We start from the raw sequence: 114344 nt of genomic DNA, 5'->3' as shown, positions 1-114344 counted from the left end.
GAAGTAGCATGAGAAGACCTGTCATTTGGATATTTTTCTTGCATGGCCATCAGTACCTGAGACAACTGCAGAATTAAAAAGTAACCAGTCAGAACTTCCTAGTATCTTTAAAAATTATCTGTAACTCAATTCCCATTGGCTGGAACTAAAACAAAACAAAACAACCTGTAATCTTGATATAAGAACAAATTCAGTTTCCTCCTAACTCTAATAACATGCTTCTGACATCAGACTGTGTATGTGTGTGCAATGGGGAGGTGTCCAACTGCCCTGCTTCCAATGCCACCCTAACTCCTCCCAGCTTGTTTCACCCATGCTTCTTATCAACTAGCTATAAATCAAGGGTCCCTGATTCCGTCCTAGAGTTGATTTATTTGTTAGAATGTTTTACAGAACTCAAGGAATCTATATTTACTAGTTTAGATCACGCATGATGGTACTTGTTTGTAATTCCAGCACTCAAGAGGCAGGGGCAGGAGAATTACCACAAATTCAAGGCCAGCTGGCTTACATAATGAATTCCAGATCAACCAGAACTATGTACCCTGTTTTGAAAAATAAATAAATAGCCACGTGGTGGAGGCACACACCTAATTCCAGCACTAGGGAGGTTGAGGCAGTAGGATCTCTGAGTTCAAGACCAACCTGGTCTACAAAGTGAGTTCTGACACAGCCAGAGCTGTTACATAGAGAAATTCTGTCTCGAAAAACAAAAAAAAAGGAAAAATGAATTAATAACAAGCTTGTTATAAAGGCATTATAGGGGCTGGAGAGATGGCTTGGTGGTTAAGAGCACTGACTGTTCTTCCAGAGGACCAGGGTTCAATTCCCAGTACCCACATGACAGCTCACAACTGTCGGTAAATCAAGTTCCAGGGTATCTGATACCTTCACACCAATGCACATAAAATAAAGTTAAATAAATCATAAAAAAGAAAAAAGGCATTACAGCCAGGTATGGTACTGCATGGCTATAATCCTACATTCAGGATGCTAAAGCAGAAGGAATACCACAAATCTGAGGCCAGCCTGTGTTACAGAATGAGACTCTATCTCAAACAAAATAAAAACAGGAAAAAAGATATTGCAAAGGACACAGATAAAGAGAGCATAGGGCAATGGCAAATAAGGGGAGCAGCGCTTGAAAGAGCACACCACATCCCCTCGACTCTGCTACTGATGGAGCAGCTAGAAAAAATAAACTAGTGTTATAAAGTGTTATAAATTTACCAATAAACTTGGTCTGGAAAAGTGAAGTTACACAAAAGTAGAATTTAGATAAAGGAATCCTGCTACAAATATGACTAGATGATAAAGTAGTATACTAGCCAGATTTTCTAGAAACTAAAGAAAAATAAAGCTGTAAGTCTAACATAAAGAGACCTTCAGGGCTATTGTAAAGATTTGTCCACCAGGACTGCTGCCCATTAAGCTCTACTGCCATATCAAAAGGAGTAGAATTCTTACAGACAGACAGAATAACCCTGGTTAACACCTAAAGGATAAAAAAAAAAAAAAACTACCCAGGGGCTGTCAGCCAACAAGTCAATTTATTAGCATATGGAAAGATAAATACCATTTTGAAGATTCTAAGGCTATTTTATTAGTATACAAAACAAGCAAGATAAAAAAATACATACATTACAACAGCATACAATATAGTCAGGTATTCTCCCATATTTTACTTTGAAGACTATTTTAGGGCTGGGGAGACTGATTGGCCATTAAGAATACAGGCTGTTCTTCCAGAGGATACAGGCTTGATTCCCACATTCCCTTGGTGGCTCACAACTACCTTTAACTTTAGGAATCCAACACCCTCTTCTGGTTTCTGATGGCAGTAGGTACACACACAAAAAAAGCATCCAGATATGTAAGATAATGATAAAACCTCATTTTTAAAAGTTATTTTAAAATAACTTTAATTATTTATGAGCTTGGTTAGCAGCAAAGGCCTTCAATCCCAGCACTCAGAAGCAGCCAAAGCAGGTAGATCTGTGAGTTTGAAGCCAGCCTGTTCTATTTAGGGAGTTCCAGGGTAGTCAGGGATACACACACAGAAAACATGTCTCAAAATACAAAAATAAGTAAAAAAATAAATTTTTTTATTTTTTAAAAAATAAAAAACAAAACAAAAGCAAATCACGGAGGCATAGCGGACACTACATGTAGCACAAACATGTAGTCCCAGTTACTCAAGAGGCTGTGACAGGAAAACTGCTTGATACTACAAGAAATTCAATGTCAACTTGGAAAATATATAGCAAGATCACATTTCAGAAAACAAACAAAAGGGGCTGGAAAGATGGTTCAGTGGTTAAGACAGTGTACTACTACTTACTGTAGAGGACCTGGGTTCAATTCTAAGCACCCACGTCAGGCAAGTAACGACCCCTATAACTCCAGCTTCAGGGGATCTAATACCTTCTTCTGGACTCCATATATGGGCACTTACACTCACATCTCACATGCACACACCTAAATACATATCTACACACATATACATATAATTAAAATAAAAAAATATTTTTTAGTCGGAAGATGGTGGCACACACCTTTAATCCTAGCACACAGGAGGCAGAGGCAGGCGGATCTCTGTGAGTTCGAGGCCAGCTTGGTCTACAGAACTAGTTCCAGGACGTCCAGGGCTACAGAGAAACCCTGTCTTAAAAAAACCAAAAAGAAAAAGAAAAGTTCAGCTGTATAGCCCAAGTTGGTCTTGAACCTGCAGTAATTTTCCTACCTCTGGTTCTCCCCCACCAAACAAAAATTCAAAGCAAAACAACAACAAACATAAATAAATAATCCAAATGTGTACCGTGGAACACTCCTGTGATCCTAGTATTTGGGAGACACAGGTTATGACTACTCTAGGTGCCAGTCAGTGGTGGCATACAGCTGTAATCCCAGCACTTGGGGAGGCAGAAGCAGGTAAATCTTTGTGAGTTTGAGGCCAGTCTGGAGTTCCAGGACAGCCAGGGCTAAACAGAGAAATCCTGACTGAGGGAAACAAAAAGGGACTATTCTGGGTACATGAGACCCTACCTCAGAAAAGCAAATGAAATAAAGAAAAGGAGAGAGGGAAGGAAAGAGGATGAAGCCAACTGTCAAGGTTAGGTAGGCTTTTCACTCAGGTAAAGCCAGACCTTTGGCTAGGCTACAGGAAAGACTTTCAAGACCTGTCAAAGTGAAGCTAAGTTGATGACCTTATTAAGTATTTAGACAGATACACATAGGAAAGACACTGTATACATGCAGGCTATGGGTATGGGCTTCTCAAGAGGGTACAGTAAGGTGCCTTTACAACTGCTGTACTATGATGCTGTGGCTAAGTCACAATGCTCAAAGTATGTAATTTATAACAAGTTATGATTAAGCAGCATATAAGATTTCATTTAAAAAAAGTTAACAAAGCCGGGCGGTGGTGGCGCACGCCTTTAATCCCAGCATTCGGGAGGCAGAGGCAGGCGGATCTCTGTGAGTTCGAGACCAGCCTGGTCTACAAGAGCTAGCTCCAGGACAGGCTCTAAAGCTGCAGAGAAACCCTGTCTCGAAAAAAACCAAAAAAAGTTAACGAATATAGTTAGTTTTCTAAAGCATTTTTTCTTTCTTTTTTTTTTCAAGACAGGGTTTCTCTATATTAATTTTCTTCTGTAAATGAAATTTTTTAGATGGTTTCATAAAATGCACTGTTTAGACTCAAGATTACAAACATACCAGCCCTAAGTACACAATTATCTGTTGTTTTTAATGCTTTTGTTTAACGTGGTTAGGAAAACAAACCAAAACGGGGGGGACGGACGGGACAAAAGGAATTCAGAAACTCTGAATTTAACAGTGCCCAAAATAATTTGGGAAAATTCACAAGATACAATTCTTAGAGGTGAAATTCAATTTTGAAAGGAAAAAAAAAGAGAGAGAGGGGTGTGATTATATGGTATAATGTACTTTACTGACCTCTACAGTTTATCTTAGCAACAACAACCCAAATGGCAATCAACTCACTGTGTACAATAACATAAATGAAACAAACTCCAAAACCACACTTCATAAAAGCATCAACCTAACACCCAGGAAGCAGAAACATAAAGACTTTAAGTTCCAGGTTAGCCTGAGCTACACAGGGAGGCTGGAGAGATGGCTCAGTGGGTAAGAGCACTGGCTGCTCTTCCAGGGGACCTGGGTTGGATCCCAGCACCCACACAGTGCCTCAAAATAATGAGCTTTAACTACAGTCCAAGGGATTAACACCCTCTTCTAGGCTCTTTGGGCACTGAAGCACATGGTGTAGACATACATGCAGGCAAAACACCCATCATACACATAAAATAAAAATAAAAATCAAGGGGCTGGAGAGAGAAAGAGATCAGAGCTAAGAGCACTGGCTACTCTTCTAGAGGACCCAGGTTCAATTCCTAGCACCCAGATGGCAGCTCACACCGTTAATTCCAGTCCCAGGAAATTTAAAACCTTTATATATGCATACATGCAGACAAAACACTGATGCACATAAAAATGAACAAATCAAAGAAAACAACAAGAGCAAAATGCTTCAATTTATGGCTAGTTATCATCAATTTATGGCTAGCCATTCAACTGCTGGCTAGTGAGTTAACGACACAGAAGGATAACCATGCACTGGCAACTAGTTATGTTTCCTGTCAACACCAAAACTACCCTTTCACTGAGCCTCTTCTTTTGCCTTCTACCTTTGAACTTTTGGTCCTCTTTCTTGATGTCTTCTATTTTGTGTTAATTTCATTGATTAAATAAATAAACTGCCTTGGCCTTTTGATAGGACAGCAGATTAAATAGGCAGAGTAGATCGAACAGAATGCTAGAAAGAAGGTAATGTGGCAGACGCCATGATTCTCCAGCCTGAGATGGACGTAGGTTAGAATCTTTCCAGTAAGCCACGACCCCGTGTGATACACAAATTGCTAGATATGGGTTAAAGCAAGATGTGAGAATTAGCCAAGAAAAAAGGCTAGATATAATGGGCCAGGCAGTGTTTAAATGAATACAATTTGCATGTTGTTATTTTGCAACACTTTCTCTCCTCCCTACCTTCAGGACGGTACACAATACCAGTTCCATTTTATTACCCTTTAAAGAGAAGAATAAAGGTGCCAGTACCCTTCTGTAGTCCCAGCACTGGGGAAGCAAAAGCAGTACTACTGCCAAGTTGGAAACCAGTGTAGATCATTACATAGTGACATCAGTTCTAAAAAAAAAAAAAAAAAAAAAAAAAAAAAAAAAAAAAAAAACTAGGAAAAAAAAGGATAACAAAACAGTAGCCCAATTCTGAGATATTTTCAAACTCAGAACAAAATGACAAAAGTAGAACTCCCAGTCCAACAGAGTTACCTAGAAGACTTGAGTCACGATATTTAGGAACTCGGTGCTCCTCTAGAATGGTCCTTCTATATCCACTTGGAACTAATTCTAGGAATGCCTTAGACAGCAAAATTCACAAATGCTCACGCTCCTAATGTAGAATGAAATAGTACTTACATATAACATCTGTACACATTTTCCTATACATTTTAACCATTAACTCTAGAGCCTAGGTAATAGTCCACTCCTATAGTCCTAACTATTTAGAAAGCTAAGGCACAGAAGTTTAAGGCCATTCTGGGCAAACCAGCAAGATTACCCCCCACACACACACACAAACACACATTTATAATCCCAGCACTTGGGAGGTGAAGGCAGAAGGAGGATCAAGGAGTCCAAGGCCAGAGCTGCAATACTGAGACCCTATCCAAACATCGTATCTAGAATAATTATCACTCGTACTGCAATATAAATATTATACAAATATCTGTTGTACTATATTGTTTGGGGGAATAATGATGAAAAAAGTCAGGTACCTATTCAATATAGATAGTTTTCCTGTTCACAGTACATTTTCAGTCCATGATTGGTTCAATATGCAAAGAACACCAATGGTACATTCAAAGAAATTAATATATATGTATTCACTCAAAAGCTTGTCCCTGAGTTCAAATCCTCAGAACCCATTTAAAGGCAAGCACAGTAGCGCATCTGTAATCTCAGTACGCCTACAACTGAGATGGGAAGCATAGACAAAAGAATCCCTAATATTTCATGGGCCAGTTAGCCTGGTGCAGCAGTATAAGGAGAGAACCAACTCCTGAAAGTTGTTTCTCCTCCCTCCCTCCCCCCCCCCCCCTCTCTCTCTCACACACACACACACACACACACACAATTAAATGGCCCTAAACACACTTCTGCCATTCTGTACTTTGTATTTATGGGAAGCAGTTTTCTCAATATTGATGGTGATAAAATCAAAGTATCAACTCTGAAAAATGTTATAGATGGTCTGTACCCTGCAGTATCAAACACTCAGCCAAGATTACTTTTGGTTTCTGAGACAGGGTCATGGCCTAGCATTTGTTATGTAGTCAAGGATTACCCTCAAGTCTCTATGTTCTGAGTGCTGAGAATGCAGGCATGGACCAGCATTCTTGGCAATACTGAATTATAAGCACATGCACCTCATTAGTATATGCAACAGCTTTTGTCTTTAATAAATGATAAAAATTATACACAGACCAAAGAATTGGGCTTTGAGTTAGGGTCTTGCTATGTAGCCCTGGCTGGTCTAGAACGCAGTATGTATACCAGGCCAGCATTGAATGCCTGGGGAAATCGCCTGCCTCATGGGCCACCATACCAAACTCCAAAGAATAGTTTTAAAGTAAGTTTCTTTATTACTTATCAGCAAATGTTTGATTTTTATACAATCAAGGTCTCATAAAAATTTTCCAGGCAAAAAAAAAAAAAAGGGGGGGGGGCAGGCCTGGCAGTTTAAAAACCTGGCCAGACACTGTATTCATCAACCTAAATTTACTGATCACCTACTATTTCCCTGGCTCTGTGCAGTGAAAAACTACTGGCTGGGTGCGAGCCTGCAATTTCAAACAACATGAAGGCAAGACAGCCTGGGAGGTAAAGGCAGGAGGATCTCTGTGAGTTCAAAGGCTACCCTGGTCCACAGAGTGAGTTCCAGGTCAGCCAGGATTACATAGTGAGACCTTGTCTCAAAAATCCAAAACAACAAAAAGCCCAGCCTGGGATAAACAGACATTCCATGCCAGCCTCAACTACACAGCAAGACCAAATAACAGAAAGAAAAGGGAGGGCGGGCAGAGGACATAGCTCAGTAGTAGAGTGCCTGCCTCAACAGGGCCGAGGGCTTCTTTAAAGTTCGGTATTTCAACAACAACAAAACCAAAGCCGACATGGTCTGGCCTTCCTGACTGACTAACAGTCAAAGGTTTTAAATTAATACTGTTGGACAAACTTGAACACACGTGATTTTCGATTCATCCCAAGCCTCTCTGACCAGATTCCTCCACTCTGACACCACTGACCTCGGCTTCCCTAACTCCGGGTTGGGGGTGGGAGGCTGCCCTACGTACGGGAACCTGGAAGCATCTCCCGCTTCTTCACGGGTCTAGGCCGTTCCCAGGCGCCCTCTGCCCCCCTCAACGTTCCGCTCCCCAGCTCAGACGCCACCTCGGCGGGAATGGCTCCCTGACCCTTTGGAAAAGGTGTCCACTCCACCAGCCGAGTGACAACACTCGCTGACCGTCTCATTCTGTCCCCGGGTCTGCCCCGCGGGCCGCGGGCCCTACGAGGGCAGAGGGCGTCTGGCACACGAGCGTGGCAACTGCAACGGAGTTAACGACGGGGGACAGCGAGGCGCGGAGGGGAGGCGACGGGGACCCGAGGGGGCGTGTGGGGATCGTTATCCAGGAAACGGAGCCGGGGCGAGGAAAGACTGGGCCGGCATTCCGGCCAGGTCCACCTGCGCATGCGCCTCGCTCTCCCGGGCGATGTCCCGGGCACCCTCCCCACGCCCCCCCACCCCCCGTAGGTCCCGAGTTTCCAAGGTTTTCCCGGGGCTACGGAAGGAGGGACAGGGACGGCAGCCGCGGCGGGAGGAGCCCCCAAGAAGAACTTACAGAGAGCCCCGAGAGCGGGCGGCGAGATCCCTCCCCGGGATACTGCCGGCGGCCACCACGTCCGCGCGAGCCGCGAATCCTCTCCTCAGGCCGCCTAACGGCCGTTACACGCCCGTCAGGCCGCACGCCTCCGAGCGCGCGCCGCCTGGCACCGCCCCTTTCTGCTGGCTCTGGACCAATAGAAAGTCGAGGCGCGTGGCTGTCCCGCCTCTTTCTGCCTACCTTTGACCAATGGAGACTCGGGCCGCTCTGGAGTCCCGCCCCTGCACGGAGCCCGGGTGGTGGGCGGGAGGATCACTGCGTAGGAGGTGCGAGACCGGTGGATCGCTCTGCGCATGACCCAGCCGCTACTCAGCTCGGACTTTGGCTCCTTACCCGGTGCTGCCTCTAGGTGGCGCTGTGCCAGCGAGGCTTCGGGTAGCTCCTGGGCTTCGGCAGGGGCGAGGACGAGAGGCCAGGCCTTAGGGACTCCCCACAACCTCCCTCACTGCCCTCCCTCCGGAACGAGGAGGGCAGGGGGTGCCAGGGACTTGCCTGGGTCACTGCCTATTATAGTTAATGAGGAGGGGCTGGAGAGCTGGCTCAAAGGCTAAGAGCGAGGGCTGCTCTTTCAAGGGTCCCAAGTTCGATTCCCAGCACCCTTTTTGTCTGGCCACTCACAACTCTCTCTTCTGCCCTCCACTGGCGCGCGAGAAGACACACACACACACACACACACACTATTCACACATAAAAGTTAAAGACATTTAAGAATAACAAATTAATGGATGGATGTTGAACCTGGGGATGACAGAAGAATTTAGAAATTAGGAACAGGGGGCTTTATTACTATGAACGTTAAATCTGGATGTCTAAAATTGAATTTATAAACTAATGAACAGAAATTTGAGTTTTCTCAGTTGATAGCTTGTGCTTCTTTTCTGAGGAAGGAGGGAGAAAGGACAAGAGCTGGTCCTGAAAAGAGAAGAAAGTTAAACCGTAAAAATGCTGGGATTTAAATCTACAAACTGTGTACATTACTGAGCTGGAAGATGGAGTATGTCTGTAATCACAATTCAGAAGGCTAAGGCATGAGGGTCAGGAGTTTGATGCTGGCCTGGTCTACACAGTGAGATCCTGTGTGTGTGTGGGGGGGGGGGAGTGTGTTTATACATTCCTTCTCTTCAACAGGGTCTTGCTATTTAGCGTGGGCTGGACCTCAGACTCCTGGTACTTCTGACTTGGCCTCCTGAATGGGTTCTTGTAATTTTTTTTTTACTTTAAGGTTTTATTATTTGTGTGTGTGTGTGTGTGTCTGTGTGCCAGAAGGGATCCCTTGGAACTGGGCTTATAGGCATTTATGAGCCACTTAATATGGGTGCTGGGGTCTGAATCAATTGTTCTTGGCTTCTTGCCCTTATTTTGTTTTTGACAGGGTTTCACATAGTCCAGATTAGCCTGAAGCTTGCTTTACAGCCAAGGTCAATTTTGAACTAATCCTTCTGCACCCATTTCTCAAGTGCAGAGATGAATGGTGTAAATACATATGCCGGGCTCAGTTTCCCTCTCTAGTTTAGCAGTAACTCCACCATGTGATAATTTTCATATGAAAATGAGTTATCGTATTTCAGCAGTCTTTAGGCTCTCGCTTCAAAGACTATTCATCATTTTAAGTTACTTTATTATTGCTTGTTTCTTTGTTGACACAGGGGTTTCATATAAACCAAACCAGCCTCATGCTCACCTTGTACTTCAGGGGAACCTTGAACTTCTGGTCATCCTATCCTACCTGTGGTTACTTCATTATTTTTAAAAGGCTTGCTGCATATTTAATGAAATATATTAATGGAAGTATCCCAACTAGCACAATGAAAAGTAAAAAGACTCGATTTGGGACTGGGGAAATGGATCAGTGAAGAGCACTTGCGGCTCTTCTAGAGGATCTGGGTTTGGTTCCTAGAACCGACATTGTATCTCACAACTGGTTATAACTCCAGTTCCAGGGGATCCAGCATTTCTTTTGGCCTCTGTGGGCATCTGTAGTGATGTATAAACAAAGCCTTTATATGTCTGGCTTTAAGTGAAATGTATACCAAAGCCTTTGTGTCTGGCTTTGAGAAATGGTCCAGCAAAGCCTTTGCCATGTTTGGGTTAATCAGTAGAGGCTGAGGAATTGTTTTGAGACTGTTAAAACCTTAAAGAGTTGTTTCTCTGGAGTCTACACTTGGTGCTGCATGAGAGCTTGCCACTGAACCGACCTTGGTCCTAAGACATTGCTGACAGACCTGAGTTTTTACTTTTGATTATGGCTCGGTGGTTTGAAGCTTTGGTATGACTTCGGTAGTTGGAACCTTTGCCAGCCCTTGTCAACCTTGTATATGTTTAAATAAAGTAATTAGAATGAGTGTGAGTCTTTTCCAGGAGGCCTGTGCAGTTGCAGACTGTTACTTTAATTATGGAAAGGTGCATTGCATTTGTTTGATGATGTAAAGATGTGTTGCTTTGCCTGCCTAAGGCACCTGATTGGTCCAATAAAAAGCTGAATGGCCAATAGCTAGGCATTAGAGGGATAGGTGGGGCTGGTGGGCAAAGAGAATAAGTAGGAGGAAGAATCTGGGAGAAAGAAAACCAGAGGGAGTAGAGAACGAGGGAGAAAAGGGGGAAGATGTCTTGTGCTAAGCAGATAGCCAGACACTGGAGAAGATAATGAAAGGAAGTTATACAGAATGAAAGAAGGGTAAAAAGCCCTGAGGCAAAATATAGATGAGGGGAAACAGGTTAAATTAAGTTATAAGAACTAGTGGGACAAGCATAAGATAAGGCCAAATATTCATAACTAATAATAAGTCTCTGTGTCTTTATTTGGGAGCTGGTAGGTGGCTAGAGAAAGCATGGTACAGTGTACCCTTCTGCTTCTTCAGAAAAAGAAGGCTTGGCATCTTGATGATCTTAACTCTCTACTTCGGCACCTATGACCCAACATCAAATAATAGGCTTCAAGCATGTAAGCAGTGGGTTTACACACATGCAAACAAAACACTCATACATAGCTGGGCATAGTGGCACATGCCTTCAGTTTCAGCACTCTGGAGACAGAGGCAGGCAGATCTCTGTTTGAGGCCAGCTTTGACTATATAGTAAATTACAGGACAACCAGGGATACATCAGGAGACCTTACCTAAAAACAAACAAACAAAAAACACTCATACACATATTTTTTTTAAATGTTAGATTTGGTTAAATATAATTTTCTCATTTAACCAAAGAGAACAGGAGGAGTCAAATTCAGGGGTGCATGCCTGCAATGTTGGCTCTCAAGATTGAGATGGCAGTACAGCGAGTTCAGCCTGATCCACACCATGAAAGGCTGTGTCAAAAAGACAAGGTGGGACCCGCATAAAGGGGGAAGATAGGGACTCCACACACACGTTTATCCTCTGACCTCCACGGGCTGTCCTGCGGCAAACACACGGGCTGTCCTGTGGCAAACACGCCCACGAGCACACATTGGACAAGCATGTGCTATTCTCTAAACAAATAGAAAAAAGAATGCTGAATTGAGCTTAATTTTGTGGTTTGTTTTTTTTTTTTCAAGCCCTGGCTGTCCTGGAACTCACTCTGTAGACCAGGCTGTCCTTGAACTCACTGAGATCTGCCCGCCCCTGCCTCCCAAGTGCTGTGATTAAAGTTGTACCACCACCGCACCACCACCACCCGACTTTCTGCATTTCTTGAGTTTTCTGGTTGATACATGGCTTCATAAAGCCCAAGCTAGCAAACTCACTACAGAGCTGAGGATGACCTTGAACTCCCAGTCTTCCTGACTCCAGCTCCACCTCTCAAGTGCTGCGGTTACAGACGTGCACCACTGTACCTAGAAAAAAAAAAATTTCTAAAAAAAAAAAAATCTGATTTTTTTCTTGGAGTATGTATGTTTGGGGTTCGTATGAGTTTATTGCTGTTTGGGGACTCAAACTCACGCCCTGCGTGTGCTATGCAAGCGCTCTATCACTGAGCAACACCTTCGCCCATTTTTCGGTTTTGTTTATGTTTGTTATTTGTTTGAAGCTGGGTCTTGATATATAACCCAGGTTGATCTCAAACTCAGAATAATCCTCCAGCCTCAGTCTCCAGGTAGCTGGGATTCCAGGTGCACAGTGCCTCGCATGGCTTGCCTGTCTGTTAACTGTGACGCCCAAAGTCCGGATCCCCAAAATACCACCACAAGGTCGCGTCCGATCCCAAAGAGAAAACCACGGTGAGTTAACTGGGGCCTCCCTGAGACTCCGCGTGGGGAGGGAGATTTTATAGTGGGAAAGGCTTGCGGAATCCCCGTAGGTTTGGGATTGGCTGCCCCCTATGGTGCAAGGGGGTTGTCTGCTCCTGATTGACTCCTCTTGTTAGGGGGAGGAGTCCATGGTGTCTCAGGGAGAGGTCACCACTCTAGACTAGAGGTTACTGTTGCCTACTCAGGGATTGGCCAGTTTTTCCTGCTCAGGGATTGGTTGGTTTCATGTCAGCTAGAGATGGCTCTGAATTCAGGGCCAAACTGTGTTTCTTTCTCTGGTCCTTTTTATCTTTTAGGCTCTAATTTTAGGGCCAGGGTGAATTCCTTTAACAGGTTCTGGTTCTAGGGGTAAAGTGTGTCCCTTTGGCTCTGGTTTCGGGGTCAGGGTGTTTTCATCTAGCTCGGGGTTCAGGGATAAAGTGTTTCTTTCGCTGTCTCAGGTCCCAGATCCGGGGTGTGTTTCTGTCACTGGCTCTGGGTTCAGAGTCAGGGTGCTTGGGGATTGTGCTATGGCTACAGATCTGCCGGGGCCTGGGTCTCTCATTCACAGCTAAAGTCTCTCTTCTCTCCTGGTCCACAGCCTCCTTCCAGCCCTCATCCCTGGGGTATAACATAGTTCCAGGTATGGAAAAGATTCTGGTTTGGGACAAATGAGGGACGACAGCACACTGTGGCTGTATCTCTCTCAAATAGGAAAGGTGGCCTAAGGCGGCCAGGGGTAACCAAGCTATAGGAGGAAAAGGCTTGGGCACTATTATATAAATGCATTTAACTCTTGTCCTGGAACTGAACAGTTTCAGCCATTTTGCAGAAAAGAAAAAAAAAAAAAAGTAGGGTCAGCTGACTAAGGCCCAAGGATTTCCTGAGAATGATTCCCAAGCTGATCGGGTCAAACACTTTCATTTTACCTGTGTGGAGAGGAAGCCCCAAAGGAAAAAAGTGGCCGCCACCCTCACTCCTCCCTTTCCAATCCTTTAGTCCATTGACCTGGAGCCCTGAAGCATTAAGGTCAAATTATACAGACGAAAGTCAGGAAAAGTAGAATTCTGTGTGTTTATTGGCCACAAACTCTCTACTTCCCCCCATCATGTTGAGTGGTCTAATCACACACCCTCCTCTAAGAGCTGCAGGGATAGGAAACGAAGGCACGACAAGACAGCGTAATCCACTGTGCAGTCTTCCCAACGCTGGGCTACACACTGGTCCGTGGCCAGCTCCTCTGGTGCCTAACAGAGGTCACACTTGCCTCTCATCAAGTCTTCCTCCGCTCCATCCTCGGCAGAGGCAAGTAAACTAGACACTAAGCGCGCATGTTGGAGTGGGGAGGCTGGACCAGGTTTTAGCCCAGCATCCAGCCTGTCACCATCAGGAGCAAGATGGACATCCAGGCTCCTGCAGGAAAGAAAGAAATGATTACGAAATCGACTAGGGGGCTGGAGAGGTGGGACAGCAGTTAAGAGCACACAGCTCCTGCAGAGGTCCTCAGCCTGGTTCCCAGCAGCCACATCAGACAACTCACAATAGTCTGTGACTTCAGTCCCGGGGCAGTCGGACACCTCTGACCTCCACGGATGCCAGCACTCCCGTGCATATCACACACGCATGTATACACAGAATTTAAAATAAAAATAAGTATTCAAAATGGGATTTTTTGGAGCTTTCAGAGTCTATGAGACATTTAAAATATTTCTTTTTATTACATTTATCTATCTATCTGTCTATCTCTATTTATGTGGGCATGTTGTGGTGTACATGTTGAGGTGAGAGGATATATTCTTGGGTTCCCTCCATCTATATGTGGGTCCCAGGGATAGAATTCAGGCCATGAAGCTTAGCAGCAAGTACCTGTACTCACATAGCAACCTCAGTTAGGAGTGTTATTAAGTATACTGCTGTTTTTTCTTTTTCTTTTTTCCTTTGAGACACATAGTCCCGGCTGGCCTCAGATTTGCTCTGTAGCCAAGGGTGGCTTTAAAACACCTAACTCTCTTGCTTGCACCTCCTAAGTGCAGGGATTACAGGGTAAGCCACCACACCTGGCTTTTATGTAGATCAGGGTCTGCTATCTTGCACAGGCTGACTCAAAGCTTCTCGGCTCAGGCATGCTTCACGGTGCCCAGGGCACTTTAAATCTTCGACCCTTACTCGGAATCATTTCTGGGGAGTTTCAGACTTTTTGAGGCCGGATAAAGCAACAGCCCCACATTAATTCTGCCATATATTACTCCAGCTGAGAGAGGTTAATTGACTTCTTGGCCGCATAGCTCAGGAGAAGAAACAGCATGCAAAATCCTCAGCAGCCTGAGCGTGTCACATGAGAACTTACTTCACTAGAGCGGTCCTCTTGTACTAACCTGCTCTGCTCCTGCTGCTGGAGGCTCTGGGCTCTGCAACCACACGGAAAGAGAGATTGAGTTCCAAGTGCCCGGGACCTGGCCAGCACTCACCCACCGTTCCACCGGGACTAGACAAAAGAGGCTGCCAGATTTTGGAAAGCTGGGACTCAGAAGGATGAGATGATCCTTCTGGATTTCCCAAAAGCGTGGGATGTCCCAGTGAGGGCAAAAGGACTCTTACAGACTAGAAAGGAGAGAGAGTTCCGGGCCAGGAGAAATGACTAAATAGAGGCTGGCGTGAACGACAGCGTGAGCAGAGTGGGTTGCTTGGCAGGAAAGGAGACAGAGTATCTGAGTGGCTGGAGTGATGGCTCAGTGGTTAAGAGCACCGAATGCTCTCTCAGGGGATGATGCAGGTTCAATTCCCAGCACCCACTGTGACTCCAATTCCAGGGGATCAAATGCCCTTTTCTGGCCTCGAGTGGACACCAGGCACACAGGTGGTCTATAGGCATACATGCAGACAAAACACTCATACATGTAAAATAAAATTTAAAAACATATTTTAGAGAGACCCTGGAAGTGAAGATGGCTCAGATCTGAGTGGCATCATGGGTTAGTGTTGCCAACCTGGCAGAATCTAGAGTCACGCGAAGACGGGTCTCTGGGCATGCCTGTGTGGAAGTATCTCGATTACATTAGTTGATGTGGGAAGAACTATCTTAATGGTGGTGAAGCCACCAGTTCTCTGGGCAGGAGACCCTGAACTGTTGAAAATGCAGAGAGTGAGTTTGAGCACTAGCATGCGTTCCTGGCTCTCTGCTTCCTGGCTGCAGATGTGCCGTGACAAAGCCAGCAAGCTCCTGCTGCCATGATCCCCTGACATAATGCACGGGACCACTGAACCATGAGCCACAGGAAACTTTAAGCTGCTCCCGTATGCGTGTTTTCCCACAGTAACGGGCAGAGAAACTTAGATGAGTGTAAAGAGGCCAGGGTGGTTGCAAGGGCTTGTCCAGAGCAGAGGGAGAATGTGGGCTCAGAGAGGACCCTGGGTTCAGGGGAAGAGTGTAAAGACATGAAGGTGAGGGGGGACTCAGTGGAAGCTCAGGGTCTCAGGAGAAGACATTAGGAAGGTCTTGGCAGAGGAGCTGGGGACACCCTCCAAAGGTCCATCCATGTACCGCTTATTTGGAGAGGCCCGAATATGATCCACTTGCTACCGCCAGGTTCCAGATGGGTCCCAACTCGAGAGTCCCAGGGTGAATTTCTCCGCAGGGAATTCTTCCCACTACAGGACTGTGGGTGACAAGACAGTGTGGGGACTTTTCCCAGGACCTCAGAGACTCATGTTCTACCACTCCACAACTCAAATAAGTTTTCCCATTTCCACCTACAAGATCTAGGGCTTCAAACGCCCCTCTTTAAGTCTTCCCCAACCCAGTCAGTCCCTGGAAAAGGAGGCCAGCACACAATCACACGACCACCCTTGGTCCAGTCCCAGCTGCATGGCTGAGCTTCAGGAACTCCACTCACCGGCTGGCATGGGCTGGACGCTTGCTTGTCACAGAGGGTCACTTGGGCGTGTAGGTAGAGCGTGTCACTATTCAAGAATCGTGACAGAGTGAAGGCCAGTGTCACCTGTACGGAGGCTCCGTTGTTCAAGTCCTGGAGCAGCCGGTCCCCGACTGGGCAGCTGCAGGGAGAAGGCCCTAGCGCTGATCTTTGGGATCCAGGCTTGGGGCCCCAGGTGTCAACACACAAAGTTTGATTTCAGCCACTTTAATGTGTTCTGTGTAATTGTGGGTGTTGAATCTCCTGCTGAGAACTAACTTTATATAATTTAATTTCATCCCAACAACCATATTCTAAGGATGATCATACTTTTGACTGCTCCCCATTTTTAAGTGTTTATTATCTTATGCCTGCCCGTGTCTGTGCAGCAAGGAAGTACAGTACCCACGGAGGTCAAAAGAAGGTGCTGTTCCATCACCTGGAACTGGAGTTACAGATGGTTGTAATGCCATGTGGGTGCTGTGAACCCAACCCAGGTCCTCTGCAAGAGCAGCCCGTGCTTTTAACTGCTGAGCCATCTCTCCAGTCCCCTACCCTTCTCTTTCTTTTTTAAAAAAGGAGTAAACTTAGGTTTGGAGATGTTAGGTAGGTCCTCAAGTTTGGGCCAGGGAGTTCTAGCATGATGCTGGCCCCAGGTGGGAACCTCAGAACCTCAGGACTAGAGGAAAAACTAATTACATGGTAGGGCAAATTCAAGAGTGTGTTTTGGGACCACACTGAGCATAACCAGCCCTTGGTCACACTCTGAACCCTCTGCTCTCTCATCTGTGCAGCGGAGGAAATAATCCTTTCTGGGATGCTTTGTGAACTCATGAGCAATCCCCTATAAGTCTCTCTCTCTCTCTCTCTCTCTCTCTCTCTCTCTCTCTCTCTCTCATTGTGAGTCAGGATATCAGGTATGCACAGTCTGTCCTGGTTCTATGTAGCTGAAGGCAGCTTTTAATTCTCCATCACCCTACATCTCCCTTCTGAGTGCTTAGGTTACAGGCATGCACCATCATACCCAGTTTTTATTTTATTTTATAATTGTATTTTTAAAAAAGGTCTTGCCTAGTGGTGGCACACTCCTATAATCCCAGCACTCGGGATGCAGAGAGAGAGACAGGTGGATCTCAGTGAGTTCAGGGCCAGCCTGGTCCAAAAGAGCTAGTTCCAGGGCTGGAGAGATGACTCAGAGGTTAAGAGAACTGACTGCTGTTCCGGAGGTCCTGAGTTCAATTCCCAGAACCGCATGATGGTTCACACCCATCTATAATGAGATCTGGTGCCCAGAACACTATATACATAATAAATAAATTTTAAAAAAAGAGCTAGTTCCAGGACAGGCTCCAAAGCTACAGAGAAACCATGTCTTGAAAAAAACAAAACAAAACAAATAGGGTCTTGCTGTCTTACTTGTCTAACCTGATACTCTAAGTAGTTCCTCTGCCTCAGCCTCCCAAGTACTTGGATTTGAGGCATAAACCAGCACACTTGACTAAGAGACCCAACTCTGATCCAACTGTGCTCAACACTGAACACAGTAACCTCCCATGCACCTGAACTGAGTCTTAGCTTCTCGTGTAGGATGTTAATCAAAATATAACTATATCACAGTGTGCGGTAAGATTTAAATTAATTGATAAGTGTGATGTGACTCAAACTACATCCAGCATGAACTAAATATTATTTATAAATAACTAAATTATTAGCTGTCGTTAGCTATTACATGTAGTCTACTTCAATAACAACATAGCATATGACACTCTGACATGTTAATGCTATATTTTTAAATCTCATCATAGGTCCTCAATAACTGTCTGGGGGAAAGAATAGAAGAAATGAATGTCATCTATTGACTGTGAGATCTTTAGCAGGTTTTAATCTCCCTGGGTCTCAGTTTACTCATCTGTAAAATGCTGCTGAATGCATTCACTCAACCAACATTCCCCAGTCCCTTCCTTCCTCCCCCATTTTGTTTGCCAGAGATACCGAAAAGAATGGGGGGGGGGGTGTTCTGTGCTCATGGGAACAAAAGTACCTGCCTAGGTCACAGACCAAGAGCTGGAACCTGATTGGTCCTTACCTCTCATTCACAAAATGATAGGTGGCCTTAGCCACTGTGTTGGAGAGGTTGCTACTGGCAAAGACCTCATTAGCCACCAAGGTGAACCGGTCAGGATCACTGCTGGTGGACTTGAGGACCACATAGAGGGGCATGCCCACGGGAGCTGTACTGTCCTGGAGTGGACTGTGGAGATGAAGGTCTGTGAAGACGCTCAGGGTGATGACAGTCTCTCCAGTGCCGGGAACATGGATAGTGCTGTATCCAGAGAGACACAAGAGTGAGCCGCAGAGGGAAGGGAGTGGGTAAAGCGCCTTATTATACAGCCTGAGGATCTGAGATCAAGCCTAGGCATAGTGGCGTGCTTGCAAACTTACTACTAGAGAGACTGGCAGACCCACAGGGCTTGCTGGTCGACCAGGCTAGCCCTACTTGGAGAGTTTGAGACCAATGGGAGATCCTGACTCAAAGAATAAGGGAGGGAACTCTGTGAGGCAGCTTCCATGAGGTCACCATCTGCGGTGGGATGGGACTTCATAATGAAGTAGTGTTTGGGGGTCACCTATGTTTTTTTCTCAGAATAGTCTCTTAGCTACTGGCAGAGAGGAGAGCTTGGGTCTTGGTAAACTTAACGGTGTTCGCCACAATCAGGAAAAGCGCTTGTTCTCTGCACCCTGGGAGAGAGGTCCAGGAGAGAGGCTCTCAGAAGGAACAAGATGCGAACGGGGGAACTGGCGCAGTAAGACAGGCTGTTACAGAGCCTTCTTTAACTTCAGACTCTTTCAAGTCTGGTGTCTAGGGAAACAGGTTAGCATAGGAATCCATTTCCACGCAAAGTCTTACTTTATAGCTGATATAAACCTATAAAATATTGCAATTAAGGGGCTGGAGAGATGATTCTGAGGTTAAGGGCACTGGGTGCTCTCCTAGAGGACCCAAGCTTGATTCCCAGTACCCACATGGCAGCTCACAAAAGTCTGTAACTCCAGTTCCAGGGAATCCATTGCCCTCTTCTGTCCTCCATGAGCACCAGACACACAGTTCGTGCACATAGATGCATGCAGGAAAAAGACTCATACACATAAAATAAAAATAATCCAAAATTGAACTTAAAATAAAAAATTTGGTGTGTTAGCACACTCCTTTATTCCCAGCACTTGGGAGGCAGAGGCAGTGGCTCTCTGTGAGTTCAAAGCCAGCTTGGTCTACAAAGTGAGTTCCAGGACAGCTAGGGCTATGTAGAGAGACCCTGTCTCAAAAAAACCAAAAGATAAACAAGCAAATAAATAAGTAAATAAATAAGGTGAAGAGCGATTAAGGAATACCAGAGGTTGCCCTCTGGCCTACATGAACACGAACACGCGTGTACATGGACTAACACACACTGCACAAACGTACTAAGAAAGAGAAAGAAAAAATATATCAACAAGACGGCTCAATGTGTAAAAAGGCTGTTACTGCCATGCCTATGACCTGAGGAAATAGAGAACAGTCTTGTGCATGTGACACACACACAGTAATACAAAAGGAAGAAAAGGTGGCCGGGGAGGAGCAAGCCTGTTCACCTTCCTCATGGACCACATAAGCTATGAAGTGCTCCATCATAGGTCCGCAGACCTTGGCAGGTATCTAACCTCCTGGTAATTTACATAAACAACCCATAGCTCATCTCTTTCCAGAAGCATCCTGTTTCTCTGTCCGTGTAAGAGATGCTTACATATGGTGGGTGAGTATGAGGGCCGATTTCTCAAGAGTGTTGAGGCTTTGGCTAGATTCCAGGTAGCAGTGAGAACTTGGGGGTGGCCGAGGGCCTAGCTGCAGAGACAGCTGATAGGACATAACTCACGGAATGGAGGCCTCCTGGTAGGAGACAGGCTTGCTGACATTCACCACCAGGGGGTATGCACAGCTGAAGCGGAGCACTCTGGAGCCAGAGCCAGGGTGAGTCTCTTCAAGGTGCACATTCACAGAGTGCAGGGCATGGCTGATATTGGTCTAGAAAAGACAGGTAGGGCCGGGCGGCGGTGGCGCACGCCTTTAATCCCAGCACTCGGGAGGCAGAGGCAGGTGGATCTCTGTGAGTTCGAGACCAGCCTGGTCTACAAGAGTTAGTTCCAGGACAGGCTCTAAAGCTACAGAGAAACCCTGTCTCGAAAAACCCAAAAAAAAAAAAAAAAAAAAAAAAAAAAAAAAAGAAAAGACAGGTAGGTGAGCAGACATTACCCACAAGTCCCTGGGGGTCAACACCTCCCATCCTCTCTGGCAACAAGGTGTTTATTTCAATAAAAACTGTAGCCGGGGCTGGAGAGATGGCTCAGAGGTTAAGAGCATTGCCTGCTCTTCCAAAGGTCCTGAGTTCAATTCCCAGCAACCACATGGTGGCTCACAACCATCTGTAATGGGGTCTGGTGCCCTCTTCTGGCCTGCAGGCATATACACAAACAGAATATTGTATATATAATAAATAAATAAATATTAAAAAAAAAACTGTAGCCGAAGTTCTTTGAGCCTGGTACTGTGGCTTGAACACAGCTCTCCTTTATTGGCCCCATTTTATAAAAGAGTAAAAGAAGGCTCAGAAAGGTTAAAAGATGTCCAAAGCAAGTGACAGCTTAAATCCAGCAGCACTCTGACTCCAGACTTTATCCCCCATGCCATGGTTCTAACTTTTTTCTCTTGAGATGGGGTCTCATGTAGACCAGGCTGGTCTTCGTGACTATGTAGCTGAGGATGGTCTTGAACCCCTAACATGTCTGGTTCCACCTCCCAAGTACCACGATTAACAGTCTATGTCACAATGCCCAATGTCTATGGTGCTGGGAATTGAACCCAGAGTTGCCAATGGAGGTTCTGACTCCATGGTCCTAAAATGTTAATGTTTATTTTATTTTACTTTACTTTGAGATAGGGCATTATGTAGCCCAAACTAGTCTCTTACTATGTACCCAACGGTGGTCTTGAACCCTCCCCTGCCTCTGCTTCCCAAGTGCTGAGCTTATCTGCATACACCACCACGTCTGGGCTGTTTTTAATTTCGGTGTGATAGTGTGGTGGTTGTTTTGAGAGAGCATTTTAAAGGCTTATTTTGAAAATCATGTACATGTGTGTATCTCTCTAGCTGAATGTGTTTGACAGTGCAGGTTCCTGAAGAGGACAGAAGAGGGCGCCAGAACCTCTGGATCTGGATTTTAAATGCTTGTGAGCTGCTGGCCCTGGTACTGGGAGAACTCAGGTCCTCTGCAATGTGAACTCTTAACTGCTGAGTCTTCTCTCCAGCCCAGGAAGAGTATCTTGCTCTGTAGCCCAGGCTATCCTGAGACTTGCAATCCTCCTGCCTCAGTTTTTTTAGTTCTGGGCTTATTGGTGCCAATTTGCATTTTTGGAATCTCTTGGGAAAAAAATAGGATCCCTGAGCTGTTCAGAATTCTAAGTCTGGATGGCTGGTGGTGGCGCACACCTTTAATCCCAGCACTCTGGAGAGAGAGGCAGGGGATCTCTGTGAGTTCAAGGTTAGCCTGGTCTATACAGCTAGTTTCAGGACAGCCAACACTCCACAATGAAACCCCGTCTCAAAAATCAAAAACAAACAAGGGAGAGAGAGAGAGAGAGAGAGAGAGAGAGAGAGAGAGAGAGAGAGAGTTAGGTGTAACGGTATATATCTTAAACCCCATCATTGGGGAGGCAGAGGAGGTGGATCTCTGTGAGTTCTAGGCCAGCCTGGTCTATAGAGTGAGTTCTGTGCCAGCCAGGGCTACATAGTGAGAGCGTCTCTCTAAATAAATAAATAAATAAATAAATAAATAAATTTTTTAAAAGAATTCCAGGTTCTAGGCCTGGGGATGTATCTCAGTTTTAGAGTGTTTGCCTAGCACACATTAAGTCTCCCCAGCACTGAAAAGAAAAAAAAAAGAAAAAGAAGGAAGGAAGAAAAAGATGAGTTCTGATCAAGAGATGGGGGCTTTAGGGGCACTGCTGTTGTTTGGTGGCATTCTATTATTTATGTGAATTACGTTGTCCTTATAAAACTAGTCTCTGAATGCTGGTGCAAGCATGTAATCCCAGGACTCAGGAGGCTGAGGCAGGAGGATTACCTCAAGTTCCAACTGTAATTTGGGAAAATCCCTTAACTTCTCTGAGCTATGGTTCTTATCTATAATGAGAACCTCTCAAGATTAGAACCATTAAAAATAAATAAATTGATAGGCATGGCATTTGGCCAGAAATCAGTAAAACAACTGCTTGTTGTAGCTCTTTTAAAGCGTTTTGTGACTGAGAGTTTGGGAACCAAGACCCCAATTCAGCAAACACAGCACCTGTAAAGGTATTCCCATTCTGGAGACAGATTGGCCATTTTCTTCAACAAGACTGGTCTAATGGCTAAGATTTGAGACCACCCAAGACAAGAGTTACCCAACCTCTCCTGTCTCAGCCCAGTCTCCAGAGCTTTCCCCATCCGATGCTTTCCCAACCCCGCCCACAAGCTTACTGGCCCCGCCCCCACAGCTTTCCCAGCTCTGCCACTTTCCCTAGAGTCGAGGGTCAGCTTACAGAGATGTGGAGTCCACAAGTTCCTTCCTTCTTCTCCAACTGAAAGACCTGGACCCGGTGATCCTGGTCTATTGTATTGATACTGGAACACCCCGAGAAGACATCTTTCTTCAGGACCAAGTGGTGATGATTCAAGAAGCAGCTCCTCAGAGCCATCTCAATGACCTCTGCTTTGCAGCGCAGGGTCCCTATCTCCCTGGATAGTTCTGCAGGGGAACAAGAGCCGGGGTGGGGTCTCTTGAGGATCCTGGGATGATGCCATGAGAAAGAATACTTTTTTTTCAGGTGGGTAAAGAAGACAGTGGATATTGGTCCACTCTCCACTCAAACACAGCCAGCAAAATGGTTCAGTAGGTAAAGGCTTGCCATGGAGACCTGAGTTCAATTCCCAGGGCCCACAGGAAAGTGAAAGGAGTGACTTCACAAAGTTGTTGTCTGACCTCTACACCATAGCAAGTGTACCCCCAATACACACACACACACACACACACACACACACACACACAAATTGTTAAAATTGTAAACATGGCTGGATGTGGAAGTGCATGTCTTTCATCCCAGCACTCAGGAGACAGAAGCAGGTGGATTTCTGTGAGTTTGAGGCCATCCTGGTCTAAAGAGTGAGTCCAGGACAGCCAGGACTACACAGAAAAACCCTGTCTCAAAACACACGCATACACACCCACACTGTACATACACACACACAGATCTCACACGTGTCTTATGGGATCCTGATCCTGACCCTCACAGGTCCTTAAGATTAATTTCCAAGAATTAGTACCTGGACCACAAAGCTTCTGTGGGAGCTGGGAATGTAGCTTTGTTGGCAGAGAGCTTGCCTGCCATCATTTGATCTCCAGTGCCACATGAATAGGGCATGATGGCGGCTGCCTGCAATCCCAGAATTTAGGAGGCAGAGGAAGTTCGTCTTCAGTGGCCAGGCTGGCTCTGGACTAAGAGACCTTGACTAAACAACAAAGCCTGGGGGATGAGGCGCCCATCTTGGAGCCAGGTAGCCTGAGGGTTGGGCAGTGGATACAGGAATAGAAGAAGCCCGGCGGCAGAGCCAGAAAAGTAAGAAGAAAAGAAGGAGGTGGCGCTGTGTTCCTGCCACACTCTTCAATTTTCAGCCCCCAGGGAACCAAGGAAGCCTGGTCTGGGCCTCAGTGAAAGAGATTGACTTTGGCGAAGGCAGCTGGTGTCTCTAACTTGTCTGGCAAGTTTGGGGTTTCAAGGGTTAATTTGTTTATTCTCCAATTTTTCTCTCATTCCAAGCTGGAAGTTAGAACCTGGTGTGTGTGTGTGTGTGTGTGTGTGTGTGTATGTGTGTGTGTGTGTGTGTGTGGTGTGTGTGTGTACATGTAAGACCCTCATCCCTTATTCTCAAAGGAATGAGAAGGAATTTCCTAGCAGAGTGTTTTAAAATCAAAAACCCCAGACTAGCTTCATGTTCCCAGAAAAGATAGTAACCCCCTCCCCCCAGGGCGCCAGGCCACCTTGTGGAAACTGATAAAGATGTCCTGACTCAGGGACAGCTTAACCTTGATCGAAAGAGAAAACAAGCTGACTAAAACAAGATGGGAAAGAGCATCTTGTGCTAACCCCCCCTGAATGTCCTGAAGGGTTTGTGGTTTTTGCCTTTAAAGAACTAACCCCACGGGGCGGTGGTGGCGCACACTTTTAATCCCAGCACTCGGGAGGCAGAGGCAGGCGGATCTCTGAGTTCGAGGCCAGCCTGGTCTACAAGAGCTAGTTCCAGGACAGGCTCTAAAAACTACAGGGAAACCCTGTCTCGAAAAACAAAACAAAACAAAAAAAAAAAAAAAAAGAACTAACCCCACAGAGGGATTCCAGCTCCTCCCTGCCTCCCTGCTTCTAGTGTGGAGACAAGTCCTGAGCTAGCTACAATATTACGCTATTATTACGCTAACAAAAAACCTTGCTTATTACAGTCTAGACTTCTCTGTTTCTGGTGGTCTCTCTACGGGTCATAATCTGGGCACAACAGTACCAAAGCTGGGCATGTCATATATGCCTGTAATCCCCATCAGTACCTGGACAGCAGTTCGTGTCCTGGGGGCTGCAGGGCTGGGGCTGGGGCAAGGTAGATCGTCTCATCTGCTCAGCCAATTCTGAATGGACTCATTCCATGCTCATGTCTTACCAGCTTCTCTGGACAGGGTTCCTCTGAGCCTTCTCAGAGTTCACTGATTGCACTTAGTCCTCACCAGTTATCTGGTTCGTTCATATGCGTTATTCGTATTATTTACATATTTACATCCATGCACATAAAAATTAAAATCAAAGAGAAAGAGGAGGAGGAGGAGGAGAAGCAGTAGCAGCAGCAGCAGCAGCAATAGACTTCCTGGAAGGATTATTCAGACTTACCCGAGTGGAAATAGTAGCTACTGTTGCACATACAGCCTCTGGTGCTGTCTAAATACTCATCCAAAGCACAGGCACCACCCCCTGGACCACTACTCTGGCTTGAGTTGGGGGGTGCTGGACTAGTCCCAATGATAGTGGAGGATTTGGTTGTCTCTGAGGCGTTATGGACAAGGCCTGTGGGATGTTCAGGAGACTGGGCTGTACCAGTGCCTATGCTTGAGCCTGTCTGTGCTGGCTGGGAAGGCGTCTGCGTCACAGAGCTGTGCTGTGGGTCTGGTAGCTTGCTTGTTGTGGGGAGTGTCACTGGGGTTGGGGGTACAGCTGCAGTGTCTTTTTCCTGAGTCTCAGCTATGGCTGTGCTGAGAACTGTTGTCCTCGGGGAGGCTGTGGTGGATGAAGGGGTGTGCGTAGCTGCCATGGTTGTCGTGGGTAAAGGTTCGTGTGTGTCCCTGGCTTTGTCCAGTGTCGATGAGGGTGGAGTTAAAGCTGACTTCTCAGGAGCAGTAGGTATCCCAGTTCTGGATGTTGGGATGGTGTCCTCTGGTGTGCTTTTTGTGTTTAATGCCATTGACGGTGTTGTCATGGTCCTATCTGTGTCCCCAGAGCTTGGGGACACTGGTGATCCCATTCCAGTGCTGGTGGACTTTGGTGGTGATGGAGTTGTGTCTAGAGTCATGCCAGCATCAGAGGTCAACTGTGCAGACTGGGATGGCGTCTGTGCAGCAATGTTGTGCTGTGTGTCTGGTGGTTTGCTTGTTGTGGGGGGTGTCGCTGAGGTTGGGGGTACAGCTGCAGTGTCTTTTTCCTGAGTCTCAGCTATAGCTGTGCTGAGAACTGTTGTCCCCGGGAAGGCTGTGGTGGGTGAAGGGGTGTTCGTAGCTGCCATGGTTGTCGTGGGTAAAGGTTCATGTGTGTCCCTGACTTTGTCCGGTGTTAATGAGGGTGGAATTTGATTCAGTTGTGGAGTCTCAGCTGAAATGGCCAAGCTGAATAAAACTGTGGTTTTGGATGTCCCTATTGATTCCTTTACTACAGGGGTCATTGTGGAATCTGACAGTGACATGCTATTAGTGACTGTCATGGCAGGGGTGTGTATCGTTGATGTCATCTGTTCTGTGGGCCCTGCTGTGCCTCTGCTCTGGGGTAACGTTGGAAGAGTAGGTGATGTCATCTGATCTTGGGACTTAGATGTGGGTGTCTCAGTCACTGATGAACTTTTGGGTTCTTCTGTGGAGTCATAGCCTTTCGTACTGTGAGGCAGACTTGAACATGTAGATGTGCAGGGCAGATTTCTGTTATGCACAGAGCTCTTTGTGGAGGATGAGTCTGAGGCAAGCACCCAGAACGAAGAACCACCTACAGAAATGACAACAGCAGCAAAAATAAAGACACCACCCACCATGTCTTCCTTTCCCCCCAATGCTCTGCCTCCAAGTCTCCTACCGAGGACATCTAATGAAAACAACAGCAACATTAGTCCATATAATGAGCTTGCACACGCTCTTTCTCTTCCGGTCCCAGATGCTTCAGGAGCTACCAGTTACCATTCAGATTTGGTTAAGTTCAAGAACCACACCCACCACACACAACCAGTCCTGAAAATGGCGCAGAAATGGCACCAAGAAACCCCAGTCACAAAGATATGAACCTACATGAGCTTTGCCAAGGAGCACAACAAGAAAGGCCTGAAGAAGATGCAAGGCAGACAAGGCAAAGGCCATGGATGCACGTGCAGAGGCCAGCAAGGTCCCAGTGAAGCCCCAGGTGGTGAAGCCCAAGTTGCCAAAGGATCCCAGCCGCAAACTCAGCCGTCTGGCTTTCATTGCTCACCCCAAGCTTGGGAGGCAGATTAGAAGCTACATGGCAAAGGGGCGTCAACTCCAAAAGCCAAAGCTCAAGGTTCAAACCAAGGCAGAAGCCTCAGCTCCAGCTCCAGCTCCCAAAGGTGCCCAGGTCCCTGTGAAGGCCCCCCCATATTAAAGGCTTCTGTCTGCCAATGTGGGGACAAATGGACTGGGGTGGCCACCTACGCACTATTTGCAGATGGTCAGGAACCTCTGCTGTTTTTACAAACAAACTTGAGGCAAGCTGGGCGGTGGTGGCGCACGCCTTTAATCCCAGCACTCGGGAGGCAGAGGCAGGTGGATCTCTGTGAGTTCGAGACCAGCCTGGTCTACAAGAGCTAGCTCCAGGACAGGCTCTAAAGCTGCAGAGACCCTGTCTCGAAAAACCAAAAAAAAAAAAAAAAAAAAAAAAAAAAAAAAAAAAAAAAAAAAAAAAAAAAAAAAAAAAACAAAAAAACTTGAGGCAAGATCTGTTTTTTAAAAAAAAAGGAAAAGAAAAAGAGAGAGAGAAGGAAGGAAGGAAGGAAGGAAAAGAAAGGAAGGAAGGAAGGAAAGAAGGAAGAAAGAAAGAAAGAAAGAAAGGAAGGAAGGAAGGAAGGAAGGAAGGAAAAGAAAGGAAGGAAGGAAGGAAAGAAGGAAGGAAGAAAGAAAGAAAGAAAGGAAGGAAGGAAGGAAGGAAGGAAGGAAGAAAGAAAGGTTTCAGATGCTGGCTGAAGAGCTTACTGCAGCCACTTTCCTAACTGCCTTCGAAACACTCAGCCTCCAACCAACCCAGGCACAAGTGTAGCTCTCGCTCATCAAAGGAGCTTTTATGCAGCAGGTGGACACCGTTAAACCAGAAAGTCCCAACCAGACCAGAAAGTCCCAACCAGACCAGAAAGTCCCAACCAGGCAAAATGCAGAGAACTGACCTTGGAGTGCCCAGCCCCAGTGGCTGCTCCTGAAACACACCCCTTCACCCAAGGCCAGAGAGGAGGGCACAGAAAGATCGGAAGGCGTCTACTTCAAGACAGTGTCTTCAAAACAGCAAAAGGACACAAAGAGAAACAAGGAGGAAGGGTCTGGGAGAAGTGAAGGAGGGGGAGGTGACATATTCTATTAAAGTCTCAAAGAATAAAACTCTTAATTTTTTAAACTGCTGCATGCCGGAGAGGGGAGAGTTTGTAACTCTGTGTGCGAGTCTCATTCGGTTAACAGCTGTTCCAGGGTGGGTGAGAATCCAGTCAGCAAATGTGGAAACCGGTTGTGCTTTAGTTCTGCAGTGCTGGGATCAAACTCAAGGCTGTGTGTACAGTAGGCAAATGTTCTTTTTTATTGATCAAGACAGGGTCTCACTAAGAAGCCCTGTGCTGTAACCTAAACTGGCCTGGGGTCTGTGGCCACCTTCCTGCCTCTGCCTCCTAAGTTCTGGGGTTGTAAGGTACTTGGCACCATGACCAGCTTTTTGGGTTGTTGTTTTTGTTGTTGTTGTTTTGGTTTGGTTTTGGTTTTCTGAAACAGGATTTCTCTGTGGCTTTGGAGCATGTCCTGGAACTAGCACTTTTAGACCAGGCTGGCCTTGAACTCACAGCAATCTGCCTGCCTCTGCCTCCCGAGTGCTGGGATTAAAGACCTGTGCCACCATTGCCTGGATGGGTTGTTGTTCTTTTCACTTGAACTTGCCTCCAACTTTCCCCACGTAACCAAGAGTGACCTCGGATTTTTTGTTCCTCAGCTTCCACCTTCCAAGTGCTGGAATCACCCGCGTGTGCCAATCATGCCTCTTGTTTTATTTTCTTATTTGTTTTTTTTTTTTTAAATTAGTGTGTGTGCCCTTGAGCATTTCCTGTCTCTGAAAATGGTACTCTAGGCCTTAGCCAAAGTTGGTTGCTTCAACATTGCAAATGAGACTTTGGGTGATTGCTCAGGCAACCAGTTGTCTCTGTCACCTACTGCACATTTTGGAAGCTCCTTGATTGCACTTCCTGCCTACTCAAGTAATATTATCTCCCTTTTCAGGCCTTCAATGGGGTTGAAGATTAGATAGTCATAGTTACCGTTCCCTAATGATCTAGCCAACCCATTTCCAACGCAAGACTTAGACTCCATAGGATAGAATGTTTATTAAAACATTAGGATATGAGCTGGGCAGTGGTGGCACATGTCTTTAATCCCAGCACTTGGGAGGCAGAGGCAGGCAGATCTCTGTGAGTTCAAGGCCAGCCTGGTCTACAAGAGCTGGTTCCAGGACAGGCTCCAAAGCTACAAAAAAACCTTTCTTGAAAAACTAAAACAAACAAACAAACAAATTAGGATATGTTCCTTGCTTAATATTGTTTTTGCTGGTTGTAATTCTAACTTTATACTTGATATCTGTTCCTACTGTACATAGTTTTGTATTGGGTTTGGAACTCTCTTATTTAAACAAAAGGGAGAGGTGCTGTGGGAGCTTCTTCAGCCAATAGCCTTTAAGATACCAGCCCACTTGGGTGTGGTCTCTTATACTATAAATGCAGCTGTAAAGCATGCACTCGCTCTCTTGCTTCAGGTTCTTGTTTCTATCGGCTAGATTCAGTTTCTGTTCCCTGTTCATGCAGAGGACTGGGATCTAGGACTGTGATCTGTGAGTCTACCCCTAAATAAATAACCCCTTATTATACATAATTCTGAACTAGTGTGGGATTATTTCCTCTCTACTATATGTACATGGCTTCTTGGGTTTGAATTCAGGTTGTCAGGCTAGGCAGCAAGTGATTTTATCCACGAAACCACTGAACCAGTCATTCCTCCTTTGTATCTAGTTACTTATGTATTATTTGAGACAGGGTCTTTCTATGTATCACAGGCTGAGCTTGTATCAAACTGTGTAGACCAGGCTGAGCTTCAAACTCATAGATATCCGCCTGCCTCTGCCTCCTGAGTGATGGGATTAAAGGTGTGTGCCACCACACCCAACATTTTTATGTGTACACAAGTTTTCCTGTATATATGTGCACCGTGCATGTGCAGTGTTCTTAGAGACGAGAAAAGGGCATTGGAACCCTGGAACTGAAGCAAAGACAATTGTGAGTTCCCATGTGGGTACGTGCTGGGAACCAAATCCAGGTCCTCTCCGAGAGCACCAGTGTTCTTAAGGCTGAGTGGTCTCTTCAGCCCTCTATGTTGTTTTCTTCTTTCTTTCTCTCTCTCTTTCTTTCTTTCTTTCTTTCTTCCTTCCTTCCTTCCTTCCTTCCTTTCTTTCTTATTCATTTATTATGTATACAGTATTCTATTTGTATGTATGCCTGCAGGCCAGAAGAGGGCACCAGACCCCATTACAGATGGTTGTGAGCCACCATGTGGTTGCTGGGAATTGAACTCAGGACCTCTGGAAGAGCAGCCAGTGCTCTTAACCTCTGAGCCATCTCTCCAGCCCCATTCTCCAGCCTTGCTGCAGTTTTTGTTTAGTTTTTTTGTTTTCGTTCGTTTGTTTCATGTGTATAGATGTTCCGCTTGCTTTTAAGTCTGTACACCGTAAGCATGTCTGGTGCCCATGGAGGCCAGAAGAGGATGTTTGATCACCTGAATTGAAGTTACAGGTGGTTGTGAGCCACCTAGTGAATGCTGGGAATCAAATCCAGGTCCTTTACAAGAAAGAGCAGTAGCCTGTGCTCTAAACTGCCGAGCCATCTCTTTAGCCCCTTATTTTTTTTAATTAATTTTTTCATTTATTTTACATACCAACCACAGTTTTACCTCTTCTGTTTTTTTAAAGATTTATTTTTTATTAAAGATTTATTTATTTATTTATTTATTTATTTATTTATTTATTTATTTATTATGTATACCATGTTCTGCCTGCATATATGCCTCCACGCCAGAAGGGGGCACCAGATCTCATTATAGATGGATGTGAGCCACCACACGGTTACTATGAATTGAACTCAGGACCTCTAGAAGAACAGCCAGTGCTCTTAACCTCTGAGTCGTCTCTCCAAGCCTATGGGCTTGTATTAAACAAAATAAAACAAACAAACAAACAAACAAACAAATAAATAAATAAATGTTTAATTTTAAAAAGACAAGGCCTTAGAAAAGCCTACCTTGTATACAGGGCTAGCCTTGAACTCACTATGAGCCCACGGTAGTCTTAAATTCCTATGGTCTCACTGAATTCCTTCTTTTGTTTTGTTGAGATAGGCTCTTACGCATGTATCTTAGGCTGGCCAGACTACATGGCAGAGGATGACCTTTGTCCTCCTGCACCTACCTCCTGAGTGCCCACCGAGACTGGTTTTCCGTGTTTGATTTCTTGATAACTTGTTTGAACTTAGTTGAACTAGTGGCTCAGTGGTTAAGAGCATTGATACCTAAAACACCCACATTCAGTTCTGAGCATCCACATGGTGGTTCACAACTGTCCGTAAGTCTAGTCCCAGGTGAGCTAACACCCTCTTCTGAATTCCAAGGGCACCAGACACAAACGTGTTGTGTTGTACATACAAACATGCAAGCAAAACACTCATACACATTAAATAAATAGATAAATCTAAACTAAATAGATAAAAAACTTAAGCAACATGGGGGCTGGAGAGACAGTTTAGCCAGTAGGAGCACTTTCTGCTCTTCTAGAAGGACTTGGATTTGGTTCCCAGTGCTCACGAAAGTGTTACTCAGCATAATGCAAGTGGGCTGGAGACACGGCTCAATGGGAGAAAGTTTATTTTGGTAACATTGAGGCCTTGGCTTCAATCCTAAGTACCATATACACCAGTGGTTCTCAACCTTCCTAATGTTGTGACCCTTTAAACACAGTCCCTCACGTTGTAGTGACCTCCCCAACCCTAAAATTATTTTCGTTGCTACTTCATAACTGTAATTTTACTACTGTTATGGTTCATAATGTAAATATCTGTGTTTTCTGATGGTCTTAGGTGAAGGTTATTTAACCCCCCAAGGGGTCGTGATCCACAGGTTGAGAACTATTGACACACACAAAAGCCAGATGTGGTAGCAGATGCCTATAGTCTAGCACCTGGGAAGCAGAGAAGATGCCTTGCAGCAAGTTTGAGGCCAGCCAGGGCTACATAGCAAGACCCTGTGTCAAAAAACAAAGAACAAACAAAAACCCCAACAACCTAGGCTGGGCATATGGGATAAGCTTTCAATTTCAGTATGGGGAGGCAGAGGCAGGCACATCTCTGTGAGTTCAAGACCAGCCTAATCTACAAAGTAACCCTTTTTCAAACAGACAAATAAAGCAAAAACAAAGCAAAACCCCCCAACAATTTTACTTCTTAAAATTTTCTCTTCAACGCAGTCATCGGTAAGATGGTTTATCAGGTAAGAGTGCTTGCCTGAGTTTAATCCCTGTATCCCAGTGGAAGAGAACTCACCCCTGAGTGATGGAGGAGGGTCATCTGTGTATGTGTTACTTTCATTGGTTAATGAAGAAACTGCCTTGGCCCTTTCTAATAGGACAGAAAATTAGATAGGCAGAGTAGACAGAACAGAATTGTGGGAGAAAGAAAGCAGAGTCAGGCAGACGCCTCAGGCAGTCGCCATAGCTCTCCTCTCCAAGATGGATGCAGGCTAAGATCCTTCCCGATAAGACACCACCTTGTGGTCCTACACAGATTACTAAATATGGGTTAAAGCATGATATGAGAATTAGCCAATAAGAGGCTGAAACTAATGGGCCAGGCAGTGTTTAAAAGAATACAGTTTCCGTGTAATTATTTTGGGTAAAGCTAGCCGGGTGGTAGGAAGCTGCCCTCCGCCGTTCCATCTACAGAGTGGAGCCCACTAGAATGAGCTGCAGGCGGGCTGCCTTCCCACCCGGCTCCTGGCCGCCTGGCTGTCTTATGCCCTGAAATAACAACACACAAATTGTATTTTTTAAACCCTCCTCCATCACCTGAGGTTGTCATCTGACTTCCTTCACCATGGTGCTCCCTGAGCCTAACACACACACACACACACACACACACACACACACACACACGGTGGGGAATGATAATAGTGGTAGTCATAACAATATTTTTTTCGCTTTTTTTTTTTTTTTTGTTTTTTGAGACAGGGTTTCTCTACAGCTTTAGAGCCTGTCCTGGAACTAGCTCTTATAGACCAGGCTGGTCTCGAACTCACAGAGATCCGCCTGCCTCTGCCTCCCGAGTGCTGGGATTAAAGGCATGCGCCACCACCGCCCGGCAACAATATTTTTTAAAAAAAGCATATCACTTGACTTTTGTAACTGAGTCATGATGCACTCTCAGCCTGTATCACACACACACACACACACTAAAAATAAAGGTATTTTAAAGTACTGGTGGTTATGGATGCTCATCATCGTTCCCTCTCATTTATCCAGAGCAGAATTGATACGCTGTTTTCTCCCTGAGGTGACGCCTGCTATTTACCAGACCATGGAAATTAAGGCTGAAGCAGGGAAGGCATCCTTCCAAGGCCACACCCCAAGGACGTGGTGATGCTGCTTTTGAAACCAGACCATCAGACCCCTCACTCTGCTTTCTCAACTGCGCTATGAAGCCCTACAAAAACATCACCCAATTTCCAGGGCTGAGAGGAAAGCCCTTACACACATGCTGAACTAGATCCCCAGGGCACCTTGCTCTTTCCCCTGGGCAATGGGCAGAAACGGGCCATCACCTGATGCCCTGCTTTAGATTCCTAGCAATTACCCGAGGGCTGATTCAGGTGCTAGCATGGACAAAGCCCTCCTTCCCGTCAGTACTCTGAAGAGGCACTGGCCTGCCGCCCCCTCCTGCTTGCACCTGGCTCACCTTTACTCAGACATCTCTCTTGTGTACAGAGCTGAGGGGTCAACACAGGGCAGCAGCTGCCTGGGAGGCTTACAAAGAGTAGGGAGGCTTGGAGTGGGGACTGATTCTATGATGTATTTCTTTTTCTTTCTTTTTTTTTATTTCTTAACAAATCTTTATTCAAAATTACAACTAAAGCATACCCACATAAATTTTGCAGAGTATGGGCTGGAGAGATGGCTCAGAGGTTAAGAGCATTGCCTGCTCTTCCAAAGGTCCTGAGTTCAATTCCCAGCAACCACATGATGGCTCATAACCATCTGTAATGAGATCTGGTGCCCTTTTCTGGCCTGCAGACATACACACAGATAGAATATTGTATACATAATAAATAAATAAATATTTAAAAAAAATTTTGCAGAGTTTATTTCACTGGGAATGAAATTTAAATATTCTTTTTGTGGGACAGTCTCCATCATTTGAACATAACTGTAAATCTATAGAATGTGAGTCCTATAAACATACCAAGTAACTTTTAATATTTTAAATTTTTTTTAAGAAAACAAACTATCTTTTTTTTTCATTTTATACACCAATCTCAGTTCCCACTCCTTCCCCTCCACCTTCCCCCACTCTCCCATCCACCCCTCAGAGAGGGGAAGGCACATTGCTTTGGGGAAGGTCCAATGCCCTCCCTACTATATCTAGCCTGAGCAAGGTATCCATCCAAAGAGAATGGGTTCCAAAAAGCCAGTACAAGCACTAGGGATAAATCCTGGTGCCACTGCCAGTGGCCCCCGCAGTCTGCCCCAGCCATATAACTGTCACCCACAATCAGAGGGTCTAGTCTAGTCCTATGCTGGTTCCTTCCCTGTCTGGCCAGAGTTGGTGAGCTTCCATGAGTTCAGGTAAACTGTTTCAGTGGATGTCCCATCATGGTCTTGCATTTCTTGTGTGACCTTGTGGCATTCCACCCCTTGCTCTGGTCTCCATGGTCCACTCAGCCAGTGAGATTCCTGGGCTCAGTATTAGAGGAGCCACAACAGCCCAGGCTAACAGGGCGGGTGGCTTGTTAGAGGGACTTAGGTTTGTATTTGCAAGGAGGGCTATCTCCATTGGCTTGGAATACGTGCTTCTTTTTGTTGTTGTTGTTGTATTTTTTTGAGACAAGGTATTCTATGCTAACCTTGACATCTAGATCCTCCACTTCCCCAGGGCTGGGATCACGGACGTGAACTACCACACCTGATCTGACTTTATGCTTTTTCTAAGCAGACAACCTGTTGCTCTGTGCCTATGTAGGAGTCCATCTTCGCCCACTGATGTGCCACACCGAGCTGACATTCTGCAACCAGCACAGCGCCATGCTGTCTTCCAGTGGGCTGGTTTCCTTCTGTACCACCGCACTAACACCACATCATCCGTCACTTTAAAGGATGGGGCAGTATTTGGTGGGCGGGTGGGAGGGCTGGAGAGACAGCTCACAGAGAAAAGCACTTGCTGCTCTTCCACAGGACCCAAGTTCCGTCCCCAAATGCCTGTGTCGCATGGCTGACGATGCCCTATAACTCTGGCTTCGGGGGCTCTGACATCTTAGTAATAGCTTGGACTTTCAGTGGGCTGAGGGACTGTGGTTTTGGACCCTGGTACCTTCCCCTACACGTCTCTGTTTCCTGTAAGGCCACCAGTCTGATGTCTGACCCTCCCATCTCCCCAGGGCTGGGATTACAAGCATGTACCACCACCACACTTGACCTGACTCTATGCTTTTTCCAAGGGGGTCAACCAATTGCTCTTCAGGCTTCTTCATACACACGCGCACGCACACACACGACATACACACGCACACTTATACATACACACACACGCAACACACACAATATCGTGGATATTGTTGACCTCTGTTCTTTTTTTTTGGTTTTTGGTTTTTTCGAGACAGGGTTTCCCTGTAGTTTCTAGAGCCTGTCCTGGAACTAGCTTTTGTAGACCAGGCTGGCCTCGAACTCAGAGATCTGCCTGCCTCTGCCTCCCGAGTGCTAGGATTAAAGGCGTGCGCCACCACCGCCCGGTTGACCTCTGTTCTTTTATGCTATCTGTTGTTTTTTACTTTTTGAATTCTTTGAGACTGGAGCCTAGGCTGACTTTGACTTTCTGATCCTCCTGTCTCTGCTTCCCAAGTGCTGGGATTCCAGGTATGTGCTAATACAATCAGCTTCCCTCTGTCCTTTCTTACACACTAGAGTCAGCTGATTTTAGACTACAAGCCCTGGTTGGGATTTTAGTTGGGAATAGGCTGAAATTTCAAATTTGATGAAAATCTTCATGGTGATTGAGATTCCCTGCCTTTAGCGATGGAGTATCCTAGACTCTGGAGTCAGACCTGTGTGATTGGGAGGACGTGGAAATCGATATGTGACTGGCAGTCTCAGTTTCTATGGCGGCAAAGCAGGGATGCTAACAGTGCTTACTTCACTGTGACCCTGAGAGTCTTAAGGCCAGGGGAGCCTTCACACAGTGCTCGGCACAGGCACAGTGGACCCCGCTCTTGGAGTCATCGCTCTCCCACCCGCTGCTGTCACCATACCTACTGATGTGTGTTTCTTCATTGCTTTATCATAGAGGCTCCCGTCCCTGGTCAAAGTTGTGGACCTGGGGAGCTGCTGGTGCACAGTGTGTGGCCTGTATCTTCCCTCATGCTGATCTAGGAACTCAGAACCCAGAATGCCTTCCTTTCTCAAACTGTGAGGCATCAGACCGCTGGTCTTCGCAGAGAAAAGCAGAGCAACTAGGCTGGAACACCTGAGCCTTCAGCCTGCAGGAACAGCCTCAGCTGTTAACCTGCCACACTGAAAACCCAGCTATTAGCCTGCCACAGATGGGAAGGATAGACAGAAAGACAAATGAGAAGACAGACGGGATGGAGCAGGCAGACAGACAAGATAGCGCTCTGGAAGAGATGTGTGGGAGAGGCCAGAGGCGCCGAGGTCATTCTGTTTTTAAAACTCCCTGGCGCCTCTGCCCCACACCCTTTAGACAGCTGAAGAGGTTAGTTAGGGAGTGGCTGAGCTTCCCTTGGCGACCAGAGAGGTATTACCTGCCTTTTTGCACATTCTTCCCGTCTCTGGCCGGTCAGAAAAGAAGCTACAAGTGGAGGATGGAAAAGAGATTGGGTACTTACTGGGCAGGTTGAAGGCTCTGTCCCTACTTAGGAGCAGCAGGAGCAGCAGAAACCAGTGGCTGCCCGTGTCCATGCTGATGGATGGTCCTGGGGGTGTTAGGAAGGAGCTCTGGCCCAAACAAGGGGACAGACTGCAAGACAGAGTGGTACTGCTGCCACCAGTGCCACCTCTCTGCCTGGTGAGCACTCTACCCACTCTGTTGTCCAGACTGCCCATGGGCCTCAGGGGGCTTTTTAGTTAGAACCTATGCTGATGCAGTCAGGGGCAGGGTGAGGCAGTGTTTCCCATCAGCTGCAATCAGTGAGCCTCTAGGGACTGCGGTGCCAACTAGTGAATATCCCCAAGGCTCTAGTCGTCAGCCTTTCCTGAACAGCAGGGCAGAACTCTGGGCCACGCAGCGTCCCCATCAGCACCAGCAGAGCGTCTGGGCCACACAGCGTCCCCATCAGCACCAGCAGAGTGTCTGAGAGTCAGGGATATTGGTCTTCCACTGTCTGGGTTTCCAGTTGACACTTGAGAATCCAGATCTTCTGCCTATGCTGATTCAGCTTTCTCTGGGGTGGTCTCAATGAGAATGGTCCCGTAGGTTCATGCGTTAGAATGCTTGGTCCCTAGTTGGTGGAACCATTTGGGAAGGATTAGGAGGTGTGACCTTGTTGGAGGAGGTGTGTTAGTGGGGGTGGCTTTGAGATTTCAAAAGCCTTGCTAGGCAGTGGTGGCACACGCCTTTAATACCAGCACTTGGTAGGCAAAGGCAGGTGGATCTCTGAGTTCCAGGCCAGCCTGGTCGATAGAGTGTTAGAGTGAGTTTCAGGAAGGCCAAGGCTACACAGAGAAGCCCTATCTTGGAAAAACAAAACAAACAAACAAACAAACAGAAAAGGAGATTTCAAAAGCCTCCACCGTCCCCAGTATCTCTCTCTCTGCTCTATGCTTACAGATCCTGACGTAAACTCTCAGCTGCTCCGCCAGCCTCAGGCCCTAAGTTCTCCCACCAACTCTGCTTGACCCACAAAATCCTCCCACTCCCTCCCAGCAAGCCTCAGTGTTGTTCTTCTCCAGGAGATCTTGGGGGACTTATGCTTTGACCAGCCACCTTTTGGATGTCCAAGGGTAGGGTACCTTGTACAGCTTGGTCAGTGGTGACCCTATCAAACCTCCCCAGGGTGAGGATCAGCCATCCCCTTCAGACAGGAAGAGAGATGAGTAAAGGGACTCTTTCATCTGAGGGGCTTCTAATCATGAGGCCCAGAAACAGCACCCTCACCCCAAATTTAGGATTCTAAGGTCAGGAGTTGCCAGGCCTCCTTAGTCCTACTCCCCAGGGAAAGGTGAGTGCCCTATCTGCCCACTCCATAGCCCCACAACACAGGACAATCAGATACCATAGGAAGTCGAGTCAAAGCAAGAACTCAGTTTATTACTGTGAGCATCAGTTTATATAGGTTAAGTGACATCGTGTGATGTAGGGGTACCTCCAGCCAATGAGAGACAGCCAAGCCCTCCCTCTGGCTGGAGGTGCATCTACCTAGGTTTTGCTGTCTCATCCTCACTGGGTAGCTTTGAGACTATCCTTCAAACTCGAGCCAGGCTTTTCTCTGTCCTACAGGCCTTGAGGTTCAGGTCCTGAGATAATTTTGGCCCAACAAAGGGTTGTATCTCTACCATTAAAGTCAAATTTGATCAGGGGATAACTTTTCCTCCCTCGCTGAATTGGAAGCCCTTAAGGGGTTCATCAGACCAATCCCAAGACTAGGTCTCACTGCGAAGCCCAGACTAGCCTCTGATTCTCCTGAGTCCTCCTATCTCAGTCTCTCAGGTGCTGGGATTGAAGGCTACATTACCATGTGCAGCGCTAACGAGTGTTTGGTTTGTTTGTTTGCTTTGTTTTGTTTGAGACAAGATCTCCTGTAGCTCAGGCTGGTCTTCAACTAGCTGAGTAGCTGAGGATGACCTTGAATTCTTAGTCTTCCTGCCCCAACTTTCCAAGTGCTGGGAGTAAGGTGTGAGCCACCACGCCCCATGCAAACAGGCTTTTAGGAAGCACAATCTTTCATATCTAGGAGACCAAAGGGAAGGATGCAAAACAGGTTGAGAATGGCCAGTCAGAATAACTGATTATAACATGAAATTTTATTTCTGGTGCATACAGCCTTACTGGCCTGGCACAATGCTTGGGCCCACCCAGGCCTCGTCCAGCTCCAACTGGAGCAGACGTCAGGGACACTCATCTTTAGGTCACAGCCTGGCTACCCCTCTCTGCGCTCATCCCTGCTGTGGGGCTTCCATTCTCGCCCAGAATCCTTTGTCCTGACTCCTCCGGACCTCAGGCTCACAGGTATAAGCCCTGCAGATGCTGCCACCATCCCAGCCCCACAGCCACTGCCATCCAGGTGGAAGGGAGAGTGATGGGCTCCAGTCAGGAATGCAGGAAGATGCAGCAGCTGATCCTGTGTGTGTGCAGGCCCCTTGGCTCCCATCCTGCCTTCTCAGAGGCTGAACTTGTGTTTGCTAAGCATATTTGAGCTAGATTCATGAACCTGCAAAACCAAAAGATCTTCTTGTCGTTTCACTTACCTTGACAGGACAGAATGCCCCTTCCTCCTCCTGCCTCAACAGCTAGCTGCCCTCGCTGGGTAACTCTGGCATGCCTAGAACCCACTCTGAACTGAAGAGCCCAGGCATTCCCAAGACTCCATTCCCATGAGATAAGAGGCACTCATGTGCACCCTAATGGGTTGACAGGGGTCCTTTTTCCAATGTGGGACTAAGGGCCTGTTTCCAAGGAAGAGCTGAGCTGGCAAAAGCCGCTCTAAGAAAAAGATAGGTCTGTAGGTGCTGGGGAAGGGGAAGAGGGATGGCTCCTGATGGGAGGAAGCGGGGTCTCTCTGACTAGGCTTGACCAAATGGGTGCCAGCTGAGATGAGGGGGATTTTAGAGGGTCAACCGGAAAAGGAAAGAAATCTTGACTATGGTGCCTGTCGGGGTATTGCGGGTGGGGGTGGGGGCAGGAAGGAGTTGATTAGGTAGGGAAGGGAACGCGCACCTTTTCCCTGCTGACCAGTGCAGAGATCAAGTCTTGCTGGGTAGCCACCTCACGCATGTCTAGGGAGGACTCGCTATGGAAGGACAGGCTTTTGGAGGTGTGCTTATGCAACAACTCCTGTTCCTGCTCCTGGTTGTAACGGATGGAGCGCACCTCCTCCACGATCCTGGGGCAGAAGAGACATTGTGTTCCTCCGCGAAGCCCTTCCGTTTCTTCCCTGGTGTGCACCCTCCTTCGTCTTCCCTCCTCCCTCACTGCTTCTGCCGCATCCCTAAGGGAAACCCAGGCCATGCAGGGACCTCCTGGGAGAAAGGCAAGGCCCGAAAGGTCAGGACACCAGCTCCTGAGCTGGGAAGCTTGAACTCTGGGCAAGTTACTTAGAAAATGGGCCCGTCTGAGGCCAGGCCCAGCTCTGACTCCCCAGTACCCTCCCCTACGTGTTGAGCTCCTCTCTGATCTCTTTGTACTCCATCAGGTTCTCCTGTATGGCTTCAAGCACCAGGCAGAAATTATCGCAGGTCTTTTCCGTGAGGTTGCACAGGGGACCCCCAACCAGCGGCTCCTGGGGGTGACCAGAAGCCTCCTTGCGGGCCTCTGTACAATGCACCAATGGCAGGTCGTCAGCAAAGTCTTCTTCATTTGTACCTGTCTGAGGACAGTGATGGAGACGGTAGGCAGCTCAGGGCCACGTGACTGACTTCAGGGAGGCTGAGTCTCTTGGCACATGCCCCTTTAACCCTTTTGGTATTGTAACATTTTACCTTATTTTATCTGTGCCTCTAGCAAGCCAGGCTAGCTACTCTACACTGGGTCCAGTCCTCAGCTCCAGTTAATCTTAGCCTCCCTACCTGGATGTGATGACTCAGTTTCAATCAGGACATAAGCCCCTCTCGGATCCCTTTGGAAATTCTTGCCCCAGCAAACCTTTAAAGCCCTTCCTACTCTGGGTGATGATGATCCTGGCCCTCTGACCTTTCCAAAGTATTCGGCTCTACTCTGCACCTTTAAAAAGCAAGTTCTACCAAGTGAATACTGAGGAGCTAACATTTATTAAGTTCTTTTTTTTTTTCTTTTCCTTCCTTCCCTCTTCCTTCTCTCCCTCCTCCCTCAGTCCCCCACCCTCGTTTTGCTCTTTTTTTCCCCCTTCGGTTTTTCGAGACAGGGTTTCTGTGTGTATCCCTGGCTGTCCTATAGAACTAGCTCTGTAAACCAGGCTCACAAAGATCCACCTGTCTCTGCCTCTGCCTCCTGAGTGCTGGGATTAAAGGTGTGTGCCACCACCGCCCAGCTTTGTTTTGCTTTTCAAGATGGGGTTTCTCTGTAGCGTGGCTTGAACTCGCTCTGAAGACCAAGCTGACTTCAGGAATTAAAGGCATGCACCGCCACACCCAGCCAATATATGAATGTTTTTCCTGCATGTATGTCAGTAAGGGCACCATGTACATATACACTGCCTGTGAAGACCAGAAGGCGGCTATGGCTATGAATCCCCTGGAACTGGAGTCAAAAACAGTTGTGAGTCGCCATGTGGATGTTGGGACTTGACCCCAAGACCTCTGCAGGAGCAATCGGTGCTCTTAACCACTGAGCCCGACCTCCAGTTCATTTATTGAGCGCTTACTTGCAAGCACTCATCAGATCCTATATCTCATGAGGGTCCTGGTGAGCGAGTGCTACTATTATTCCCATCATAGAGAAGAACTTCAGAATCCCATTGGGTGAATGCTCTCATGCCACCCCATCGCTCAGCTTTGAATTATCATGGCACATCTAGGAACCCATACCCAGCCCCCAGGAGCCTCAGTCGCTGAGTGGACGCTACAGAGGTGGAGGTCTGGCCTCCAGGTTTTGGATTTGGCTTTCTCCGTGCACTCGAGTGTGCAAACACACATGTACACAAGTCATTCATGCACACACTCTCCTCCCTCCCGTCCTCCCCATCCCATGCACCTCACTAAAAGTTATCTGACGCTGTTGCCCCTCCTCTCCTATTTTCATCATCTGTTCCAGATTTGTGGTCACGACAACCACAAACAAGTTGAGGCCGATGAAAGCACCAATGGTGATAAAGATGGCAAAGTAGATGGCACCTCCGACTTCCATGGCAACCTCCTCATCGTCCGTCCTGCGGGGGGCAGTCAGGAGCTCCGTCAGTTCCCTAGCCCTTTAAGCCTCAGTTTTCTCCTCTTTAAGACAAGGGAGTATTTCCCACTCCTGCTGGCCGCAGAGCCAACACTCAAACCAGCCCTACCAGAAGATGGGTGTGTCAGCATCATAAAGCGCAGGCTATACTTACATACGCTATAAACAGAAGCACTCTATGCCGAGCCGCACTCTAGAAGAGCGCTATAGTTTCTAGACTGACCCTCACGGCACTCTGTGAGGTAGTCAATATTGCACCGGAGTCTCTAATTACTGAATTCGTAAACTGAAGATCAGAATCCCACCACTCAGGAAGTAAAGATAGGAGATCAGGAGTTCAAAGCTAGCCTGGGCTACCTGACTTCCTGTCTCAAAAACAAACAAACAAAAAACCAAAACACAAAACTAGGAGTGAAACTTAGTTGGTAGTGTTTGCCCCGGGTGCACAAGGCCCCAGTACAGCATAAACCAGGGGGTGGTGTATGACTCTGATCATTTGGGAAGTGGGAGGAGCAGGAAACGTTCAAGGCTATCCTGGGCTATATTAGACTCCACTTCAAAACAAAAGTAAAAGAGATAAATCAACCCCTCCAACTTATTTTTTGTTTGTTTGTTTTTGTTTTGTTTTTAGAGACAGGGTTTCTCTGTGTTGCTTTGGAGCCTGTCCTGGAACTAGCTCTCGTAGACCAGGTTGGCCTCGAACTCACAGAGATCCGCCTGCCTCTGCCTCCCGAGTGCTGGGATTAAAGGCGTGCGCCACCACCGCCCAGCTCCTCCAACTTTTAAAAGCTAGAGGTTGGAGCTATAGCTCTGTAGGAGAAGGCTTGCTTAGCAGGCTTAAGATCCAGAACTACAAGCTACATATATAAATAAATAAACAAGCCGGTCTTGGTGGCTCACTTCTGTAATCTCAGCATTTAGCCGATTAAGGCAGCAAGATCACTTCAAGCTTGAGCCCCACAGTGGAATAGTTTGTCTAATGCCACAGGGCTGGTGCAGGGAAAAGGACTCAAAAGCCCAGTGCCGCTTCACTGTGCAGTCCATGTAGGTTAGGCTGGCCTCAGGGATTAGACTGCCTCTGTCTCCCCAGTGCTAGAATTAAAGGCATCTTCCACCAAGCAACCAACCGTGCTCTGGGTCCTAACACCCCACCTTTTGCTGGTTTTGGTTTGGTTTAGTTTTAGTTTTTGTGGTTTGGGATTTGGTGGTATTTTTAGTTTTTGTTGTTTTGAGACCAGGTCTTACCATGTAAGTCTGGTTGGTCTGAAATTGGCTATATAGACCAGGCTGACTGAGTTCTCACAGAGATCCTCCTGCCTCTGCCTCCTGAATGCTGGGATTAAAAACGTGTGCCAACATGTCAGCTTTTTTTTTTTTTTTTTAGATTGGTTCTCAAATTAGCTCAGGCTGGCCTCAGACTGTGCAGTATAGGTGAATGTTACCAATCTTGGTTTGTGTGATTTGGGGGATTGAACCCAGGCTAGGTAAACATTCTACCAACTAAGCTCCACCCCCACCTTTCCTCCCACCCTTCCCCTTTTTTTTCTTCTTTGAAACGGTCTTATCACAGCCCAGGTTGGCTGTACTGAACTTGAACTCCTGATTCTCCTACCTCGGCTTCCTGAACGCTAGGCTCTCCACTCCCTATGACTGAAGAAACCCTTGGCCTGCTTGGCTTTTACTTCACAAAGGGGAGTGGGATGGAATGAAATCAGACTTGAACTTGACAGATAAGAAGCCAAGAACAGAACACAAAAGTGACCTTGGGGAGCAGGTCTGAGAATGAGTGGATTGAACCCCAACTTCCCAGGCCTCTAGGTGGTTTGGTTGTGCTCTAGTGTGAGCTGGGGGCCACTGAGTAACCTCAGGCACAGCCACAGACCTGCTCCCTGGCCCAAGGCCGAGCCACACGGCTACGCCGCGTGCTTCCTGAACAGGGCCAGGCGACCCTGTGACTGTGTAAGGCGTCTGTGGAAACAAGGTTCAAGTACCGTGATTTTCTTGGGTAGTCACTTCCTGTGAGGCCAGTTTCCTCCGAGTCCCAGGGGCCCCTCTCACAGGTTCCCTCACCTGCCCTAGCCAGAAGGGGAGGAAACCCCAGAACCCCACCTGTACTCACTGGAAGTCACTGTAGATGTCCAGCCAGCCATCCTGGGTGATGCAGATGAAGAGGGTGTACAGTGCAACCCCCATGTTCTGGAAATGCTTGGGCACAAACGCACCGAAGAGTGTGACCCCAAACACAGAGAATACCTGCCAAAGAGACCACAACCCACCTAACCTCACCCAGTGACCTTGGAGCTTGACAAGATGCGCAAATGAATGCCAATAAATGCTGCCAGGGACCCACAAGGATTTCAACCCAAGCCCCTTGCTTTTTTAGGCATCCATCCCCACCCACTGCCCTACAGGTTCTGTTCGGGGAAGGAGATATAGGCTGGGGCCTGGGAGACACTGACCAGCATGAAGAAGAGGATGAGGGCCACAACGTTGGCCAAGTCCGGCACCGACTGCAGGATGACCCTGATGATCTTGGCTAGGGGCTCCATTGCCATGCACACATGTACCAGCCGAAGTGCCCTGTGGCAGAGCCTCTCAGGGGTGCCCCTTGGCCCTTCCCAGACCCCTTCCTCCTCGTAACCTCCCTTCCACCAACTTCCCAAAGAGGCAGAGCTGAGCCCCAGATGGTAATGACTTCCTTACTCACTCCTGCGGTCAGGATAGATACCCCTCTTACCTTCAGGGCTCCCCAACTCACCTGAGAGTGTAGGTGATGGCAATTATATCAAGTTGTTTTATGAAGAATCCCATGAACAATGTAAAGACAATTATGAAGTTGAGGATATTCCAGCCATCCTGCAAGGGGGAGCAGCCCAAAAGGGTCTCTCAAGCCCAGCCCATGGGAGCACCCTGTCTACCTGCCACAATGGAAGACTCGATGTTCCTCTGAGAACAAAGCTAGCCAGCTGCCATCTCCTGGCTGTCACCCCAACATGCTGCAAACACATAATCACAGTCCTATACCTATGAAAACAGTCGTTCTCACAGACACACAGTGAAGATGCCCCCATACATACAAGGGTAGCCCTTTAGCCAATGACTTGATCTGTCTAGCTAGGTGACTTGAGAACTCCTGGATGCTCCTGCCTCCGTGTAAAGTGTGACAAACACTATAATTAATAACATTAAAGTAGCTAGGCCTGGTGGTACACGTCTTTAGCGGCAGCACTCTGGAGGCCGATGTAATGAGAGCTTTGTGAGTTTGGGCTAGCCTGGTCTACAGAGGGAGTTCCAGGCCAGCTAGAGTTACATAGTGATACCCTGTCTCAAAACTAAGTCATAAATATATAAATACAAAAGAAGTGGAAAACTAGCGGACCCAGCAATAAGAGACGGTAGCATAAGCTACAGCCCATTCGCCATGCACTAATACAGAAAGATTACCAGGAGCCTGTAAGTACCAGCTAAGAGCAAAGCATTGTTTACAGTAGGCTACAGTCAGAAAGCGGAGTGTTAAAAACAAAAGCCTACGTGCCTAGGATTATAAAGCAGCAGCTGAGAGGATAAACAGGGGCTAGAAGATTACCACAGGGGTGAGTGAAGGCAAGAGGGTGAGGGATTGGACTGGATCGGATCCAGGACTCTGTGTGGTTTTCTACAGCATTCTGTTCAATGTGTGACTGGGGTAAAGGTTCAAAAAGAAAGCTCTGTTTTTATGGAAGGTGCTCTTCACCTTGGGAGGCAATCAAATAAACTCAAGTCTTACTCACCTCACCGAGTCTATGCCACACACCACACACAAAGGGAGACACAAGTCTGCCTCTCTGTGGAGTCAAGGCCTGTCATCCCAGTCACTCAGGAGACGGAGGTGTGGGTACGGGGGGGGGGGTTGTCACAAGTTCTGAGGATACAGTTTTTGTCATGCTGGGTTCTTAGACTCTTTTGAGGGAGGTGGATAGAGAACACTCTTTAACTCTGCCAGAGAGAATTTCTAGAACCTAGGAAGGAGACACAAAGCAGCAAAAGCCCAGCCTGGGAGAGGACACCTCCTGAAGAGAGTCAGTGTGTGATTTGAAAGCAAGGGAAGAGGGAGGATCAGAGGGAAAATGTGAAAATTACATGAAACCCAAACTGCAGGCTCCACACGTAAAGGGTTTTGTCTGTCTTCCAGAGCTGGCATCCCATGACCTAGGCCAGGCGTCCTCCTACCTCAGCTTCCAGACTGTGCCTGGGGCAAGTGGAATCTTACTGGACTAGAGCTGATCACTGGGAGGCTGAGGCAGGAGGATCACTAGAGGTCAGAAGTTTGGGGTCAGCCTGGGCAACATAGTAAGATCCACAAACAACAAACAAACACTTCATCAACACATAGGAGACCGGGGAGCTATGCTGGAATATACTACCACTCTCATCCATCTGTGTTCTGGCTGTGCTTCATGCTACCTGACTGCGGTGAGTACTTATAGAGCCTATAACACTTAAAATACAAGCTGGGTGATAGTGGTGACGCACGCCTTTAATCCCAGCACTCGGGGGGCAGAGGCCTGTGGATCTCTGTGAGTTCAAGGCCAGCCTATCCTACAGAACTAATTTCCAGGACAGCCAGGGCTACACAGAGAAACCCTGTCTGGAAAAACCAAGCCAACCAACCAAACAAGTTCCCTCCCCATACACACACCAAATAAAACATAACAAATTACTACATTATATAAAAAGATTATGGAGTTCTGATCCAGAACCATGTGAATTAAGATACTCTCAGTTCCTTGACTCCATTTCCCCAAAAACAGAAACCAGGGTTCGTGTGAGTAGAGAGAGGTGGGGAGGCAAGAGCAGGGGTTCAAACACATAGCGGGGGCACTTCCTGAACAACGTACGTTCTGCCCAATCACAGATTTCTCTGAAAGCTCCCCCACAAGGCCCCTTGTACTGATACACTCTCCATACAAACCCTTTATTTTTCAGGACAAAGACTTGATGTGCCTGCAGACCCCGAGGAGGGATGAGGTGAGGGTATATTGACAGGAATTCTGGGGACCTTACCTTCCAGAAAACCCAGAAGCCATTGACCCAGCCGAGAAGAACCTCACAGATAAGGATGGTCAGCACAATGCCATCTATGATCGAGAACAGCTCATAGTGTTGCTGCCAGGACAAAGAAAGAGAGGGGCAGAGGCATCAGTGAGCAGAATCTGCGCCATGCTGGAGAGAGGGTGTGGGGGCTGGAGAGAGGGTACAGGGACTGGAGAGAAGATGGGGGTGCTGGAGAGAGGATGGGTGCTGGAGAAAGAATGGAGGTGCTGGGGAGAGGGTGTGGGGGCCTGAAGAGGGGAAGCCTGGAGAGAGGGTGTGGGGGTCTGAAGAGAGGGTGTGGGGGGCTGGAGAGAGGGTGTGGGGAGTACCCCTGTTCCTCTTACACCTTAGCATCTCTATGGGTTTCTTTAGGAACTATTTTCTGCGCGTGTGCCAGGCAGTGCTAAGTGCAGTCACGTGCTGTGTCAGGTGACTGTTCTGTCCTTTTCTGTCGCATCTCCCAGAAGGGGAGTTAGAAGCCCAGATGCACACGGCGGGCCTTCACCCCAGCCTCTAGAGTAGGCTATTTGGGAAAAGGGGTGGAGGAAGGGCTAAACAGACTCTGGAACTGAAGAAAACAAAAAAACAAAGCAACAACAACAACAACAACAAAAACATTAAAATCTTCCCCCACCTCCCCAAGGAGTTGTAGGATCCCAGACCCTAGGGAACTTCTCTGCTAGCCTGGTCCCAACCACCCCTGTGGCTGCAGCATTCCAAGTTCTCTGGGTCAGGTCAGAGGCGTCCTCCCTCTGTAGATCCAGGAGATGTACCCTGGGTGCACGGGTTGGCAGATTGGTAGCTACGATCTGTCCAAAACCATGTTCAATCTTCCCCAACCTCAGCCTTGCTCTCTCAGCTTCCTTATAGCTATGACCCCCTCCCAGTCCATAGAGTTCACCCCAGGAAACCAGGTATCTTGCCTTTTCTCTTTCTGTACCCCAATAGCCAACAGATTCCCTGTCCCATATGCGGGCCGCCTGCTGTCCACACTCACTACGGCCGGTTGCACCTACAGCCTTCTAGGCTCTGATCTTCAGGCACAAACTCCACACTAGGTACTCAGGCTTTGCTTATTTTTCTTGTTCTACCATATTCTTTGAGACAATCACATGTAGCCCAGTCTGGCTTCAAACTATGTAGCCAAGGGTGACGTTGAATTTCTGATTTACCAACTGAACTACACTCTCAGCCCCAGTTCCAACATTTTTGACTGAGACCCATAATAAGATCTTGTTTTAACACTTTACAAAATGGGTCCTCGGGGACTGGCAAAATGGCTCATTGGGTAGAGGTGCTCGCCATCGAGCCTGGCAACCTTAGTTGGATCCCATAGTGGAAGGAGAGAGTTGGTTCCTGTAAGTCATCCTTCGACCTTCACATTCTTGCAATGGTACATGTACACATGCATACAAACACACACACACACACAAGCACACACGTGAGCACGCATGCACACACACATAAACACGTACAAAATAAAAGAAAAAACTATAATGCTGCTCCCTCTGTTTTCCACCCCCCCTTCTTTCCTTTTTTCTCCCCAGTTCTAGTTCACTATCAGAATGCTGGGCTGTCTGCATTCATAACCCAACAATGGCTGGTGCCTGGACCTCCAGGGTCCTCACTGTGCTAGCCACAAGGCTCTTCTCACCTACACCAGACCGTGGCATCCAGCTTTTATTCGGGTTCTGGAAATCCATACTCAGGTCACCAAGCTCAGGTCCTCTGGAAGAGCAACAAGTGCTCTTAGCCACTGAACCATTTCTCTAGCCCGAAAAGTCTTTCTTGACTTGCAGATCCCATGAAGGTCCACGGAGACTGTCTTTTTTATGTATTTACTTATTTGAACATAATCACACTATGCAGTCTGCTTAGCCTGGAACCTGCTACACAGACAAGGCTGGCTTCTAACTCACAGAGATCAGACTGCCTCTGCCTCCCTAACATTAAGGTGAAAGGTTTGCTGCACTAGGCCTGTTTGGGGACCCGAGTCCTGAAGAACATCCAATCCAACCGTCCATCATAGATGGACAAGGAGTCAAGGGCCTGGAAAGGAAGCACCTTGTCCCAGGTCAGAGCCAGTAGGGGTAGAGATCAGGCCAGCAGCCCACCTGACCAAGGTAAGAGTTGGTACGGATAGCAATGGTAATGGCGTTGGTCACCAGCAGCAAGGCCAGCAGCAGCTGGAAGGCAGGATGTCGAAGCAACTGCTTGACAAACAAGGTAGTGATGAACTCCTGTATGTCCAAGGCATCCTGGGAGGGAATGGAGACCTTCCTTCAGGCAGGTGTCACCACAGGCAGCCTCCCTGTTCCCTGGGAATGGGAGTCCACCCTAGAGGGTGCTGTTGTTGCCAATAAAGAAGTCACAACAGATATCATCAAAAGAGAGTTGCTGTTGGGGACCTTTGGGGGTCCTGGAGTATCTGCTGGTGAGTGGCTATCACAATAGAGGGGTTCCTGTGAGGAGTCACTTCAGTGGGCATTAGCTCCTAACGAAGGTCCTCAGGACATTTAAAGGGCAAGAGGCTGCAGAGGGAACTATGGGGTCACTTAAGTCTTAGCCCAGCCTGTCCCTACCTTCCTCTTGTCCCTACCTTCTTGTCCATGATGTCCCTGCGACTGATGAGTACTTGCTCCTCATGCCGGCCCATGACTGCATAGGTGTTGTTTTTCTACAGGGGACAGGAGCGGGCCTTTAGTGTGGTCACTGCCCCTGCCCAACCCAGGGGCTCCCCACCGTAGTGTTCAAGTATTTTACCCTGCCGGTTTCGGGCCGCTGCAGCCACGATTTTTGGTTTTCAGACATCTTTGCTCTGTCCCCTTCTCTCCAGTGAAGATTTGCTACAGGCAGGCTCTCTCCCTGTTGAGGTGAGGTCACAAAGGCAGCTGTTACCCACACCCTTCTGTGTTCCACCAACACATTCCAACCGGATTAAAAAAAAAAACAACAAAACAAAACAAAAAAAAACCCTCCCACCTCAGACAGAACCAGGTATTTAGCCACTGGCTTCAGGATGGGGTCAGAGGTTAGAGGCTGGGTAGAGGAATAGGTCGCACTCCCAAGTCATTCGAATACAGGGAACAGAGGTCCCCTTTCTGGATCCAGGGACTAGAGGTGGCGCTGAGTGAAGAAGAGATGCCCAGGACTGCCTTCAGATACCTGTCCCTCAGCTGCCCACTGGTCCTTCCAGAAAGGTAAGTTTTCTTATCTACAAAGAAGAGTGTCCCTCCCTGGGGCTAGGACAGGGGAACAGGTCTGACCTCCCAGGACTAAGGTGAGATGAGCAAAGGGATCAATGACCACAGAGCCCAGCACCCTGGCACAGGAGCCCTGAGTGGACAGACACCTCAGGATCATGAGCTACACAGGGAGCCTGTCGCCCACCCTGTGACGGAAAGCGTTCACTCTAGCGGGACAGCTCTTCACCCCTGTGTGTGTGTGTGTGTGTGTGTGTAGGGGGTATGTGCAGATTCCCAATTCAGAGCAAAGACACAAGGGTTCATGGTGGAGAAATCAACTTTATTTGGTAGAAAAGCATCTGTCATGTCAAATAAATGCCCATCCAGATGTGGTCTGGAAACCTTTCCAGAGGACCCGGGGGGGAGGTATGTCCCAGACCTGAGGATGGGTTAGGGGATCTCTACAGCACAGTGAGGAAGGCCACTTTCCCTCCACTCCAAGGGACACATGAGCAGAAACTGTGGAAGCTCAGGATAGGGGGATCAGTCTGGGGGTAACGCCAAGGGCCAGCACTACTTTCCAGCCTCACACGGACCCCTTGGGCCTGCTGTCTTAGACCTGTCAGAGGCTGGGGATGACGTAGCCCTCAGGGTCAGAAGTCAGGAGCCAGGCACTAGCCAGGGTCAGAGGTCAGGAGGTTGGAGGCTGTTCTCTGAGGTCAAAGGAAAAAGCTGAGAGGGCTCCTCGGGGTCAGAGGCAGCCGGCAAGGGCTGTGGGGACTGACCTCTGGAGTCAGAGGTTGGGGCTAGGGAACTGCTCTGGGCCCGGATCCCTCCCCAGGTGCTCAGGCCCTCTGAGTATAGCTCCTGATTCCGTTCCTTCCACTGACGGAACTTTGCTCCCGTGAGCAGGGGGTCATCCAGCACTTCCTCCAGGGCCTGCAGTTCCTGCAGCTTTGCCTGGAGTGAGAGTAGATGGCAAAATTCACCCCAGGAGGGACAGAACGCAGAACTAACTTCCTGTCCTGTGCTCAGCATCAGGATAACCCAGCCCAAGAGCCTGGGTTACTATCTGGTCTCTGTACACGGAACCTTCTAGAACTTAGCTCAGGAAACAGTTGAGCCTCAAATGGAGTATGAAGTCCAGACTGGGCACCAAAATCAGAAAGCCAGGACTTTGAGCCTTCAGTCTACCGTCTGGAGCTCACAGTGGAGCTGGGAACCAGACACCAGGGCCTGAAGCCCAAAGCCTCATCCTTGCCCATGTCCAGTGCTCCCAGCTCACCTTGAGGGTGCTCTGTAGTGCCCGCACGCGGTGCGCTCGCTCATTGAGATGAGGGTCCCGGTTGCGCCGCATGAAAGAGCTCCGCCACTGCTCATGAGTCAGGGGCTTTGGCTGCCCCAGGAGGGACACACCCCCCTGCCTCAGCCCCTGGACCATTCCTTCCAGCACCCTGTCACTGCTGTCTGTGGGAGCAGGATGCAGGATGAGAACACATGAACATACTCGAGACATCTATGCAGCCCACTGCCCTTCTCCCCGTGCAGCACCTGCTGAAGAACCAAAGGACGTCCTTGGACTTTGAGACGGTGAAACGGTGGGTGATGGGTCACTCCAAGCTGGAGCCAGGCTAGGCTGTGTCAAGGCAAAGGAGAGCAAGGATCAGCCAGAGCCCCCCACATCCTGCTGCCCAGTGCCTATCTCCTCATGTGAAGCAACTCTACTCACCGAAGCGGAGCGGGACCCAGCCTCCTCATCCGGGTCTTCAGCTTCTGTCTCGCTGTAGCAATCTACAGTGGGGAGTCGGAGAACCACAGAGTGGCTTTAGAGAGGCCAGGGAGTGGGCCAGAGAATTCGAACTCCAGCACCCAGCCTGGGAAAGGCAGGAACTCAGGGATGTCTGGCCCCTTCTCCCACACTGTGACGCTCACCTTCCTCTCTGGCAGAGGCTGCCTGGCCTGGAGTCCGGTACTTGGAAATGCAGGTAATGAGATGACGTACCCACCTGTAGAGGAAGGAGCATGTGGGTTATGGGGTTCCCATTCACTGCAGCCCCCTTATCTCTGAGCTTTTCACCCTTTACCTACAGTGTTTAACGTTTTTTTCCCCGAACTTTTTTGTACGGTACTGGAGTCTGAGTGTAAGAAAGTAAGGAAGCACTCCATACTGGCCTCCATCCTCCCTTCTCATCCCGGTTCTTTTTTCTTTTTTTTTTTTTTCTTTTTTTTTCTTTTGTTTTTTGTTGTTTTTTGAGACAGGGTTTCTCTGTAGCTTTGGACCTTGTCTTGGAACTTGCTCTGTAGACCAGGCTGGCCTCGAACTCACAGAGATCCGCCTGCCTCTGCCTCCTGAGTGCTGGGATTAAAGGCGTGCGCCACTACAGCCTGGCAGTGTCTTATTATATTGCTCTGGTTGACCTGAAACTCACTATGTAGCCCAGGCTGGTCTCACACTTGCAATCTTCCTGCCTTAGCTTCCTAAGTGCTGGAATTAAAGGGGTGAACCACCATGTCCCAGATACACAGATCTGACCCTCAAAGAGCAACTTAGGTTGAAATCCTCCTTTGCCCATTCTGCAGATGACGAAACTGAGGCTTTCTGAGAGCTGCAGTTTGAGTCCATTCTCCTGAGCCCAGCTTTTCAGCATGTGGAGGCTGGAGACCCCATGGGAATAGAGAAGGGGAAGTGGTACTCACATGCTCAGATCAGACAGGGTCTCAGCAGCAAAGACGAAGGGCTTGTACACGTCATGGGTCAGCAGAAACACACTGCCAGCAAGCAAAACCAAGTCACAGTCTCCTCTGGGCATGCCCATTCAGAACCCCGAGAGAGGCTGGATCAGGAATCCCAGCCACCTGCCACACGTCCACCCTACCCTACCCTTCCTCTTTCTTTTTCTCCTCATCCCATCCCATCTCAAGACTTAACTATTTTTTCTTCTGGTCCTGTCCACTCTCCAGACTGTAGTTGGAGATGTTGATAAGCCCTTCAGCCTTTTCATCCTGGGGGATCACAACATGAAGGTCAGCGCCGAGTCCCAGGTCAGCCTGGAGCCTCGAGCCCTCAAGCTCCCTAGTTACCTGTCTGGGTTTCTAGAGCTCAGGGCAGGAGGTGTGGCCAAGGGGCACCTCTGAGCAGGGAAAGGAGAGCAAAGGTACCAGAAAGATAGCCAAAGGGGAGGATCTTGCTCAGACAGGCCTCTCCCAGGAGCTGCTTTGTGTTCTAAGTCTCTTCCCTTCCTGGTTTTCATTTCCCCTTTCACCTGACAAACATTCAAACACAGCATTCCGAAGAAGCTTCTGGACTCCCTGGACTAGATCAGACACTCTGGGCTCCCACACATTGCCTGGACGTCCCTTCATCCTAGCACATGGCCCATTGTCCTTTCCCCTTTGGGCCTTTCCCCCATGGGCCTCTAAGTTACAAGACCGGCAGGGACTATCCAAATCTCCCCTGTACCCCCAGAGCTCTAACTCAGAGCTGAGTTCAGTAGGCACCTGGATGTCTGCCAAGTGAATAAGTGATTGAGCAGCCCATCACTAAGTTGGATAGAATATCGGAAGAAAAGGGAGGTAAGGAGAATAAAAATGATCTTCCCTATACTTAAAAAAATGGCTTGCATTTATCTAGTGTGTGCGTATGTGTGTGTGTGTGTGTGTGTGTGTGTGTGTGTGCACCCACCCATGCCACAAGACACATGGAGATCAGAGGACAACTTGCCAAACTTGAGGGTTATGGGTATTACACTCAGGCCATAGGTTTGGTGACAAGCAATCTCATTGGCTCTTTTCTTTTGAGACACAAGTCTCACTCTGTTGTATTGACTGGCTTGAAATTTGCTATGCAGCCCAGACTGTTGCATGTCTGTGCACACGTGTGTGCCTGGTGCCCACAGAAGTCAGAAGGGGGCACTGAATCTCCTAGAACTGGGGTTAGAGACAGCTGTGAGTTACCACGTGAGTGCTGGGAACTACACACCAGTCCTCTGCAAGAGTAGCCAGTGCTTCAGCTGCCGAGCCAGCTTTCCAGTCCCCCTACAACCTTCTCTTACACACGGATGAACTCATTTCTCTACCAAGCCACCCCACTTTACAAATGGGAATACTAAGGCCTAATGCTAGGTATGGCGCTTCCCTGTGTCAAACAGATAAGAATGGTGGCCTTAGGTCCACATGGTACCTATGTAAGTGTTCATGGGGTCTCACCTGGGGTTGGCGATACCAGTAGAGGTTGTGTCCTTTGAGTACAAACCAGCAGCGGCGCCAGCGTGGGCCCATAAAGCCACCGGGTACCTTGCGTAGTAGAAGCCATCCATCACAGTCAGGCAGGCCCAGCTCCCGGCAGGACACCCGCCTGCGGCTCAACCTTGTGGCCATACCTGCCCCAACACAGCAGAGCATGCTGAGGGAGCAGCAAGCATCCTTCCCTCAGTCTACCTGCCCCCATGGAAATCCCCAGTAGAACTGTCTGAACTCACACTCAGGGCTCACAATGTCACAAATGTCCTCAGGTGGAGTGACTTTAGAGAGGCTGGACATACAGCTTAGTGGTAGAGTGCACAGCTCTGGGAAGCTCTGGGACACGGGTGCGCGCGCGCGCACACACACACGCACACATACACATGCACACGCATACACCCGCCCACACGCATACACCTGCGCACACGCATACAAGCACAAACACGCGTGTGTGTGCGCACACACACACACCACATGAGAGAAAACTGAAGATCAGAGGGTACTTTCTCAGTCTTAGAGCTAGCAAGAGGCCTAGGTGAGAAGCAGGGGTCCATGGTTCCAGAAAAGACTGTTGTGTCGGAAGCATGTTTGTGTATTGAGGGGTCCTGCCCAGCCTTGTAAAGATTTCTAAGACCCCACCCAGTCAGGGGCACTCATACCTTTTGATTTCTTCCGACCAAGGGTGGAACTCTGCAAAGACAACAAAGAGCTTAGGAAAGGTTCTAGAGCCAGAGCCCATGGCCCTCCTTGCCGAGTTCTTGAGTTTACCTGGTCAGAGTGTCCAGACGTCTCCGGAGACTCTGCTGTTATTTCTGAAACAGTGCCTGGGGCTGGAGGGGGCGTGGGCAGGGACTTAGTGTCAAGGGAGGTAGAGTCTGTCAGGCAGGGAAGAGAGAAAGGGAAATCCATGAGCTCAGGCCCAGGCCTGTGGTTAGGAATGTCAGCATGGAGACGCCTTTTCCAGAGCGTGTGCCACCTGCTGGGGCTGTGAAACTACCTGTCCAGGCAGCACTGGGTTCAGGACTTCCATCTGCAGACAGGTTGAAGGCAAAAAGACCTTCGGATGGAACCCTATGGGAAACAAGAGGACAGGAGATGAACCTATGGTCCCCGCTTCAAGATTACCCAGAAGTCGGACCTGACGACTCACTCCTTTAATCGTAGCATTTGGGGGGCAGAGGCAGGTGGATCTCTGTGAGTTCGAGACCAGCCTGGTCTACAGAGTGAGTTCCAGAACGGCCAGAGCTACACAGAGAAACCCTGTCTCAAAAACCAAAATAAGGGGGGCTGGAGAGATGTCTTAGCAGTTAAGAGCATTGCCTGCTCTTCCAAAGGCCCTGAGTTCAATGCCCAGCAACCACATGGTGGCTCACAACCATCTGTAATGAGGTCTGGTGCCCTCTTCTGGCTTGCGGGCATACATGTAGACAGGATATTGTATGCATAATAAATAAATATTTAAAAAAGAAGGGGGCTGGAGAGATGTCTCAGAGGTTAAGAGCACTAGCTGCTCTTCCAGAGGTCCTGAGTTCAATTCCCAGCAACCACATGGTGGCTCACAACTATCTATAATGAGATCTGGTGCCTCTTCTGGTGTATATATGTTAACAGAACATTGTATGCATAATAAATAAATAAATCTTTTAAAAAAAAGAAGTACACATTAAGCTTTTTTTAAAAACAAAACAAAAAACCAGACACACCCAGTAGACAGAGCTTATTACCTGGGAGATAGTGGGGTCAGAGGCAGGGACTGGCTTGGCAGGTGAGGGGAGTCCAGGGGTGTCTGGGAACAACCAAAAACAAAGTGACAGAGCTGCCCGCGGCAGTGAGAAAGCAGGCAGGAGGGGTGGGGGGCAGGTACCTGAGAAGGGGTCTCGGGTACTGGGATCTTCTTCAGCACTAGGCTGACCCTTCCAGGCTCCCTCAGCAGCTCCATCACGTTCTTGTGGGACCAGCCCACCTGGGGGACAGGGACACTGAGTGAGGTTCTAAACTGCCCAGCAACTCTTCCCTATCAGGAGCGCCCTCTCTGTCCACCTTCAGGGAGTCATCAGGAGCCTCTTTAACTGAGCTCTGGGGGAGGAAAGGCCAGCACTCAAGTGAAACTCCACTCCTCAAGGGTCACCCTGAGACCTTCCTGTGTTGGCGCATGTCATGCAAGGCAGCTCCCACAACCCTGGTCTTCACAAGGGGCAAACCCCTCAGGTGATGCACCTGTTGTCCCCATGAGCCTCCTCAGCACCAATCCCCACCACCTTGCCCCCTCCTCCCTCACTCACCACCACCTGCTCATTGATCTGGACAATCTCATCTCCTGGCAGGATCTGGGAGCTGGCGGGAGCCTAGTGTGAGGTGGGGCAGAGAATGAGGCTTTCCTGGACCTGAAGCCGGCATGGCTAGCAGCTGAGAATTCAGGGTAGGCACGGGTGGTGAGAGTGGTGGCTCTTACCTCGGCACCTACTTGGGACACGAAGTGTAGGCAGTTGCTGGTGGTATGGATTTCTAGATCCTGTAGAGATAGGAGCTAAGTCAAGAAAACCAGGGTTGAGCAGAGCCAATGGGCACCAGGGCTCTAAGGTAGACAGAATGGGAACAGAGCCTCAAGATGGGATTGTAACTGCTGTGTAACTTTGGGCTCGTTGGCCACACACACACATACACACACACACACACACACACACACACACACACACACACTCATGAACCCATAAGGCCACAGGAAAGCTGTGGCGCTGATTTCTGAGGTAGCAGAGTCTCAGAAGTTTTCCTGAAGAGAGAATGGGGGATGACATAGGGTTGGGGGGCAAGGGGAGCAACTCTGGTTTCCTTTCTTTTTTTAATAATTTATTTTTATTTTATGTGCATTGATGTTCATGTATGTCTGTATGACAGTGTCAGATCTTGGAGTTACAAGCAGTTCTTAGTTGCTCTGTGGGTTCTGGGAATTGAACCCGGGTCCTCTGGAAGAGCAATCAGTGCTCCTAACCACTGAGCTATGGCTCCAGCCCTAATATTTATTTAACTTTATTTTCTATGCATTTGGTATGAAGGCATCAGATCCCCTGGAACTGGAGTTACAAACAGTTATGAGCTGCCAAGTGGGTGCTGGGAATTGAACCTGGGTCCTCTGGGAGAGCAGCCAGTGCTCTTAACTGTTGAGCCATCTCTCCAGCCCTAACTCTGGTTTTCTTAACTGGTCAAGTGTAAAGTGTAAGCATTCCCTCCCATCTCTATTAATCTGCTCCAGAACCCTGTCAGGGCTGGAATGTCACCCAGGCCACACTAAATAGCCCCTCTGGCTTGGGAAAGGTGCCCAGCAAAGGTGAGACTCCAGGTAGGTCCTCTGGGCCCTCGATTAAACACCTGTCACAACAGACTTAGCAACACAGATGCTGGGACTCCCGGACCACATTTCAGGGCTCAGCTAAGGCTGTGGCGGCTGCAGGAGAAGGTGAGAGTCAGAACTCACTGAAGGGTCGTCCAGCTGCACCTGCTCCAGCACAGCCCTCTGCTCCAGCAGCTCCTCTGGGCTGCAGCTCAGGATGTTGTGGCAGATCCCGGCCACGTGACTGCACTGGGGGAGGAGGGCAGTTTGTCTAGCTGAGTCCGAGTCCATATCCTAGGCCTCCCCACCCAGCCCCAGACTCACAATCCTCAGGATGTTGCTTTCCTTCTTAGCCTCTGGGCAGTCCTGAAAACAGAGTACAGGAACCCCCTCTTAGATGGCAGAGTGGGGGCCATTTTCTCCTGAGGACCCGGGCAGAGGCTGAGAAAGGCCTTTGATGTTCCTCACTTGCTTTCTCTAACTGGTCTCCGTGGCAGAACTAGAAAGGTATCAGTGTTCAACGCCAAGGTCTCCTTCCTCCGACATGACACTTGACTCAATCACTACCCATGTCCTCTCCTGCCACCTTTCCCAAATGTCACCTGAACTTCTGCCAGAGACATCCCATGACCCATCCCATTGCCTGTTACCCCATTCCCAGAGGCAGGCCGCTTCCTGTGCTTGCTCTCCCCACCCCCAGCTCTCACATCTAATCTTGGTCTGATTCACGGGTTATAAAAAGCTCTGGGACCTGGAGTGGCCCCTGTCCTCCTACCTCCTGCAAGACCTGGCCCAGCTCCTGGCACAACACACCAATGTCTTGGCAGGCAGAGAAGTCATTTAAGTGGGAGAAGAGGTACCTGCCAGGAAGGACAATTAAGACACTGTGTTGGATATAATTCCTCACCTGAGAAGTGGAGACAACTCCTACCTCAGTGCGCTGGGCTCAGTGTGGCACCAGGGAGACAGACATCAAACAGACAGTTCTATTATTAATGACTTCAACTGTTCTGAGTGTTATAAATGAGCCGTAAGGGTGACACAGGCATCCCTGAGGAGGTGACACTTGAGTTAGGACACATAGGACAGACGACTGCCAGCGAAGGGGAAGCTCTCCATCCAAGAGCTGTTGAGGGACCAGGGAGATTGTTTATCCCTAAGGTGTTCGCATACAGCGGTGAGGGTCTGAGTACCTGAGTTCAATACCCAGGACTCACACGGTGGAAGTCGAAAACTGACTCTTACAAGGGATGCTCTGACCTTCACATACAGTCCTGTGTAACCCCCCCCCAACACCCCCATATACCCCCATACACACAAATGTCAAACGTGCAAACAAAAACTCAACTGTTCATAAAACCATTGGGATGACAAGCTCCAGGGTGGAGCAGGAAGCAAGGTGGCCCAGTGTCCCTGCACAGACTCTTGGGTTTGCTCTAACATTTCTGATCCAGAGATAAGTACTATTTTTCAGTCCCAGGCCCCAGAATGAGAAGGGTCAGAAGTCACCCCATTCCTAATACCTGTTGAGCCAGGAGAGGAGGGCCTGGGCTTCCCGCACCAGCTCCACAGCAGCAGCGAGGACATCAGAGGGAGTCTCTGGGCAGTTTCCCAACCGGCCTTGGACCAAGCTCTGGAAGGCTTGGGTCCTTTCTAGCAGCCCCTGAGCCAGGCTCTGCAGGTTCTCTGTCGGTAGCTTGGAGCCCTGCATCAAAAAAGGAGCATCTTACTGCCCCCTCGACAGCCAGCCCACATGGGTAAACCCCTAGACTGGTGGATGCCACGGCCAGTGTGGCGGACGCCACGGCCAGTGCTTACTCACCAGGGCCCGGAGTTGTTCCACCCCATCTAGAATGAGCTCCTGGTGGCCTAAAGGCCACACAGTCAGAGCCTCAAGGTTTTGGGGACAAAGCTGCAGCAGGTACTTTCCAGGCAGCTGCCAGTCCTCGAAGGGATAGTCCTGCAGAGCATCATCAAGGCCTGGAGCAAGGCGTCAGCGTGGAGAAACAGGTGTCATTACCACTCTGAGGTTCCATTACATCAGAGCCCTTCCCCTCCTACCTGTCGCTAATGACAACCCTGAGACCCGGGCTGGCTTCTGTCCCATCTCGCAGTTGATGCTATACAGCAGCGACTCCAGCAAGTGTGTCCAACCTGCTGGCGTTGCCAGCTACCAAATTCATGCTCGAATACCTTGCAATCCAGTTACCAAAAAAGAAAACAAACAAAAGAGGCGAGCAAGAAGCTCCAGTGGTCGAGAACTAGACACACTGCTCTTGCCGAGGACCTGAGCTTGTTTCCCAGGACCCCCACCCCCAACCCCTGGAGTCAGGGAGAACTGAGTGGGAGCTAACACTTAAGATAGTCCTGAGCAACTGGGTGGTGGTGGCGCATGCTCTTTAATCCCAGCACTCGGGAGGAAGAGGCAGGAAGAGACAGGCAGATCTCTGTGAGTTTGAGACCAGCCTGGTCTACAGAGTGAGTTCCAGAACAGGCTCCAAAGCTACAGAGAAACCCTGTCTAGGAAAACAACAAAACAAAACAAAAACAGGAGAGATGGCTCAGTGGTTAAGAGCACTTACTGTTCTTGCAAAGGGCCCTGGCTCAGTTTCCAGCACTCACATGGTGGTAGCCCATAACCATTTGTAAGCTCTCTCAAGGTGCACACACATACATGCAGGCAAAATACTCATATACATTAAGGAAATAAAAAATTTTTATTTATTTTTTTGAACATATATAGGAAAGTTGAGTGGCAGCTGCAGGCACTGTGCTGGCCTGGGCTGTCAAAGTCTCTCCAGTTACTATGGCATGCAGTTGGAGAGGAAATAAAAATTTAAAAATAAAGCCGGGCAGTGGTTTAATCCCAGCACTCGGCAGGTGGATCTCTGTGAGTTCAAGATTAGCCTGGTCTACAAGAGCTAGTTCCAGGACAGGCTCCAAAGCTACAGAGAAACCCTGTCTCAGAGGAAAAAAAATAAAAATAAATAAAATGGGAACAATGAAAGCACCTGTCTTCTAACCATGTGTTTTAGACGGCTGATGTGTGCCAAACACTTGGTCCACCATCAGGCAGTAACAGCCATCACACTATTGCCAGGCTGTGAGGCAATGTTTCAAGAACTTTACCCTGAGTCAAGTGTGGTGGTGCATGTCTTTAATCCCAGCACTTGGAATGCAGAGACAAAGGGATCGTTGAATTTGAGGCCAGTGTGGCCTACAGAGTGAGTTCCAGGACAGCCAGGGCTACACAGAGAAACAAACCCTGTCTCAAAAACTAATAAATAAAAAGAACTTCAACCATATTTGTACATGAATTCTGACTGGTATTACTAATAAAAACTCAGAGTCAGATATTACAAACAAAATATCACTACACGTATCAGCACATTGATCTTCACGTTTCTAGAAGGCGGGGACTATGCATCATCCCTGATACATAGTGGGAGACCTGATAGAGGGAGAGACAGTGGCTTGCTCATGCCTCCCACCCCACCAGGCTAGACTGCCACTGGGAAATGTGTGTAGTCATCAGGTGTTTCTCAGTCCTCCTTGGACAGTAAGAGTCCTGACTGGCAGCTCACTAAGCCAGGATTATTTGGACAACTTCCTTCCCATGTTAAACGTCTCCCAGGAGACACCAACACTGAGTTACACCAGCATGGTCACATCTTGTCTAGTTTCATGGTAGAGAAACTGAGACCTGTGCTCACAGACCTGGTGAGTGGTGGCATTGGCCTGGGCCCCAGCCTGGGAGTGGGACTGCAGCTTGGCTGGGCTGCTCACACTGAAACGGCCTCCAGCTCCAGCTACCCTTTTGAGAGCAATGACCGGCCTCCCCACTCCCTGCTGCGGTCACAGAAGGCCCTCAGTTCTCTGAGTCTGCCTGTGTTTGTGTCTCTTGGTCGCCTGGGGAGTGATCTTCCCTCTGACAGCAACCCCAGGGTGGGGCCGTGTTCACCCCTTCAGAATGGCTGGGGTTTCTGCTTCTCTCACTGCCAGCCTCAGGTTGAGGAGAAAAGCAACACCAGGGCCGGCCCTGTTCCAAGACTGAACAAATCATTTCCTGGCCCTGTACATGTTTGGACTTCCGAAAAATGGGCTTAATAAACAGCTGGCAGGGCCCTGGGGCACAGGGAAGATGACGGAGATAAAGGGGGCGTGGGCCACCAGGGCCACCCTGTTTTGCCTATTACTGCACCTGCCCGTCGCCACCCTGGCAGGCGCTTGAACATACAAAGCCATATAAAGATGTGGAAAGACCCTTTTCTGCGTCTGAGAGCCTCTGGGGTCGCCTGGCCTATGTCTACCAGCACGGTGCCTGTTCAGGGGAGCCTGGTACACTGGTACATGGCGGACCGTCTATAAATACCTGTTGACTAATAGACTCGGCAGGTTCTTTCTCCTTTTCTCCCTCCCTACTTTCTGTCCAAAGGACACCACACTATTCCCTTCGAGCCCACCTCAGCCCCCAGCTCACCAACCTCTCAGCCAAGCTGCCACCTTCCCAGGGGTCCAGGCTTCCACGGGTTCCATGCTGAGCTGCGCCCGCGGCGTCCAGCCCGTGCAGGAATTTCCGCTCCCAGACAGAGCCCGGAGTCCGCCGGGCTGGGCCAGGGCGGGGCCGCTGCATACCTGGGCCCACGTGGTCACCCAGGTGAGGCGCTGGACTGCCATTGGCCCCTGTCTGTCTTCCTCCTGCCCTGCCCCTTTGGCATCCTAGGACTTTGGCAGCTACGCCGTCAGGCTCGGGGTTGACGCCACGGGGGTGTGACTCGGGCGGTCCGGAACTGGCAGGAGATTCATCTCGAAACTGGCCTCACCAGGAGGATCACTGTGAGTTTGACGTTAGCCGGGTCTACAGCCGAATTCCAGGCTAGCCAGGGCTGCATAGGGAGACTTTGTCTAAAACAACAAAACAAACAAAAAGCTGGCCCCATCTCCCAGCCCGGGATTCTGACCTCTCAGCACCTAAAGCAACAACAAGAGAACCTGGTGAGCGATTGGTGCAGAACCGAAGCGCATGGGTGCTCGGGGGTCCCCGGATACCTCTTGTTATTGCCATCCTGAGTTGTTGCGCTGACAGCTGACCCGGTGCTCAGTTTCAGGGCATCACTGTCCTTGCTTCATGGGACATTTGTGAGTATCGGAGGAAATGGCTTTACATGTTTGGAGAGTCGGCCACAGTGACTCTGGCTTGTAACGTCCCGGGCTCTGGAGGCTGAGGCAGTGTGCTTGGCTTCAAGTTCAAGGAGGACCTGGACTACTGAAAGAGCACTTCCAAAAACAAAAATGAAACAGCAAAAAAACTAAGTAAATAACAACCTTCAGTCAGGGCCTCTGCCCCCTCTTATTGTGACCCCTTTGACAGTCTGTTGAGAACTAGAAACCCTTTCTTAAAGTAAAACTTTACGTTAATTTAGTTATTATTTATTTTAGGGCACAAACAGCCTTTATTGGTAACAGATGAAGAGGAAACACACCAGCAGTTCTCCTGGAGAGACATTTGCAGACACAGGAGCTGTCTCCTGAATGCACGCTTGCTGTGGTCACAACTGTTGAGAAGCTGTTCATTCTTGCCGCGTTGCTCGGATGGAGGGTTCAAGTGATTCTCCTGCTCTGGCTTCCCCAAAAAAGCAGGGACCACAGTTTATATCACAGAGCCAGCTAGAATAATGCTCTCAAAAACAGCACAACTCAGGCTGGAGAGATGACTCAGCAGTTAAGAGGCGCTGCTCTTAACCCCAGTTCAATTCCCAGCACCCACATGGTGACTGACAACCATCTGTAACTCTAGTTCCTGGGATCTGATGCCCTCTTCTGGCCTCCTCAAAAGCTGCATGCATACACATATGTAGACAAAACACTCAGACACACAAAACCTTTTTTAAAAAGGTGATGGTAGTACATGTCTTTAATTCCAGGACTTGGGAGGCAAAGGCAGGTGGACTCTAAGTCTGAGGCCAGCCTGGTCAATCAACACTGTGAGTTCTAAGACAGCCAGGGCTATGTAGAGATACCAATTCAGGCACCCCAATAAAAATTTTAATGTTTATATAATATTTTAAAGAATGCTGGGCAGGTATGCTGAAATACCTGTCTCAAAAGGCAAAACAAGGGCTGGAGAGGTAGCTCAGTGTGAAGAGCATTGTCTCTGCCCTTCCAGAGGACCTGGGCTCAGTTTCTAGCACCCAGATGGCAGCTCACAACTGTCTGTGACTCTAGTTCTAGGGATCCTGATAAGATAAAACAGTGGATTATTGAATATACTTTTAGAAAGCAACTACTAGTTTTAAATGTTTTATATTTGATTGGACTTATTGTATACAAATTTGAGATTATTATTATTATTAGGTTTTTTTTAATTTTCAAGACAAGGTATCTTTGTAGCTTGGAGCCTGTCCTGAAAATCGCTCTGTAGACCAGGCTACCCTCAAACTCACAGAGATCCCCCTGCCTCTGCCTCCCAAGTGCTGGGATTAAAGGTGTGTGCCACCACTACCCAGTGTGAGATTTTGTTAAAACATACTCTACATACGTTTCTAATCTTGTTCAGGGTATTCTACCTATACAGCTCATTTAACAATGTAATGCAGATTTCTAGTCTTTGAAAGTTATTAATACCAACTGTAATGGATTAATTAATTAAAAATGCTGCAAGATCCCAGTGGCTGCAGTGGCAGAAATGCTGCAGGTCCCCAAGCAGTGGCAGCAGGGGGAAAGGCAGAAGGTGCCTCTTTGAGAGGGAGATGGAAAAGGAAGAGACTCAGGCTGCAAGTGGGAAGATCTGCCTGCCTCAGCAGAAGCGGGGAAGGAGTGAGCGTGGCTTAGCTCTTAAAGAGACAGAGAGATCATTACACCAACTGCTCAGGATAATAAGAAAATGCAGGTTAGTAACCTATTATAATCGAACTTGTAGTCACATTAGGTATGTTTTCAAGGTTAAGCAGATATTTTAGATAGACAGGTCATCTTCAAACGCTTCAGAGAACTATAGAATATGGCATTTAAGATGTTTTAATAACATAGGCTCCTTTTTATGACAATGAGGCATGTCTGCTGCTGGCAGCACCAATCTACCTCAGAGAAGAGGATGGGCAATGAAGAAACTCCACACGGAATTTACTTTTTTTTTCCTTTTTGGTTTTTCAAGACAGGGTTTCTCTGTAGCTTTGGAGCCTGTCCTGGAACTAGCTCTTGTAGACAAGGCTGGCCTCGAACTCACAGAGATCCTCCTGCCTCTGCTTCCTAAGTGCTGGAAATAAAGGCGTGCACCACCACAACGCAGCTGAATTTACTTTTTTTTTTTTTTCTTTTTTTTGGTTTTTCGAGACAGGGTTTCTCTGCAGCTTTTTTTTAGAGCCTGTCCTGGAACTAGCTCTTGTAGACCAGGCTGGCCTCGAACTCACAGAGATCCGCCTGCCTCTGCCTCCTGAGTGCTGGGATTAAAGGCGTGCGCCACCACCGCCCGGTTCTGAATTTACTTTTTTATGGCAAAAGTAAGCTCCTAGGCAAGAAATGCTCTTGCCTGGCTGCTCACAGTGCGCTGTTCTCATCAGACAAGCAGGACACCAAAGAAAGACGCTGTCAGACACGGTCAAGACAAGGAGGGACAGTCCTTCAGAAAATCCCGCTTCACAGAAAAGTCTGTGGGATATGCTAGGCCTGTAGGTGGAAGATGGATGCCCCAACGTTGCAGAGGAACTTTGGGCGACTGTCCAGGCAACCAGCTGTTTCTGTCATTTCTCACATTTTCTGGAAGTTGCTTGTTCACACTTCCTGCTTACTCAGTTAATATTATTTCCTTCTTGGGTTTATGAGAGAGTTGAAGACTAAAAAGTTATAGTTTTCCTTGGTTACCTGATGTAGCAAGCAAGTCATGATAGAGAGTAAATTAGGAGCCAGGTGGTGGTGGTGCACACCTTTAATCCCAGCACTTGAGAGGTAGAGGCAGGAGGATCTCCGTGAGTTTGAGGCCAGCCTGGTCTACAAGAGCTAGTTCCAGGACAGGCAACAAAGTGACACAGAGAAACTTTGTCTCAAAAAAACAAAACAAAACAAAAAAGTAAATTAGGTACAAGATTTTGGACTCACCAAGACAGGATAGATATGGAGTATTTTCTCTGAACTTGTCAAATGCAAATGGACTAGACATTGTTGTATTATATATATTGTATAGTCATTGTACTTATTGTCATTGTACTTAATTGTACTTATTGTATATTGTTTTTCTTATATTAGTTATAGCCTTTTTATTTTAGAAAAAAAAGGGGAAATATAACATAACCCTGGAGGTCCTGGAACTTACTAGGTAGACCTGGCTACCCTTGAACTCAGAGATCATCTGCCTCTGCCTCCGGAGTGCTGGGATTAAAGACATGTGCCACCACCGCCTGACCCATCTTTATACAGACTCTACACAGTATTTGAAAAAAAATCATCCCTTTTGGCATTTTCCTTTTTTATTTTCAGCAGTTGGTACTTTTTTAAAAGGTTTATGAATACTGTTCTGTCTGCATGTATGCCTGCAGGCCAGAAGGGGGCACCAGATCTCATTACAGATGTGGCTGCTGGAGATTGAACGCAGGACCTCCAGAAGAGCAGTCAGTGCTCTTGACGGCTGAGCCCTCTCTCCAGCCCCCCTTTCTGTCATTTTCACAGAGAACAAAAAACTGGGTGTGGTGGCACACGCCTCTAATCCCAGCACTTGGCAGGCAGAGGCAGGGAGATCTCTGAGTTCAAGGGTAGCCTGGTCTACCTAGTGAGTTCCAGGACCGCCAGGGCTATGTAGAGACCTTGCCTCGAAATAGAAAAAGAGAGAGTGATAGCAAAATACACAGAAATTGCCTAGAACTATGACACATAGACTATATTTTAACCAGAGAATCTTCTAATGCTATGCAGGCTGTCAAAAGAGCTCTGTGGGTAAAGGCATTTGCTGCCAAGCCTGATGAGCTGAACTGGTCTCCAGGGCCCACGTGAGTCCCTTAAGTTGTCCTTTGATCTCCATGTCTACACTGCCACACACATGTATACAAACATACACACAAATAGACACAATTAAAATTTTAACACATTATGGACAATATTTGTTTTGTTTTTTAGAAACAGGGTTTCTCTGTGTGCCAGCCCTAGCTGTCCTGGAACTAGTTCTTGTAGACCAGGCTGGCCTCGAACTCAGAGATCCGCCTGCCTCTGCCTCCTGAGTGCTGGGATTACAGGCGTGTGCCACCACTGCCCAGCCATTAAGGACAATTTTATCTGCATAAGCAGATCTCTTTCAAAGCCCACACAAGAGGAGTGCTTGTGGAAACTCCATCTTGTGGGGAAGATGAAGTGACCCCTCCCTTCAGAACCCAGACTAGGTTTATAGAACCCAGACGGAAAAGTGGCTGAATGCTGATTTGTAGCATCGACTTCTCCAAGGTAGGGGTCCAGTCCAGACCAGGGCTGAGGAAGCCTGCCCAGAACCTGGTTGCCTGAATTCCTGGGCACTGGCAGCCAAGGCTTTGCCTCCATGCCTGGCCTAGCTTATGGCGAATGGGGGAGGAGCTGCTACGCAGGCCTGATGCTGATCTCTCCTGACAGCTGCTCCTAAGACTGGCAAGGCAGGGGGGAAGGGACCAGATTTAAAGATCCAGCTGCCCCGCCCCCTGCCAGAACTGGGCGAGCCAGTGGTGGTGAGCATCCTGAGCGCATAGTGCCCAGGCAAAACAGGCCAGGGACCCCGATGCCCCGATTTCCACCTCTTGGGATACCCCGTGCAACATTTCATCTTCATTTCTGCTCCCACTCCAGAGGCTGACAGGGAGACCAGTGCCCCGCACTATGAGATTTCACCGCCTGACCCCTGGCTACTTCCGGGTGCTACAGGTAAGAACCTCTAAATACTAGCTCTCTGCACCACCAACCTCTTTCTCCCGGGCTCATGGCGGGGGTGATACCCACAACGGCCAGACTGTCACGTTCCCTGCTGCCTGACTAGCCAGGACCCAGATGGGCAGTGAGGCGAAAGGGATTGGGGTGGAATCTCCCTGGGGCAGAAATGGCGTCCGTATCTTCTCCACCCAGCAGCACCATCTTATCCCCTTCCTTCCTAGAAGTCTCAGTTGGCACTTCACGTTCACCCTCTGTGTTCTCCCAGATGCAGGTGGCCGGGGAGCTGAAGGCGGAGCCCCGGAGTCCGCTGGTTGGGATTGTGGCTACGATGTTGGCTGTCCTCGGGTTAGGCGGCTCCTGCTATGCTGTGTGGAAGATGGTGAAGCAGCGGCAACCATCACAGGCCCCGTGATGAAGCGGGCGGCCTCTTGCCCAGGCTCGGAGGTAGGGGACCGAGGGGAGAGGGCTGCAAGTTCAGAAAACCACGTTTTTCCCCTTTGGGATCAGTCTCCGCCAGCGCCAGAAACACAGAATAAACCTGATCCTACTCCCCAGTTTTACACTGCACCTGGGCTCCAGCCCAAATTCAAAGAAGGCAGGCGGGGGTACCTTCCAAAGCTGGACCCGGTAGACATCTTGGCTCAGAAACCCTTGAGGGCTGGAATCTGGAGGACTGGAAGGGAAGTTAGAATCGGAGGTACACCCTCTTGTCCGGGTCCTTTATTTTGGGTAGAACATCCAGAAGAGATTATCTCCCCCAAACCCAAAGTACACACTCTCAGTCTAGCTGCTGAACCACTCACTGGCCATGGAGTTTCTCTGCCCTGCACCCAAAGGCCCCTCAGGTGGATGTATCCATCTCAGGGATCTCAGTAGACACTTCTGTGGGCACGCCCAGGCGCTGGGGGGGCACATAGGAGCCCATGCCCGCTGCCCTCTCAGCCTCTTCCTGACTGTAGGGCTCGATGCTCAGCTGCTTCAGCCTGGGAGAAAGAAGAGGAGTTTGGATCTGATCGGGTGCAAGACCTATCTGCAAAGCACCCGTCCACCAACCCTCTCCTGATCCCTTCGTACCTCTTCTTGTGGTCTTTGGATCGGAAGTGGGTCTTCAGGTTGGCAGAATCGATGAAGTACCTCCTGCAGGAATGTAGAGTGAGGGTAACAGTAAAGAGGTGAGGCTTTTCAAGTATGCCTACCTCCCTTGCCCCAGCTCGTCCCCGGACAGATTCCGAGCGCGAAGACACCCACGGGTCCCAAGACAGGAGACCCCGCCCGGCTCGCCGCCCGGACTTCCCCGCTAAGGGCTGGTATCTCAGACCCTGCTCGGTCCCGGGCTGGACTCACGCGCAGGCCAGACAGCGATGCAGGCCGCCCCCAGGCAGATCCGGGTCGGGCTCGGCGTCCAGCTCCGGCTTGGCCCGCGGGAGGCCCTGCGGCCGCAGCTCGCGGTGAATCTCATCCAGGTCCGGCCGCCGCTTCTTGGCCTTCATCTGGCGGGCTAAGGAATGTGCTCGGTGCGCGCCAGTCCGGCGGGAGCGACCCATGGTTAATGACACCAAGGCCGAGGAGCAGGGTAGTAGGGAAAGACACACACGTGCTGCCGCTTCCGGGCCGCCCAATGACGTCACGAGAGGTCCACCCGGGGACGGAGCAGGACTGCCCGGACCGCCTATGATGACGTCAGGACGGGCTGGTGACTTGAGCGCCCCCACGTGGTCATGGATGATAGTGACTGGGCTCTTGCGGGGCAGAGGCGGGTCTGGAGTTAGTGGGTCCTACTATTCTGCCAGCGCCATCATCACTTCCCGGTTTCCACACCTTGGATTTCAGCTGTAAAGCATACTTTCAACGTCTCTAGAACACACTGATGTTTGTGCCATGAATAAAGTACTTCGTGGATGAGAATAAGTTTGGTTGGAATCATGGATGGAGCACCCGGAGATACCCCTAGGCTCTAACAAAGGGCCCCTTCTCACCTCTCCCCCGTTATTTTCTTGAGCCTGTGGCACTTCTGTCTTCCCTCCACTCCCATGCAGATATATGGGACAAAGAGTGGAGAATTGTTTCCCAGCGAATCTAGCCCCTGGGTTCTGTCCATGAAGAGTGGTCAGCTTCTGGTTTTGTTCTGTTGGTTGGTTGGTTTTTCAGTACTGTGGATGAAACCCAGGGCCTCACAGATGCTAGGCAGGCAGTCTAAAAGGCGGGCTAACATCCCCAGTCCAAGAGGAAATGCCTGGAGAAAAACCTCCGTCTCTGCTTTCTTTCTCTACCAGGCTCCCAGGAGAGGGCTGGTAGGGATTGGGGAATAACCAAGAAGTGTGTGCTTAGAAAGCGGAGAGGGCCAGAGAGCCTGGCCTGGCTCTGCTCAGGCTGGCCAGAGCCAACTCACTGGTCTGGGGGCAGAGGATCTCAGCAATAATTCAGGGTTCCTGCTCTTTGGAACCAGTTGCCAGGAAACAGGGAGGCAGGCACGTGCATCCCTGGGGAGAACAGGTTTCTAGGTCAGACAGAGCAGTGAAATGGAAGCCCAGAGTGCAGACTGGAGGCCTGGGGCCTGCCCACTCCAGCGCACAAAGGCTGAGGGAGACAGGGCGGGGCCATGAGGAAGGCACACATGGCTGGTGTGTCCACAGCCTTAGGATGCACACACGTGGGTCCTGGGCTCAAGAGTTAGAGTGGAAAACTTTTCCTGCAGCTCCTCTAAGAGAAGGACAAATACCACCAGTCTTCCTAAGTGCAGGAAAATGGACTCTCCGAAGTGCCGTCTTCATTAACTTTGGCCAATATGGGTCAAGGCAAGGGGCTGAGGCGGCTTCTGCCCATCCCAACCTCAGAATCACTGGGATCGGGTTTACCTGCTTGGCACTGTGCCACCCGGGGAGAATGGTGCATCTTTCATGAAGTCATCGGATCCCTGGAACAGACTCTTGGTTCCTCCAAGTTTCTGGAGCCAGACCCACTGGTGCCCACTGAGCTACCACCTTCTGTACCTGGGTGCCAGGCCCCTTTCCGCTGCAGCCATGAACCAAGCCTTCTGGAAAGCTTACAAGTCCAAAGTGCTGCAGACTCTGGGTGGAGAATCTGAAGAGGACCTGGCAGAGGAGGTGTGTACCTAACAGCCATGTTTTCTAGAACAGAGAGACAGCAAAGGGGGGAAGAATTAAATAGGCTAGGAAGGAAGATAGATTCATTTATGTAAGGATTGTAGGCTCATTCAGGGATTACAAACAGCAAATGACGGAGATATTCAAGAACACAGAAAGGGAAGAGCTGGGGCCAGGAGAGGAGTCGCGGGCTCCAAGGAGCTCATGAACTGCCACAGGATAAAGATTGTTCTGACGACACTTGGCAGGAACCATAACAGGACGTTAAGCTCAGCACAGCTTTCTAGTGGACAAAGCTGAGCAGAAGCGAGATGGCTTGCCGGGAGAGGTAATGCGCTCCTGCTTGCGGGAGTAGGGAGTAAAGGGCTCTGCGGGCCACAGTAGCGGCATTCCATTAAAGCCATGCTAGACAACACTCAGTTCGGAGGGGGAGGGCAAAAAAGGGCTTTGAAACTAGAAGTTTAGATCCAGAAGTTGTGATAAGTAAGCAGTCACAAAAAGAGATGTGGCTGGGGCAGGAACTAGCCCCCTTGGCTGGGAGGTGGATAGGCATATGCCTAGGCAGGCTGATGCCCAAGGCTGGGTTGCTGGATGTGTCTGTGGAGACTCTAGTACTTGTGTGAACTGGATTAGTGATTTCTCATGGAAATGCATTTTGAGCAGGACTCTGTACCGGTATGCATTCGTGTGGGCATTGCAGGTGTTACACTTGATTGGTAGAGGAATTTTCAGTGCTCTGCATAGGCCAGGTCTAGCTAGCTGCCTGCAGGAGGACAAGCAACAGGATGGACTGTTTAACCATGTGAGAGTCCTCGTGTGGGTGCCTGACAGCGCACACATCTGGACACAGAGGGAAAGGTGTAGCCGCAAAGAGGCATGCTCACGTACAGATGTGTTTGTAGTCGTGTGCACCGTGTGCCCTTGTTCGAGTTTGTGAGTGTGTTTGGGTATGTGTGAGAGTGGCCAGGTGTATGTGTTCAAGGGTGTCTGCAGAGACTTACCATGCGGGCCTGTGTATGTGAGCGGAGGCAGCATTACATAATATATCTGTGAGCATTCCCGTGTGCCCTAGTGGAGATGCAAAGTAAAGGAGGGTGTGTGCGTCTGTGGTATTTAGACCACGGAGTGTGTGTGCACTGGCTGGCAATGGGGTTTCTCTCATGCTGGGTGGGGGGGTCTTGTGTCCTAGAGGGAGAACCCAGCATTAGTGGAGTCTGAGACGCCAGAACCCCCGGAGGAGGCCTTCAACCCCATGTCACAGCTGGCCCGAAGGGTGAGTTCTCCAGTCTTCCACCCAACCCTGGTGGGCCTGACAGAGGCTATGGTGAAGCCCCGGGAGGTTTGGTGGGGCATCCATTCTTGACTCTCAGTTCTTCCCTGCCAGGTTCAGGGAGTTGGGGTGAAAGGTTGGCTGACGATGTCATCGCTGTTTAACAAAGAAGATGAGGACAAACTGCTGTCACCAGAGCCCTGTGCTGATCAGTATGTGTGTGGCTTTAGGGGGTGGGCTGGAAGGCTCCTAAGATCTCTTTTCTACCATGTTCATCACCCCATAGGCTCCATCCGCTTATCAGGATACAGCAGGGTTAGATGGGTTAGATCTCTTGGGACAGAGGTAACGGGAACTCCTCGTGGGTGTCTCCTCCCTCTTCCTCAGGACAGGCCAAGAGAAGGCCTCTTTCGGTGCTGCAGCAAAGGGTGGTATAGATGGTAAACCCTCTCCCTTCAAAGGAACATAGGTTCCTTCCCCTGATTTGCTTGGTGTACGTGGAGGCCTGAGGATCCCAGAGGACCCCAAGGCACACCAGTTTGGAAAGCACTGCTTTAGAAGGTCTTGGATGTTGAGAACAGACCTAGGGTTTCCTCTCCAGGGCAGTCACTGCCTTTCTCTCAGCCCTACGCACAGCCCCCACCTCCACCCCATCTATTACTCTTGCCTCAGGGGCTCCTTTCCTCCCCCACCTCCTAACCTCCTCTGCCTTTTCCAGAGGCAAGGCTTCTTCTTCAAGCATGATCATCCCTCCTTGACAGCCCTTCCACTCTTCGGTCCCACCTCTTCTTCCCAAAGCATCTGTGCCCGGATTTCCTCCACTTTCTCCCGCGTGCCAAATTCCTCTTTCCCTTAATCCTAAACCTAACCACTTTGCTCATTTGGTTCTCCCCGCCTCCCCCTCCCCGGGTGGGTTTCCTCCTTTGGGGCCCAAACAAACCCATTCCTACTCTTTCCCCTGCTCCTCCCCTCCCTGGTTTTCCGGACCTGGCTTGTCCCTGTTAGCCTATTTTCTCTGCACCAGAGTTCCTTCTCCAGACTCCTGACTGCTCCACCCAACTCGGGGATCCCGGTTCCCCTCTGCCCAGCCCTCTCACCACCTCTCCAGACCTTCACCTTTTCCCCCCCACAGCCTCCGAATCCTCCCTTTGATTGCAGGCCCTGATCTTGCCCTTACTTTCCTGATCGCACTTCTTGTCCCTTCTCCTGCTCTCTGTCCTCTTCCGGGACCCCGGGGCCAGCCCGCTGACCCTCGCCTCTCCTGCAGCCCGCTGGCGGCACCCCCCTCCTCGCAGGCGTCCGCAGTAGAGACACAGTCGCGCGGGCCGGGATTCTGGGACACCTTTGCCAGCAGATGGCAGCAGCAGCAGCAGCAGGCGGCGTCCATGCTGCGCGGTGTGGAAACCAACGCGGAGCGGGATGCGGATCCCCAGGACAAGCCTGCCGAGGAGGCCATGGAGTGCCCCGAGACGCGGGAGGTGGATCCCGCCGCAGGCTTCAAGTGGGGTTTCCTCACCCACAAACTGGCAGAGATGAGGGTAAAGGCCGCTCCCAAGGGCGACTAGCCGGCGCTCGTCCTTCCCAACCTCCCATAAAAAAACCCTGGATCGACAACCAGTATGACTGTAATTTTTTTCCCCCGACAACAGGAAAGGCTACTTTTAGGTGGACGTTCTCGGGCGGGGTCTAGCTAAAGGGTTCCTCGCCTTCTTTCCCGACAGAAGTACCGAGACAATCCAGGTGACAGTAAGGGTGGCCTTAGATTTAAGGCACACAACTTTCCAGAAAGCCCCAAAGGGCTTGCTCCACTGCCATGTCCAGCCTCGTTTCATTCAGCAAACCCTGCAGGTGGCCCAATAGCGTACATAGGTTTCAAAATGGATGAAAATAACTGGAGTAACCAGGTAGCTCTCTACCAGCGGGTCCCAGACAAAGGTTTGTCAAGGAACAAAGTGGGGCTTCTGGTGAGGGGATGAGACAGACTCGGAATTTAGGAAAAATTTAGGAAAGTTTCCTGGAGGAGGCTGTGATCTTCGAAGAATGCAGAGTTAAGGACGGAAACCTAAGGCAGAGGTGAAGGGTCTTTAACAAAGGCTTCGACTGGAACCTGTGAAGAAAACCTGAGACTGTGTGTTCTGGAGAGAAAAAAAAAAGGAACTCTGCTGGAAGTATAATTCCGTTGTTAGAAGGCTGCGTGAAGCCCTGGGCTTGGTCCCCAATTATCACATGAACCTCAGTGGTAGCTAGCAGAGAGAGACAGAGAGAGAGAGAGAGAGAGAGAGAGAGAGAGAGAGAGAGAGAGAGACAGAGAGAGACAGAGAGAGAGAGACAGAGACAGACAGAGAGACAGAGACAGAGAGAGAGAGAGAGAGAGAGAGAGAGAGAGAGAGAGAGAGAGAGAGAGAGAGCGCAAAGGTGCCCCAGTTTTAATGATTTCCATTTCGGACCCTCCAAATGTCAGCCTTTCTTACCTTGGGACCACAGGGAGGAGGAGAGAGCACCAAGTTCCAGGAATCTTGGGTAACTTAAGCAAGTTTCAGTTTATATTCCAGGCACATTTGCACGGGCATTACAACTACTCCAGAACACTACCATCCACCTCCTTTAATAACCCAGAACTGCGGAGTGTTTGGCCAAGGTCACACTCAGCCTGGAACCCACACTCAAAACCCACCCACTCAGCCACGCCAACCAGTTCTTCCCTTTCCCCCCACCTCTGCCCGCTAAACCAAACTCTGCTCCTTTTACTAAAGATTATTTTAGCTTTATTCAGTAGTTCGCTCATCTCCCACTCCACTCCATCGCTGCTCACATTCAGCCTCCTGAGAGGCTGCGTGACCACCCCACCCCTTTCCGCAGTCTGCGCCTGGCCTTTGTGGTCCGGCCTGCTCAGGGTGCAGATGGGGAAACTGAGATCTAGGGAAAGGGTGTATTCACGGACGAGGCGAGCTCTCCGGGAGCCGTCTCCTGTGCCGTGATGCTCACACCTCGGACTCGCGAGGTGGAGCGCGCGCTCGCTGGCAGCCATACAACCACTGGATGACGCGCGCGTTGCGTTCCACCACTGACACCGGGGGGCGTCCGTCCCGTTCGGACCCCGCCGCCTCCGACCCCCCGCCGCAGCCTCCAGCACAGTCCGGGTTGCCCGCGTCCCCGTCGCTGGATGTCCAATCGCTGGTGTCCCCGGAGCCGGGAGGCGGCGACGTTGCGACCTGCGGACTGTGCTCGGCGCCCCAGCTCTGTGGAGAGAAGCGCTCGGCGCCCAGCACCTCCACTAGCGCGCGCTCCAGACCGCAGTAGTTGAAGAAGCGCTCCTTCTCCGACAGAGGCAGCGAGCACGTGGGACACAGCGCTCTCTTCCCTGTCGCCTCCGGACCATCCGGGGATCCAGCCCAGCCTGCGGGAGCCGCAGGTCTCTCTGTAGGTCCCGGGCTGCTCGGGACAGCATCCCTGGGGGCGCCCAGGAAGAGGCGTCGTACTAGCCCCTGGCCCTTGGCGTTCTCTTTGTTCACCGAAGCCTTGCAATCCCGCTTCTGGCGGTAGAAGATGAGGGAGTCAGGCCTTGGCTGTCGTCTGCCGCTACCTCGACGGGCAGGCCCAGGCGTCCTGGGCGATGCAGAGATACCCAGCTCATTGCAAAGGTGTGGCGTCAGCGGTCCTGGCCCCCCTCGCAGGGCTGGCTCCTGACGACGTACTATCACTTGCTGAGTCTTGACGTACTTGGCTTTGTCAGCCTCCAGTCTCTCTACGGCGCTGGGGGTTCGTCCCCTCGATGGAGTGGAGGGAGAGGCCAGCAGCATCTTAGCGGAGTTGGGCAGGTCAGTGCTCCATACACTCTGAGATGCACAATTAGCTGAGGAGCAGAGAACAATTCTCTGGAGTTCCTGTGGCCTGCAGGGAGAGAGGCACTGTCTGGAAGAGGGCAGGCTGTCCCTGCCCTTCTCCTGCAGGCATTCCTGGGTAGAGGATCAGTCAGTCACCCCTCCCACATCAACCGGTGTCTTGCTCAGGGAGCAGACGCCACCCTTCCCCAATCCTTAAGAGGCATTGGCTAATTCTTGGGGGGGGGGCATTTATGCCCCTTTGAGAATGCTCCGACCTGGCCACTGGACCATGCGCATGGGACAAGCAAGCAGGACACTTGGAAAGGAAAATCAGGCGGGCCCTAGCTCAGTTCCCGAAATCGGCTTTAACCGGAAAAAATACCTCTTCCCAACAGAGCAACTTCAAGCCCAATACAAGGAGGTTCTGCAGCCACAGGCTGGCTGCAGCCGACCCACCCTTCCCGCCCCCAAGCACCGAGGTCAGGGACATAACCATAGGGTAGGAGTCCCTAGGAACTGCTGCCAGCTTCCTCGCCCAGGTCCAGCAGGGTTATTCAGGAAGGAGAGGGAGGTGGTCCCCAAACGGTACCAGTCTGCTACTGCCAGCCACTGTATGCCCCATGCCAAGGGGAGTCCAGAAAAATCTAACCGGTAGACACCATCTCGTCCAACCCCTGCACTTTGATTTCAGAAGCCAGGACAATGGCCAGGAGAGGAATGGGTTTGTAGAGGTCCTTTAGAGAGCTAGGGTGCCCCCTGGGACCCAGATTTCTTGCCTTATTTGGCAGCTCTAGCTGGAACCCGGGTTGTCTGTCAGATCGTCCCTCCAGCCGCTGTAAAATCCAGCAGGAACCCCTAGTCTCACAAAGCAGTTCACCACACTGATTCTGCCTAATAACCTGCAAACTCAGAGATCTGCCCTCTGGGTCCCTGCCCCCTTCCCATCCAGAGACCTCCGACCCTTCTCTACCTCCCTAGTGCTCCAGGAAGAGGGCAAGAGGGACAGTAAATCAACAGCTGACAGTTTTCTTGTCAGCTAACAGAATGGGCCACCCACATGGCCCAACACACCCTCCCCTGTCCTTTACTTCCCTGTTCCCGTACAGCTGAAAGAGACTTATTGGTTCTGGGGACTGAAGGGACCTCCTCGGATCTCCAGGCAAAAAGGAACGGACTGGGCAAGGATGTGTGAAGAAGGCAGTAGAGCACAGACCCTGGTCCCTCCACCCCAGCCTATCCCTGTTACACTTCCAGTCTGTGGCAAATCTGCCCAGAGTCTGAGTGACTGAAACCCAGGCAGCAATGACAGCCTGTGCCCAGCTCTCTTTCCTCAGGGACTATAACGGGGTCAGATTCCAAGATCCCACAAGGGCACTGAGCTGCTCTGACCTCATAGATGGCCTCTATCCCCTCCTTCTCTCTTTAGCCTTGAGCAAGGAGGCTATAAAAAGTCCCTAAACACAAGGACCAAAATAGTCCACTGTCCCCTGCCTCGTCCCTGGTTTCTAGGCTGGCTTTGATGTTTGACCACAGACGGCCCATGCTAGACTGGTAGCCAGTCTTGTCTCTCTGTTCCTTTGCCTACCCTAATCCAGCCCTTGAGGTAGAAATTGCAACCCTGTCCATTCAGAGGCTTCGACATTTGTGCTTCTGGGTCCAGTAGCTTAGCACTAGCCTCCTTGCTATCAGCCCACAAGTGCTCTCCCGTCCTCATGCCCTCTGGGCCCACATCCTCACCTGCCTTCCACTCCAGATGCACTCACCTCTGGGTGGAGACGCTGAGTTGCGGGGGTCCCTCGGTATGCCCAGACTGAAGAGGGAGAGGGGACAGCAGGGACTAGGGAGTAACTTTGGTGGCAGCCAAACCTTACTCTCCACAGGAAAAGCGAAGAGCCTCCACCCCCTAGGTTAACCCTTCCGGACCCAGAGCTCAGACTCAATTAACTCCTTCCTGGCCAGTCGTGGTGTTGTGAGCCTGTGAGCCATGTCCAGCAACTTTACAGATATTAGATAAGCTCCATCAGGTTCCGTGGCTGCCACGGGGGCACCGGAGGCACCGTAAACCTGGGCTGAAGTACCGTGGTCCCAAACAAGACCTTCTGCTCCCCAGGCTCCCTCTGAAGTCTTGATGCTCTAATGTAGAATGGAGGGCAGAATAGGGTGCTATGCCATTTGCTTTTTCCCCTCTGGCAGGTAGAGGCCTGTTTTAATCCTGGTACTGGCGTGTGGCAAGCCTGCTCTTCCTAGAGGTGAGCCCGGGGCATCTGCCTCCTAAAGGTGGGTACAGTGGTGCTGCAGGTGTGTGGAGAGCCTGTCTCAGCAAGACTCAGCATGAGGATCGAGCAAGAATTGTGTGGTCCAGCCATGATGATGGTGAAGGGAGCTAACTGGGAAGGGTGTGAAGAAGGCCGCCTTCCAGCCCTGAGTCTCCATCCTTTGGCCTCCCACCTGGGGATCCCTAGTGGTCCAGCAGAGACACTATTCATCTCAAGGGGAAGCCCTAGCCATAAAGGAGCCACACCCTTCTCAGTAGGCAAACTCCTTAGCACTAGAGTTCAAAGGCCAAGGCTTGGCTCTGTCTTTGCTTCTCTCCCAGTTGTGCCCACCCCCTACCAGCCCAACCACTTAGCATAAACCCCCTCCCTCCCTGCTTTAATGTTAGCAAGGCACATTTCCTTCTCGGTTCTTGATCACCCTTGAGCCCCCTCCCATGGAACCTAGATGGGGTTCAGCAGGAATAGCAATGCCACTTCATGGGGAAGGAAATGAGTAAAGTTGGAGGGACACATGCAAACCCCCCCAAATCCTCTCTTTCCACCGCCCTCACTGTCTCTCTGGCAAGATCGAGGGTCCTTCAGAGAACCCAAGGCTCATCACCTGTCAGATACCATTACCATACCTAGGCCTGCGATGGGGGTGGGAAGACTCTGGGACACGCATATCTTGGTGGTAAACGGAGCTAGCTAGGAAGAGAGGGATGGAAGAGGCTCCTCTGGCTTCCTACCTGGGGAGCCTGCTAGAAGAAGCCTGGAAAAGCCCTTACCACGGGAGTACTACACTCTCAACAGGTGAACCCTTCATCACCCAGAGTTCAAAGGTCAGTTCATGGACCTGGTCCCCCACACCCCTGGCCCCCTGTGGGACCCTGGATTCCTGTCCACTGTTATGAAGGGGGGCAAGGGGTATTTATTTCGTCGATAACAACAGAATTGTGTTGTTACTGCATTTGACAAAATGCTTTCCAGCACGCTGTGGCCACTCATCTCGAGGACAGTCTTTGGGACTAGGTTTCATCACTTTTCCCACGGAGAGCTCAAGAGACTGAGGCTCAAGCTGGTGAAATGACTTATCCAAATTCACACCATGAGGAATAATAGCTGTTTGCTTTGTTTTACGACAGGGTTTCAAGCAGCCCAGGCTAACCTCAAAAGATCCTCCCATCCCCTACTCCTAGAATGCTCGAATCACAGGCACGAGCAACCAGGCCTGATTTTGTGCAGTCCAATGCTGGGGGTGGAACCCAGGCACTGTGTAGGCTAAACAAGCCCTCCGCTGACGGAGCTACACTTTCACCGCAACAGATGACTTTTATTGAGAAAGTTATATGTGCTAAGGGCCATTCTTGCTACTTTACACCCTGAGTCATAGATTTAATCCAGTGAAATGGTCCCTTCTAGTTTTGTTGATGTAGGTGGGGTACAGGCCAGTGCTCTGTGGCCTGGGCATGAAAGGGTTAAGAAGGGGGGGAGGCGGGGTGGGGGCCCAGCTGGGATGCTGTCAATGGCAGGAAACCTGGCCTGCCAGGGAGAGGATGGGGCCTAGTGTCTCACTGAGGCCACCCCCATCCCTTTGCTCTTAAAGGAGCATCCGGGTTAGGTGGAGGGACTGGCGGGGGGGGGGGGGGGGCTCCCTTCACAGCTGTGTTCTGGGGATCAAGGGCAGATGCTAGACTACAGTAAGAAGGGGAACCCAGGGGGTAACACGGGGGTCATCCTGAAAGGAGCCTGGCTCCCCTTTGGTACTCAGAGAGCAGAGATGGGGGGGCTTAGTCATTGGGGAATGCCATAGCTATGTTCTTGGGGGGGGGGTCTTCAGTTAGGAGAGGTGAGGGTCTGAGAGTCTTGCTCTCAGGGGCTCCCAGTCAGAAGTGCCAGTGCCCCATGCCAGTAGACAAGGCCCCGGGACAGACCCAGGAGCACACAGCCTGAGCAGGAGCACATAGGGGAGGGTAAGTGGGGTGGACCCTAGGTGAGGGATCCTGAAAGACCTAGAAAGAAGAAAAGAAGGATGGGAGGTCATATATTTTCCTGTCCTCAGAGGATGGGGGCCCACAGCCCTCTGTCCAGCTGCCCTCAGTTCTCAGGGCACTCAGCAGGGCCAGAGCCTCTCTCTAGTCATGGGTCCCCAGGGAGATCTTTAAAGTGGCTCCTTCCGGCCCACTAGCCAAGACCCGGGGAAGGGGAGGCCAAGTCTGAGGGCTGTTTCCTTCCTCTAGCCGACCTCAGACCTCATTCCCGGAACACCTGAGCTGGGAATGGGCCTGACTCAGAAGTGGCTCCTTTCAGGAGAGGGTTGCCAGGCAGACTGGGAATAATTCTGGTCAGTGTCGGGAATAGTGAGACAGGGCCCCAGAAGCCTTCAGATCTGGCTTCGGACCTCAAGCCTGCATCGTCACCAGTGAGGTTCTAGTTCCGCTTCTCCCCAGCCAGCCACAGGCCTCAGGCCCATGGCCATCCACACGTTAGCCCTCTCTTGATTCCAGTCATGACTCTCCACTCTTTATCTACATGTCAAATGTAGATGGCAACCCGGGAATGGTGGTTGGATCTGACCTCTCCTTGGGCTTTCCACCAGCTGCCCCCAGACTCTGACCTGTGGCCTAAGCCTTTTCTCCCTGCCCCCCACTCCGTCTCATTCTCAGCTGCTAGCCACAGATCACTGGGGACACTTTCCCTGTGCTCTGAGGTCAGCAGAAGGAGGTCACATACTCTTAAGAGACTCATCAGGAGGGTGGCAGCAGAGGTGGGGCAAGGAGACCACAGAAAGAGATTGACCAGCTCTGCCCCAAGGAGAAATGAACAAAGCAGATGACAGGGGGTGGGGCAGGGGCGATTTGTTCTGCCTGGATGGGGTGGGGAGCTTCAAAGAGGGGATTTGAGCAGATCCTGGAGGGGATCATTGTTTGGGCTGGGGGTGAAAGAGAGCTGAGAACCTCAGGTCAGAGGACAGCAGGAGCTGGGGTCTCAGGGAGGGCAAGAGGCTTAGAGAGAAGTGGGGTACCCAGAATGCGGTGCTGAGTGGGGGCCGGTTTGCACCCAGGCGGGGACGCTGACCTGGAAGGAGGCCCCTGATGCACTGGTGGCCTCCCCCAGTTCCTGAGAGCAGGGCCAAAACTCCTCTCTAATTTGTGGCTTTCCATTTGGGGAAAGAATCTTAGCCACAACAATAGCCTGGCCCTGGCGGCTGCCCCTCAGAGGGTGTGGCTCCGAGCAGAGCCTGGCCCCCAGCACCACGGGACATGACCCACAGCAGGGGTAGCATGGAGAGAGATGCCATGGAACATTTGTTCTTCTGAGAGCCTACACAGCTAGGGAGCAGTGTGTATAAGAAAGATCAGATAAGGTATGTGTTGTCTTAGTGCCGGTCACCTAGTCAGAGCAGCAAAACCAGCTACAGTCGATGAATGTGTCTGGTGTTGGGTACTGTGCAGAGCGTTCTTTGTTTTTTGTTTTTGTTTTTTTTATGCTTAGTGCCTCCCTTACTTTCTACGTAAAGTAGGAATTACTATTATTACCCTAACCTTCTTTGTGTCTGTTCCTCGTCCTGTCCCCATACCCTGTACCCCCATCCCTCTGCCCACCCTCCCTGTGTCCAACTGTCCCTGTCCGTTGGTGTCTGTGCCCCACTTATGCCCCGTCCCCCGTCCTCATCCCTCCCCATATTAGTTTTAATACCTCATTGCTACGACAAAAGTATCTTACAGAATCGACTTAAGGAAAAAGGTTTGTTTTTGTCCCCATGGCAGGAAAGGCCTGGTAGCGAGGAGGAAGCAGCTGATGACATTACACCTGCAGGCAGGAAGCAGAGAGAGAGATGAAAGTGTCTGCTCAGGGCCCCCTTTCTCCTCTTTATTCAGTCCAGGACCCCAACCTGTGAAATACTGCTACCCACAGTTAAAGAGAGTCTTCCCACCTCATTAACTTAGTAGAGACAACCCCTCATTGGTGCGCCCAGGGGCTGGTCTCCGAGGTGACTCTGGATCCTGTCAAGTGGACAGTATTAACAGCAGTGTGTTGTTTGTTTATAGATCTATGTGTGTCTGCGGCACTGCCTGCCTCTAGGACTCTCGGGGAGAGGATGGAGTTCAGAAGCAGCCTTTCTCTTCTGAGCGTCTTTATCACTTCGCCAGCCAGATGCCTCCTCTCTCCTGAGTGGTACTTAGATGCAGCAGTGTTTTTAAAGGACGTTGAGTGACAGGAGACTATGAAGCTGCATTTGTTTCTGGAGCTGTCCAGGCCACAGTGTTGATGGTGGTTTTTTTCTTTAACTTTGAGATAGGGCCTCACTATGTCATCTGGCTGGCCTGGAACTTGCCATGTAGACTAGGCTGACCTCAAACACAAAAGATCCTCCTGCTTCTGCCTCTCAAGTGCCAAGATTAAAGGACTTTGGCACTGTGCCTGACCTATTTTGAGACAGGGTCTGAAGTATCCCAGATTGGCCTTGAACACTCTACACAGCCAAGGATGACTTTGAACTTCTGATTCTACCTCCTGAGTGCTGCTGAGACTACAGACATGTGCCACCATCCCCAGTTTTATGGAATGCTGGAGATCAAAACAAGGGCCTCCTGCTGGAAGGCCCCTGTACCCCGGTATCGGGTCTTTCCCAATCAGGTCAGGTCAGGGCAAATTAATAAATCCAGGTTTAATCTGAGCAAAGCATTCCTGTGTGGTCCCAGCTCTGGCTGTGCTGATACTCGATTTGTAGACCAGGCTGACTTTGAACTCACAGGGATCCACCTGCCTCTGCCTCCCAAGTGCTGGGATTAAAGGCGTGTGCCACCACTGCCACCACCACCATTCAGCTAGAGAGCGGAATCTTGACACCCCATTTTATCAGGCATCTTTGACTGGTTATAAGTAGGAATAAGACTGCTGGTACACAGCAAGGGTGAGAGGATTGTGTGGGAGTCCCAGGTGCTTTCTGGAGCCCTGTGCTGATAGTTCGTAATTGCAGACTCTGGCACCAGAAGATGCTCAGCTCTATGAGAGCAACGACGGTCTGCATTGTGCCACCCTCGGAGCCACGGAGGCTTGAAGAACGGGTGAGAAGAGAGATGAGAGGGACTGTCACACTAAATGGAGGAAGAGGGACAGAGATGGTTGCTGCGGAGATTACTGAGCTGTGGGCTGTGGCGTGTTCGCCCACAATCCTCCTTTTGATCCCCTCAGGAAGAGCCACAGAGACCCAAAGAGCGTCTCTCTCGGTGCAGAGGGCAGTGTGTAAGCAGCACCAGATCTCAAGGCAGGACTTGGTGTCCACAGACAGTGCTCTTAGTAGTGTCACCTTCTGAGTCCACCTCAGCTGCTGCTAAGGTCACTTGCGGCCCAGAACAGCCTGTATTTATGACAGAAGACAGTGGAGTACAAAGGTCAAATCACTTGACCATCTCGTCCTGCCCTCAAAGAGCCCGGGGTTGTGGCTCATTGGTAAAGCACTTGTTCAGGATGGGCGAGGCACTGGGTTCAGTCTCTAGCACCCCAACAAACAAACAAAACAAAACAAACAAACAAACAAAAAAGAGCTGGAGATGAATCTCTGCTGTCAACAAGCTAGATGTAAACCATGCTGTTCCCTTCGGGGGTTTACAACAGCCAGAGAGGCTGTCCCTGTCGTCCCTATCGCCCATCAGGAGACAGCAAAACCCCCTCCCCCAGCTCTTGATTAACCATACCTGATAAATTGCCACAGTGATAATATTGCTTCCAAAGTCATCCCAGCATACCTTGCGAAATCCACAGGCACATTCTTGTACTGGAGTGGGACAGACACTTTAGAGAGCGGTTTGTGCCTGTCCACCAGGGGGCAGGCTGCATCAGGTAGGAAGCTTTCCTTAGCCCTCTCTTCTGTGTCCCTGTACTTCTGGGCCTGCCCACACGGCTGCCCACACAGACACCCTTGCAACCTGGAAGGGCCTGACCGGCTCTCCCCGCTGACACAGGTGCTCTGTAATGGTCGTTGGCCAGCGACAGCAGCCATGCCTGCATTTGTGCCCCTCCCGTGAGGTTAGGAAATGACTTTACAGACGTATTCTCATCTGGTTAGCAAAACAATTCGGGAAAAAATCATTATTCTTACGGCCACTCCTCAGAGGATTGAGTGGCTGGGCTGAAGTCACACAGTAAAGCTGTTGCTGCTGCTGGCACTGGTGACATTGATTAAGCTCCTGCGCTGTTGGTGACAGGACTTTTCCTGGGGAGATGTAGCATACATGCCTACTCATCCAGATGGGGAGCCCAAGACAGACCAAAGTACAGACATCACCAGAGTCCAGCCTGGTAAACCAGTGTTTATGGGGGTCACTTGCAGGAATGTGGGTGAGGGGTTCCAGGAGCAGAAATGACTCACAGACAAGCTGTCACCAAAGCCAACCCCAGCACGGGTAGCAACTCATAAAAGTTAGGGATCTGGGAGACACTACACAGCCTCCAGGCAGTTCAACAGGCTGAAGGGTGTCCTTTTCAGGGGCCTGGGTTGGTCTAAGCCTTTTCTAAAAAGACAGCTCGGCTGGTTTCTGCTTCTTCCAGGCTGCTGGTGGGGTCTCAGAATCTTTCCAGCTTGGCTCATACTGCCTTGTTTACTCTGGGAGGGAGGGACCTAGAGAATCTGGTCAGTTTCAGGGACTTCCGGAAGCTGTTTTGAGTTAAGGAGCTTTCTGGTAGGATGGAATGTTTTAGTCCCTGAGAAAACTGCTTGGTGTATTGCCAAGGTTGATACTGAGGTGTTGGGACCAATTGAGTCCTGGCCTTCAGCTGCTCTTCCCTGTCTAGAGCCTTCTAATTGAAGTTACTAAAAGCTGTGCTTTACCTAGAGGATCAGAGGATGGGATTTTCACCTGTTGGCCATTGACGGCTGTGTATTTAAGCCTCCATGGTGCTATTAAAGAGGGGCTTTTGTACCAGTGATTGGAGGTCCTGTGTCAGTCTGTTGCTGTGTGTGTTTCCTCAACCTCCAGCCCCTTGCCCGAAGCTTGCGAACTGGGTTCTAGCGCATAGAGCGCATACGGGGGTCCGCAGTGTGCGGCACTGAGGGACCATGATCAGGCAGAGTAACACACCCCTAAATTCCAGCACTTGACAGAAGAAGCATAAGGATGGTGAGATCGTGGTCAGCCTGGATTCTACAGCAAAACACTGGGGTGGCAAGGAGACTTTTGAAATTCTACAGTAATTGGGACAGTGCATTACTGAATTTACTTGGGGTAGAAAGAATACTGAAATGTAATAGGGATTATTAATTGCTCTGTTCAATGCGTCTATATTCTTTTTTTGTTTGTTTGGTTGGTTTTTTTGAGACAGGATTTCTTTGTGTAGTCCTAGCTGTCCTAGAACTCACTCTGTAGACCAGGCTGGCTTTGAACTCACAGAGATCCACTTGCCTCTGCCCCCTGATTAAAGGGGTGTGCGACCACTGCTCAGCAAAGCTTTGGGTTTTTTGTTTGCTTGTTTTTGCTTGTTTGTTTTTGTTTTGGGTTTCTCTGTGCAACAACCCTGGCAATCTGGAAATTCACTCTGTAGCCCAGGTTGGTCTCAAACTCACAGAGATCTGCCTGCCTCTGCCTCCTGAATGCTGGGATTAAAGGTGTGTGCCTCTACCGCCTGGCAAGCATTTCTTTAAGTAAAATAAATTTTTGACAGTAAGTCACAAAGCGCCTTGCACACAGTAGGACTTATTGTTTCCAGAGACCATTTTCCTTTTGCTATTTCCATACAACAGCACTGGGCTTTGCTTGTCTCAGAGTGGAGACAAAGGCTTTGCTTGAGTCTGGTAGCAGGGACAGGTGTTTCATTGCAAGAGAATTAAGATCAGTCAGTGAGTCTAACAGCAAGGCTTCTGACAGGATCAGATGTGCTTGCACAGAGTGTGAAGACAGAATGTCCCCATGGGCCAGAACTGGACCCGGTGGACCTGGCCAGTAAGTATCTTTGTATCCCCATGGAAGATGCTTTCTTCGTCCAACCTCAATCCAAAGAAGACAAGAGATCTTTCTCCAAGTGTCATGGATAATTCTGGAGAAGAGTAGAGACATCTACAGCCTAAAATGTGATTTTTTTTTTTTTTTTTTTGGTTTTTCGAGAAAGGGTTTCTCTGTGGTTTTGGAGTCTGTCCTGGAACTAGCTCTTGTAGACCAGGCTCGCCTCGAACTCACAGAGATCTGCCTGCCTCTGCCTTCCGAGTGCTGGGATTAAAGGTGTGCGCCACCACTGCCCAGCTTTAAAATGTGATTTATGGAAGCTGGAGAGATGGCTCAGTGCTTACGAGCGCTGACTGCTCTTCTAGAGGACCTGGGTTCAATTCCCAGCACCCACATGGCAACTCATAACTGTCTGTAACTTCAGTTCCAGGGGACCCAACGCCCTCACACAGATATTCATGCAGGCAAAACACCAACACACATAAAATAAAAGTAAATTTAAAAAATATGATTTATGGGGGCTGGAGAGTGCTCAGAGGTTAAGAGCACTGGCTGTTCTTCCAGAGGTCCTGAGTTCAATTCCCAGCAACCACATGGTGGCTCACAACCATCCATGAGATCTGGTGCCCTCATCTGGCATGCAGGCAGACATGCAGACAGAACATTGTATACATAATAAATAATTTTTTTAAAAAAATATGATTTATGCTGTCTCTAATCCTTGCTGCTTGAGAAGGTTTATTCTTCCTCCCTCCTTTTCCTTCTCCTCATCCTCCTAGACAGTCTTACTAATAGATGTGTGCCACCATGCTCAGCTGAGTTTTCCCAAACCTTACTATCTTAGAACAAATTTACAACAATCCACACACGAGCCTGTCATTTTGTTTTTCTGTTTCCCATTCTGGGGCTTGAATCCAGGGCCCAGGACTGGGCAAGAGCTTTATCATTGAGTTACATTCCCCAGTTCTTATTTCTACACCCTCCTGTTTTTTTTTCTCCCTCCCTCTCTCCCTCCCTCCCTCCCTTGAGACAGAGTCTTTTAAAGACTAGGGCTGGCCGTGAACTTGTTATATAGCTAAGCCAACCTTAAACTCCTGCCTCCCAGTGCTGGAATTACAGGTGTGTACCACCATACCACACCCAATTTTCACCCAGCTTGCTCACCCTTTTCTTGTTCTCTGCTGAGGATTGAACCCTAGGCCCTTAAGCAAGGTATTGTGGTCTGAGAGAAAACGGCCCCAAAAGACCCACAGAGAGTGGCACTGTTAGGAGGTGTGGCCTTGTTGGACGAAGTACATCACTAGGGCTGGGCTTTGAGGTTTCAGAAGCTCACACCAGGCCCTGTGTCTCACTGTCTTCCTGCTGCATTCAGATCTGGATGTAGAACTCTCAACTATGTCTCCAGCACAGCCTCTGCCTGTGTGCCACCATACTTCCCGCCATGACAATAACGGACTAAATCGCTGAACTGTAAACAAGCCCTGATTAAATGTTTCCCTTTATAAGAGTTTCTGTGAGCAGGGCAGTGGTAGTGCATGCTTTTAATTCCAGCACTTGGAAGGCAGAAGCAGGCGGATCTCTGAGTTTGAGGCTAGCCCAGTCTACAGAGCTAGTTCCAGGACAGCCAGGGCTGCACAGAGAAGCCCAGTCTCCAAGATCCTCATGGGCATTCACCGTTGCACCTGTTTTATTCAGTGTTGGGGATCAAACCCGAGTTTTAATGTATGCTAGCAAGAACTCTACCAACTGAGCCACAGCCCCAGACTCTCCCGTTTTTCTTTTCAGTTATGACTGTGTCTTCCTTGGCTGAGGGCAGGGCCTATGTGGCCTTCCTTTGTAACTACCAGAAGTAATTTTCCATGAATGGGCAGAACCTCTGAATTTCGCAGCAGGAGTTATACCCAGTTCTTGGACGACGATTAATTATTACAAAGACCCTTTGAACTCTTTGGATCCCATGTAGTTAAAGGAAATCCTTAGGCCAGGAAGTTTCTCTGCTAAGGCCTGGGCCTGGCTGAGATGGAAGCCTAGATAAGCATCTGATTTAGCTCCAAAGAGGCATTCTTGCCCCAGCTCACACCATCAGCATACTTAGGAGTTGTCAAGAGTGGGCCCATCAACAATTGATGAGAAGAAGGCCACAGGGCAGAGGCCTCACAGGTCTCTCAGCTTCAGGAAACCCGGTCCTTGCACCAGGAAAAGCAGAGCCAGACTGGTTGTTCCCAAGCCGGATAGAGGAGGCCCAGCACCTTGGCTAACTCCAGGAACTGTATGCTGTTAGGTGAACCTGAGGAGAAGGATCACCTCCCAGGAGACAGCTATGAGGGGAACTGGCCCACGGGAGCCTTACAATTCCTCAGGAAGTCTCTCTTGGCAAGCTTCCTGTCTCTGGCCCCCAAAGCACTTGTGACAGATTCTTGTACATTTTCAAGGTTGGGCTGAGTCTGATGGTGCTTGCCTACATTCCCAGCATTCAGGAGGATCAAGAGTTCAGGGCCAGCCTGACCTACAAACATAGACTCCTAAACTTTTGTTTGTAATTGTAGGGGATCTGCCGACTCCTTGGAAGCCAGCTTGAGAAGCCCTAGAGAGCAGTGAGGGGTTGTGGGTAAAAGGAGAGGCAAATATAATTGACATACATTATGTCCATGCATTAAAAAAAAATATGTCATGATGAAAAACAAAAAAATGCTGAGCAGGTAAAGGCGCTGGCCCCCAAGCCTGATGACCTGAGTTTGAGCCCCTGGACCCACATGGCGGAAGAAAAGAACCAACTCCTGCAAGGTGGCTTCTGACTTCTACATGTGTGTTCTGTCATACCCACACATAGTCACACAAACTAAACTTTAAAAATACATTTTTTTTCTTGGTTTTTTTTCGAGACAGGGTTTCTCTGTGGCTTTGGAGCCTGTCCTGGAACTAGCTCTTGTAGACCAGGCTGGTCTCGAACTCACAGAGATCTGCCTGCCTCTGCCTCCCGAGTGCTGGGATTAAAGGCGTGCGCCACCACCGCCCGGCTAAAAATACATTTTTTAATGCTTGAAAGACCTGCCCTAGAGTCAAATGCCCCAGAGGCAAGTTTCAACCGCTTGACATGCCCCACCTGTAGCATGCCATAAAAGGGTCCCAAAGTGGAGATGGGCACCAGCTGGGCACTGCAGGGTCTTTTTTAGCTGTTTGATAGAAGTGAATTCTCAGGATGCTTTTAAGGTGGACTCCAAATCCCAGCATGCCAGGGAGGGGTCAGGACCACTCCCACAGGGTATTTAAGTGAACGCCCCAAAGAGGAGCACATGGTCTCTTTTCCTTCCTCCTTGTCTTCGGTTCTCCCTCCGGGCCACTGGAGAGTGCAGGAATCCCATTAAACCTAGATATGTTTTAGTTTGGCTTGTTGTGATTTGGTTTGATTGGGATTTTTGCGTCAGCAGAGAGCTCCAGACCAATACAACTCTCAGGCCTGGGGGCTGGGAGCTATGCTCCAACTTAACACTTTTTTTAAAATTTTTTATTTTTAGTTTTTTTTTTTATCTTGGCTTTTTTTTTTTTTTTTTTTTTTTGAAACAGGGTTTCTTTGTATACTCCTGGCTATCCTGGAACTCACTCTGTAGACCAGGCTGACCTCAAACCTGGAGATCTGGCTGCCTCTGCCTCCCAAGTGCTGGAATGAAAAGTGTGTACCACCACTGCCTGGCATGGGAAGAACGAAACTTAATTGAGAAAATGCTTCCATAACATTGGCCTGTAGGAGTATTGTCTTCATTAATGACTGATGAGGGTGTGTTCACTGTGGGTAGTGTCACCTCTGGGCTAGGGGTACTGGACTGTTTAAGAAAACAGCTTGAGTTATACGTGGTGGCACAGACCTTTAATCCCAGCTCTCAGGATGCAGAAGCAGAGGCTGGTGGGCATTTGTGAGTTTGAGGCCAGCCTGGTCTACATAGTGAGCTCCAGGACCCATGCTGAGAGCTAGACTACGTGGAAACCCTGTCTCACACAAGACAAAAGAGTGAGGGAGCTGGAGGGAAATTACAGGCAAGGATTTTCCTGAGGAGAGATGGCAGGGCCTTCACAGGTTCTCACAAGGGGGGGCAATCACAGCTACATCTGAAGTCTGGCGCGGTGAGTCCTCTCCCCGTCATCCCCTCCTGACTTTACTGTGGTGGGTTTTTGTTGTTTGAGACAGAGTCAGACTATGCAGCTGACCGGAACTCTGCTCTCATAGAAATCTAGAACACCTGACCACTGAAGAACTCACCGTGCAGGTGCTGGGGCAGGCGTGGTCTCAGCGCTTTAGAGGAACAGTGAAATGTAAGTACCATTTTCGCTTTGCAGCTATGGAAACCAAGGCTCAAGATGAAGCCGCGTACCCAGTGACACACGTTACTTATGTGGCTGTTTGCAAAAGTCAGTCTTTCCTACCGGATCTTTCAGCTGCTAGACCACGACAGCTTCTGTAATACCAAATTGCTTAACTTCGGCTAAAAACAGGCCAAGCTTGAAATACCAGGCTGAACAGGAAAGGGGTGAAGTCCACAGCCCAGGATTGTTTGGTTTTTTTTAAACAATTCACTTCTAACCAATGAAAACTCTGCCTACCTTTAAAAGACGCGCTTTGCTTCCTAGAGGTGTGGCCTCTGGGTTCTCTCTGTGTTACTATCTACCCACAAACAGGTTTTGCAGGGCTCCTTAGAGGATGTCTATGATTGGCTGATCAAGACAGCAACATTTGAATTTAAAGGAAGGCCAGGATCTGGTTGAGTTCCTTCTGTAGGGGAGATAAAAGCTTTGCCCTGAGAGGAAAGCCAGCTGGAGGCGGGAGATAGGGGTCAACACAGCCCGGTGAGACCACCAGCTCCTGCTGTTTCTACCTTCACTAGGAAATCAGCCCTTCCAGTAAGATACCTTTGTTAACAGTGAAGGGTTACTGCAGTGCTGATAGCTACAATTTATAGTTTGAAATTGACTTTTAAGAAGGTAATCTTTAAGAAGCAAAGTCCCGCCGGCGGTGGTGGCGCATGCCTTTAATCCCAGCACTCGGGAGGCAGAGGCAGGCGGATCTCTGTGAGTTCGAGACCAGCCTGGTCTACAAGAGCTAGTTCCAGGACAGGCTCCAAAGCTACAGAGAAACCCTGTCTCGAAAAACCAAAAAAAAAAAAAAAGAAGCAAAGTCCCTCTGCGGAGGCTCTAGCTGCAGTAGGAGGCAGTCTAGGGCGACCAGTGGCTCCATGTTTCCTGTCCCTCAGCTGCTCCCCTGGCCACCAGGGAGGCTGTATGCGCAGGCAACCATACATTTTACAACGGCAAAGAAAAAAAAAAACAGGCTGACAATGATCGATTTTCCCCCAAGGTTTAACTATGTAGTCCTCCTGGTCTAGAATTCAATATGTAGACTACTTACTTTCCTTGAAACTCTCTGCCAACTGCCTGCCTCTGCCTTCCGAGTGGAGTGCTTGGGATCAAAGGCATGGGCCACCACTCCCAGCTAAATCTGTCTTCTTTAGAAGTGTTTGCCTCATGCTGAGAATTGAAATTGCAGCCACTTAGTATATTTAATAGAAACTATCACAACTGGATTGAATACTCAGCCAAATGAATTAGAATAAATGGGGGAAAAAATCTCTGGGGCCAAAGAGTTGGTTCAGCACTTAAAAACCCTTGATACACACAGAGGACCTTGCCTTTAATCCCAACACCTACCTGGAGGTTCACATATCCCTGAAACTCTAGTTCCAGGGATCCACGCCCTATGGTCTCCTTGGGTACTACATGCACACTGTGCACAGACATATGAAGACAAAGCATTCATACCTGGAAAATACCAATCTTAAAAAAGAACCTTAAACAATACACATTTCTCTCCTATATAAAGCATATGGCTTCAGAGTACTTGAAATGCCAAAGTCCTGTCATCCTGCCTCAGTACCAGCTTCCGTGAGACAGCCAGACACTTTCCCACATTGCACACCACTTCACACTCACGTCTAGCGCACTGCACAACTCCCAGTCACCAAAGCAGCAAGGAGAACGTCCAAGGTATTTTGTTGAAATTCACTTTATTTAAAAAAAACAAACAAAAACTCATGAACAATAAATTACAATACTTTCCCCTTTATAAATTCTTCATAAAATATATTTGACAATTTTAAAAGAAAAATTTTAAAGTTGCTTTCATTACTGATGTGCCTATGACATCGTTTATTGACTATTTTGTCATGCTGGTGAATTATTTTGTAGCTGCTACAATAGTTTGATTGGTAACATTTTACAATTAAAAACAAAGAAAAAAACAAGAACAAAAATCCAGACCTGCAGAAAGAACTATTCTGTGCTATTTATGACACTTAACACTTACATCATTGAAATGACAAAGCATCCCTTAGCACCAAGAATCTACAGCCCCCATGTTCTAAGTGACAACTAGTGCAAAGTAACATCTAGGACCTAACTGTACAACCCTACGGTGACAGGACACAGCTGCCTATGAGCGTTATCTGAAATATTTGGTCTTTTTCAATTAAGACAAATTTCATAAAACACTAGAAACCATGGCAACAGACTATGAGGAATAACTGTTTATTGAGTACCTATCATGGGCAAGGCACTGTGCACAATTTCTGGATTGCATTTGTCTTTCAGTAAATATCCAAAATTTCCAATTATCACTCCCCATCTTTATTTCTTACCCGTGATTGGAGAAAGTGCATGGCTAAATGTCATTTTTTAAAAAAAAAAAAAGGTTTATTTTTATTCTTTTCATCGTGTGTGTGTGTGTGTGTGTGTGTGTGTGTATGTGCCTATGCCTATGGAAGCAAGAGGATACAGGTCCCCTGGAGCTGGAGTTAGGTGGTTGTGAGCTACCCAACATGGGTGCTGGGAACTGAACTCTGTTCTACGCAAGAGCAACCAGTTCTCTAAACTGCTGAGTCCAGCCGCACCCCATGCAAATCTTAAATTGTTGTCAAATCAACTAAACTTTAGTGCTGAGCACACAGTAGGTACTTAATAAATACCTCTGACTGAAAAAGAACAAAGAAAGACAAAGAAGTTACTATCCTTTTGTTGATATCATAAGCTATTTTAGAATACAAGGACTTGAGAAAATTCTGGAAGAAATTTCCTGATCACCCCACACCCTTACCTCTAATGAAAGAAAGAATTATATTTCACAAGTAAAAATCTTTCAAAATAAATTATAACTGGGGCTAGACATGTAGCTCAGTGGTAAAGCCTTTGTGTAGCACATGCAAGGCTCTGGTGGGATCCCAGTACCAACCAAACCAAAAGACAAACCAATTACACATTATTTCAAGGAGACAGGCTCAGAAGCTATGTGCTTAGGATGTTGGGGCTTCTAGTGCACAGGTACTTGTAGAACAAATGAAATGTTGGCGACATCACATATCGATCCGATGCAGTGCCAAGTCATTAAGAATACATTATAATGAGACTTTTTCTAATTTCCTGGAACTCAGATCTGTCAACTTGATGACCCAGAGGGTCAATTACCATGAACGTCCAGTATGCTTCTATTCCAGAAAGAATTATTTTAGTTAACTCTGCAAGTGATATTAGGTGTGACTTTTTTCATTTGATGGGATTTTAATAAAGCCTTTCTATTCATATTTCTAAACCTCCATTACATGTTTTATTTTTTTGGTGTTTTATCTTTTATTACCCTCTGAACACATGTGTTAACTTACTGCCTTTAGGGTGCTAGGGACTGAACACAGGGCCGCCCACTGAGCTAGACCCAGCCCCACTGTGAAGGGTGGAGTTTCAAGCATTGAGGAGACATGGGGAACTGCTGATAATGTCAACACGCTGCTATTTTGACTTTTGCATCTTAGTGCTTTATAAGGATCCCAGGGGTCAGTGTCCCACAGCTTCCCTACCTGCCCAGGGCCCACGCTCCACCCCAGGAGGGGTGGGTGGGGGTTTAGTGCATCATAAAGCTTCATTTGGATACAATGGTAGACTCTAATGGGTACTCTGGTTTAGGAAAGACTCAGTTTCCTGCATCAGCATGGACAATCTAGAGACAAACATGCAGTTAGAGTCTCACTTCAGGAGGAGTTAGGAGGCTCTTGCTTTCTGACTGACACTACCAGGTGACGATATGATACCCACAACTTTTCTGCTCGAAAAGCAGTTGATGGCACAGAATTTTATCTATTTGCCAAACTCTGTGTGCATCATCTCTCACTTTGGAAAAAAGCAACCAATATTTATGACAGTGATTACCAGTCCCATTACTGCATCACAGTGCCAGGGTGACAGGACTCCAGTGATCCAACAGGAAGCCACATCAGGGCCAGCAACTTGAGGGCGAGCTCATTTGGTTTCTTCAACTTTATGCTGAGACTTAGAAAAAGTCATAAAACTCAAAATTAATACATCAAGTATTACAGTTGTATAAAGCAATGTTTCAGAGCAGAAGAATACCAACCATGCTCAGGTCATGGCAGATGCGCAAGCGCACACACATGTCCCCCCGTGCAGTGGTTTAAACAAACGCTCAGTTTCCTGAAGGTCTGACTGAGCCATCGGCATCCTTGCCGACCTCCTACCAAGTGACTGAACGACTAATTCCTCTCGAAGCGCTACAGGGCCCGGGAGAGCTCAGAGAACTTACTCCAGCAGCTTGGCTTAGCTCCAATTACGTTTACTCAGCTATTTTAGACCCTCCAAAATGATGCCTTTCAAGAGAAGTACACTGGGAAAACAAAACAAAACAACAGACAAACAAACAAACAAACAAACAAAAAATAAAAGTGTGTTTCCAGGAGCGGGAGGGCAGGAGGAAGATGAGGGGTGGCTCTGTGTAAGTTTTCATCACCAATTTCACCAGCAAATCTCAAAAACCCAAACCTCTATCAAATAATTTAAACAAGTGGCATTTTCCTCATGTGGAATGCAAAATGCACACATTCACAAACTTCCATATACATAAATATATACATATATGTTTCCTTTACAAAGCTCAAAGGTTGCATTACCAGCATGCAAACCTCTTCTTCCATGGAAATGCCTAATACTGACAAGGAATGTCTAAAATACTTAAAGACATATTTCCAAAAATTGGACTCTCTTCTCTGCTTGGCTTTTAGGAGAATTTTTTTCTGCCAAACTTTTACAAATGATCATTTAAAAAAAAATTTATACCACATTGGTAATACACATTCAAAACACACAATAAAATGGCCTGCATGGAGTAAGAAAAATGAGAGAAAAAAATTACCCCACAATGAAACCTAAACCCTCGGAGAGTGGAGTCTAACTTTCGTCTTCTTTCCGGCCATGTAATGTTGAATCACTGTTGAATCAGAAGTAGCACACCATCTAAGACACTTGCAGGCAGGAGGTCACGTTTCCCAGCTGCTGTCTTTAAAAGCAATCTGGACTAATCTGAGCTCTAGTTCAAACGCATCCGGACGGTCCTGAGGGTTTGCGGCCAGCATCTCCTTAATCAATTGCTTCATTCGCCCGTTCATCGACTTTTTCTTCACGGGGATGAGGAGCTCCATTTTGGGGTTTTCCAGAAGTGCCTCCCCCACAGGCACAATTTCGGTTCCCTGCTTTACATAGCTCCCCAGAAGCTCCTTCTTGGTCTCTGTGTCTATGAAGGTGATCCTCTCCAGCATGGCCCAGATGATAATTCCCAGAGCAAAGATGTCAGCTTTTGCTGTGTAGTGTCCTTCCCATACTTCAGGAGCCATGTAGAAATCCGTCCCACACGCCGTGGAAAGGAAACACTTGTTTACGCTGACAGGTTCTTCGGGGTTCTGTCCAGATGCCGAGCAAACTTTACTCAGACCAAAATCGGCCACTTTCAGTGTGGGTTCCAAGTCACTGGTGTCCAACCTGCTTTGAGAAATGAGGATGTTATCAGGCTTCAGGTCCCGGTGGATGATCTGGTTTTTGTGCAGGAAAGCCAAAGCACTGCTGAGCTGAAGCATGAAGCTGGTGTTGGTCTTTCGGTTGGGCTTCCTGGACAACAGATACTCGTTCATGTCTCCTCCGTCACAAAAATCCATCACAAACCACAAGTAATAGGCGCTTCTGGGATCAAAGGCAATTTCTCCTTTTAATGAAGTTTCTACAAGCTGCACAGAGGAAGGAGAGAAGAAGTTACAAAATTTGATTATAGAAAAGTTAAAGGGAGCTGGAAGTAAGGTTCAGCGGTCATGAGCTTACTGCTTCAGAGGACTGGAGTTCAGGTCCTTAGCACCCATGTCAGTGGCCCACGACTGCCTGCAACGAGAGCTCTAGGGGAATCCAGTACTTTTTCTGGCCTCTAAGGGCATCTGCACTGACACACACACACACACACACACACACACACACACACACATTCATCCCTGTCACAAACATAATTAAAAATTAATAAATCCATTTTTTATTTTTTCGAAACAGGATTTCTGTGTGTAGCCCTGTTTGACCTGAAACTTGCTTTGTAGACCAGGCTGACCTCCAATTCTGAGATCTGCCTGCTTCTGACTCCCCCACTGCTGGGACTAAAGGCACGTACCACCACACCTGGCTACACATCGTAAATACATATAGGCTGGGCAGTGGTAGCACACGCCTTTAAACCCAGCACTCAGGAGGCAGAGGCAGGCAGATCTCTGTGAGTTTGAGTGAGGCCAGCATGGTCTAAAGAGCGAGTTCCAGGACAGCCAGAGCTCACAGAGAAACCCTGTCTCGAAACTCATGCCCCCCCAAAAAAGGGGCGGTGCTGGACAGATGGCTCAGCAGTTAAGCACTGGCTGTTTTTCCAGGGACCCAGGTTCAGTTCCCAGCACCCACATGGAAGATCACAGCTGTTCCAGTTTCAGGGAATCAAACACCCTCATACAGACATAAAGGCAGGCAAACACCAGTACACATAAATAAAAAATTACCAACACAAGCTACTCGGGAGGCAGAGGCAGGTGGATCTCTGTGAGTTAGAGGCCATTCTGGTCTATGGAGAGAGTTCCAGGACTACACAGAAAAGCCTGTCTTGAAAAAAAATGAATAAAAGTTAGGACAGTTTGCAGTTTAATTTTGTTTCTGCAATGCTGGCAATTGAACCCAGGGTCTTGTATATGCCAGGCAAGATTTTCTTTATTCTGTTTGTTTGTTTGTCTTTCAAGACAGGGTTTTGCTGGGTAGCCATGGATGTCCTGGAACTCACTCTGTAGACCAGGCTGGACTTGAAATCACAGAGATTTACCTGTCTCTGCCTTCTGAGTACTGGATTAACATTACCACCATCCAGCTAAGGCAAAGGTCTCTTAAACCAAAAGTAGGGGTCACACACACAAAACAAACTGCCAACAGTCAAAGGTTTAATAAATTTTCAGTTACCAAAAATTAATTCAAAACCAAACTGCAAAGTTGTCTGCTCTTATAGAAACATTACAGTTTTATTGGGGAAAACAAGGACTTCTGACATTTTTCTACTGTCATTAATCAGCAAGCAAGTACCAAAGCGGTCTATCAATGGATTGTGTTGTGGTATAATGTTTAATTTGGGTACTATTTTCTTTCCTCTATTTTTCTTTTTCCCCTCTGTTTTGAAACAGGGTCTCAAATAGTTCATGCAGGCCTCAAATTCACTGTATAGCCAAGGCTGGCCTTGAACTTCTGCTCTTCCTACTTCTGTCTACAGTGCTGAAATTATAGGTGTGCGTCATTACACCTAGGAGACCACAAGTCTAAGGCCTGCCTGAGTTATACCTGAGTTATACAGTGAGACTGTCTGGGAGAGGGGGTTAATTTTAAAAATTGCTGTTTGAAGGTGGGTATGGTGGAACACACCTGTAAGCCTAGCACTATACAAGCTGAGGCAAGAGGATCAATAAATGCTGTTTGTACTGAATTTTGAACAACTTATGATTTGCCTTAAAACATAAACCTCATTTTGTACTAACCTATTTCCATCAGACACTGTTGCTCTCACCACTGGTGTTCATAAAATAGAAGCACTGACGGTGGAGATGCTGCAGATGATCTGTTTTACAGCAATGAACATTCACCCAATAATTTTTTAAATGGCTCTAATTGTGTATGTGTGCACTCTTGAGTACGTGTCCCCCACCCCACACATGCCAGAGGTTAACACTGGAGGCTGATTCTCTCCTGCCACCTTGTGGGACCTGAGGATGAAACTCAGGCTGTCAGGCCTGCAGCAAAGTGTCTGCCCACTGAGCATCATGCCAGCCCAGGATTTAAACTCTTTATGCAGAAATAAACAATACAGTCACTTCATTTGTGTATAAGCCTGCTTCCTACTTTAATAAAAGGTAAAATTATATGTAACCAAAGAATTGCTTTAAAATGGAATTATTTATGATTTTCCCAGTACATGTTTATTTGTAGATGTTTTGCACACCCATATACCCAGGGTCACACACGTTTCTCTGGGGAGGCCACCAGTGGAAAGGTTTGGAAGCTCCGCTCTGCACTGAGGTGAGTCCAGTGCCAGCCTCCAACTGTAACTGGAAACCTCTGGAATATTTCATTTCAGCAGTGCTTTTATGCATGCATTTAAAAATTTTTTTCGGCACTTGAAAATGCCACCTTTGTCCCTAAATACACACTAAATTTCTGAGCCAAGGAGTAGCATTTTTAATAGCCTGTTTTGGAAAGTGCCCAGCTGGCCTACATTTTCTACACTGGTCAGTATAGCTAAATTCTATCACCTCCCAGTTCGCTGCTTCATGAAAAGACTAAAATATAGAGGAATATTGCTTTTAAATTATTTGTTATACAGTATATTTTAGATTGGTGTGCTGAAAGGGGAAGATTCAGAGCAGAGCTGTTGAAGAGTGAGAAACTGGTAAGTTTATATTTAAATTAATCACTACCACTACTTCCTCTGGCTATTCTGGCAAAAGCAAAGGCGCCCCTCCGTTTTGCCTCCTATGCAGACAGCAGCAATGGCCTACAGGAGCCTTCTTTCTGCATGGTGTGCCAGGGCAGAGAATGAGACAGGTGTACTGCTTTTAACCGACTTCAGCTTTCTGTCTCTCCCTAACATCTGAAGTTAATAAACAGCCTTGTGTAACACAGAATCCCAGTGCTCAAGAGTGGTTTAGGGGGCAGGCGTGGTGGTACACAGAATACTGGCCAGCAAGAAGGGAAATGTGTGGTTCTCGCCTACCTATCTATATAATTGTTGTTAAACTCTGTAAGTTTTAAATAGTTTATATTTCTTTTTTTTCCAGTTTTTTTCTAGACAGGGTTTCTCTGTGTAGCCCTGGCTATTCTGAAACTGGCTCTGTAGACCAGGTTAGTCTCAAACTCCCAACGATCCACCTGACTCTGCCTTCTGAGCGTTGGGATTAAAGGCGTGCACCGCCGCCTAGCTTAATTTGTCTTTTTTAACTCCCTAGATAGGGTCCCACTCTGTACCTCAGGCTGACCTTGAATTCTATCTGTAGTCCAGGCTGGCCTTGAATTCATGATAATCCTTTCTCAGTATCTTATGTTAACACATCTGTGCACATATTATGTGTAGCACACCCAGTCAATTCGTAATTCTTCAGCCCTAGAATATATAGACTTCCTATTGTACGTCCCACACCATCTATGTCACTAGTCTGAAATATACAGACCGAAGGCTGAAAAGTCCTAAGGCATGAAACTGAGCACTTGTAACAGTCTGTTTTACATTTTCTCTTGGATAAGGATTTTTAGCTATCAGGAATTAATTTAATTATTTCAACTTAGAACAAGGAAGAATATATCTAGAAAAACATAAAGGAAAATGAAAGTTTATACAGATAATAAAGATCATGCATAGGAACTTTCTGGTTATGTTATAGATCTGTGTATTGACTATATTGTATTGTACTGTTTTGATACAATTCTATTGATAAATATATGGTCAACTATGCTGGGTGAGGTAGGACATATATTTTAATCCCAGCACTCACAGGCAGAAACAGGTGGATCTCTGTAAGTGTGAGGTCAGCCTGGTTTACATAGTGAGTTCCAGACTAACCAGGGCTACAGACACTGTCTCAAAAATGAATAAATGAAAAAAATCTAGCTAACTTATAAATACATAGAAAAGACTATTTTATTTCAACACAGGTACCTATCTCTGAGTTCTTCTGTGCCAAATCTTGTCTCAGCACTACCTCTGTCTTTGACTACCCAGGGAAGGCAGACGTGATTACCATAACACGTGAACAAATAGCTACTAGGAAAGATGGATTATTTATTTCAAGTCATTCTGATAGCAATACAGGTCTGTAAGGCTTTAAAGAGCAAAAGAGATTTACTTAAAAAAGTAATTTAAGTATGAAAATCACTTAGTCAAATCTGATACTTCATATCTTAAGACCTCAAAGTACTAAACAATACATAATTGTTACAGTTGCTGGATCTGGACTCAGTACTAAACAATATCTAATTCTTGTTACAGTTGCTAGTTCTGAACTTACACTAAGTCAAATGTATTAACATCCTCATTTTTCCATCCACAGGGATTGTGTACCTAATCTCTAAAATTCAATGCAGAGTTGACAAGGGTTAGGAGGGAACGTAGTTTATGCACTATGCCCCAAACCCTAGGGCAATCTCTAGCACTGGCAAAAAAAAAAAAAAAAGATTTCCAATCTTTTTTGAGACAGGGTTTCTCTGCGTAATATGAAAGTCTTGACACTCACCCCATAGATCTGCCTGCCTCTGCCATCTGAGTGCTGGGATTAAAGGTATGTGCCACCACTGCCTTGCTCCAGTATATACATATTTTTTATCATGGCAACATAAGTACTTTTAGAGAGTTAATAATGAAGACAGTTTTTAAACTTTTCTAAATTATTTATTTTGTGTAGGTGTGGGTGCTACAGCAAATTTGTGGAGTCAAGAGAACAGTTCTCAGGAGTCCACTCCCTCTTTCTACCACGTGGGACCTGGACATTAAACCCAGGTTACCAGGTTTGGCAAAAAGCTCCTTTACCCTCTGAGCCTTTTCCACAACATCAAACAGAGTTGTTGTTGTTGCTGTTAACTCTCTTTGTTTTAACAGCTAAATTACATTTATTTATTCTATGTGTGTGTTTCAAGAATGTGCATATATGTAGTGCTTACATGCGTGCAGGACATTGCAAGTGTGGAGGTCAGAGGACTTTCGTCCTAGAATTCATGATTCAGTCCAGGCATGTCTCAAACTCGATATACAGGTGAGTCTGGTCTTAAACTCCTGAATCTCCTGCCTCCACCTCCCAAGCCCTAGGATTATAGGCAAATACCAATATACTCTTCTAAGGCTTGTGTTTAGACCTGTGCCTTTTAAAAAAGAGAAGTTCAATTACCGATGGGTGTGGCTATTACTGATTGTGGTGTTTTTCCTTGTCTTCTGTGTTTATTTTCAGGAGAATTGGTTTCCAGGAACTGAACTTTGATGCTAGTCTCAAAAACCCTCTAATTTCCACTTGTCCTGTTCCTACACAGACTGGCAAGTACCAGGCATAACAGGTGGCTTATGTTATTTTTAGGTACGTGCAGCACAAGCTTAAAGCAAATCTCTCCTCTATCCTCTGAAGACCTCTACCTGCACCTAGCCATCAAACACCTGCGCCAAGGGAGAAGTTCCTGACACTCTTCACTTCCTCTTGCTGACCAATCTTATGTTCATTTCCTATCCAGTGACACATACCTGTAAATAAAGGGAAGAATTAGAGCCGTGGGACATCTTTTGCACCATCCCATCTTTTTGCAGAATGCACTCTTCCAAGTGAATCACATTTGGGTGCTGGCTCTTGATACTGCTTAGTGCCCAGAACTCTCGCAGGGCTAGTTCAACATTTTCAGGTGCGTGGCATCGAATTTTCTTCACTGCTACTCTTGCAGAGGTCTTTCTGATGACTGCTTCATACACAACACCGTAACTACCTCGGCCTACCTCCCGTATTAGATCGTACTTTGGCTGGCTACTCACCATCTTCAAGGTCGAGGTTTCTGGAAAAATCAACAAAGTACTCTGTTGAAATCAGGTGTACCTATTGGCTTGTATTTAACTGTTTCAGCGCCTGTGGGAATTGAAGGGTATCTAGCTACATCTTGGACAAATCTACCAATAATAATAAAGGTAACAGATAGGACTTACCATGTATCAGGAACTATTTCAAGTATTTTAAAATAGTTTTTAAGCTTTTGTTGTCTTTGAGTCAGGGTCTTGCCAAGTTCCCTGGCCTGGAGCCTGACAGGTAGGCCAGGCTGGCTTCAGGGGCCATGGTTACAGAACCGTCATTACTGACTTTTTTTTAAGTTTAATCTAGGTGTGTGAGTGCAGGCATGCTCGTGCCATGACACACCTGTTCAAAGATAGCCTTGGCTCTCCTGTCACTGCTAGTGCACACGGCAGGTTAGCTGCCTGTGAACTTCTGGAGACTGTTCTGGTTCTGCCTGCCACCTCACCGGTGGTAGGACATCTGGCTTTACATGGGTTCTGTGGACCCAGACTCTGCTCCTCAGACTTGTTTGGCAAATGCGTTATCCACTGAACTCTATCTCCAGGCTCCACCCACCCACCCCTTTTTTGGACAAGGTCTCACTGTGTAACTCTGGCTGGCCTCCAGCTCACAGAGATAAACCTGTCTCTGCTTCCCCAGTGCTGGAATTAAAGACGTGTACCACCATGCCTTGCTTCCAGTCCTTTTTTTATAAGACAGGATCTTGCTAGTATGTAGCTCAAGATGGCTTTCACTTTTTGAAAGTAGTATCGCATATTTGGTGTGCATGGGTGTGGCTTTCTGGAACTCAGAGGACAGTATGTGGCAGTCCTTTCCTTCTACCGTGTGGGCCCCAGGAATTGAACACGAGCTGTAAAGCTTGGCAGAAAATAACTTTACGCACTGAACCCTCTCAACAGCCCTGGCTTTACCGCTCTCTCGAGAACAATGGAATTACAGGTGCATGACACTACACCTGGCTAAATTCATGAATCCTTAACCATAATCTGTGTGGGAAGGGGTGGGTGTTGTGACAGTCATTTTAGAAGTGAGGAGAGTAAAACACAGAGAGGACAAGTAAACAGGCAGTCGTCATGCAGCTTGCTGGTTCCGACATCCATGACTTAAACCACTAAACTACACTGCTCCCTATTGGAACTGCTGGTGCAGTTAAAACAATTCCGAAGTGGGGCAGTGGTGGTGCTTGCCTTTAATCTGAACACTCAGAAAGCAGAGGCAGGCGGATGCTTGAGTTCAAAGCCAGTCTGGTTTATAGTGTGAGTTCCAGGACAGGCAGGGCTACATAGAAAACCGTGCCTCAAAAAACAATAAATAAACAAATAAACCCCCAAATTCAACGTTTTAGTTTACTGATCCTGAAAAAAAATAAAGCAATGTATGTACATCTTCTTAAGGTTGACACATTTATGAAAGGTAATAAAAACACTGAAATAATATGCCAGGCGATGGTGGCCCACGCCTTTAATCCCGGCACTCAGGAGGCAGAGGCAGGCGGAGCTCTGTGAGTTCGAGGCCAGCCTGGTCTACAGAGTTCCAGGACAGGCTCCAAAGCTATAGATAAAAAAATAAAACAAACAAAAACACTGAAATACAAACCCCCCTCACAGTTAGAAATACAAATACCCGACTTCTGTTTATGGACTGAAAGTGAACAAGATCGCTTTTGTTTTGCTTGAGACCCTGTTTCCAGTAGGTCTGGAGAGCCTTGAACTCACTACATAGCAAAAGATGATCCCGAACTACTGATCCTCCTGCCTCCACCTTCCAAGTCCTGGGGTTACAGGCATGCACTATTTATTTAATTATTTATTTTACAAATAAACACAAGTTTTGTAGAAGAACCGTTCCTTAAAATGTAAGTAAGTGGCTTAGAATAGATCGACCGCCCCCCCCCCCTTTTTTTTTTATTATGCTTTAAGATAGCTACTTAATTCTAGGTAATTGTTGCCAAAGGGGAGGGGAGCATCTTAGACCTCAAAGGGGAGTCTCTGACCAAAGTTCTTTGGAGTTCCAACTTAATAAATCACTTAAAGGCAAGCTGGAGCACAGGCCCTATAGAGACCCTTCTGTGAATGGAGAGCCTGCAGCGTACTTCCTCACGCCTCAAAGGCTCACTTGCCGACTGTCAGCACGGGCAGGAAGAGTAACCTGAGATTGTACTTGCACTGCACAATCAGAGCAACAAAAAGTGACTGGCCCTGGAAGCTGACACTCTGGGAGCAGCTACTTTAAGCTCATAGGCCAGATTTTGAAAATGACAGCTTCTGGGGATTGCCTTGAGCGCTACTTCCTTTAATTGCTCGCCTAGCCTTCCAGCTCTCGCTGTCTTTCCTAATGTCAGATTTCCTGGCACCGGCGGACCTTCTGCCCCGCTCTGGCGCCGATCGCCGGGTACTACGCGCTTGCGAGCGGCTCTTTTATCTGCAGCAGTCCCTTCTCTCCCTCCTGTCATCGTCCCCCGAGAGAGGGGCACCTTATTCGGGAAGGTGTCTGTCAACTCCCTGGGCTCCTGGCGGGAGAGACGCCCCGGTGAGGCATCCTTCGGTGGCATCTCCTGGACCCTCGAGCCTGCCCTGCTCCCCGGGAGCTGGGCACCGGCCGGCCTGGGCATGCACCTGCCGGTGCCGGGGAAGGGACGAGCGAGGCCAGAGGTGCTGCCGCCGGGGAGCCTCAGGCCGCGCTCGCTGCCCCGGCCGCGAGATCACTCCCGGCGACAGTCCCTTGAAACCCCGAGGGACCCTCCCGTGGCTCCGCAGCCGCTTCAACTCCCGGAGGCTGCAGACTAGGGGCCGGGGACCCGGGAGTGGCCCGGGCGGGAACGGAGGCCGCAGTCCCGGCCGCTGGCCGGGGCAGCGCCGGGCCTTCCCGGGGATGACTCCGCTGCGAGGTCTGTGACAGGCCTGCGGGGGACAGAGACACATGCAGGGAGGTCGGTTCTGACCGCAGGGCATCCGTGCCACCACCAAGGGCCAGATTTACCTCAGGGCAGCCGCCGCCGCTTCTCCCTCTCATGAGCTCTGCAGGCCGCCATTATCGGGCAGCTCGCGCCTCGGCTGCAGCGGCCTCCAGTCAGAAGCCGGCGCGCGCCCCCGTGGTGCGCGGACACACCCCCTCACGCCGGGCCCCGCCCCCTCCGGCTTTCCGTAGTGCGCGTGCGCCGCCGAGCGCCGCCGGCTGGGTGAGCGCCGTGTGCTGCGCTCGGGCGCCTCTGCTCTCGGGCGCTGCAACCGAGCCGAGCGTCGCCGGCGGTGTGCACGCTGCAGGGCCGACCACTGGTGCCCTGGCCCGCAGGGGTGGCGGCCGGGGGCGGTCGCCCTCTGCCGCAGCGGGCGCAAGTCCCGGGACTTCGGGGAAGCTGCGGCCAGTGCCCCGGGCCGCCCTCCCTGTCCCCTGCCGACCTACCGGACGGCGGGCTGCAGTGCGCGGTTCGCTGCGACCAGACACCCGGCGCATCTTCCTCGCGGATGGCGGGTCTGGACAGCGGGCCCGCGGGGTGGTGCGGCCGGTGCTGGGAGGCTGCACCTTCTGTCCGAGTCACCCAGCCGTGTTGGCGGGCGGTGCAATGACCCAGGCGGCGATGCGGGACTGGGTGCGATCATCGGGGAGGACGCCGTCCCCTGCCCCACTGGCGCGGTGGTATCTCCCTTAAAGAAGCCGGAACCTCATTGTTCCCCCGGCGGTGAGGATCGCGGTCGCCCTGCTGGGTGAGGGAGGTAGGGCGCGGCCAACCTGGCTGCGGCACCCCACCTAGCAAGCCTGAGCTCGGGTTGGAGGGTGCAACGACAAAGCCAAGTCGCCACGGTCCAGGATTGAACGCCAGAACTGTAGTCGTCCTGACGGTGGGCACTTCGACCTATTGGCCAACCCGTTAGTTACACAGATTCTGTAAGCATCTGCCAGAAACGCCCATTCTTTTATTATTCTGCATCTACCGTTTGCTATTAAGGTTGATCCTGCGCTCATTGCCGCGTCTAAGGCACGATGTCACTGAGCTCCAGGTTCTTTTTCCTTAGTCTTATGTTTATGGGACTAATATTTGGGAGCTTGGGAACTTTTTGTATAATCTGAACCAAACTCCACAAGTCTGATCCTGCTTTCACAGGAGAGAAAGCCGACTTCTGTTATATTTGACCAAATTGTGTCTAGAAAATCCGCTCCAGCGCCTCTCCTAATAAAGTTCCAGTCAGATGTTTAGAGTTTGTCCCGAGTGCCCTCCTGGTACTGGTGTTCACCGGTTTGCTAGACTTGTTTCCTACCCAGGAAAAGAGCGGGGCATCGGAATGCTGTGTAGACAGCTGCTACCTATGTTACAGAAGGACAGAATAGGAAGAGATCTCTGGGTCAGAGTAGCTTTTCTGTTCATTGCAGCTATTAAATGTCACAGGAATTCCGGAACATACCCACCCGTTCTGGCAGTTTCATTATTATTGTGATTAAAAAGAAAAATAAAACAACAAAAGCCCACTCACCAAAGGTACCTTAGGGGAGGAAAGGGTTTGTCTGACTTAAACTTAAGGGTTAGGGTCACAAATTCATCATTGAGGGCTGTCAGGGCAGGACCTGGGGAAGGCTGCTTACCGGCTTGCTCCCAGGTCCATGGTTCAGCTTGCTTTCTAAACAGCCTGGACCAACCTGCCTAGAAATAGCACTGCCCACATTGGGGTGAGCCCTCCTTTGCCAATTAGCAATCAAGAAAACCCCCTCATAGACATGCCCAGGTCAGCCTGATGGAGGCACTTCCCCAACTGAGACGTCCTCAGATGGCTGAGCTGTCAGGCTGAGAGCCGGAGCTAGGCACCAGAGTAGTGTTTTTGTTTGTTTCTTTTTTTATTGGTTTTATTGAACTATACATTTTTCTCTGCTCCCCTCCAAGAGCAGCGCTTTATACCACGCCATCTGTGTGAACGATAAACACAACTGCTTGTATTTAAACTTTAAAAAGGCCTATCAGTCCAATACAGGAAGAGTTGTCCGCATGGAGGCAGGCTCTCACTTCGTAGCCTTGGCTGGCTTTGGATTTACTCAGTAGACCCAGCTGGCCTTGAACTGACAGATCCACCTGCTGCTTCCTGAGTGCTGGGGTTAAAGGTGGGCACCGCCACACCTGGTTAACCTTTAAAAAAATGTGTGATGTATACATGGAAATCAGAGGACAACTTTGTGTACTCCATTTCTCCCTCCACCTTCGAGTGGATGCCGAGCTATTGCACCATCCCAACCTGGAACTCTTGGTCCTCTTGCCTCCTGTGTCCCCACACTCCTGAGGGTGGGGATGTTAGAGGAGCGTGCCGTCACACCTGACCTAATTGCTTATGTTTAAAAGATAAACAATGGGGTTGGTATGGTGGCACATGCCTTTAACCCCAGCTCTTGGGAAGCAGAAGCAGGTGGATCCTGGTGAGTTAAAGGCCAGCCAGGGCTACAGAGTGATATCAGAACAAAAGATAAACACTGGAAGAGTAAACAGCTTCTGAAAGCGGCTGTGTTGGTGGGAGAGGGAAAGACATGGACGAGACCTGTGTGTGCACTGTTGTGTATAGTTAAGATGCTGAAAGCCTGTAAGTGTTTTACATAGTAGTAAAATCAGAGTGCCCCCAAATAAAAATGTAATCAATTATTTTTTTAAAATATTTATTTATTTATTATGTATACAACATTCTGTCTGTGTGTATGGCTGCAGGCCAGAAGAGGGCACCAGACCCCATTATAGATGGTTGTGAGCCACCATGTGGTTGACTGGGAATAGAACTCAGGACCTTTGGAAGAACAGGCAATGCTTTTAACCTCTGAGCCATCTCTCCAGCCCCAGTAATCAATTATTTTTAAATTAAAAATATTTTTGTTGTATTTCCCTAGTGAGGACTGTTTAAGGAGAACAAAACTGCTCAGAAATGCCATTGTAGGCCCAGTGGGATGGCTCCATCATAGAGGTGCTTGCCAACCAGCAGGACACCCTAAATTCCAACCTTGGAACCCCTGCAAATGTTCCACTGACCTCTGGATATACACCACAGCACATGTGAGCTCACACATACGTACATGCACAATAAATAACATAAAGTTTAAAGTGAAGCCATATTCATATTGCTAGTTTGAAACTGTGATTCCGTAGGGCAGCAGATACTTAGGCAATGGCTTTAGGAACCGAGGCCTTCTAGAGTAGATACGAAAGAGTCAGTAGTATGAGAATTTAGGGTAAAGTTAAATCTGAGATAGCATTTGAAAATATGTATTTTCTTCTTTAAACACTAGCAGGCTGGAGGAATGACTGCAGTTAAGAGCACTGGCTGCTCTTCACCCACATGGCAGCTCACCCCTGTCTGTACCTCCAGTTCCAGGGGATCTGAACCCTCATCAATGTACAAAAAATTAATTTTAAAAAATACCTTTAAAAAAATTAGTATTTGAGAGAAAAAAATAGCCGGGTGCTGGTGGCAAACACTTTTAATCCTAGCACTTGGGAAGCAGAGGCAGGCAGATCTCTCAGTTTGAGGCCAGCCTGGTCTGCCAAGCTAAGCAAGTTTCAGGACAGCCAGAGATACAAAGAGAGTATTTGGGAGTATTTGTTTACACTGTAAAGATATGTCTCTGCTAAGGTGCCTTCTGATTGGTTCAATAAAGAACTAAATGGCAGAGAAACCCTGTCTCGAAAAACCAAAAAAAGAAAAAAAAAAAAGAACTAAATGGCCAATAGCTAGGCAGGAGAGAATAGGTGGGACTTCCGAGGAGAGAGAGGACTCTGGGAGGAAGAGGGGGTGCCAGCAACTCTGAAGAAGTACAGAGCAGAGGTAACCGAGACACATGGCAGAATGTAGATTAATAGAGACAGATTAAGTTATAAAAGCTAGTTGGGGAAAAGCCTAAGCTAAGGCCAAGCTTTCAAAATTAATAAGTCTCCATGTCATTATTTGTAGGCTGGTGGTTCAAGAAAGTCTGGTGAGAAAGCTTGCTACAGAGTGTAGTTGGAATTTCCTTTGGGCCACCAACCAGTTCCCAAATAAAGACACAAAAACTTACTGATTACGAATGCTTGGCCTTAGCTTAGGCTCGTCCCACTAGCTCTTTTAATCTGTTTCTAGTCATCTGTGTTTTCCCTCAGGGCTGTTTAGTTTTCTTTCATACTCTACGTCCTACTTTTCTCTGACTGGCCCCGGCATCTCCCTGGTGTCTCTTCTGAGCCTAAATCCCTCCTCCTACTTACTCTACCTGCCCAGTTCTGCCTATACCTCCTCCCTCACTATTGGCCGTTCATCTTTTTATTAGACCATTCAGGCAGGCAAGATAAAACAGCAATACATCTTTACATAATTAAATAGATGCAACACATCTTTACATAATTAAGTATTCTGCAACAGAGAAACCCTGTCTGGAAACTAATAGTAATAAAAATAAATAAATAAAATAAATATTCTAAGGCAAGCCATGGCGTACTTTGGAGGCAAAGGCAGGTATATGTGTAAGTTCAGGGCCAGCCAGGGCTATACAGTGAAACCTGTCTCAAAACAACAAAGTGGGGTAGGGTTGTGGGGAGATGGTTCAGTGTTTAAGAGCACCTGTTGCTCTTGTTCAGTTCCCAGCACTTGCATGGTTGTTCACAACCATTGTAACTCCAGTTCCGAGGGATCCGGTACCTTCTAACCTCTGAAAGCGCCAGTTATGCATGTGGTATACATATTCATGTTGGCAAAACACTCATGCACATAAGTAAATCTAAAAATAAAAAGCTGGAGAGACAGCAGTTAAGAGGGTTACTGGCACGGACTGCTCTTCATAAGGACCCATGTTCGATCCCAGAACCTGTTAATCCCACAGACTACAGGAGAAAAACCACTGACCCAAATTACAGCTGAATTAGAGCCAGCTTTATTCGTGTACACATCAGAGCCGAATAGGCAGCTGTCTCTCCCTAAGGCTGTTTCATGAGACCAGCCGTAAGCCAGTTTCTCAACTGCCTTTGTAAGGTAAAACCATAGGGTAGGTGACTTTGTCAGCAAGTGTGGTTACAGAGTGAGACCAGATAGTGAAGGAAATCTTCTTGGAACATTTGATCCTGAACATTCTATGGTTACTGGGGCTGGGGGCGGGCAGCTCACTCTGAGAAACAGAAATTTAAGTTTTCAAATATCTGTAACTACAGTTTTAAGGAATAAGATGTTCTCTTCTGATCTCTGAGGGCATCAGACATATACATGGTGCACCTACATACAGAGGTGAAACAAAAACAAGTATCTTCTTTAAAATTCTATTCTAGCCGGGCAATAGTTGCGCATACCTCTAACCCCAGCATCTGGGAGGCAGAGATAGGTAGATCTCTGAGTTTGAGGCCAGATTGGTCGACAGATGAGTTTCAGGACAACCAGAGCTACACAGAGAAACCCTGATTTGGGGGAAAAAAAAAAGTATATTCTTTACTGTGCTGAAAAGATTCAGAAACAAGTGACCAAGCCATTGGTCATTTCCCTCTTCCCATAGATTTATCCTCTCAGTGTTTTCTAGTTTAAAAAGAAAAATTAAGGGGTTGGGTAAAAGAGAACCCTGCACATCAGGGGCATCCTCCTAGACCCCGGATTAGGCACAAACCACACCCAAATGGGACTGGAGAGATGGCTCAGAGGTTGAGAGCACTGGGTGCTCTTCCAGAGGTCTTGAGTTCAATTCCCAGCACCCACATGGTGTCTCACAACCATCTGTAATGAGAGCTGATGCCCTCATCTGGCCTGCAGGTATACATGCAGGCAGAACACTGTATACATAATAAATAAATAAAAAAAACAAAACACACACACCTGTTTTCAGGGAGAGATCCCTTATTAAGCACGGAGAGAAAGTGGCTGCTCTCTGACTTGGGCAGAAAACAGCAGCAAATGATGTTGTAGGTGTAATTTTTAAGAAGAGAAAAAGGGGAGGCCTGTGTTAGAATGAGTTAGAATGTGGTGGTAAAGAAGATTGAGGATGAGGGAGAAGGTACAAGGGAAGGGAGACAACAGTATTTGTTCCTGGGTGAAGGGGACCAAAGTACAGCTTCCAGATAGAGAGGAGGCAGATGATTGTTTATAAAGGTACAAGGGGAAACCCCATGTTAGGATGAAGTGTTTAATTTTAATTGGGCATGTTAACTAGGTGAGCCAAGTTAACATTTTGATTGCTGGACCTTGGTAGTCAGCCTCAGGAGGAGGAAGTGGCCAAATAAGAGAACAGATAGTGGTGGCTTTAGGAATATAATCTTGTGGGTTTTAGCAAGGCAGAAGGAATGGGAAAGAAGGGCAAGGCCTGCCAAAGTCATGCTGGCTATGCTCAATCTGGCCGGAGTCTCTTCACTGGGGATGTAGCTCAGTCGATAGAGCACTGGCCTAGCATGGACAAAGAGGCGGGCTAGAGTCAAGCAGAACATACATTGGGTATGGTAGCCCATCTCCATAATCCAAGCACTCAGGAGGTGGAGGCAGGAGGATCAAAGGTTCAAGACTAACCCAGCATGGCAACTCAGCAAATAAAGGTGCTTTCCATCCAGTCTGATATATGAGTTTGACTTTCTTTTTCTTTCTTAATCCCTATTGTTGTGATCGGGCTGCCCTCCCCCTGACGACAGCAGAACTTTTTTGTACTCTGTAATTGACAAGGATGTTTGTGTTCTTTCTGGCCGGTGGGTCTCCACAGAAGAGTTCCCAGTACACAATGCCCTGATCTTGACCTCTGGCTGTTCAGCATGTTTTGGGCCAGCTGTGTAAAGGTATAAAAGGCTTTAGCTCGGGACAAAAAAGAGGCTGCTGTACTTCCACCAGAAAAGAAGCCTCTGTGTCTCAATCCCAGCACCCTCCCCCAGTCTCAGCGCTGGTGCAGCACCCTATGGTGGAAGGAGAGGGCAGATCCCTTAAATTACTGTTGTGGAACAGGGTCCTGAATGGGACATTCCATCCTGCAGGGAAGCTCCACAAACAGGAAGGTAAACCACTCAAAATAGCTACAGGAAGTCCCTGAAACTGACCAGATTTAGTAGCCCCTCCCCCAAAATTAAATCAAGCTGTAAAGACAGAGACCAAACCAGCTACCTCGAAGAGGTTTAGATCAACTGAGTCATCCAGAAGGGACACTCTTCAGCCTGTGGAGCTGCCTGCAGGCTGTGCTGTGAGCTCCAGGTTCCCCGCTTCTGTGAGCTGTCGGGTGCTGGAGTAGGTCTTGGTGCTGCAGTTTTCCTTGAGTCATTTCTGCTCCTATAAAACTCATGGTTGCCGGGTGGTGGTGGTGCATGCCTTTAATCCCAGCACTCGGGAGGCAGAGGCAGGCGGATCTCTGAGTTCGAGGCCAGCCTGGTCTACAAGAGCTAGTTCCAGGACAGGCTCTAGAAACCACAGGGAAACCCTGTCTTGAAAAACCAAAAAAAAAAAAAACATGGTTCACACATTGGACTTTGGTGCTGTCCATACTTTGGTCTGTTGTGGGCTCCCCATCTGAGGTAAGTAGCTGTGTGTTGTGTCTCCCCAGGAAAAGTCTTGTCACACACAGTTATTCTCTGACCCCCCCCCCCACATCATACATGAGAAATAAAAAAAACCCAAAAAAATCCAAGGAAAAAAAACAGATCAGGGTCATCCTCTGTGATGTTGTGAGCTTGAGGCCAGACTGAACAACATGTAACCAGCATTCTAAAATATAATCAGGGCGGTGGTGGCACACACCTTTAATCCCAACACTTGGGAAGCAGTGGCAAGTGGAGCTCTGTGAGTTCAAGACCAGCCAGAGCTACACAGAGAAAACCCTGTCTCAAATGAAGAAAAATGAGAACTGGCATGATAGTTGAGTAAGTAATGGCAGCTGCTGCCAAGCCTGACAATCTGAGTTCAAACCTCAGAACCCACCTAGTGGATTCTGTGAATTATCTTCTGACCTCCACACCCATGCTGTGCTGTGTATGACATCGCCCACCTCCCTTGCTCCAAAAAAAAAAAAAAAAGGTTATCAAAACCAAAGGGCTTGAAATGCAGTCAAGGCATACAGCACGGGTGTACTGTGAATGATGCTACCCCTCCTTGCTGTTGGGGGCTGTGGACCCAGACCCTGAATTTCCTGTAAACAACTTGTTATGCTTGTAGCTGCTCTGAGGGAAACAACTTGTTTTTCCTGTGTTTGCAGCTACTCTGAGCAGGAGACCCTCAGGAGTTCCTGATGGCAGGGGAGTGGTTTCTGGTAGGTTTGGCTGGGGCTTATAGATGGGTTAAGGACCCATCTATAAGCGGCTCTGGCACACCATAAGGTGGGCATTCTTGTTTCAAGGATGACCCCTGTCTTTGTTTAAATCTCCAGGCCCTTGCCTGGCTCGCGAATGGTCCTGTAGTGCAGGCTCCCCAATACAGGCGCAGTACCGTAGTACACGTAGTAGTAGTACGGATGGTACTCCCAGCACTGGAGAAAGAGCTCAAAATGTAGACTGTAAGTTGGCAGTTCATGGAGGAAATCATTGCCCTTAGGAGACCGAGGCAAGAATATCAATCGTGAGTTCAAGGCCAGCCTAAGGTGCACACTTTTCCTCAAACAATGACAAGAACAACAGAAAAGAAAGATGTAGCACGCATAATAAAAACCCAGAGACGGACATTGGGGATGAACCTAAAGCTCAGAGAAGCAAAGCAGCCAGCTACTAGAAAGCACTTACCTCTAAGAAGTTCTCAGACTTAAAAGAACTAGTTCCTGCCGGGCGGTGGTGGTGCACGCCTTTAATCCCAGCACTCGGGAGGCAGAGGCAGGCGGATCTCTGTGAGTTCGAGGCCAGCCTGGTCTACAAGAGCTAGTTCCAGGACAGGCTCTAAAAAAGCTGCAGAGAAACCCTGTCTCGAAAAACCCCCCAAAAAAAGAAAAAAAAAAAAAAAGAACTAGTTCCTGGGGCTGGAGAGATGGCTCAGTGGTTAAGAGCATTGCCTGCCCTTCCAAAGGTCCTGAGTTCAATTCCCAGCAACCACATGGTGGCTCACAACCATCTGTAATGAGGTCTGGCGCCCTCTTCTGGTTTTCAGGCATATACACAGACAGAATATTGTGTATATATAATAAATAATTAAAAAAATTAAAATAAAAAAAATAAGAAAAGAACTAGTTCCTGTCTCATCCTGGTTTATATTCCTCTCTAGTGCTAGGGTTAAAGGTGTGCACCACTACTTCCCGGTTTCTGTTGCAAA

General features: G+C 48.5%; 8 protein-coding genes and 1 non-coding gene across 13 annotated transcripts in view; 1 reads left to right on the top strand and 8 right to left on the bottom strand.

The window, feature by feature from the left end:
• Cep85 (centrosomal protein 85) overlaps positions 1-8112 on the bottom strand; it is a 32625-nt gene extending 24513 nt beyond the window's left edge. For 2 of the 3 annotated variants that reach the window (XM_038334151.1, XM_038334152.1), the window contains exons 1-2: positions 7998-8112; positions 1-65 (exon numbers count right to left, since the gene is read on the bottom strand). The exon at positions 1-65 is cut by the window's left edge and continues 5 nt beyond it. In XM_038334151.1, coding sequence (XP_038190079.1) covers positions 1-50 — 50 coding nt within the window. In that variant the 5' untranslated portion in view covers positions 51-65; positions 7998-8112. The remainder of the gene's footprint in view (positions 66-7997) is intronic. The other variant, XM_038334153.1, reaches the window with a different exon arrangement.
• A 5491-nt stretch (positions 8113-13603) lies between these two features.
• Positions 13604-26629, bottom strand: LOC119817188 (uncharacterized protein YMR317W-like). The gene is made up of 8 exons (XM_038334378.2): positions 25156-26629; positions 22768-22973; positions 20066-20214; positions 18241-18477; positions 16137-16296; positions 15785-15899; positions 14619-14651; positions 13604-13656 (listed from the first exon to the last, which is right to left on the bottom strand). The coding sequence occupies exons 1-8, from the start codon at positions 26627-26629 to the stop codon at positions 13604-13606; spliced, it is 2427 nt and encodes an 808-aa protein (XP_038190306.2).
• A 12778-nt stretch (positions 26630-39407) lies between these two features.
• On the bottom strand, positions 39408-49835 carry Catsper4 (cation channel sperm associated 4). The gene is made up of 10 exons (XM_038334377.2): positions 49779-49835; positions 49294-49437; positions 47150-47251; positions 44865-44962; positions 44566-44686; positions 44226-44359; positions 41915-42089; positions 40402-40613; positions 39965-40130; positions 39408-39458 (listed from the first exon to the last, which is right to left on the bottom strand). The coding sequence occupies exons 1-10, from the start codon at positions 49833-49835 to the stop codon at positions 39408-39410; spliced, it is 1260 nt and encodes a 419-aa protein (XP_038190305.2).
• Positions 49836-50844: 1009 nt separating this feature from the next.
• Cnksr1 (connector enhancer of kinase suppressor of Ras 1) lies at positions 50845-62543 on the bottom strand. Its single transcript, XM_038334590.1, has 21 exons — positions 62416-62543; positions 59754-59911; positions 59455-59636; positions 58707-58791; positions 58256-58297; positions 58076-58180; positions 57056-57115; positions 56886-56948; positions 56468-56566; positions 56328-56389; positions 55601-55674; positions 55372-55478; positions 55263-55293; positions 54571-54743; positions 53294-53367; positions 53062-53133; positions 52297-52370; positions 52094-52155; positions 51916-52000; positions 51650-51831; positions 50845-51324 (listed from the first exon to the last, which is right to left on the bottom strand). The coding sequence occupies exons 1-21, from the start codon at positions 62465-62467 to the stop codon at positions 51049-51051; spliced, it is 2118 nt and encodes a 705-aa protein (XP_038190518.1). The 5' UTR covers positions 62468-62543; the 3' UTR covers positions 50845-51048.
• On the bottom strand, positions 60667-60779 carry LOC119818138. The gene has a single exon (XR_005286047.1). It is a non-coding gene; the product is annotated as a small nucleolar RNA SNORA44 (small nucleolar RNA).
• A 5952-nt stretch (positions 62544-68495) lies between the features above and the next one.
• Znf593 (zinc finger protein 593) lies at positions 68496-69478 on the bottom strand. The gene is made up of 3 exons (XM_038334681.1): positions 69155-69478; positions 68885-68947; positions 68496-68793 (listed from the first exon to the last, which is right to left on the bottom strand). The coding sequence occupies exons 1-3, from the start codon at positions 69352-69354 to the stop codon at positions 68652-68654; spliced, it is 405 nt and encodes a 134-aa protein (XP_038190609.1). The 5' UTR covers positions 69355-69478; the 3' UTR covers positions 68496-68651.
• Positions 69479-70830: 1352 nt separating this feature from the next.
• C6H1orf232 (chromosome 6 C1orf232 homolog) lies at positions 70831-73749 on the top strand. Its single transcript, XM_038332324.1, has 4 exons — positions 70831-70914; positions 72104-72187; positions 72299-72396; positions 73452-73749. Exons 1-4 carry the CDS (start codon positions 70831-70833, stop codon positions 73747-73749), a joined length of 564 nt encoding a protein of 187 aa, XP_038188252.1.
• A 1365-nt stretch (positions 73750-75114) lies between these two features.
• On the bottom strand, positions 75115-77841 carry Fam110d (family with sequence similarity 110 member D). Its single transcript, XM_038335346.1, has 2 exons — positions 77746-77841; positions 75115-76075 (listed from the first exon to the last, which is right to left on the bottom strand). Exon 2 carries the CDS (start codon positions 75982-75984, stop codon positions 75166-75168), a length of 819 nt encoding a protein of 272 aa, XP_038191274.1. The 5' UTR covers positions 75985-76075; positions 77746-77841; the 3' UTR covers positions 75115-75165.
• A 15091-nt stretch (positions 77842-92932) lies between these two features.
• Pdik1l (PDLIM1 interacting kinase 1 like) lies at positions 92933-106764 on the bottom strand. 3 transcript variants are annotated; one of them, XM_038333807.1, is made up of 3 exons: positions 106753-106764; positions 101859-102160; positions 92933-96309 (listed from the first exon to the last, which is right to left on the bottom strand). In XM_038333807.1, the coding sequence occupies exons 2-3, from the start codon at positions 102141-102143 to the stop codon at positions 95569-95571; spliced, it is 1026 nt and encodes a 341-aa protein (XP_038189735.1). In that variant the 5' UTR covers positions 102144-102160; positions 106753-106764; the 3' UTR covers positions 92933-95568. The 3 variants fall into 3 exon arrangements, with proteins under 3 accessions (XP_038189735.1, XP_038189734.1, XP_038189733.1); XM_038333806.1 differs by lacking the exon at positions 106753-106764 and adding an exon at positions 105577-106005; XM_038333805.1 differs by lacking the exon at positions 106753-106764 and adding an exon at positions 105154-105253.
• Between the last annotated feature and the right edge of the window lie 7580 nt (positions 106765-114344).

The sequence above is a fragment of the Arvicola amphibius genome, chromosome 6 (genome assembly GCF_903992535.2).
Source record: "Arvicola amphibius chromosome 6, mArvAmp1.2, whole genome shotgun sequence".
NCBI lineage: Eukaryota > Metazoa > Chordata > Mammalia > Rodentia > Cricetidae > Arvicola > Arvicola amphibius.
Note: the sequence above shows the minus strand (reverse complement) of the source record. Positions and strands in the feature narration are given on the sequence as shown.

Excerpts from the sequence above, each read along its gene's own strand:
- LOC119817188 (XM_038334378.2), bottom strand. The coding sequence starts at position 26,629 with ATGTTGCTGTTGTTTTCATTAGATGTCCTCGGTAGGAGACTTGGAGGC. Across the intron at positions 22,974-25,155 it reads TAGCTACTATTTCCACTCGG|AACTATCCAGGGAGATAGGG; the intron begins GTAAGTCTGAAT and ends GTTCCCCTGCAG. Across the intron at positions 18,478-20,065 it reads TACCAGGAGGCCTCCATTCC|CACTATCCATGTTCCCGGCA; the intron begins GTGAGTTATGTC and ends CTCTGGATACAG.
- Catsper4 (XM_038334377.2), bottom strand. The coding sequence starts at position 49,835 with ATGGGCCGGCATGAGGAGCAAGTACTCATCAGTCGCAGGGACATCATG. Across the intron at positions 44,687-44,864 it reads GCCATCACCTACACTCTCAG|GGCACTTCGGCTGGTACATG; the intron begins GTGAGTTGGGGA and ends GCTCTGCCACAG. Across the intron at positions 44,360-44,565 it reads TCATCCTCTTCTTCATGCTG|GTATTCTCTGTGTTTGGGGT; the intron begins GTCAGTGTCTCC and ends TCTCTTTGGCAG.
- Cnksr1 (XM_038334590.1), bottom strand. The coding sequence starts at position 62,467 with ATGGAACCCGTGGAAGCCTGGACCCCTGGGAAGGTGGCAGCTTGGCTG. Across the intron at positions 58,792-59,454 it reads CTCCTCTCCTGGCTCAACAG|GTACCTCTTCTCCCACTTAA; the intron begins GTATTAGGAATG and ends CCTTCCTGGCAG. Across the intron at positions 53,134-53,293 it reads CAGGACCAGAAGAAAAAATA|TGTGTTTCTGCTGACCCATG; the intron begins GTTAAGTCTTGA and ends GCTTGCTGGCAG.
- Znf593 (XM_038334681.1), bottom strand. The coding sequence starts at position 69,354 with ATGGGTCGCTCCCGCCGGACTGGCGCGCACCGAGCACATTCCTTAGCC. Across the intron at positions 68,948-69,154 it reads CATCGCTGTCTGGCCTGCGC|GAGGTACTTCATCGATTCTG; the intron begins GTGAGTCCAGCC and ends ACATTCCTGCAG. Across the intron at positions 68,794-68,884 it reads TCCAAAGACCACAAGAAGAG|GCTGAAGCAGCTGAGCATCG; the intron begins GTACGAAGGGAT and ends TCTTTCTCCCAG.
- C6H1orf232 (XM_038332324.1), top strand. The coding sequence starts at position 70,831 with ATGAACCAAGCCTTCTGGAAAGCTTACAAGTCCAAAGTGCTGCAGACT. Across the intron at positions 70,915-72,103 it reads AAGAGGACCTGGCAGAGGAG|AGGGAGAACCCAGCATTAGT; the intron begins GTGTGTACCTAA and ends CTTGTGTCCTAG. Across the intron at positions 72,188-72,298 it reads TGTCACAGCTGGCCCGAAGG|GTTCAGGGAGTTGGGGTGAA; the intron begins GTGAGTTCTCCA and ends CTTCCCTGCCAG.
- Fam110d (XM_038335346.1), bottom strand. The coding sequence starts at position 75,984 with ATGCTGCTGGCCTCTCCCTCCACTCCATCGAGGGGACGAACCCCCAGC.
- Pdik1l (XM_038333807.1), bottom strand. The coding sequence starts at position 102,143 with ATGGTGAGTAGCCAGCCAAAGTACGATCTAATACGGGAGGTAGGCCGA. Across the intron at positions 96,310-101,858 it reads ATTCTTCCCTTTATTTACAG|CTTGTAGAAACTTCATTAAA; the intron begins GTATGTGTCACT and ends TCCTCTGTGCAG.